The 144,179-nt window shown below is 43.3% G+C and overlaps 2 protein-coding genes and 4 non-coding genes across 7 annotated transcripts; 3 read left to right on the forward strand and 3 right to left on the reverse strand.

Moving 5' to 3' along the window:
* Positions 1–269: 269 nt before the first annotated feature.
* p4htmb (prolyl 4-hydroxylase, transmembrane b) lies at positions 270–88,947 on the reverse strand. 2 transcript variants are annotated; one of them, XM_072280280.1, is made up of 9 exons: positions 88,636–88,947; positions 78,518–78,599; positions 39,564–39,754; positions 38,598–38,694; positions 29,058–29,220; positions 22,392–22,577; positions 19,853–19,943; positions 10,573–10,696; positions 270–5,886 (listed from the first exon to the last, which is right to left on the reverse strand). In XM_072280280.1, exons 1-9 carry the CDS (start codon positions 88,894–88,896, stop codon positions 5,675–5,677), a joined length of 1,407 nt encoding a protein of 468 aa, XP_072136381.1. In that variant the 5' UTR covers positions 88,897–88,947; the 3' UTR covers positions 270–5,674. The 2 variants fall into 2 exon arrangements, with proteins under 2 accessions (XP_072136381.1, XP_072136382.1); XM_072280281.1 differs by lacking the exon at positions 270–5,886 and adding an exon at positions 9,633–10,183.
* Positions 51,287–74,260, forward strand: LOC140211289 (secreted frizzled-related protein 5). Its single transcript, XM_072281002.1, has 4 exons — positions 51,287–51,582; positions 68,008–68,177; positions 69,017–69,106; positions 73,938–74,260. Exons 1-4 carry the CDS (start codon positions 51,287–51,289, stop codon positions 74,258–74,260), a joined length of 879 nt encoding a protein of 292 aa, XP_072137103.1.
* A 23,386-nt stretch (positions 88,948–112,333) lies between the features above and the next one.
* trnan-guu (transfer RNA asparagine (anticodon GUU)) lies at positions 112,334–112,407 on the forward strand. The gene has a single exon. It is a non-coding gene; the product is annotated as a tRNA-Asn (tRNA).
* Positions 112,408–114,265: 1,858 nt separating this feature from the next.
* trnaf-gaa (transfer RNA phenylalanine (anticodon GAA)) lies at positions 114,266–114,338 on the forward strand. The gene has a single exon. It is a non-coding gene; the product is annotated as a tRNA-Phe (tRNA).
* Positions 114,339–115,596: 1,258 nt separating this feature from the next.
* trnaf-gaa (transfer RNA phenylalanine (anticodon GAA)) lies at positions 115,597–115,669 on the reverse strand. Its single transcript has one exon. It is a non-coding gene; the product is annotated as a tRNA-Phe (tRNA).
* A 535-nt stretch (positions 115,670–116,204) lies between these two features.
* Positions 116,205–116,277, reverse strand: trnaf-gaa (transfer RNA phenylalanine (anticodon GAA)). Its single transcript has one exon. It is a non-coding gene; the product is annotated as a tRNA-Phe (tRNA).
* Between the last annotated feature and the right edge of the window lie 27,902 nt (positions 116,278–144,179).

Raw genomic sequence — 144,179 nt, forward strand, 5'->3', positions numbered from 1 at the left:
GCATTGTAAATACACCTTATGCTAAACATCAATTTTCTGGAATATATTTATTTATTTATGTGTTGTGTGTGAGTTATACGTACTGTGCTGTGCACATTGTTTCATTTGGCCATTTACATGGTTGAATGACAATAAATTTGAACTTGACCTAAACAAATTGAAATCTCGGGCCGAGACACTTCATCCGTTTGTGAGGTGGTCAAGAAGTAGGAAATCTGAAAATCTGTAACTGGGAAAGATAATTGAACAGAATCCAAGCAATATCAGTTTAAAACTTTTATTTTGATTGTTGTTGGTGAGGATTCCACAGCAGTTCTCAAGTCAACACAGAGACAGGCAGACAGAATACAATACACATGCAGTACAGACAAGAAACATGTTGCTCTATTCAGAACAAGCTGACACATGTAACCTGAGTAACCCAAGAGAATCTTGGGGGAAATCGAGTGCAAGAGCTACAATTAAATAATAAAGACATTGGGAAAATTCCCAGCTACAAAATACATTCCTGAAGAAAACAAATTAAATATAAAGGATTAAAACATTATCACACTTTAATAAATAATTCAGCATCTCAAACTATGGGTGGAACTGTATAAATATTAGAACTGACTTCTTTAAACAATATTCAAAAATGATGAGATAAATATGATAAATCAATTCAAAATATAAGGTGTGACTTTCTTAAAACGTACTATATAAATATACAATCCATCACTGGGCATTAAATAAGACCGTTTTTACATTGCTTTTAAATAGAATTTAATTTAAAATAATCAAGAAAACCTTTAATTTAAACAATTTGCAAACTTTCAGATTGATGACTGGAGAGATTGTTCTCCTTACTGCAGATAATGTTAAGGGGATTTTTAAGGTGTTGAGAATTATGAGAAGTTCTGTTAATAGGGAAGAACTGTTTTAACATGTTTCCTCAAGATGGCGTCACTGAACCATAGCAACATGTTGCAGGCTGCTTACAAAACTTCTAAATATATTGTACCTCTTCTGAATTACTCTCACTGCAATCTGCAGCCTGTAATTTCCCATTAAGCCTTTGCACAATGGATGTTTGTCCGTCCTGTTGGGTACAGTCTTTCATTGATTCTATTGTGTTTCCTTGTATTTACTTTGTTTGCCCACAAGAAAATAAATCCCAGGGTTATATATGGTGACATATACGTACTTTGATAATAAATTTACTTGAACTTTGAATTTTAGATGAGCAACCAGAGGCTGCCAATGCAAAGTAATTGGCAAAAGAAACAGAACAAAGGTGGAACTTAGTAATTTTTTTTCATTTTTAATATATAGATACAGCATGGTAACAGGCCTTTCTGGACCAACAAGCCCATGCCACCCAATTACACCCATGTAACTAATTAACTTATTAACCTGTACATCTTTGGAATGTGTGAGGAAACTGAAGCATCCAGAGGAACCTTACATGATAATGGGGAGAAGCCATGAACTCCTTACAGATAGCAGAAGGAATTGAACCCTGGTCACTAGCGCTGTAAAGCAATGCACTAACCTCTATACTACAGTGCCACCCCCAGTACAAAACAGCAGTAGTTATTTTACTTACAGAGTAAACTGTAAATGCCTACAGGGGAGAAGAAACTGCCTCACAGTAAAGACAATCGGCAACCGGTCCTATGATTGACACAAGAATATTATGCCAAATAACATCCCTCATTGCTCAGTGATTCTGGGCAGAAATGAGAAATGGGATTGAAATTGCCAAGTGCTCTTTTGTTTGCATGCTAGTCACAGCAGTTGCCATAATGCACCTGTGACCAGTATGTGGGATTTCCAGCTTTGGCTCAGAACCACCATTGTGCAGTAAACCAGGTATACTAACTGTACCACTTTCCCTGTAAAATAACAGGGCTCAGTGGGTGAATTTGTGTTAGATGTTGGGAGATGCAAACACAAAGCCCATGTACTGACTCCTAGGCTGAGCAGAGTATAATCAGACTGGCAATTGATGAGTTTTAATGTCCCGGGCTTGTGTGAAGGAGTGAAGAGAAGGGGTAACATAACTTGGGATGGTTTGTGTTCATGTATTTATATAAAGCAGCAGTTCCCAACCTTATTTATGGCATGGACCCCTACCATTAACTGAGGGGTCTGTGCACCCCAGGCTGGGAACCCCTAGTATAAAGGATCAAGCTTAGCAGTGATGCCCTCCTTTGCTGAAGAGACCATAAGCTCATCTAAGAAATGACAACTTTCTTTGAAATTTTTCCTATCCCTATATACCCTGAGAATCATGGCCCTCTTTGGCTATCAGATCCATCTTATACTGTTGTAATCTCCACTTATAAGAACACATTTACAACACATGAAGAACCACAGGGAGCTGAGGATGTTGAATGAAATAGCTTCTGCTGGGAAGCTTCAGGAGAGAAAGACTAAGCAGAATGGGGTTGAGGGGGATAATAAGTCAGTCATGAAGGAATAGTGGAGCTGACTTGATGAGCTGAATGACCTGATTCTGCTCCTGTAGCCTTCAGTTACCTTGAAGGTTTAGGCCACTTACTAATGACTGAAATTGGGCTTCAAGTTCTATATACAAACTTATAAAGTTTCATTGTAGACTGTAACAGCACAATTCTGCAGCCAATAAAGCTGTGTGATTATGGTGTTCTTGAAAATTAGTCAGTAAACAACAGCTCTCTGTGGTGCTGGGTTATCATCACCTGGAATGTCCTGGCCAACCTCATCCAAGGTAGATGAACCTGTCCTAGGGGGAAGAGAGGAAAACAGAGCCCCACTTCCCACTCTTGATCATTAATCTGTCAAAAATGCATGGATCATGGCCAAGGGCCAGTGTAGGGTGCAGAAGCGTGCTCAAGCAAGGGCTGGCATCTAGTCTGGATTTCAAATAGCAAAAAAAATCATATATAAGCAAGCGGCTCAATATTTTAAAAACAGCCCCAAAAATCCTAGAATAATTATCGAAAACGGCTTTATATCACAGGAGGTGCTCTAATATCAGTAGCAGGTATAATATTTTTTCAACAGATCTTTAGGCAGGGTTAGTGTGTAAGAAGGGAAGTATCTACTTATGTTTTGAATAAGCTACAGTTTCACTACCTATAAGTGTTTCACATTTAGATGCCGTTGGTGCATTACAGTCTGTGAATTGGAGATTCTTCACATTTAGAAACTCTAACTTCCTATTATACAGTATAGAGTATATTGTGGGAGGGGAGGGATTGATTGATCAAAGTAGGTTAAAAGGTTGGCACAACATTGTAGGTTGAAAGGCCTGTGCTGTAATCATCACACTGTCAGATTAATGGATAATTTTTCAATCTGTAAGCACATGGTTGTATAGAGCTAACAGATGTCATCTAGGGCAATAACTGGAAGAACATTTGGCCTCCGTTCAAGCACACCCCCATCATTTCACCAACCAGCATCACTTTAACGTCTGTTAAAGAAATATCATACCTGCTGCTGATGTGCTTTGGTTGCTAGAATACCTGTGCAATAAAACCAGTAAGTCTTTTTATTGAATACTTACCATTTACCATTGAGGAATTCAGGACCAGTAAGTACTCTTATTGAATACTCATTGGTCTTGAAGAAGGGTTTTGGCCTGGAACATCAACTGTTTATTCACTTCCATAGATGCTGCCTGACCTGCTAAGTTCCTCCAGCATTTTGTATGTGTTGCTCTGGAATTTTTGGGATTGGTTTTGAATGGTTGTGTCTCTTCCTGCAGCATTGTTTGGGGGGCCTTTCGCAAAGTGGACATTGGCTCAAACCACAATCAGGATCCAACTCAGCTAAGGTTCACTCTGCAGTGGAACACTACTAAAAAATGAGCAATGACCACTCCGATTAGTACTGGGCCATGAAATTCCATTTGGAAACGGCAGGGGGCAGAAGGCATGAGCGAATGGCTTGGAGATCATTGAGGAAACACATTTGTAGTCAGCTTAATCCTTGAACAATGTAAGGAATGGAGGAGCTGAGTTGGGCAACAGTGCTTTGACCTTGCAAGCACACAGCAGTAATAGTAGATATATCCACCAAATCAGCATTTTTAAAACGAGGCAATGATTTCAAGCAGCTTCTATACAACAGTAGGAGCAGCCCTCTCCACACTGATTGCCCTATAGTAGATGTGAACATGTCCAATGGAGGGAAAAGGGAGATTGTATAAGTGGAAAGAATGAACTTCCTCACTGTCCGCCACCAACTAAGCATACAAAATAAGAACACTTCTGCAGAAAGTTTGCATGCTGTTCTTAAAAAGTATCTGGTACTATTAAGTTACTATGCATTTTAGACAAATATTATTTTAAGGACTCTTCATCCAAATAAGATTCACAGAAACTTTCTCCTCTCTCAAATGATGATTAACTAATGGCCCATGGTCAAACAGGCAAGGATTGAGTGGTACTGTCTTCCTCAATGCCTGGGTTGATGATTGAATACGACCGACCCAGTGTGGCATCAAACCATGAATGATTGGAAGAGTCTCATTTTTGATCACTGCTGTGTGGTTGGAACACAGACGATAGTGCACCAGCACATTCTGCCCAGTAGTGCAGAGCAGAGAAGCTAACAGAATTCCAGTCCTGTTCCTTATCCAGCGACCCTTGCTGAAGCACATGTCTGTGGATATCAGGAAGGTCCTGGTCATGTTCAGCTTGTTAATATTGGTTTAGATGGCCCACTGGACCATTAAGACAAGGCATGAACAGATGGCTAGCATATTCTAGCAAGACTATGCTATTAAACAGAAAGCACAGAGACTCCCCTCCCCAGTACTGACTGCTCCTTCCTTGAAAGCTTCCGAGTGCAGATCCACAGACTCACTTCCTTCAAGACCTCACTTAAATAGCTGTGCATTATCTGAGCAAAGGATGTGTCAGCAGGCTATTCGACGAGCAAAGGCCTCACTGCTCAATCCTTGCCTAATCTACACAAGTGTAACCCTTCTCCAAGATTTTCTCAATATGTATAGAAAACTTAACAGATTTCCGTTGTTGTAATGTGGTCATTCCAAGGCCAATTGGTAGTTACCTCATAACCACCCTAACAAGATCAGTGCATAACAACATTATACAGACTAGACATTAAAGCTGGGACCTTGCTTGTTAGAGCTCTACAATTACTTAGGTACACTACTTGGCAAAAGGAGGAAGATCATTTAAGAAGTGTTGAAAAAGACTGGAAATCTGAAATAAAAATTAAAAATTGCTTTGATACAAAGTGTGTGGAATAGAAACATATTAATATTTTGGGTGTGAGTACACATACACATGCCCGCTCATAAACACCCACTTCAGGCAAAAGAACTAGGAGCTGTCTGTCCTACCTCTTGCCCCATGACTGGGCAGGTGAGAGGTCAAAGGGAAAGCAATACTGAGGATACAAAATAAGTTGAAACTTGCCATCCCGAATCATAAGCCACTGATCCAACCTCAAAACATGCACCTTGCTCAATCAGACTCAACTGAGGTGGAACATGCTGTCAAATAGCTTGCCAGCGATTGCAGTCAAAAGCTGAAGGTAAAATGAAAGGTTGCTGAACAAAAGGAATTGACCCCAGCATTTTCTTTTCCTTTGAAACCTTGACTGAGAGTGAGGGAGTACAAATGGGGCAGTTTGTCTTTGCAAAGCATTCAACAGCATTTGTTGTTTTGCAACAGATTCACAGTTCCACGTGCAGATCCCGGAAAATGGCATCGACTGCCCATTCCGCAGGAGTTTCATTACTGGCATATCTGGAAATTGCTTGCTGGAACTGCAGTTGTCGCTGAATATCTGGGTCGATATTGATCCAGTTGTTGGCAATCCATTTGGTCCCCCGGATGACAATGCAGCCTCCATGCAGTGAGTACTCATCTTGTTCTCCTACCCAGCCTGTAGGAACCCAGAGGACACTACAGTCACAAATTTATACAGCAAGGAAACAAGACCTTTGGCCCAACACAACTATGACAATCAAGGTGCCCACCTAAGCTTGTCCAATTTCCTCACATCTGGCCCACATCTCTCTAACCTGTTCTATCCATGTACGTGTTCAACCATCTTTCAAATGTTGTTTCTGTATTTGCCTTAATCACTTCCTCTGGTAGCTCATTCCATATATGGACCGCCCTTCTGGCGGCTTGGGTCCTTTTTAAATCTTTCTCCTCTCACTTTAAACCTATGTCCTCTAGTTTTGGATTCCCTTTTCCTGGGTGAAAATGATTTTATACACCTCTAGAAAGTCACCCCTCATTCTCCTGTGTTCCAAGGAATAAATTCCTTCCACTCTCGTTGTCGCAGGAGCGACCCTGATGGAAAAAGAGAACCTGTCAAAGTTATAGAAACATAGAAAAAATAGGTGCAGGAGTAGGCCATTCGGCCCTTCGAGCCTGCACCACCATTTATTATGATCATGGCTGATCATCCAACTCAGAACCCCGCCCCAGCCTTCCCTCCATACCCCCTGATCCCCATAGCCACAAGGGCCATATCTAACTCCCTCTTAAATATAGCCAATGTACTGGCCTCAACTGCTTCCTGTGGCAGAGAATTCCACAGATTCACCACTCTCTGAGTGAAGAAGTTTTTCCTAATCTCGGTCCTAAAAGGCTTCCCCTTTATCCTCAAACTGTGACCCCTTGTTCTGGACTTCCCCAACATCGGGAACAATCTTCCTGCATCTAGCCTGTCCAATCCCTTTAGGATTTTATACGTTTCAATCAGATCCCCCCTCAATCTTCTAAATTCCAACGAGTACAAGCCCAGTTCATCCAGTCTTTCTTCATATGAAAGTCCTGCCATCCCAGGAATCAATCTGGTGAACCTTCTTTGTACTCCCTCTATGGCAAGGATGTCTTTCCTCAGATTAGGGGACCAAAACTGCACACAATACTCCAGGTGTGGTCTCACCAAGGCCTTGTACAACTGCAGTAGTACCTCCCTGCTCCTGTACTCGAATCCTCTTGCTATAAATGCCAGCATACCATTCGCCTTTTTCACCGCCTGCTGTACCTGCATGCCCACTTTCAATGACTGGTGTATAATGACACCCAGGTCTCGTTGCACCTCCCCTTTTCCTAATCAGCCACCATTCAGATAATAATCTGTTTTCCTATTTTTGCCACCAAAGTGGATAACTTCACATTTATCCACATTAAATTGCATCTGCCATGAATTTGCCCACTCACCCAACCTATCCAAGTCACTCTGCATCCTCTTAGCATCCTCCTCACAGCTAACACTGCCACCCAGCTTCGTGTCATCCGCAAACTTGGAGATGCTGCATTTAATTCCCTCATCCAAGTCATTAATATATATTGTAAACAACTGGGGTCCCAGCACAGAGCCTTGCGGTACCCCACTAGTCACCGCCTGCCATTCTGAAAAGGTCCCGTTTATTCCCACTCTTTGCTTCCTGTCTGCTAACTAATTCTCCATCCACATCAATTCCTTACCCCCAATACCATGTGCTTTAAGTTTGCACACTAATCTCCTGTGTGGGACCTTGTCAAAAGCCTTTTGAAAATCCAAATATACCACATCCACTGGTTCTTCCCTATCCACTCTACTAGTTACATCCTCAAAAAATTCTATCAGATTCGTCAGACATGATTTTCCTTTCACAAATCCATGTTGACTTTGTCCGATGATTTCACCGCTTTCCAAATGTGCTGTTATCACATCCTTGATAACTGACTCCAGCAGTTTCCCCACCACCGATGTTAGGCTAACTGGTCTATAATTCCCCGGTTTCTCTCTCCCTCCTTTTTTAAAAAGTGGGGTTACATTAGCCACCCTCCAATCCTCAGGAACTAGTCCAGAATCTAACGAGTTTTGAAAAATTATCACTAATGCATCCACTATTTCTTGGGCTACTTCCTTAAGCACTCTAGGATGCAGACCATCTGGCCCTGGGGATTTATCTGCCTTCAATCCCTTCAATTTACCTAACACCACTTCCCTACTAACAAGTATTTCGCTCAGTTCCTCCATCTCACTGGACCCTCTGTCCCCTACTATTTCTGGAAGATTATTTATGTCCTCCTTAGTGAAGACAGAACCAAAGTAATTATTCAATTGGTCTGCCATGTCCTTGCTCCCCATAATCAATTCACCTGTTTCTGTCTGTAGGGGACCTACATTTGTCTTTACCAGTCTTTTCCTTTTTACATACCTATAAAAGCTTTTACAATCAGTTTTTATGTTCCCTGCCAGTTTTCTCTCATAATCTTTTTTCCCCTTCCTAATTAAGCCCTTTGTCCTCCTCTGCTGAACTCTGAATTTCTCCCAGTCCTCAGGTGAGCCACTCTTTCTGGCTAATTTGTATGCTTCTTCTTTGGATTTGATACTATCCCTAATTTCTCTTGTCAGCCACGGGTGCACTACCTTCCTTGATTTATTCTTTTCCCAAACTGGGATGAACAATTGTTGTAGTTCATCCATGCAACCTTTAAATGCTTGCCATTGCATATCCACCGTCAATCCTTTAAGTGTCATTTGCCAGTCTATCTTAGCTAATTCACGTCTCATATCTTCAAAGTTACCCTTCTTTAAGTTCAGAACCTTTGTTTCTGAATTAACTATGTCACTCTCCATCTTAATGAAGAATTCCACCATATTATGGTCACTCTTACCCAAGGGGCCTCTCACGACAAGATTGCTAATTAACCCTTCCTCATTGCTCAAAACCCAGTCCAGAATAGCCTGCTCTCTAGTTGGTTCCTTGACATGTTGGTTCAAAAAACCATCCCGCATACATTCCAAGAAATCCTGTTCCTCAGCACCTTTACCAATTTGGTTCACCCAATCTACATGTAGATTGAAGTCACCCATTATAACTGCTGTTCCTTTATTGCACACATTTCTAATTTCCTGTTTAATACCATCTCCAACCTCACTACTACTGTTAGGTGGCCTGTACACAACTCCCACCAGCGCCTTCTGCCCCTTAGTGTTACGCAGCTCTACCCATATCGATTCCACATCTTCCCGGCTTATGTCCTTCCTTCCTATTGCGTTAATCTCTTCTTTAACCAGCAACGCCACCCCACCTCCCCTCCCTTCATGTCTTTCCCTCCTGAATATTGAATATCCCTGAACGTTGAGCTCCCATCCTTGGTCACCCTGGAGCCATGTCTCTGTGATCCCAACTATATCATAATCATTAATAACAATCTGCACTTTCAATTCATCCACCTTATTACGAATGCTCCTTGCATTGACACACAAAGCCTTCAGGCGCTCTTTTACAACTCTCTTAGCCCTTATACAATTATGTTGAAAAGTGGTCCTTTTTAATAATTGCCCTGGATTTGTCGGCCTGCCACTTTTACTCTTCTCCTTAGTACTTTTTGCTTCTACCCTCACTTTACACCCCACTGTCTCTCTGCACTGGTTCCCATCCCCCTGTTGTGAACTAACCTCCTCACGCCTAACCTCTTTAATTTGATTCCCACCCCCCAAACATTCTAGTTTAAAGTCACCTCAGTAGCCCTCGCTAACCTCCCTGCCAGGATATTGGTCCCCCTAGGATTCAAGTGTAACCCATCCTTTTTGTACAGGTCACGCCTGCGCCAAAAGAGGTCCCAATGACCCAAAAACTTGAATCCCTGCCCCCTGCTCCAATCCCTCAGCCACGCATTTATCCTCCACCTCATCGCATTCCTACTCTCACTGTCGCGTGGCACAGGCAGTAATTCCGAGATTACTACCTTTGCGGTCCTTCTTCTCAACTCCCTTCCTAGCTCCCTATATTCTCCTTTCAGGACCTCATCCCTTTTCCTACCTATATCATTGGTACCTATATGTACCACGACCTCTGGCTCCTCACCCTCCCACTTCAGGATATCTTGGACATGATCAGAAATATCCCGGACCCTGGCACCAGGGAGGCAGACTACCATCCGGGTCTCTGGACTGCGTCCACAGAATCGCCTATCTGACCCCCTTACTATCGAGTCCCCTATCACAACTGCCCTCCTCTTCCTTGCCCTACCCTTCTGAGCTACTATGGATTGTAGTTTTTGATGGACTCTGGATCAAAGTGTCTTCGGGGGGCTTTTGTTATTGCTTGCAAGGTTGCGGGGGTGGTCGATGCTTCTGCTGCGACTGATTGTGCATGGGAGGGGGGAGCTTTGGAGTTCTGATGTTTCTATCACTCATTCCTTGGGATTTCGTGTTTCGTGGATGTCTGCGAAAAGTAAGAATTTCAGGTTGTATACTGTATACATTCTCTGATATTAAATTGAACCATATGAACACAGTAGATCAGCAACATACTGAATTTAAAGTGACTCATCTTCATGGCAAGCAGAGCAATGCACATTGGGAAAGTCAGGAGAGCATCTTGAATGATGCTACTGATGAATAAACATCGGTAGTACAAATGACAGTGCTGCAGCATAAATGACAATTTTTGAATCACACAATGGAGTAGGTTTCCTCTCCCCATTATTTGGGGCAATTTTAAATGCCAAATAGAACAGGAGTCAAATTCAGTTAATGGACACTCAGGACACTTCACTTTCCTCTCCAGCAGTGCAAACCTAAAATAATGTAAATGCAGACTGGAGCAAATACCTTCGCCGTTAGAGAGGTAGTTGTACCAAAAGAGAGCAGTGCCTTGCACAGGCTTCACCAACAAGTTGGCTCTTTTGCAGTTTTGCCGTGTATCTCGTAAATCCACGTCATTCTGCATTAAGGACTGAGGAAGGAATCACAAACAAGTGCAGGGCGTAAGTCAAGACTCTCCATGTCAACTAAACATTTTTTTCTAGCCTCACAATTATTGGAATGCAACATACGTTATCTACATCAACTGTCTGAGGCTTAGCTCCTCGAACTGAAATCCAAACATAACACTGACAACATGTCAACTGTTAATCATCTGCTGGTCCAACAGCGTATTTATAGTTCACATTGTAAGATCAGTGGGCTTCCTCTCACTATCCCTGTAATTAAGAGCAATGTTTAATGTGGAAATATGGCTACATAGCTTCTAGCACTCTGCCACTTCACCCTTCTGTGGCTTTCCCACATACAGATATGTAGTGTCAACACTTTCTTCAGCGTTGGAGGAAAAGGCAAAAACACAGCTAAGCACAATCCTTTCTGCACCTAATGTCATATGGACGTCTTTCCAAAAGGTTCACTGGAGTATGATCAGAACAAGAAATACTTGGCTTGCTTTCTCCTCCTTAGCCCAAAGAGTACTGGGGACATCCTGGCCTGCATGTTCTAAATCAGACAGTATGCTTTTCCATTATCATGAAGTGATAAGGGATTCACTAAAATAACAGCCAGCTTTGGTGCCTAGCCATCACATTAATTAGCAGAACAAATACCATTTAGATACTCCTCTTCACTGATACTATAAACTGCTATCTAATGTACGGAAGAGCTATAATGAAATGAATTCAAGGGAGATTAAGGGCTAACAATCAGCACTTTGAATGCAATCTCAGCCTGGAATATTCCCTTTATTCTAAAAGCAGGAGATGGATATTGTGTAAGTAGATACCCGAAGTCATTGCGGCGCCAAGTGACATGGATAGCTGCCAGTAAAGATGCCGCCACAATGATATCACACCCTTGTGCTTAAATAGAAATCCCAAATACTCAGCTGCTTGATTTCAGCTACCATCAAGTTTGAAGATTATAAAGCCAACAGGTTAAAACACAATACACTGCAGTTTCACCAATAAATCTATAATTTTATTGGCTCTATGGGCTATTTACATTAATGCCATTCCTGGTGTTCCTCTAAACTTCCTACATTTATTTACTGTATTTGCTGTCCCACATAAACCTACAGATGCACCGTTCTATCTGGATGCATCATGACTTGGAATAGCTACTGCTCTGCCCAAGACTGCAGTAACTACAGAGAAAATGTATAAGGACATTGCCATGCCTGAAGGACCTGAGTTACAAGGAAAAATTGAATAGGTTAGGACTTGATTCCTTGGAACGTATAAGATCGAGGGGAGATTTGATAGAGGTATACAAAATTGAGGGGTACAGATAGGGTAAATGCAAGCAGGCTTTTTCCACAGAGGTTGGGTGAGACTACAACTAGAGGTCATGGGTTAAGGGTGACAGGTGAAAAGTTTAAGGGGAATATGAGGGGAAACTTCTTCATTCAGAGGGTCTTAAGAGTGTGGAACAAGTGATGCATGCGAGCTTGATTTCAACATTTAAGAGAAGTTTGGATAGGTACACGGATGGGATGGAGGGCTATGGATCCAGTGCAGGTTGTTGGGGTAGGCAGTTTTAATGGCTTGGCCCAGACTAGATGAGTCGAAGGGCCTGTTTCTGTGCTGTACTTTTATATGACTCTGTAAGTTGTGAAAATAGCTTGGCATATTAGAAAAAACAGCCTACTCTCCACAGACCTCATCTACACTTCTTGCTGTTTTGGTAAGACGGACAATAATCAAAGACATCACTCACTGTGGTTATTATCTCTTCTCCCCCTCCCATTGAGCAAGAAAATATAAAGGCCTTAAAAACACATACCACCAGGCTGAAGGACAGCTTCTATCCCACTGTTGTAAGACAATTGAATGGTCCCTAATACTGTAAGATGGACTCTTGACCTCACAATCTACTTCATCTTGGCCTTGCACCTTATTATCTGCCTATACTGCAGTTTATCCATAACTGTAGCATTTTATTGATTATAGTTTCCTCTTGGACTACCTTGATGCATTACAATACAGTCGGCCCTCCTTATCCGCGAGGGATTGGTTCCCAGACCCCTCGCGGATACCAAAAAACGCGGATGCTCAAGTCCCTTATTCAACCTGTCTCGATGTGGTGGGCATTACGACCCCGCAGCGGAGCTCTGAATCCACAGTGTTTCTGTTCACGAAAATAATCACGATCACGATTTAAAATAAAGTGGAAATAATAAAGCAATCAGAAAGAGGTGAAACGCCATCAGTCATTGGAAAAGCGTTAGGCTACAGTCGGTCAACAATCGGCACAATTTTAAAGGATAAAATGAGAAAGGCCCTGCCCGATTAAAGCTAGAATTATTACTAAGCAATGCAGTGGTTTAATTATTGGGTTTTGGGGTTTGGGGTTTTGGGTTTTTGATCCTTCACATCAACCCAGCAGGGATGGAGAGCGCGGGCTCGGGAGCGATCTGTCACTGGATCGAACTCGGGAATTTCCGTTCCCAAGCCCAGCGCTGAAACGTACATTTCTTAAGTATTTTATACGCATAGAAAGGTAAAATATATACTATATACTAAGACAAACGTTTGACTAACTGACACTAAATAATAGCGGATGTACCTGTTCCAACTTACTTAGTAAGTGAACTTCTGGTTTTTTTTCGATCCCGATCCACGATAACCTACACACATCCTCCCGTATACTTTAAATCATCTCTAGATTACTTATAATACCTAATACAATGTAAATGCCATGTAAAATATTCGTTATACTGCATTGTTTAGGGAATAATGACAAGAAAAAAAAGTATGTATGTGCTTGAACAGCAAGTGCTGGAACAGCACTTCCGGGTTTTCTCGATTCGTGGTTGGTTGAATTCGCGCATGCAGAACTCGCGGATAAGGAGGGCTGACTGTAATATATTTTCCTACCTATGACATAGGCAGGAAAAGGGAGGAGGTCCTAAAAGCAGACTACAGGGAGTTAGGAAGGAAGTTGAGAAGCAGGACCACAAAGGTAGTAATCTTGGGATTACTGCCTGTGCCACGCGACAGTAAGTATAGGAATAGAGTGAGGTGGAGGATAAATGTGTGGCTGAGGGATTGGAGCAGGGGGCAGGGATTCAGATTTCTGGATCATTGGGACCTCTTTTGGGGCAGGAGTGACCTGTACAAAAAGGACAGGTTGCACTTGAATCCCAGGGGAACCAATATCCTGGTGGGGAGGTGGGCTAAGGCTATTGGGGAGAGTTTAAACTAGGATTAGAAACATAGAAAATAGGTGCAGGAATAGGCCATTCAGCCCTTCAAGCCTGCACCGCCATTCAGTATGATCATGGCTGATCATCCAACTCAGAACCCTGTACCTGCCTTCCCTCCATACCCCCTGATCCCTTTAGCCACAAGGGCCACATCTAACTCCCTCTTAAATATAGCCAATGAACTGGCCTCAACTGTTTCCTGTGGCAGAGAATTCCACAGATTCACCACTCTCTGGGGGGTGGGAACCAAACTGAAGAGACGGAGGAAGAGACAATTGGCTCACAAATAGAGAAAGCTTGGAGACAGTCCGAAAGGGAGGATAGGCAGGTGATAGAGAAGGGACACGCTCAGACCGATGGTTTGAGATGTGTCTATTTTAATGGAAGGAATATTATGAACAAAGTGGATGAGCTTAGAGCGTGGATCAGTACTTGGAGCTATGATGTTGTGGCCACTACAGAGACTTGGATGGCTCAGGGGCAGGAATGGTTACTTCGAGTGCCAGGCTTTAGATGTTTCAGAAGGAACAGGGAGGGAGGCAAAAGAAGTGTGGGCATAGCACTGTTGATCAGAGATAGTGTCACAGCTGCAGCAAAGGAGGAAGACATGGAGGGATTGTCTCCGGAGTCTCTGTGGGTGGAAGTTAGGAACAGGAAGGGGTCAATAACTCTACTAGGTGTTTTTTATAGACCACCCAATAGCCTCTGTGGGTGGAAGTGAGGAAGAGGAAAGGGTCAATAACTACTGGGTGTTTTTTATAGACTACCCAATAATAACAGGGACATCGAGGAGCAGATAGGGAGACAGATTCTGGAAAGGTGTAATAATAACAGGGTTGTCGTGGTGGGAGATTTTAATTTCCCAAATGTTGATTGGCATGTCCCTAGAGCGAGGGGTTTAGATGGGGTGGAGTTTGTTAGGTGTATTCAAGAAGTTTCTTGACACAATATGCAGATAAGCCTACAAGAGGAGAGGCTGTACTTGATCTGGTATTGGGAAATGAATCTGGTCAGTTAGGAAAACGTTTAATTGGAGTAAGGGGAAATAGGCTATCAGGCAGGAACTTGGAAGCATAAATTGGGAACAGATGTTCTCAGGGAAATGTATGGCAGAAATGTGGCAAATGTTCAGGGGATATTTGCGTGGAGTTCTGCATAGGTACGTTCTAATGAGACAGGGAAAGGATGGTAGGGTCCAGGAACCATGATGTACAAAGGCTGTTGTAAATCTCGTCAAGAAGAAAACAAGAACTTACAAAAGGTTCAAAAAACTAGGTAATGATAGAGGTCTAGAAGATTATAAGGCTAGCAGGAAGAAGCTTAAGAAAGAAATTAGGATAACCAGAAGGGGCCATGAGAAGGTCTTGGCAGACAGGATTATGGAAAACCCCAAGGCATTCTACAAATATGTGAAGAGCAAGAGGATAAGACTAAGAGAATAGGACCAATCAAGTATGACAGTGGAAAAGCGTGTATGGAACCGGAGGAGATAGCAGAGGTACTTAATGAATACTTTGCTTCAGTATTCACTACAGAAAAGGATCTTAGCGACTGTAGGGATGACTTGTAAGCACAAAATAATCTGCAGGTGCTGGGATCAAAGCAACACTCACAACACGCTGGAGGAACTCAGCAGATCGGGCAGCATCCTTGGAAACGATGAGTCGACGTTTCGGGCCGGAACCCTTCATCAGGACTGAAGAGGGAAGGGGCAGAGGCGAAGGGTTCCGGCCCGAAACGTTGACATCGTTTCCCTGGATGCTGCCCGACCTGCTGAGTTCCTCCAGTGTGTTGTGAGTGTTGTAGGGATGACTTGTAGTGGACTGAAAAGAGGATGTGCTGGAGCTTTTGGAAAGCATCAAGTTGGATAAGTCACCGGGACTGGATGAGAGGTACCCCAGGCTACTGTGGGAGGCGAGGGAAGAGATCACTGAGCCTCTGGCGATGATCTTTGCATCATCAATGGAGACGGGCAAGTTTCTGGAAGATTGGAGGGTTGCGGATGTTGTTCCATTATTCAAGAAAGGGAGTAGAGATAGCCCAGGAAATTATAGACCAGTAAGTCTTACTTCCATGGTTGGTAAGTTGATGGAAAAGATCCTGAGAGGCAGGATTTATAAACATTTGGAGAGGCATAATATGATTAGGAATAGACAGCATGGCTTTGTCAAAGGCAGGTCGTGCCTTACGAGCCTGAATGAATTTTTTGAGGATGTGACTAAACAAACTGATGAAGGTAGAGCAGTAGATGTAGTGTATATGGATTTCAGCAAGGCATTTGACAAGTTACCCCATGCAAGGCTTATTCAGAAAGTAAGGATGCATGGAATCCAAGGGGATCTTGCTTTGTGTATCCAGAACTGGCTTGCCCACAGAAGGCAAGGAGTGATTGTAGACGGGTCATATTCTACATGGAGGTCGGTCACCAATGGTGTGCCTCAGAGATCTGTTCTGGGACCCCTGCTCTTCATGATTTTTATAAATTACCTGGATGAAGAAGTGGAGGGAGGGTTAGTAAATTTGCTGATGACACAAAGGTTGGTGGTGTTGCGGATAGTGTGGAGGGCTGTCAGAGGTGACAACAGGACATTGATAGGATGCAAGACTGAGCTGAGAAGTGGAAGATGGAGTTCAACCCAGATAAGTGTGAGGTGGTTCATTTTGGTAGGTGAAATATAATGGCAGAATATAGTATTGCACAGAGTCTTGTCATCTTCAGAAGTTTTCGGATGACTCTGCCATAGTTGGATGCATCAGCAAGGGAGATGAGGCTGAGTACAGGGCTACGGTAGGAAACTTTGTCACATGGTGTGAGCAGAATTATCTGCAGCTTAATGTGAAAAAGACTAAGGAGCTGAGGAGAGCTAAGGTACTGGTGACCCCTATTTCCATCCAGGGGGTCAGTATGGACATGGTGGAGGATTACAAATACCTGGGGATATGAATTGACAATAAACTGGACTGGTCAAAGAACACTCAGGCTGTCTACAAGAAGGGTCAGAGCCGTCTCTATTTCCTGAGGAGACTGAGGTCCTTTAACATCTGCCGGACGATGCTGAGGATGTTCTACGAGTGAGTCTGTGATGGCCAGTGCTATCATGTTTGCTGTTGTGTGCTGGGGCAGCAGGCTGAGGGTAGCAGACACCAACAGAATCAACAAACTCATTCGTAAGGCCAGTGATGTTGTGGGGATGGAACTGGACTCTCTCACGGTGGTGTCTGAAATGATGATGAGAGGCATTGATCGTGTGGATAGTCAGAGGCTTTTTCCCAGGGCTGGAATGGCTAGCACGAGAGGGCACAGTTTTAAAGTGCTTGGAAGTAGGTACAGAGGAGATGTTAGGGGTAAGTTTTTTTTTTCACACAGTGAGTGGTGAGTGCGTGGAATGGGCTGCCAGTGACAGGTGTGGAGGCAGATACGATAAGGTCCTTTAAGAGACTCCTGGACAGGTACATGGAGCTCAGAAAAATAGAGGGCTATGGGTAGCCCTAGGTAAATTTTACGGTAAGGACATGTTCAGCACAGCTTTGTGGGCTGAAGGGCCCATATTGTGCTTTAGGGTTTCTAAGTTTCTATATAATAAAATTATGTGTATGGATGACAAGCAAAATACCAAGTTTTTCATTGTACTCGGTAAATGTTGGAAATAATAAACCAACTTACCAATTTAAATTTACCTATTTTATACATCCCCCCACCAATGTATTTTATCACAATATTGGCTCTTCCATGTTAAGTATTGGCCATGGGTCAATGAATAACACCATTACTTCCAACAGGCTATAGGGATTTCTAGTGGGGGCACAGTGGTACAGCCTGAATCTTCTCGATTTGTGAATCCCCACTCAAATTATCCCATCTTTCCCCTTCTATTTTTGCCCTTAATGGTAACTCTGGGTGACGGGGTGGAAATACATCTCTACCAAAGGAGGTGTAAGGCACTCCCTTCTTCCACTAGCCTGCAAGTCACCCTTGGGCAAGGTGTAGCATCTGCCCAACCACTGGCCCCCACTCCTCAGATTAAAGTCACATGAAACCATGGGAGCCGGTCATGGATGGTTGTATAAGTAGCTGGTGCATATCGTAAGTCTTGGTTATACAACTAATGACGCTGGCTGACAATCTGAAGAGTACTGATAATGGCTGGAATCACCCAGCTTGTAAAGACATTGTTCAGAAGGAGGCAATGGCAAACCACTTGTATAGAAAAAAAATTGCGAAGGACAATCAGTCAACATGACACATAACGAACGAATGGTAACCCAAGAGCTTGGCTCTTCACCAAAAGTCAATGCTTTCATAGAAAGCTTTAATTTTAGGTCAGCAATTTCGGGGGAGACTGGAGAAAAGTGTAATTCAGACTTCTAATTGATGCAACCTTGGTATCACAATCCATAATTAATCATTCATCCATAACTTTAACACTGAGAGCCATTCAGAAAAACAAATTATTTTTGTGAATGTATTTGGATTTAAGTACATTATCATGTTTTTGAAAATATAAACAGTGAGACACAACATTGTAATACTGTCTGATACAGTACTGTGCAAAAGTCTTAGGCACATGTAAAAAAAATCTGTAAAGCAAAGATACTTCCAAAAATCATGAAATGAAGTTTCTAAATATCAAAAATGTTTCTATAAAGAGTAGTAAACAGTAAAAAAAAACTAAATCAAATCAACATTTAGTGAAAACACCCTTTGCCTTTGAATCAATTCTCTTAGGTACACTGGTGTGCAGTTTTATAAGAAAATCAGCTGGTAGGTTGTTCCAAGCATCTTGGAGAACTTGCCACAGTTTTCCTGCAGACTTTGGCTGTCTCGCTTGCTTCTGTCTCTCCAGGTAATCCCAGAGAGCCTCGATCAGGGCTCTGTGGAGGCCATACCATCTGAAAAATTGAGGGTGCCTAAGGCTTTTGCACAGTACTGTAAATGGTATGGAAAAAAAGCAGTGAGGATCTTTTATTCAATTCTGGTTGTATAGGAAAGATGTGGAGGCTTTGGAAAGGGTGCAAAAGAGGTTTACTGGGATGCTGTCTGGATTAGAGGGCAAGTGCTGTAAGGAGAGACTGGACAAAGTAGAGTCTTTTTCTCAGGAGCAATTGAGACTGAAGAAATATTTGATAAAAGTTTTTAAAATTAAGAAAGGCATTGATATCAGTCAGTATCTTTCTCCCCAGGGTCTAAATGTCTAATTCTAGAGGGCATGCATTTAAGATGAAGGGAGAATGTTTAAAGGAAGTATGAAGGGCGAGTTGGGTTCTTTAAAATACAGAGATGGGTGGGTGCTTGGAATGCTCTGCAAGGGGTGGTGGTGGAAACAGATATGATAGAGGCATTTAGAAGGTTCTTAAATAGGCACATGAATGTGCAAAGAATGGAGTGTTGCGGACCTTGCACAGGCAGAAAGGATGAGTTTAATTATGCATCATTTGCTTAATCAGTCCAGCACAACACTATAGACTGAAGGGCCCATTCCTGTATTGTACTGTTCTACTGTGTATTCCATATTCTGCCTACAAATTACCACAGAAAGTCTAGCCTTCATGCGGTCACTTCTCAGCTGAAAAAATGGCCAACTGGCTCATGCTTAACAATTCTATGTACTGTGTTTTCTAGTTCAGTAATTTAACACTATATGGTGTGTGTGTGTTTTCTAGTTCCTTGTATAAATTGGGAATAATTTACAGTATCTGTATGTTTTTCTTATGAATGCTGATTTTATGATGCTACATGCTGTAATGCTGCTGCGATATTTTCCTTTGTACCTGGGCAAACATCTTCTGATGCATGAAACAATAAACTCGACTTTGACTCTGGCATTGCAAGTCCAAAGGCCAACATGGCAGAAACACAGTTAAATGCAGAATGTTCTCATTACGAAATAGCTTATCAATAAAATGAGAGAATTTCATTACCAATTCATCATAAGTCCTGTTGTCTGCCACAGGAAATGCGGTCTCCCCTCCTTCAGAAACATTGTTCAAATAAAACAGCACTGTCACATATCTGCAGCAGGAGAGAGGTTCAAAGTAATGCAAGGGGTGAGTCAGAAATTTATTCCATATTGTAAGCGCAAGCAATAAAATGTTTGAAGAAAGCTAATTAGCTTCCTTAAACTATATAAAAATAACATGATTATGTACTGAAGAGTTCAATATTGCTTAAAGAATTAGTTTCTTTAATCTTCATCGTTAAAAAATAACAATGCTTCCAGCTTGCTGTGTAACCCTGACTCCTCTAGACATCCAATTTAAAATCTAAGGGGCCCCAACAACATTCCCAATTTTTAAAATATATAAATTGGAATTAATAATTGAGAATACGAGTTTATTCAGACTTTGATATAGTGAAGAAGCAAAAAGTCATAGTTAAGCAGAACTGAAACAGGCCCCTCTGCCCATCTTGTCTATGCCTAGCACCTGCCTCCCAGATCTAGTCCCAGCTAGTCCAGATTTCTCTAAACCAAGGGTTCCCAACCTGGTTCATTGGTTCATTTCATAAGAAGGCCAAGAACCCCTGCTCTACACCTTTTCTATCTCTGTACCTTTTTAAGTGCCCTTTAAATGTTGTAATTGTACCCACCTCTATAGTTTCCTTAGATAGCTTATTCCATATGCCCATGACACCACAAGTCACTCTTAAATCTTTCCTCTCTCACCTTAAACTCACACCCTCTAGTTTCAGACCTTCCTGCCTGGGTAAAAAGATTGTGGCTATATTGTGACCTGTGAAGCATATTTTCATGTATAAAGTCTTCAAGGCATTCTCAGTTTGGCATGGGGATGTGTGGAAGTTTAAAGTTGACAGCTTTTGGAGGCACACATATTCTTTGCACATGAAAGCTTATCCTTGACATGCTTAAAGGCAGTTTGGTAGGAGAGGTCTGTGCCCCATTTGCTCCCACTCTATATTTGAAGCTTAGCCTTATTCTGTTATTGCATTCACCTCAATGTACTTATGCTTTGAAATTATCTGTCTGGATAGTATGCAAAACAAAGTGACCATAATAAAATGATTGCTAATTAGGTTAGGGCTATCCTTTAAGAGACAAAAAGGAGGGTGAGACTCAAAGCAACACACACAAAATGCTAGACGAACTCAGCAGGCCAGGCAGCATCAATGGAAATGAATAAACTATCAATGTTTTGTGAAAGACCCTTCTTCAGGTCTGAGAAGGGGGAAGACGCCAGAATAAAAAGCTGGTGGGAGGGGAAGGAGGCTTGCTGGATGCTGACAGGTGAAGCCAGGTGGGTAGGAAAGGTCAAAGGCTGGAGAAGAAGGAATCTAATAGGAGAGAAGAGTGGACCATAGGAGAAAGTGAAGAAGGAGGGAACCCAAGAGGGTGTAATAGTCAGAAGAGGTAAAAAGGTCAGAGTAGGGAATAGGGAAGGAGGGGTGGAATTTGTTTACCAGGAGAAATCGATATTCATGCCATCAGGTTAGAGGCTACCCAGGTGGAATATAAGGTGTTGCTCCTCCACCCTGAGGGTGGCCTCATCTTGGCACAAGAGTAGTCATGGACCGATACATTGGAATAGATATGGGAATCTGTCACTTGTGGGCTTTTTGGAACTAATAATGACTTTTAAGTCTTTACCCCACAATCACATTCATACACAAATCATCAAAATTATGAGGAACTAAGAACAGTTATAAAAATATCATTGAGAATTATTGCTTGCACAGTGAGGTCAGAGGTTTATTACCACCATGTACATAAAGGTGGCGGAGTAGAGATGTGTCTCTACCAAAGGAGGTGTAAGGTGCTCCTTCCCTCCGCTAGTGTGCAGGTCACCCTTGGGCAAGGCATAGTCCCCGATCAGTCATATAAAGCCTTGGGAGTAGATGGTGGATGGTCGTATGAGCAGCTGGCGCACATCACAAGTCCTAGTTATGCCACCACTGACGCCAGGCAGACAATGGCAAACTACTTCTGTAGAAAAATTTGCCAAGGACAATCGCACAATCATAATCATAGATCATGATCGCCTATGTCATGCAACATGGCATATTACAAATGAGCAAACATAAAGTGGAATGTTGACTGACTGAATTATTCATGAGAGAAAGGAAGGAAAAAAATGTAAGGCAAAAGGAGATTAAAGCCTCCCATTTTACATTAAGGGGTTGATAGCCTCTTAAAGTACACATGAATAGGATGGGTAATACACACAAAAATGCTAGGGGTGAACAGCCAATATTTCAGGCCAAGATCCTTCATCAAGGGTCTGGCAAGACTGGTCAGTCTTGGCCCAAAACATCAACTGTTCATTCTCTTCCATAAATGCTGCCTGGCATGCTGAGTTCCTCCAGTATTTTGTGTGTATTACTTTGATTTCCGGCACCAGCAGATTTACTCTTGCTTATGAATAGAATGGGAGTAGCAGTGGAGGGAAACACAGAAAGCATTCTGGTAAAGAACAAAACATATACTTGCTAAAATTATTCACTGACCGACAGGAGGTTTCTAAGGGAGTGGATCCATTGGTTACTAGCTTTGTGTGGAAGCAGCTGGTCTCTGCGTAGATTGGTCCACTGTCGTGATGTGCATGATAGTGCCCGCCTTGATCGTACTTCACAACCTGCAGTGGCTCACTGTGCTCCACTATCTCTGGAGGTAACTGTGTCAATCTGATCACTCTAATAAAAGACAGTATTTTAAGATGGTCAGACACATCGCTTCTGGTCAGTGGTTAGACCTCCCTTCACATGCCAGTCAAGTCACTTGAGCACAAGAATCTAAGTGCACTACAGAGGGAGAGCTTTGTTGTCAAAGGTGCAAAGTTATGAACAATATCTTGGATGAATATAAATGATCCCATATTATTTTGAAGAAAAGCAAGAGTTATTCCCAACATCCTGACCAATACTCAATCAGCCAAAAAATCATCTAAACATTGTCATACTTCTCCATGTGGAGGCTTCCCATGCTCATATTGGCAGGAAAATATTTTCAGATGTTGCAATTCTCAAATCTACAGATGAAACCGAACATAATTAATATAAACACATTAGCAAATTATCTCCACCAAACCTCAGCCCCATTCATCCACAGGTTGCTTTTCTCCTGGGCTCACTGGATGCTACTCATAAATAGGAAGCCCAAGTTGACTTTATGACACGTTTGTGCAGGGATACTCAATTGCCAATTAAATGAATTCAACTGGAGCAAAAATGAAACACAGAACACACCGAAGTGCAAGCAAAACTTGACACTACACTGCGTTAAACCAGCAGGGGTAACTTCACTGGTTGTCAGTGGCCAAGCAGATTGTGACCCAGACGGATAATCAACTACCACCTCACAGCAGCATATTTTGGTCTGTGGACTATTCTCTGGTTGAACTGCAGTAAGAAAAGCACAAAGCATCAAATCTGAGTCAGGGAAAGAGAACATTTTTTAAAAATCTTAGAATATCCCACAAGTTCAACTCAGTAGGATTTAGTCCATCAGAGATGGAGATATACCTTTGCCCCACATTCAAAGGTACAGATATCTTCTCCCTGCCTGCAGGGTTTTCCAGATATAGGTATTTTAATGTGACATTCATACACAAATCATCAAAATTAGGCAAGGAATCAAGAATAGTTACAAAAGATCACAAAGTAATCATTGCTTGCACAGTGAGTTCAGAAGTTTATTAACAACATGTAATACCAATGCATTGAAAAGATTTTAGGCCAAAATATTTTTTAAAAAACATTACTGACTGGCTTCATGACAGCTCAAAACAGCCTCCATCATTTACTCCAACAAATTAATATTGTGAGTCTGTTGGAAATGGATTTGTTTCATACTTATAAGCATTAATATGTAAGCCAATGTCTTCATTATATTGCTAACACATGATGCAACAAACACATTGCACCATGGAACTGATTCCAAGTGCTCTGTTGTCCAAAACAGGAGATAACTGTCCAGAAGCATAAGAGTACAAGAAATAGTAGGAGGAAACCATTTTGTACCTCATGCTCTTCAACTTTTTGGCTCAGTTCAACTGCACTGAACTGAACCAAAATGTCAAGAAGCAATTTTTCAAGTTTTAGCTTATGTTTTATTTCTTTTCTTCATGCGCTGGACTGGAATTATTTGTGACACAGAGGTGGATCTCAATGATGATCGAAAGCCATCCTAACACCTTATTCCTGCAATGAAGGATCTGCTTTTACAGCAGCCATGGCCCTAAACTGAGCAGGTGGCCCAGGCATCTGCAACACCATCAGCGTGACAGTGAGCAGCCTGTGCACTCTGCATGTTTGGAAGGAATGTGCTGTTAAACTGAAGTGGATTCAAATATGCAGATATCTTCTGCTTACTTGCAGCATTTTCCAGAAATGGGTATTTTGTGACTTTCAGAAACATTGTGAGACATTTGGAACTGCTACAAGCCTTCAAAGAAAAGGGAACTAAAGTGCAAAAGGCAGAGGCTCTGTGCACTCTCCTAACACAAACAGGCTGACCATGACCAGATCAAATGAGGCCCTAAATGAACATTTTTCATTGGAACTATGCACAACTGAATGCTGCACCCAAGGCTGAGCATTACACTGAGACAGATCTTCTTAAGCCTGGTGCAGCCTCCATATAGAAAGGCCAGAGAATGATGTTCCTTACCTATGGAAACAGATGAGCTGGGCCCCCCTCAAATCTATCATTGATGGAATAATTGGAATGAAACATTGTCTTATAAATGCTTATTGTAAGCAAATATCTTTGAAGCTGTGAATAAAGACAATGCAAAGTCTCATATTACATACTGTACCTTTATTCTTTATGAATTGAAGAACACATTTAGAAAAAATCCTATCTCTACCATTCAATGCCAAAAGTGATATTGCTACCTCAGGACCGCTTTCCTGAACCAACCCAAAAACACTTGATTTCAATGTTTAATATTTTCAGGTGCCGATGATAGTGAGAGTTACAGATGACACTCACTGGTAAAACCTTTCTAGTTACCTAGTATACTTAAATAATTAAACACTTTCTTCAGGGGGGAAAAAATAACCTGATTCTTTTTTGTCAAAGAAATTACCTGTAATCTTATAATGAGCCACAGTACAAGCAAACAACGGATAATTACTTTGCATAACCATAGACTCACTTTAAATGCATTTCCATTTACTTAATGCTTAATTCAATGTAGTGTGACCTTTCTTTTCACACCCTATTATCAAATAGAGCTGCAGAGGTGTTTGCATTTGTTAAATTCTGTAGTACAAGCATGATATTAATCTCACCCTTGGCTTTACAGACCAATTCTAATGGAAGGGCTTCTCTACTATGTTACATTCTTCATTCATAATGAGCAAAATACAATTACGAAGAAGCACGTCAATGGCTATATTTCATTGGGCGTTTGAGATTTAGTATGTCAACCAAGGACTAGCAAATTTCTACAGATGGAATGGTAGAGACCATTCTAAATGTTTACGTCCCTGTCTGCTATGGAAGTGCCACTGGGCAGGATCAGAAAAGGCTGCAGAGGGTTGCCAGCTCCATCAAGAACATCTTCAAAAGGCAATGCCTCAAAATGGCAGCATCCATCAAAATGGCACCACCCAGGACATGCCCTCTTCTCATTGCTACCATCAGAGAGGAGGTACAGAAGTCTGAAAACACACACTTACCATTTTAGGAGCAGCTTTTTCCCATCTGCCATCAGACTTCTGAATGGAGAATGAACCCATGAACATTACCTTACTATCTTTGCTCTCTTTTTGCACTACTTATTTAGTTTAATTTTTAAATATATTTTTCTTATTTTCATTTATAGTTTGTGTATGTATTGCTCTGTACTGCTGCCACAAAACAAATTTCACAACATATGTACAATATTAAACCTGATTCTGATCTTACACAGCTTGGGAGGGCCACCTGCGTGGGTCTCACAGAGTGAGCAGTAGGGCACAGCGGAATGTGGTAGAACAAAGGGATCTAGGAATATAGGTCTATAATTCATTGAAAGTGGCATCACTGGTAGATAGGGATGTAAAGAAAGCTTTTGGCACATTGGCCTTCATATATCAAATTACTGAGTACAGGAGATGGGATGTTATGTTGAAGTTGGATAAGACATTGGTGGGGCCTTATTTGGAGTATTGTGTGCAGTTTTGGTCACCTACCTACAGGAAAGATGTAAATAAGATTGAAAGAATACAAAGAAAATTTACAAAGATGTTGCCGGGACTGGACGAACTGAGTTATACGGAAAAATTGAATAGGTTAGAAATTTATTTTCCAGAACATAGAAGATAGAGGGGAGATTTGATAGAGATATACAAAATTATGAGAGGTATAGATAGGATAAATGCAAGCAGGCATTTTTCACAGAGGTTGGGTGAATCTACAACTAGAGGTCATGAGTCAAGGGTGAAAGGTGAAATGTTTAAGGGGAACATGAGGGTCCTGACACTGTGGAACGAGCTGCCAATGCAAGTGGTGAATGTGATTTTGATTTCAATATTTAAGAGATTTGGATAGATATGTGGATGGGAGGGGAGTGGAAGCTATGGTCCAAATGGAAGTCAAAGGGACTAGGGAATTTAAATGGTTTGGCACAGACTAGATGGGCCAAGTGGCCTGTTTCTGTGCTGTGCTTTCTATGACTCTACAGAGACCAGAGATGCTGGAATATGGAGCAACAGTCTGCTGGAGAAACTCAGCAGGCTGAGAAACATGCATGGGAGGAAAGGAATTGTCAATATTTCCATTCAAAACTTGAATCTGGAGTGATAAAAAGTATTTATAGCAGCAGTGAATCCTGACTCCTGTGTGCCTCTGAGATCTGGACTACTTAAAGTAGGAACCTCAAGACATATTAAAGATACCACCAATGCCATCTCAAAAACATTCTCCAAATTAACTGAAGGGGTATACAGTATTGCCCAAGCCAAGATCCCCAGCCCTGAGTCCCTGGGTACATTCAACCAGCTCCAATGGTTGGGCCATATTGTTCACAAGCCTCACACCAAACTCCTGAGACAGGCATAATCTCTGTCAAGATTCAAAGGTGTGTTCAAACTTTAAGTATAATATAGCTCCCTCCTTTGACTCTGGTGAATCTCTAATCCAGAACCTCTCAAAGGAAACAGCAATCTTTGGAGTGGTACTAGGAATTTCATTCAAGCAATGGGAACACACAAAACAATGGAAATGCTATCCGGAAACTATCCCCACTTCTCCATCAGACCAGCTGTGGAAGAATCTGCAATTCTCTTGTTGGTCACGTCAGTCACCTCAGACTTGAGTGAAAGAAAGCAGGTCACCCTCGATCTACTCAAGAGGAGGAGCAGAAGAACCAACAGATACCTTGAAGCATAAGTTCAAGTTTGAGTGCTGGAGCTAGGACTGCTCTTCATGCAACGTGCTGTAATTATGAGAGCTGAATCCCTACCTTGCTTTATTTATGGATTTAGAATGTTGTTATTCAATCAACTATTTATAGTTTTATAATTCAGCTAATGATTTTTGCTTAAAACATAAAATGGTTGGCAGGGTAGCACACTGGCTAACATAATGCTATTATAGCGCCAGCAACCTGGGTTCGATTCCGCCACTGTACATTCTCCCTGTAACCATGTGGGTTTCTTTCAGATGCTCCAGTTTCTTCCCGCTTACGAAACCTGTACAGGTTAGGATTAATAAGTTATGGGGATGCTATGTTGGTGCTGGAAGCATGGCAACACTTGCAGGCTGCCCTCATCACATCCTCGGACTGTGTTGGTCATTGACGCAAACAACGCATTTCACTGTATGTTTCGACATACAGTACATGTGATAAATAAAGCTAATCTTTATATTAAATACAACTTTATATTAATATTATTTCTTTTAAATATGCTTTATATTAAGTGTTCTATATTTTATTGTATTAAATGTTTTAAAAAACTATATTAATGCCATTTCTTTTAATTATACTTATATTACATTAAATATGCTTTTATATTACATTGTATTAAATATGCCTTTTTAAAACACATTTTATATTAATACTATTTCTTTTCATTTTACAGTTTTAATAGTTTAATGTTACAAATATCCAAAGGCGCTGACAGCTTCTCTCTGCCCTGACTGCCAGTAGAGTTTCAGATACAGACAGGGGTTCTCCAAAACAATGCATGAGATGCTGCCACAACGCAAGGCTCATCACTATTGCATGGGGACACTCTAGGGCAGCCATATATAGGCACCATGTACCTGAGCCAAGCAAGTTCAGTGTTCATTGAGTAGTAAAGAGTAGATCCTGGATTCTTCCCGTCAAAATCTGAAAAATTAATTTCCGGTATTCATTTCTAGCCTTAGTGCTTAATCTACTATATGCTGAACTGAGGCTGAGCCTGTGGGCCTGCTCCGGGCTTCGTGTCTGAGGACTCACTTTCATTTTAAGTGCTATTTGCTTCTTCTTCTTATTATTATTATTATTATTATTGTTTGCACAATTTGCTTTTCCCCCTCTCTCTCTGCACATTGGGTGTTTGTCATTTTTAAAAAATTAGCTCTTTTAGGTTTTTTTGCTTTGTGGCTGCCTGTAAGAAGATGAATCTCAAGGTTGTATAATGCAGATTTCCTCTTGGTTATATAATGTATACGTACTTTGAAATTAAATGCACATTGAATTCTGAATTAAAAAAAAAATACATTAATCACCAATCACCTACCTTGTAAACATGGCTTGTTCTTTTGCCACTATGAGTAAAGTGCAACAGAACGTCACCTACATCAAAACCATACAAGACAGTAGAAAAGCTGAAGAGCAATACTATTCCCCATTGCTTTTAGTGGAACTCAATAACATTAACCTTAACAGCATGTGACATATGCACTTTAACATGGGTTACTTCTGTTAAAGAGACAAGCATGGCCTCACTAGTTAGACAACAGTATTTAGTATAAATGCACCATTAGTGTGGGAATAACCTGAGCCTGTTCAATTCCAAGATGAAAGTCTTAACTGTAAACTGTCAAATAACACCAAAGTTGAACAACCAGCTACTATTGATACTCTATAAATACTGTGAACTACAGTTCATTTGCTGGCTTACAAGTCACTTCAGTATGAACAGCAGTCTTACTAAATGCAAAAGAACCTACAAAGGACTTTTTAGTTTGAGCCTCACCTATGCCGAATGGTTCTCAGGATCTGGTGTGCCCCTTCACCCTGGTACAGCCACGTGTGTTTACTGTTGCGAACTAACTCGGTCTTTTGCACCCCACGCTGCCGCAAGTATGTTTGGAAAGCATTTGTATTAAGTTGCTTAAATTCCTCCAGGCTTAGCAAACCTGAAACATAAAATCATTTTTAGTCCGTTTTATCGACTTTTCCCTGTTAAAAGGCAGCAACTATGCTGAGGTATAATTCCATAGGATAGTTGGGGGCAGAAGTATGCCATTTGGCCCCATTTCAATTCTACTGTTTAATTCTACTGCACCTCAATTCAATTTGCCTCCTTTATTGCATGTCACATAATAGCCTTAGCATGCAAAAATCAGTCAATAAAATGAATGAAAGTACTCACACAGTGTTGTTAGGTTCCGGTATTTAGATCAGTGGAGGAGTAGGAAATATTTCCAAGGCAGGATGATATGCAACCTGCAAGTAGTGTGTTACCTTCTTGAAGGGGAGGTTGTAGGTTTGGGAGATGCTGTTGCAGTAGTCATGGTAAGTCATTTTGTGGATGGTGCATACTGCAGCCACAGTACATAGGTGGTTAAGGGAAAAATATTGACTGAGCTTTCAAATAGTTTCATGGAATTTTAATGGCTATCTGAGAGAGTAGACAGTACCACAGTTTCACATGTTATCTGAAAATCTCACCATCTTAAAAGACCATCAGCACGGCCCGTGCTCTCCTTCAACTCCCTTGTCTCCACACTACCCTGCCCATTCCTCTAACCCTTCATCTCCCCTTTCAACCATTTTTTCGACGGACCAGTCAGCAAGCTTTGAGAGTACAGTATGTTAAAGTGCATCAGAGTTTAACTCAATACAGTTTTTACAAATGCCTGTTCTGATAAGTAATTGCAAGTCAGGGAACTTGGATATTTTACTATTTGTATCTTAGGGTACAATGTACATTTCTGAAGCAGATTATCAAAAAATCAGGCAGCCCTCCATACTATGTCTAATGGATTGATGCCAATCATATCCTACATTTCCAAATCAAAAAAAGTGTGGAACAAAGCAATAAAAAAAAACTGGAAATTATAGTGTTAAATTGCTCATTAAAAAAAGCCCTGAAGATGTTAGGGAAAGTGGATGATACATTCAAAATTGAAAAGAATTTACAGAATCTCTCTGTCAACTGCAAAATCCCCAAAAAAGATGAGATAATCAAAAGCTAATTATCTGTAACCCAGCAGGGAAGAAGTCACAGAAGAGGATTAAGGCAGCGTGGCACTGAGATGTACGCCCTCCCTCTGTGAAAAGAAAAATGGACACTCTAAATGTCCACAATAGATGTGGCGCTCCCTGTGGCTGTACCACACCATGGGGCCTTAAAGCTTAACATACACTGCCAATACCACCTAATACCTTATTTACATTAACCTCCCTGCGTAACTATTAAATTGGGATGAGTATGATTAACACTGAGTAGGATATAGATATTCAAACTATGTTTGGTAGTGAACCTCTTGCAAATATTAGCTCTCTTGAACTACGACACTCTACCCTAACTTTCAAAAATGCCATTCAAAGAAATCAACATGGAAAATATTTTTATTACTATAATGCATTAGAAAAGTTGACTAATAAATATAGAAAAAAATATACACATCTGTTGATCTGAAGAACTAAAATCTTATCACCTCAACAACTTTCCACCACACAACAATGACTTCTTGAGGAACTCTTGTTTGGAAGCTTTCTGTTTAATTAAAATATTCCGGTTCAGTACATACTAGATAAACTCATACATAAATCAAGAACTGGAAGGCGGAAAGTAATCCTGTTGTATAATACCATGACACATAGTCTGGGGACCAGGCTAATGACCTGGTTAAAGGCGAAAGTGAAATAAACTCCCTCACTTCATCCCTACATTTTCAGTGAGGATTGTGAGAAAAGGAAATAATTGTAAAGAGATATTCAAAAGGAACATATGAAAACTCAGTTATCTCTTTTTGAAAACTATTTCCAGAAACGTTTTATTTCAATTTCCACCACATATCATGCCTTAAATGGATCACCGCTCCCTCTTGCAAATTCAATTCAATGTGCTTTTCAACCCCATCATAAAATAAAATTCTCTCTGTAAACGAAGGCTGACCATGAATCCCACTTCAAATGCTAACTTGTTTTTCTCTTTCACATCCTTCTGATGCAGAATCTTCCTGGGACACCATTCCGAACTTTCATCTTTCTCTTTGTTTCTAGCCAAGGCAGAGACCAAAGAATAGATTACATGCATAGGGCCATTATGTATAATGTGACATTTATTTACTTAGATACAGTGTGGAATAGGCCCTTCCGGACCTTCAAGCTGCATTGCCCAACAATCCACTGATTTAATCCTAGCCTAATCATGGGACAATTTACAATGACCAACCGGTATGTCTTTAGACTGTGGGAGGAAACCGGATCACCCAGAGGAAACACGTAGTCACGGGGAGAATGTACAAACTCCTTACAGGCAGCACATGGGCATATCTTTAATGGTTTACAAGATAGTAGCTCAAAAATTAAGCTGCACCAATTAATGGATGCCACATAAATATGGAATATTTAGAAAAAGAAAAAAAATATCTGAAATAAGAATTAGTAGCTGGGTTGGGCACCTGCCTCCATCATTCATGACACATCTCTAACCCTGAGCGGCATTCCTGCAATAACATCTGTGTCTCCATATTCCCAAAATATCAGAGATGAAAACAGAAAATTATATATGCGCCCATACAGGTCACTGAAAATTAGAATATACTGGAATCTGAAAACATTCATCGAAACTGCATGAAAAGATTCCATCTTAACACGAGGACCTGATTAGGAGTGCTAGCTGTTAATTTGGAGAATAAAACGATAAACTACAAAAATCTGGCAATAGCTACAATGAATACAAGGGGTATAGAGAGGACAAATACAAGCAGACTTTTCCACGGAGGTTGGGTGGGTCATGGGTTAAGGGTGAAAGGTAAGAGAACCATGAGGGAAACTTCTTTACTCAGAGGGTCGTGAAAGTGTGGAACGAACTGCCAGCATAAGTAGTGCATGTGAGCTTGATTTCAATGTTTAAGAGGAGTTTGGGTAGGTACATGGATGATAGGGGAATGGAGGGCTATGGTCCTGGTAGATCGATGGGAGTAGGCAGTTTAAATAGTTTGGCAAAGATTAGATGGGCCAAAGGGCCTGTTCCTGTGCTGTACTTTCCTATGACAAAGACTGATGTGGGGAAGGTGAGTGAGGCTGTTTTCAATGAAGAAAAGAGAATGAATGCAGCTTCCTGTGTGGCAGTTTATATCGAAACACGCATCCATCCATGTCAGGATTATTTTTTTCCACTGAATAACTGAAATAGGAAATTGGCAGTTATGTTTAGTTGACTCTCAGTAACAGCAGTACAGAAACATCAGGATCCATTGTGGATTTAAATACACCCTTTCAAAGTTCTCATCCGTAATTAGCAAGTGGAAATGGCAGAATCAATCTATTAATCTGTGTTTCTGCCGACCCAGGCTTGGTTGTAGGCAAGTCTGTAGCAATGATGCAAAATCAATTGGACTAAATATAATATAGTTAAACTGTAAAATGCCCCCTCCAATCTAAACCAAGATATTAGTGATTTCATGTCAGTCAGTTGTGTAACAAACTACAGCATGTCTTCCTGAAATGAACATCTATTTTTCAACCTACTTCTCAGTCTTCCTTGCTCATTTGCCCTCTCCCTCTCTCTCCTTCTCCTTAGGAATATGGTAATGTAATGGATTTGTCACTAGTCGGGCAAACCAGGGGTCTAACAAAACCTGAAGCTGACACCTGAGGAATTTAAATTCAGTTTTGAAATAATAATCCTCCAAGAGGACCACAACCTTGTTGTGGTTTTGAGGTTTGCATGCTTCAAAGACCCAGAGAGCTATGTTGACTGAAATCAGGGCTTCATGGTTTGGCTCTTGGTCCAGTCACCCCTGCTAAACGGGTCAAAGGGTAGAGGTATTCTAGAGGTCTTCCAAGTTTGGAGGTTCAGCTCAGGGCTAACGAGCCTGACTGGTAAAACAAAACTGTAATGGACACAGCAATGACAAATCCTTTTACATCTGAGTGTAATGGTATTCCTGGGTCTTCATCCGGAACTTGCATGATTGGCAGTAGTGAAAACTAAGAGAAAGCTACTGACACAATGAAGGAAGCCCTGAACACCACCAGAGATGGAGGGCAGAAAATGCATGCCAACAGGGCAATCTTACAATAATCATGGGGGACTTCAATATGCAGGTAGATTGGGAAAATCAGATTGGTGCTGGATTACAGGATGGAGAACTTCTAGAGTGCCTACGAGATGGCTTTTTAGAGAAACTCATGGTTGAACCCATTAGAGGATCAGCTATTCTGGATTGTGTGTTGTGCAATGAACCGGAATTGATTAGAGACCCTAAGGTTAAAAAAAAGCCTTTGGGGACATGTGATCATAATATGATCAAATCCACCATGAAATTTGAGAAGGAGAAGCTAAAGTCAGATGTATCAGTGCAGTAAAGGGAATTACAGAGGCATGAGCAAGGAGTTGGCCAGAAATGGTTGGAAAAGAACACTGGCAGGGATGATGGCAGAGCAACAATGGCTGGAATTTCTGGAAGCAATTCAGAAGGCAGAGGATATATACATTTCAAAGAGGAAGTGGTATGTTAAAGGAAAGGTAAAACAACCGTGGCAAACAAGAGAAGTCAAAGCCAACATAAAAGCCAAAAAGAGACCATATCATAAAGCAAAGATTAGTGGAAAGTTAGAGGATCGAAAAGCTTTTAAAAACTAACAGAAGGCAACTAAAAAAGTAATTAAGAAGCTAAAGATGGAATACGAAAGTAAACTAGCCAATAATATTAAAGAGGATACCAAAAGTTTCTTCAGATACATAAAGTGTAAAAGAGAGGTGAGGGTGGACATCGGATCACTGGAAAACAATACTGGAGAGGTAGTAATGGGGGATAACAAAATAACGGATGAACTGAGTCAGTCTTCACTGTGGAGGATACTAGCAGTATGGTGGAAGTTCCAGGTGTCAAGGGTCATGAAGTGTGTGAAGCTACCATAACTAGAGAGAAGGTCCTTGGGAAACTAAAAGGTCTGAAAATAGGTAAGTCACCTGGGCCAGATGGTGTATACCCCAGATTTCTGAAAGAGGTGGCGGAAGCGGCATTAGTAATGGTCTTTCAAGAATCACTAGATTCTGGAATTGTTCCAGAAGACTCAAAAATTGCAAATGTCACTCCACTCTTCAAGAAGGGAGAGAGGCAGAAGAAAGGAAACTGTAGGCCAGTTAGTCTGGCTTCAGTGTTTGGGAAGATGTTGGAATCGATCATTAAGGATGAGGTCTCAGGGTACTTGGAAACACATGATAATACAGGCCATAGTCAGCATGGTTTCCTCAAGGGAAGATCTTGCCTGACAAATCTGTTGGAATTCTTTGAAGAAGTAACAAGCAGGATAGACAAAGAAGAATTGGTTGATGTTGTGGTATTTGGGTTTTCAGAAAGCCTTTGACAAGGTGCCACACGGGGCCGCTAAACAAGCTGCAAGCACGTGGTGTTACAGGAAAGATTCTAGCATGGATAAAGCAGTGGCTGATTGTCAGGAGGCAAAGAGTGCGAATAAAGGGAGCCTTTTCTGACTGGCTGCCGGTGACTAGTGGGGTTCCATAGGGGCCTGTGTAGGGACTGATTTTTTTTATGTTATAGGTCAATGATTTGGATGATGGAATTGATGGCTTTGTTGCAAAGTTTGCAGATGATATGAAGCTAGGTGGAGGGGTAAGTAGCTTTGAGGAAGTAGAGAGGCTACAGAAGGACTTAGACATATCAGGAAAATGGGCAAAGAAATGGCAGATGGAATAGTGTCGGGAAGTGAATAGTCATGTACTTTAGTAAAAAAAAAATGAAAGGGTTGACTATTTTCAAAATGGAGAGAAAATACAAAAAACTGATATGCAAATGGACTTGGGAGTCCTTGTGCAAGATTTCCTCAAGGTTAATTTGCAAGTTGAGTCTGTGGTGAAGAAGGCAAATGCAATGTTAGCATTCATTTCAAGAGGGCTAGAATATAAAAGCAAAGATGTAACGTGGAAACTTTATAAAGCATTGGTGAGGCCTCACTTGAGTATTGTGAGCAGATTTGGGCCCCTTATCTTAGAAATGATGTGCTGATACTTGAGAGGGTTCACAGGAGGTTCACCAAAATGATTTCAGGATTAAATGGCTTGTCATATGAAGAGCATCAGATGTCTCTGGGCATGTATTCACTAGAACTGAGAAGAATGAGGGGTGACCTCATTGAAACCTATCGAATGTTGAAAGGTCTTGATAGAGTGGATATGGAGAGGATGTTTCCTATGGTGGGAGAGTCTAAGACCAGAGGATACACCTTCAGAATAGAGGAGTGTCCTTTTAGAACACACATGAGGAGTAATGTCTTCAGCTAGAGAGTGGTGAATCTGTGGAATTCTTTGCCACAGGCAGCTGTGGAGGCCAATTCCTTATGTATATTTAAGGCAGTGGTTTATAGATTCTTGATTGGTCAGGGCATGAACAGATATGCGGAGAAGGCAGATTGGGACTGAGAGGAAAATGGTTTCTGCCATGATGAAATGGCAGAGCAGACTCGATGGGTTAAGTGGCCTAATTTGCTCCTATATCTCATGGTCTTATGGACCTTACTTACTGCCCGTTACACCGCTAGCACTTAGGGCAGCAATGAAATATTGAAATAATCTGGAATTAAATATAAAGATCAGAAATAGTGACTGTGGAACCACCAGGTGAGCTTGGAAAAAACACAGCCCATTTACCAGTTCATCATCCTATCCACAATGACCTATCTGTATAAACGTACAGAAATCACACATTTATATAAACATTTATGATATGGAGGAGGCCATTTTGTTTGTGTGGCTTCAAACAGAACTACCCAAACCTTATCCCATTTTTCACTACTAGGTCCAGAACCCTTCAGTTATCATTCCTCATATCTCCAAGCACTATTTCAGTCATAAGGTAATACAGCACAGAATTTGGTGAACTTGTCCAAAAATGGCTGTCCAAGTTAGTCCGATTTGTCCGTGTTTGTGGGTTTCTGCCATGTCACTCTTTCAGACAGCGACCTCCAGACTCATACCAGTCACTGGGTGAAATATATTTTTCTCATTACTCTGTTTAATCCTTTTCTACCAATTACTTCAGATATATGCCCCATGCTTTTTGACTTCTTTTTCTAAGGGAAGTAGATCCCATATAATCACTTGTTCGGAGCTCCTCATAAATTTACTATATGTTAGTTTCACTTTTACAGGTGTTCAAAGTCTTCTTCTTTGTGTGTCCTTAGCTCCCTGTGGAACATAAGCCATTAATGACCTCCTGTCCTCATCGTCCAAAGTGGCTGGTATGGTTGGAGTTCATTAATGTTTCTGTAATCCATTGTATCCACGGTACAGGAGATTGGCCAGGTACAGCCCTACCAGAGCCTTGTTGGCCAGCCCTACCCATTTCCATCTTTCACAATGGGGGACGTAAGGTTGGACATGAAGAGGCAGGAGTTAGGAGTGAGAGCTTTTAAGAGGGAAAGTCTCATTGCTTGCTAGTTTCACTTTATAGGAGTCATAAGTCATAAACCCACATGCATGTCTAAATAATATAAATGATGAAGTGGCCTAGAAATTCACACAATTCAAAGGGCAACTGGATGTCTATAGAAACATAGAAAATAGGTGCAGGAGTAAGCCATTCGGCCCTTCGAGCCTGCACCGCCATTCAGTATGATCATGGCTGATCATCCAACTCAGAACCCTGTACCAGCCTTCCCCCCCCCCCATACCCCCTGATCCCTTTAGCCACAAGGGCCATATCTAACTCCCTCTTAAATATAGCCAATGAACTGGCCTCAACTGTTTCCTGTGGCAGAGAATTCCACAGATTCACCACTCCATGTGTGAAGAAGTTTTTCCTAATCTCGGTCCTAAAAGGCTTCCCCTTTATCCTCAAACTGTGACCCTCGTTCTGGACTTCCCCAACATCGGGAACAATCCTTCTGCATCTAGCCTGTCCAATCCCTTTAGGATTTTATATGTTTCAATAAGATCCCCCCTCAATCTTCTAAATTCCAACGAGTATATCCTCTATATCCTCTGAGAAAATAATTTTTAAAAGTTACTTAAGGTGACATGGAGAAAGTTAGCAAGTTAACTCAGAGAATGTAGTGATGTAGTGATTGCTTGCACAACTTATGGTTCTTATCACGTTTAGTGAAGATTAACCAAGAGTAGGTGGGTGTGTCAGGCTCCCTTTCTGTAAGAAGAATAGTGAGCTAGTTGAGTTGGTACACCAAGTTAACCACTGATGTGGTTGTTCAAAAAATGAATAGATTCATTGAATTTAATAATTTGCCATGGTTGAATTTAACCTAATAATTTCAAAGTGTTTGCTTAGGACTTTAATTCATGATAAAGTTACATTCCTTAATAGTTGGTCATTATTGATGTCCAAGTCTAGATGGAAAGGCCACTTAAATGCCAAGACTTCACATTCATGTTGAAGTTCCTGTTAGGATATCTTCCCTAGTTGCTTATTCCTCTCTTGAAACTCATTGGGTGAATTAAGACAAATGGAAATCAGCAGAATCCAGCTAACCAAATTAAGGATGTTTAGTCTGTGGTTTTCAGTTGCGTCCTGGCTAAGTCTGCTGAAGTGACAGAGATATCCTAGTAGATAGCATGCAAAAATTCTGTGGAACAGAGTTCCTCACAACCCAGTCTACACCATGTTAGGACCATGGGTCCTAATCCTATCTAATGAAATCACCTATTTTTAATGCACTTATAAAAATTGGAAACAACTATATTATTTCACAGAATGAGAGATGAAAATGACACAGCAAGAAAGTGCAGAGAGTTGTGGACACAGCTCAGCACATCATGGAAAGCAACCTCCCCTCCATGGACTCTATCTACACTTCTCACTACATCAGTAAAGCAGCCAACATAATCAAAGAATCCTCCCTATTCAGACATTCCCTCTTACCTCCCTGCTATCAGCAGATCATATAAAAGTCGAAAGCAAGTAGCAGCAGGTTCAAGGTCATCTCATCCCACTGTTAAGACTACAGGACAGCTCCCTAGTACAATAAGATATTTCCCTGACCTTGTCATGGCCTCGCAACTTATTGTCTGCCAGCACTGCACTTTCTTTGCGACTGTAATAATTTATTCTTCATTCTGTTATTGTTTTCCCTTGTACTATCTCAGTGATCTGATATGATGAAATGATCTACATTGATGGCATGCAAAACAGTTTTTTCACTGTACCTCAAGACATGTGATAATAATAAACCAATTATTATTAAAAATTCATCTTCCTCCAAGTAAAATCAACGTCTCCTTATGCACAATGAAAATTCCACATCATTTTCAGTAATATTAAGCCTTCTTATCCATTGTTTTGCAGGTGTAAGACATTCTCACCATTCCCATCGGGGTCAGCCTTAAGTCCTGTGTAGATCTCTCGAATATTTTCAGGAGTAATCCAGACACCATCGCCAAAACGTGTATGAGTCAAAACCTGTAAGTAAAAAAACCTTTGTTCAAAAACAAGTCTTTCATGTTATTCAATACTAAATAACAGTACTTTCTAGAAGGATAAGCAGGATGGGATTGCTGTAAACACAACAGCAACAGGCACTACAGTAGTGTGGCTGTTTGTGCAACACTATTACAGCTCAGGGTGTCAGAGTTCAAGAGTTCAATTTCACCGCCGTCTGTAACGAGTTTGTATGTTCTTCCCGTGAACATATGGGTTGTCTCCGGGTGCTCCAGTTTCCTCCCACATTTCAAAGACGTACTGATTAGCAGGTTAATGGGTCATTATAAATTGTCCTGTGATTAGACCACGGTTAAATAAGTGGCTGTAGGGAGGACCGGAAGGGCCTGTTCTATGCTGTATCTCTAAATGTAATAAAAATTAAATATTTTCTGGCTGTAATATCTGAAATTATTAGATAATATTTCCAAACAGTCAGATATCTTCTTGTCAGTAGTCAGTAAACAGCAGAATTGATTCACACAATAAAAGTGGCTAAGATTGGCTTTGTTTTCCCTTGTACTACCTCAATGCCTCGATGTGATAAAGTGATCTGTACGGACAGCATACAAAACAAAATTTTTCACTGCACCTTCGATCATGTGACAATCATAAGCCAATTTACAATCTACTTTGCCAGAGTGCTACCCAATGCTCCTCTTCCTTCACGCCTCCCTTTTGTTCTATGAGATCCTCAGCACATGAAGGATTCAGTGCACTTTCACATAGTGTAACAAATTCTATAAGGAGGTAATGAAAAAAATCAACCTGATGAATAGGAAGCGTTGCAATTCTTTCTTAACTGTAAGAACCATAATTCATAGAAAATCCTCTGATGCCAAACAAAGTACCTCTTTCATCTGCAGCTGTCCATCTTGGTTGTAATCAAGTAGGTTGAAGATTTCCTCCTTACTAATGTCCATCTCATCAATGGCTTCTTGTTGAAGGTCAGATGGCATAATCTGGCTCTCCTGGAGTCCCTTTAATTTTGCTAGGTGGATAACCAGTTTACATTCTTCCTCTGAAAGGAAATTTGCAATCTCTGAAGGATAAGAAAATAGTAATAAATACCTTCCATGATTCAATAATTCAACCTTATAATAAGCAAATAAAACAAAGCAAGCAAAACTTATGCTTGATCATACATCAAAGTCTTTAGTTCAAATCCTACTTCAGACATTTCAATCCATCATTAAGTATAATATTGAGCACACTGCAACAATGCAACTTGGCTGTGAAATACCTTGGCGATATCCAAGATTATGAAAAGTGATATATTAAAAGGCAAATTCTTTGCTTTCTATTGTCCTTTTATAAAACCCCAATTTCCTCACATGTTTACAGTATTTACTAGCACTCACATTCTTAGGGAACAGTGTAATAGCTAAATTGGTAGCTCTCTCATCAGTCACTCCAGAGGCACAGAAATCTGGGACAACACTATAGTGAAGGTCCAAGGAAAAGCTGGACAGAAGGAGGCTCTGTTTTGTGAATCACACCTCATATCAATCCCCCCATCCAACTTCTCAAACACATAAAAGTTTTTATGACACGATTTTCAAGAAGAACTGTCAAATTATTCCTTGTCCTGAACAATATTTATCCTTAATTATCCTTTTCAATACTTATCCTTTTTTTTCATCTACATGGTTCTACTGCTATAATTAAAGTCACCAAAATGAATTAAATAACTTTTAATTGGTTCATTTATACAGGTTGACCTTCACTAATCTGGCACCATTGAGACCTGAAGAGTGCCGGATTAGTGAAAATGCCGAATTACAGAAGGATCACATTAAGCATAATCAATGCCGGATTATCGAAGGAACTGGATGACAGGTAGTCGGATTAGTGAAGGTTGACTGTATTGAGATACGACACTAAATAAGCCTTTCTGACCCATCAAGCCAGGCCGCCCAGCAATCTCCTGATTTAATCCTAGTTTACAGAACAATTTACAATAACCAATTAACCTATCAACAGGTACATCTTTGGACTGTGGGAGGAAACTGGAGCACCCAGAGGAACCCATGCGGTCATGGGGAGAAGGTACAAACTCCTTATGGACAGCGACAAGATTATTGCTGCTTATGGGAGTCTGTCTTGCATAAATTGACCATTTAATTTCCTACATTACAACAGAAACTGTATTTCAAAGAGACTTCACTACAAATAGTGCTTTGGGGATGACCTTAGAAATGTATTAAATAAAAGCCTTTTTTTGCATTAGAATTCACATGGTCTGTATTTTGCCCACTCTTTCCAGTTCTTCCTATTATGCATATTGTGTCTGTGATTCCTGCTCCCTCTTTGAAATCTAACATCGAGAGAGAGAGAGAGAGAGAGAGAGAGAGAGAGAGAGAGAGAGAGAGAGAGAGAGAGAGAGAGAGAGAGAGAGAGAGAGAGAGAGAGAGAGAGAGAGAGAGAGAGAGAGAGAGAGAGATAGATAGATAGATAGATAGATAGATAGATAGATAGATAGAATATATATATATATATATATAGCTAGATATATAGCTAAGGTACCTAAGACTTTTGCGTAGTACTGTGGTAATTTTATGTATTGCACTGCACTGCTGCTGTTGCAAAAAAAACAAATTTCATGACATATGTGAGCAATGATAAACCTGATTCTGATATGGGTCTCTATTGTGGACTGAAAGTCCAAAGGGGGCAGGAAGAGGGAAATCATGTTTGGAAAAAGGGGGACAGAGAGGAGAGGGAGCGGGGAGCATCAGAGAGACATTCTGTAATGAACAATACATTATTAGAATCAAATAACCTTCCCTGGTGTCTCAGGGCTAGGTGTGTCTGAACCCACCCCCACTATCCCTGGTACTCCTTCCCTGCCACCTATCCCACATCCCTCCCATGGTGCTCCAATCTCACCATTCCCAACATCCTTTGCTCCTATCAGATCTACAAACTCGCTCTCTTCTCCACGTTGACAAATACAGTACTGTGCAAAAATTTTAGGCACCATAGCTGGATATATACGTGGCTATGACTTTTGCAGTGATCTATAACTTCATATTTATTGCCATTGAAAAGGATACCACACCTGTTTGTCATTTCTGTTAACATGTGGTGATCTTAACAAAGCCTTTTACCATCCCTATCAACGTTTACCTATCCTGCTATTTATGATGTCTGCAAATTTTATAAACATCTCTCCTGTACTCAAATTATAATCACCTACACATAAAATAAAATTAAGCCACACCATTAATCCACAGGGTGCATCACTTAAAAGCCCTAATAAGCTTGTAGAAGGATCAATTTTTAAATTGATGGCAACTGAAGAACCCACAGAGTTGTGGACATAGCTCAATTCATCACGGGAAACAAATCTTCCTTCTATGGGCTCTGTCTACACTTCTCACTGCCTCAGTAGAACAGCCTGTATTATCAAAGATCACAGCCGCCTCAGACATTCTCTCTTCTCCCCTCTCCCATCAGTCAGAAGGTTCAAAAGCCTGAAAGCCTGTACCCACCAGGCTCAAGGATCCCGCTGTTACCAGGTTCTTGAACGGACTTTGGTACAATAAGATGGACTCTCGGCCTCACAATCTACCTTGTTATGATCTTACACTTTATCATTTACCTGCACTGCACCTTTTTTTTTGTAGATTTTACACTTTATTCTGCATTGTTATTGTTTCACCATATTCTAGCTCAAAGCATCGTGTAATGATTTGATCTGTATGAATAGTATGCAAGACAAAGTTTTCACTGTATCTTGGTGCATGTGACAATAATAAACCAATACCAAATACCAATCAATCCCACTGCTCATTTCCTATTTGTTCACTGATTTCATATATTTATCATTATATTCTCTCCTGTACCACATTCAGAAGCAGCAACTTTCCCTCAACCATTAGATTCTTGAATGGACCTATGCAATCCTAATCCTATCTCAGCAATGGAACACAGTGAACCACCTCCTACACTACCTCCTGGACTTGTTCCTGATTAATTTAAGTTCATCGTCATCATTATGTGCCATGTTGTATGATGCAGGTGATTATAGAAACATAGAGAACCTACAGCACAATACAGGTCCTTCGGCCCACAAAGCTGTGACGGACATGTCCTTACCTTAGAAATTACCTAGAGTTACCCATAACCCTCTATTTTTCTGAGCTCCATGTACCTATCCAGGAGTCTCTTAAAAGACCCTATCGTATCAGCCTCCACCACTCTCTGCGTAAAAAACTTACCCCTGACTTCTCCCCTGTACCTTCTTCCAAGCATCTTAAAACTGTGCCCTCTCATGCTAGCCATTTCAGCCCTGGGAAAAAACCTCTGACTATCCACACGATCAATGCCTCTCATCAGCTTAAACACCTCTATCAAGTCACCTCTTACCCTCCATCGCTCCAGGGAAAAAAGGCCAAGTTCACTCAATCTATTCTCATAAGGCATGCTCCCCAATCCAGGCAACATCCTTGTAAATCTCCTCTGCACCCTTTCTATGGTTTCCACATCCTTCCTGTAGTGAGGCGACCAGAACTGAGCATAGTACTCCAAGTAGGTCTGTCCGGGGTCCTATATAGCTACAACATTACCTCTCGGCACCTTTTCTTGACCAGGATTGTTCTTGCAAAATGTTTCTAAAGAAGTGGTTTCCCACTGCCTTCTTCTGGGCAGTGTCTTTACAAGATGGGTAACATAGAACATAGAATAGTACAGCACAGTACAGGCCCTTCGGCCCACAATGTTGTGCCGACCCTCAAACCCTGCCTCCCATATAAGCCCCCACCTTAGATTCCTCCATATACCTGTCTAGTAGTCTCTTAAACTTCACTAGTGTATCTGTCTCCACCACTGACTCAGGTAGTGCATTCCACACACCAACCACTGTCTGAGTAAAAAACCTTCCTCTAATATCCCCCTTGAACTTCCCACCCCTTACCTTAAAGCCATGTCCTCTTGTATTGAGCAGTGGTGTCCTGGGGAAGAGGCGCTGGCTATCCATTCTATCTATTCCTCTTTTTATTTTGTACACCTCTATCATGTCTCCCCTCATCCTCCTTCTCTCCAAAGAGTAAAGCCCTAGCTCCCTTAATCTCTGATCATAATGCATACTTTCTAAACCCGGCAGCATTCTGGTAAATCTCCTCTGTACCCGTTCCAATGCTTCCACATCCTTCCTATAGTGGGGTGACCAGAACTGGACACAATACTCCAAGTGTGGCCTAAGCAGAGTTTTATAGAGCTGCATCATTACATCACGACTCTTAAACTCTATCCCTCGACTTATGAAAGCTAACACCCCATAAGCTTTCTTAACTACCCTATCCACCTGTGAGGCAACTTTCGGGGATCTGTAGACATGTACCTCGAGATCCCTCTGCTCCTCCACACTATCAAGTATCCTGCCATTTACTTTGTACTCTGCCTTGGAGTTTGTCCTTCCAAAGTGTACCACCTCACACTTCTCCGGGTTGAACTCCATCTGCCACTTCTCAGCCCACTTCTGCATCCTATCAATGTCTCTCTGCAATCTTTGACAATCCTCTACACTATCTACAACACCACCAACCTTTATGTCGTCTGCAAACTTGCCAACCCACGCTTCTACCCCCTCATCCAGGTCATTAATAAAAATCACGAAAAGTAGAGGCCCCAGAACAGATCCTTGTGGGACACCACTAGTCACAATCCTCCAATCTGAATGTACTCCCTCCACCCACCACCCTCTGCCTTCTGCAGGCAAGCCAATTCTGAATCCACCTGGCCAAACTTCCCTGGATCCCATGCCTTCTAACTTTCTGAATAAGCCTACCGTGTGGACCCTTGTCAAATGCCTTACTAAAATCCATATAGATCACATCCACTGCACTACCCTCATCTATATGCCTGGTCACCTCCTCAAAGAACTCTATCAGGCTTGTTAGACACGATCTGCCCTTCACAAAGCCATGCTGACTGTCCCTGATCAGACCATGATTCTCTAAATGCCTATAGATCCTATCTCTAAGAATCTTTTCCATCAGCTTTCCCACCACAGACGTAAGGCTCACTGGTCTATAATTACCCAGACTATCCCTACTACCTTTTTTGAACAAGGGAACAACATTCGCCTCCCTCCAATCCTCCGGTACCATTCCCATGGACAACGAGGACATAAAGATCCTAGCCAGAGGCTCAGCAATCTCTTCTCTCGCCTCGTGGAGCAGCCGGGGAGATATTCTGTCAGGCCCCGGGGACTTATCCGTCCTAATGTATTTTAACAACTCCAACACCTCCTCTCCCTTAATATCAGCATGCTCCAGAACATCAACCTCACTCATATTGTCCTCACCATCGTCAAGTTCCCTCTCATTGGTGAATACCGAAGAGAAGTATTCATTGAGGACCTCGCTCACTTCCACAGCCTCCAGGCACATCTTTCCCACCTTTATCTCTAATCGGTCCTACCTCCACTCCTGTTATCCTTTTTTTCTTCACATAATTGAAGAATGCCTTGGGGTTTTCCTTTACCCTACTCGCCAAGGCCTTCTCATGCCCCCTTCTTGCTCTTCTCAGCCCCTTCTTAAGCTCCTTTCTTGCTTCCCTATATTCCTCAATAGACCCATCTGATCCTTGCTTCCTAAACCTCATGTATGCTGCCTTCTTCCTCCTGACTAGATTTTCCACCTCACTTGTCACCCATGGTTCCTTCACCCTGCCATTCTTTATCTTCCTCACCGGGACAAACTTATCCCTTACATCCCGCAAGAGATCTCTAAACATCAACCACATGTCCATAGTACATTTCCCTGCAAAAACATCATCCCAATTCACACCCGCAAGTTCTAGCCTTATAGCCTCATAATTTGCCTTTCCCCAATTAAAAATTTTCCTGTCCCCTTTGATTCTATCCTTTTCCATGATAATTATAAAGGCCAGGGAGCGGTGGTCACTGTCCCCCAGATACTCACCCACTGACATCTGTGACCTGACCCGGTTCATTACCTAGTACTAGATCTAGTATGGCATTCCCCCTCGTCGGCCTGTCCACATACTGTGACAGGAATCCATCCTGGACACACTTAACAAATTCTGCCCCATCTAAACCCTTGGAACTAATCAGGTGCCAATCAATATTAGGGAAGTTAGTCACCCATGATAACAACCCTGTTATTTTTGCACCTTTCCAAAATCTGCCTCCCAATCTGCTCCTCTGTATCTCTGCTGCTACCAGGGGTCCTATAGAATACCCCCAGTAGAGTAACTGCTCCCTTCCTGTTCCTGACTTCCACCCATATTGACTCAAAAGAGGATCCTGCTACATTACCCACCCTTTCTGTAGCTGTAATAGTATCCCTGACCAGTAATGCCACCCCTCCTCCCCTTTTTCCTCCCTCTCTATCCCTTTTAAAGCACTGAAATCCAGGAATATTAAGAATCCATTCTTGCCCTGGTGCCAGCCAAGTCTCTGTACTGGCCACTACATCATAATTCCATGTATGTATCCAAGCTCTCAGTTCATCACTTTTGTTCCTGATGCTTCTTGCATTGAGGTACACACATGTCAGCCCTTCTACCTTACTGTCTTTACACTGTTTATTCTGCTTCTCTTTCCTCAAAGCCTCTCTGTATGTTAGATCTGGCTTTACTCCATGCACTTCTTTCACTGCTCTATCGCTCTGGGTCCCATCCCGCTCGCAAATTAGTTTAAACCCTCCCGAACCATGCTAGCAAACCTACCTGCAAGGATATTGCTCCCTCTCAAGTTCAGGTGCAACCCATCCAATCTGTACAGGTCCCAGCTTCCCCAGAAGAGATCCCAATGATCTAAAAATCTAAAACCCTGCTCCCTGCACCAACTCCTCAGTCACGCATTCAACTGCCATCTCCTCCAATTCTCCAATAACCCCAGCCATCATCAATGCTCTTCAGAAATTGTGTCTGGTGTCAGTGGTCGCGTAACCAGGACTTGTGATATGCACCAGCTGCTCATACCACCATCCACCACCTGTTCCCACAGTTTCACGTGACCCTGATCTGGGAAGTAGGGGTGGCGGGGGCTAAGTAAGTACCATTGGTTCATTGCATAATAAAGCACAAAAACAGGCTCTTCGGCCCAACTCATCCATGCTAACCAAGGTGCCCAGCTGCCCACATTTGGCCAATATCCCTCTAAACCTTCCTTATCCAAGTATTTATCCAAGTGTCCATCTTGGACATTGTCTCTTCTCTCCCCTCCTTTGGGCAGAAGATACAAAAGTTGAAAGAATGTACCCAGGCTCAGGGACAGCTTGGACCTTAAGACACAGGAGCAGAATCAGGCAATTCAGCCTACCAAACAGCATCATGTACCCTGCTTTTATAAGACTATTGAATGGTTCCCTAGTATGATGAAATGGACTCTTGTTCTCAAAATATACAGTAATAAAGTCTTAGACACATAGACATAGCTAGGATAACAAAAACTTTTGCACAGTACTGTAGTAATTTTATATATTGCACTGTACTGCTGCGTTAAAAAAAAACAAATTTCATGACTTGTGAGTGATGATAAACCTGATTCTGAAAGGTGCTGCACTTTGCCCAAGTGATCGCTTTGGTAGGACCCCCTTTGGTAGAGACGTATCACCAACCTGCCACCCATAGATTTACATTAAATGGGTTTATTATTGTCAAATATATCAAGGTACAGTGAAAAATGTTTTGCATGTCATCAATACAATTATTTTATCACATCAGTGCATTGAGACAGTCAAGGGAAATCAATAACAAATGCCAAATAAAGTGAAAGGGAGTGCAGAGAAAGTACAGGGAAAGTGCATTGCAGGCAGACAATAAGGTGCAAGACCATAATGTGGTAGATTGTGAGGTCGTGTCCATCTTATAGTTTTAGGGGTCTAGGGGATGGTTCGATAGCCTTAAGAGGTAGAAGGTGTCCTTGAGCCCAGCGGTACATCCTTTCAGGCTTTTGTATCTTCTTCCCCATGGGAGAGGGTCCAGGGTGGGGAGGGGTCTTTGATTATGTTAGCTGCTTTACCAATCAACCAGAAGTATAGACATTGCTTTGTACAGTCGTGTACAATTTATGCACTGTGTGTTGTCTATATTTACCTGCCTATGATGCTGCAGGAAGTCATTTTCCCACTGTACCTCTACCTGATGGTATCTGTGCACATGAGTATACTCCATTTGATACCTGACAATGCTGCAGAAACCGGTATGGAGCTTGATGGAGAGTCAGTGAAGAAAGCAGATGAGAGTGGTGACAGTGCGGAGCCAACAAAACCACCCTCCCCCTCAGGAGGGACCAGAAGTGGAAAGAGCAAGCAATTTCAAGTTCCTGGATGTCAATATCTCTGATGATCTGTCCTGGGCCCAATATACCAATGCAGCTACCAAGAAGGCACAACAGCAGCTATGTTTCATTGGGAGTTTGAGCAGATTTGGTATGTCACCAAAGACCCTGGCAAGTTTCTACAGATGTGCCACGGTCGGAATTTTAACAGGCTGAATCACCATCTGGTATGGGGGAGGGAGAGGGGGCTAGGGCTACTGCACAGGATCAAAATAAGCTGCAGAGATATAAACTTAGCTCCATCATGGGCACTGGCCTCCGTAGTATCCAAGACATCAAGAAGTGATCCCAATCACCAAGGTCATGCCCTGTTCTCATTGCTACCATCAGGTAGGAGGTACAGAAGCCTTAAGGCACACACTCAGTGATTCAGGAACAGCTTCTTCCCCTCTGCCATCTGATTTCTGAATGGATGTTGAACCCATGAACACTACCTCAATACTTGTTTTATTTATATTTTCCTCTACTTATTTAGTATATGGTGCCTGTGTAATTTACGGTTTTTATATTATAATATATTGCATTTCGCTGCTGCCGTAAGAACAACGAATTTCACGACATATGCTGGTGATACTACACCCGATTCAGATTCATTCTATACTTTTTAAAAAAATTGGCAGAATTACTTTTTCAAGCACTAATTTTCAAAATTCTTTTCGGAATTTTCAGGGAGCTGCTCGTTTGTTCGACAGTCGAACAGCGGAGAAGAGTTGTACAATTACCGTCGAAATAGCACGACCACAGACAGCTTCTCCCAAATGCCAACACCGTTTTTATTATCTTGGCACAGTTCGCTCGGTTAGAAACACAAGATATGCTGGAATTCCAGTGTAACGCACACAAAATACTGGGGGAACTCAGGCAGTATCTGGGGTCCACGGTTAATGGTAGGGGGTCCATGGCATTTAAGAAGGTTGGGAATCTGTAATCTATGGAAAGGAATAACAGTGGACATTTCAGGCGGAAACCCTGATGATGAGATGGCTTTCCTAAGGTCGTATCTCGACCTCATGTATTTTACCCGATCGCCAGACCTGAGCCTAGAGCCTAAAAACGGATCTCCTGGTTCATCTAGGTCGTCGAGTTGATAGCAACCAGAAGCCCCAGGATGAACAAATAAAGCCCAATGATAACAATTAAACCTTCATTACAGAAAGCGGATTGTACGCAACCAAGCATAGCTCAATTTAAGCTTGCCCGCAATATTAGATGTATTCGTCCCTCTCAGTGCAGTATTTCACCACAAACAGCGGCATGCCTTTTTTTTTGTTAAGAGTAGGGGTATTTGTTTTGTTTTTTCGTTTTGAACTTGTTTCCCTGACTTTAAATTTACCCTCCATCAAGACGATGAAATTCAAAATAATGTTAAATTCTCGGGGATTGAGTTCGTTTTGAGGAAAGCACTGTCAAAGCACATTCAATAGTACATTTTCAGTAAAGGCAAAACGTTCAACACGAAGTATTAAACGAAATACTCCCGGGTACACGCATCCACGAAAGAATTAGTACACTATTCAAATACCACGGGTCTGCAATGGGAATGCACAAATACTCTTCATAAGCTTTTAATTAGCTTTAGTTGGCTTTCCCTTAACTGTCTCTAATAGTTGGGGGGGGGAACAACTTACAAAATCCACATTATCTGCAGGAAGTTAAGCATATGCTTTCGAATATCTTGAAACCAAATTTATGATCATCAAAGGTCACAATAACTACTAGAGTCTCATTCGCCTTGAGACAGTACAAACAAGTTTCAAATTCTGCAAGGCAAGTTATTTTAGCTGGGCGTTACGTTGATATTATTTACCAATACAAAATGTTTCTTTTAACTGCAAAATTGATCTTTAACTGAATTGCACCGAACGTCAGTAAGACCAAAGAGCTGATCGTGGACTTCAAAAAAGGTAAACTGAGGGAACACACACCAATCCTCACAGAGGGATCAGAAGTGGAAAGAGTTCCTGGGTGTCAACGTTTCTGAGGATCTATCCTGCTACAACGAAAGCATGTCAGCGGCTATATTTTATTAGGAGCTTAAGCAGATTTGGTACGTCACCAAAAACACCTGAAAACTTATACTGATGTACTGTGGAAAGCATTCTAACTGGCTGCATCACTGCCTGGTATTGGGGGGGGGGGGGTGGCTACTGCACAGGATCGAAGTAGTTCTAAACTTAGTTCCATCATGGGCTCTAGCCTTCGCAGTATCCAGGACTTCTTCAAGGAGCGATGCCTCAAGAAGGCGGCATCCATCATTAAGGACCCCCATCACCCAGGACATGCCCTCCCTCTTCTCATTGCTGCCATCAGGAAGGAGGTACAGGAGCCTAAAGGCACACCCACAATGATTCAGGAATAGTTTCTTCCCCTCTGTCATCCGATATCTGAATGGACATTGAGCTCATGAATGCTACCTCACTACTTTTGTTTTAATTTCAATTTTACACTACTTATTTAATTTAACTATTATATATTTACTGTGATTTACAATGTTTTTCTCTATTACTATGTACAGTATTGCATTGTACCGCTTCCGCAAAGTTAACACATTTCACGACACATGCTGGTGATATTAAACCTTATTCTGAATTTCTCCAGAAAAATATGAATGTATGGTCGCATTGAAACATTTCATAATTTGCAATTTGTTTATATTTTATTAGGAGTATAGTGCGTTTAATTTTCTGCGGTCTCCGAACAGTTCCCGAATAAATCCAAATACAACCTGCATCACTAAGCGTCCTCCTTTCAAAATTCTCAAGTGACCACTGTTGTCAAAAATAACACCTGCACCTGCTTGAAAGAGCCCCGAGCTGAAAATATGATGTGGGTTTACACAGAAAATCTGCAACAGTGTAACTATGATCAGATTCGAACGTGTTACAAAATAAGCAAGTACTCCCAACACAGTTGTAACATTTCCCGCTCATATAATTATCGGGAAGTGTGTGGAGGCAGAACAGTATGCGCCGATTGCCCCTACACGATGAATAAAAACCGAGTTAATAATTGGAAACCTAGTACAATGGTAGCCCCCACCTGCTTATATTAAGGTTACCTGCTGCTCCCAGCTTGTCTCCGCCACTGTAAACAGCAAACAATTGGTAAATAAAACTATAGCATTGTGTTTGTTCGGCCTAATGAGCAGGGATTAGGCAGAGAACCTTTCCTATAAATGGCCCGAACGCTTAGCCAGAATACCCAGATCTCTCCAGCTGTTGTTTCGACCCGAGACTCAGAGAGAGCCAAGGGAACTTCGCCATGAGTGGCAAATTGCCGAGTTTGTCGTTGGTCGTGACCTCTCTACTGGTCGTGATTCCTCACGGGTCGTTTGTAAGCCTGGGCACCTCCACCCGATGCGTGCCTATTCCCAAGGCGATGGCCCTCTGCCACGACATTGGCTACTCGGAGATGAGGATCCCCAACATCCTGGAGCATTTAACGGTGGCCGAGGTGATCCAGCAGTCATCCAGCTGGTTACCCTTACTGGCCAGAGAATGTCACCCAGATGCCAGGATCTTCGTTTGTTCTCTGATAGCGCCCGTGTGCCTGGACAGGTAGGGAGCGGCTGAAGCGACTGGCTTTGGGGGAGGAACAGAGCTGATTCTTCCGAGGGCTACAAGACACTAAAAACTAAAACAAAGCGAAAAAAGAACTTTAGATACTAGGCATCTGAAATGCTGGAAATACCCAGCAGGTCTGACAGCTTCTGTCAAATCTTGATTGGTATGTGTGTGTGTGTGGGGTGGGGTGGGGTGGGGGGGGAGGTGGTTTAAGTATTACAGGGTTAAAGTAGGAGAACGAGGTTGAGAAAAACAGCCATGATTGAATAGCAGAACAGACTCAACGGGCCAATTGGCCCAATTCTTCTCCTAAATCTTATTGTCCTAAGATAGCCTTGTGCAAGTGCCTGGTAAAAGTCAGAACACACTGAAATCAAATGATAGATGGGAACAGGCAGGTGAAAGTTATCTTGAGAAATTTTTGAGTTCTGTCCAGTCTTAAAATTCCACAGTGAACAATGTTACTACAGGGTAAGCGTGAATATTTAAAATTATGGCTGATGCAAACTTCCATGGGTCTGGATTCAAAATGAGAAGCAGTTAAGATTAACACAAAAAATGCTGGAGGAATTAGTTCTACATGTTTCTTTTAAGTTCACAGAATATTTTCTGAATGTCTGCTTTACAAATTTTGAGGAAATGGGTAAGTGCATGGCAGCTGCAGTCTAATGTGGATAAATGTGATATTATTCACCTTTGGTCACAAGGTCAGGAAGGTAGATTACAACCAAATGGCCATAGATTGGGAAAGGGAGTCAGTGAAAAGTGTTGTGCAATAGTTGCAGGTGGGATGGGTGGGTAGAAAGCAAATAGAACAGTACCTTACAGAAGTATTAGGCACATATAGCCAGGGTGCCCAAGACTTTTGCACAATACTGTATTTGTCAACGTGGAGCACAGAGTGACTTTCTAATTTAGTGGGAGCAAAGGATGTTAAGAATGGTAGGATGGAGCGCCGTGGGAAGAGTGTGGGACAGGTGGCAGTAAAGGAGTGCTGGGGCAGAGGGGAGGGATAGTGCAGGCGTAGAAGCACCCAGCCCTGAGACACCATGCCAGGTAAGCAATTGGTTTATTGATCATTACTGAATGAGTCTGGTGCTTCCTGCTCCCTCCCCTTTCCCTTCCCCTTTTCCCAACCATGATTCTCCTCTTCCTGCTCCCTTCTGACTCAGTCCACAATAAGTACCAACATCAGAATCAGCTTTATCATCACTCACATAGATCATGAATTTTTTTGCTGCAGTACAGTGCAATACATAAAAATTATTACAATATTGTGCAAAAGTCTTAGGCACCCTAGCTATACATGTGCCTAGGACTGCTACACAATACTGTCTATCTTTGGAATGTTCTGCAGATTTGAGCAGAGGAGCTGAGGGATAGCTTGCTGAACAAACATAGAAACATAGATTATACAAGGCCTTGGTGAGACCACGTTGATGTCTGAGTGTAGTTTTCAGAATCAAAATCAGGTTTATTATCATGTATGTCGTGAAATTTGTGAACTTTGCAGCACAGTATAATGCGATACATGATAATAGCACGTAAAAAGAAAACTAAAGTATATATAGTTAAATTAAATAAGTAGTGCGAACAATAGAAAATAAAGAGTCGTGAGGTAGTGTTCATGGGTTCAATGCCCATTCAGAAATTGGATGGCAGAGGGGAAGAAGCTGTTCCTGAATTATAGAGTGTGTGCCTTCAGGATCCTGTACCTCCTTCCTGATGGTAACTATGAGAAGAGGGCATCTCCTGGGTGTTTAGGTTCTTTAATGATGGACGCCGCCTTTCTGAGGCACTGCTCCTTGAAGATAACCTGGATACTACGGAGGCTAGTGCCTATGATGGAGCTGACTAATTTTACAACTCTCTGCAACTTACATCGATCCTGTGCAATAACAACCCTCCCAACCCACTCCATACCAGTCAGGGGCCATTCATGGACCATTCAGAAATCTGTTCTTAGAACTTTGATACCCTTATCAAAAAAAGATGTATTCCATAAAAACATAAGAATAAGAACATTTCCTACGGAGGGAGTACAAGGAAAGGTCACAAGACAGATTTCTGGAATGGTAGGATGGACGTACGAAGAGACATTGGATCAATTAGGCTTACATTCATTAGCATTTAAAATACTGAGAGCTACATCATAGAATCTATGAGATTCAAACAGGACTGGAGTGATTAAATGCAGGCTCCTGGTGGAAGAGTTTCAGTTTGAGAGGTAAGCAACATAGGGCAGATGAGCAAAAGTTTATTCAGCCGGTGGGTGGTGAACCCGGTGGGATAAAAATCATTAAATATATTTTATGAGTTGGGTATTATTCATCAGGCAAATACAGTAGTATCAAAAGAGAGATGAGGAGAAAGCAAGAACAGGGTAGGGAATTTGCATCATCAGCTGTGATCATATTGAATGGTAGGGCAGATTCAAACAACCAAATGGCTGACTACTACTCCTAGCTTCAATGTCTCCATTGAATAATCACATTTTGTATTATGTTTTCTGTTACTGGATCAGAGAGAGATACAACATGGAAACAGCCCCTTCACCTCACTGAGTGCATGCTGACCACCAATCAGACATTAATCCCATCGCTCCCTACATCCTATCCGCTACCCCACCCACCCCCTGATTCTACCGTTCACCTACCTACACACTAGGCTGACCAATTAACCAACCAACCTACATGCCTTTGGGATGTGGGAGGAAGCAACAGCCACCAGAGAAAATGCACACAGTCATAGGACATGCAAACTCCACAGAGATAGCATCTAACATGAGGATTGGACCCAAGTCCCTGGTGCTGAGAGGCACCTGCTTTTAATTTTAATAATTGCGCCACTGTTCCGCCCAGTTAGGCAAATGACTATTTCCGGCTGATTTTTAAGCATTCACCAAATAGGTTTATTTAGAATACTTTATACTTATTTTGCCCATCCTCAACATCCTTATTCCAATCACTTAAAGTCATAGAACACTACAGCACAAAAACAGGCCCTTTGGCCCATCTAATCTGTGAACTATTAATCTGCCTAGTCCCATCAACTTGCACCCTGACCACAGCCCTCCATACTCCTCCCATCCATGTACCTATCCAAATTTCTCTAAAATGGTGAAATCAAACCCACATCCACCACGTCTGCTGGCAGCTCATTCCACACTTCCACCATCCTCTGAGTGAAGAAGTTCCCCCTCATGGTCCCCTTAGACTTTTCACCTTTCACCCTTAACCCATGACCTCTAGTTCTCATCTCACTTGTGGTAATGTGGTAACTCATCTATGGTACTATCTCCTCACACATCTACCAGTAACCCAAGCTAGCTTAGTACCAACTCACCAGGGACTCGTTGATTTCTATAAATGTATTTTAGTGTCTACAATACACTTACTCTCATTGATTCCTGTAACATGAGTTGCATTTACAGTTTGTTCAATGGTTAGCTGGTTTATACGCATTCAGATGCATCAGCTGCATTACCCTGAATATCTGACCTAATTCTCTGTTTTGATTAATCATTGATTTGTTCTGCTAAGTCAATATGACCATGGCCATTCGATCTAAGCACTTGCCTGGCATAAATACTTGGCATGAAGCTCTGGGTCAAAACAATTTCCCTTACAAGGTTCAATATCAAATTTCATTGATTGGCTGCTGAGTTTGGGACAGGTTACAGAAATTATTGCTGCAGAAATGGAAATCTCTTTTAGAAAGCTAAACCTACTCCTCTTGGGTTTACAGTATGCTTCACTGGCATTAAGTTGAGTTTCACAAATCACTCCCAGTTTTCATTCAGGCTGAATGGAACATAATTTTTTTAGTATCATGTTAAAACTGTCCATCACATTGCATACCCAGCCCAGCACAATAACAATGTTCACTTGCATCTTCTCACTAAAAACCTAACCCTTTCCCATAATTTCTTTGCTTGGACTCTCTCCTCCACTCTTCCAAGAAAAATGCTTATTTACCTAGAGGGTGGTGAACAAATCTGCAAAGTATACCTACTTGATCAATGATCTTGCACACCCCCTACCAGCACCTTTCATCTTAGTCTCTATGAAGTTCCCACTTTCCACCTGCATCAAAGACCAAACTTTCAGCCACTCCACCCTGTTTTTGAAACACTCTTCCTAGATCACAATGCTTCATCATCACGCTTCTTCAAGCCACATTGATGATAAGAAATTTGCCAGTAATACCCACTGGGTACCCACTAAGTGAAATACCTTGGTTTACCATACTTGTTAAGAATTATACTTGAAATGGGATTAGTAAGAAATCCAGTATGGTCAAGCATGATACCGTTTTGTACCCCTTCCCCTTCCGCTATCTTCTTATTCTGGCTCTGCTCCCTTCTAGTCCTGATGAAAGGTCTCAGCCCAAAATATGAAGTGTTTATTCCATTGCACTGATGCTGTCTGACTTACTGAGAAATTTCCAGGCGATTAAGTCTCAACTCATAGGCTGACCCCCTCATCCCTGAATCAACCTGGTAAACCTCCTCTGCACCACCCCCATAGCTAGTATATCTTTTCTCAAGTAAGGAGACCAGGACTGCATGCATTACTTCAGGTGCAGCACAACCTCCCTGCACTTAAATTCATCCTTTCTAGCAATGAAGGCTAACATTACATTTGCCTTCTTGATAACCTATTGCAGCTACAAACCAACCTTTTGCTATTCATGTACCAATACTCCCAAGTCCCTTTGTGTACAGCTTGCTGCAATCTTTCACCATTTAAATAGTCTGATCTTCTATTTTTCCTTCCAAAGTGGATGACCTTGCATTTACCAATTTGTACTCGCCATCTGTCATACCCTTGCCCATTCACTTAATCTATCTATATCTCTCTTCAGACTCCACACATAGCCTACATGCAACACACACAAAAAATGCTGGTGAACACAGCAGGCCAGGCAGCATCTATAGGAAGAGGTACAGTCAATGTTTCGGGCTGAGACCCTTTGTCAGGACTAACTGTAGGAAGAGATTTGAAAGTGGGAGGGGGAGATCCAAAATGGAGAAGACAGGAGGGGGAGGGATGGAGCTAAGAGCCGGAAAGTTGATTGGCAAAAGAGATACGAGGCTGGAGAAGGGAGAGGATCATGGGATGGGAGGCCTAGGGAGAAAGAAAGGGGGAGGGGAGCCCAGAGGATGGGCAAGGAGTATAGTGAGAGGGACAGAGGGAGAAAAAAGAGAGAGAATGAATGAATGAATAAATAAATAAATAAGGGATGGGGTACAAAGGGGAGGTGGGGCATTAACGCAAGTTAGAGAAGTCAATGTTCATGCTATCAGGTTGGAGGCTACCCAGACGGAATATAAAGTGTTGTTCCTCCAACCTGAGTGTGGCTTCACCTTGACAGTAAAGGAGGCTGTGGATAGACATATTAGATATATCAGTCTACGTAATCTGTTTTCGTATTCACTTCAGTATCATCAGCAAACTTAGATCTGCTACACTTGGTCCCCTCTATCAAATTGTTAATGTCTTTTGTGTAGTTGCAGGCCCAGCACCGATCCCTGCAGCACTACACTCATCACTGACTGCCACCCAGAGAAACACCCAGTTATCCCAACTCTCTTCTTTTTATTCTAATACATTACCCTTAACTGCATGCATCCTTATCACATGGATAAGTCTTGTATGTGGCACCTTATCAAACGTCTTCTGGAAACCCAAGTATACACTATCTACCTGTTCCTCTCTATCCACTGTGCTCTTTATATCCTCAAAGATCTCCTGTAAGTTTGTGAAACAGGACCTGCCCTTCATGATTCCATGTTACACCTGCCTGATGGAACCACTTTTATCCAGAAGTTTCACTTCTTCCTTAATGATAGTTTCAAGCATTTCCCTGACTACAGACATTTAACTGGCCTATCATTATCTGCCTTTTGCCTACATTCTTTTTTAAAACAGTGGAGAAACAGTCACCGTCTTCCAATTAGCCAGGACCTGCCCAGAGTCCAGAGAATTTTAGTAAATTTCTATCAGTACCTTGGTATGTATCCCACCGTGACCAGGGGACTTGTCTATCTTTAGGCCCACATGTTTGCTCATCACTACCTGTTTAGTAATGATTGTATTGAGGTCCTCACCTTCCATCACATCCCTCTCTGGCATGCTAGAGATGTCTTCTACCCTGAAGGTTGACACAAAATATTCACTCAAGGCCTTGGCCATTTTCACATTACCCTTGAGGGGCCTGCATCATTTTCATCACTCTTTTTCTGTTTTATACAGTTGTAAAAGCTTTTATTATCTGTTCTTATATTTTGTGTGAACTTACTTTCATAATCTAGCTTCCCTTTCATTATTACTTGTTCAGTGGTTCTTTGTTTCTTTTTAAAGTTTTCTCAATCTTCCAGTTTCCCACTACTCTTAGCAACTTTGTATATAAGCTTTGAGTATGATGCTTTCTTTTATTTTCTCAGTTATCCAAAGCTGGCTCTCCTCACCCTTGTTATGCTTGTTTATAATGTGAACATGTATTTGTTCAGCACTGCAAAAAATCTCTTTGAAAGACTTCCTCAACAGTCCCACCATAATGTCTGTGTTCCCAGTATATGCTAGCCAGCTCCTCCCTCATTCCATTGTAGACTCTTTTGTTTAGGCATAACACAGTGGTTTTAGATTCAACTACTGCACTCTCCATTTGTATTATAATAATAATAAAGCCACAATAGTAAACACCACTAGAACAGTTTGAAAGTTCCCAGCAATTGAGAAATTAGTGCACTTGGCTGTGCCTTTACTTCATGTTTTACCAGCTTGAGCTGAGAAAAAATACATAATAATTTTGTTCTGTAATTGTGCACCTCACATATGAATTATTTTTCTGATACAAAGAATTCCTTCAGCAGTAATTATCATTTATCAAACCACTAAAATGTTGTTTACAACTGAATAATTGCTCAAGCCTTAACTGGTATTGTACAAATCTAGTAGATAAACATCCAATTCATTTGACTGCTGAGTGTATTGTGAGAAAAACAGCAGCATATTTGGCAAAGGAGCAGGTATTTCTAATGAAAGAACACATGGAATTCTATGTTTATCTGTGCATGTATGGATGCCAGAACTTACTGTTCTCTTTAATTTGCAATAATGGCAAGTGCTTATAGTCTTATCATTATTACTTTGCAAAATCCAGGTCAATAAGCCAAGCCTCTAGCAGGTGGCTCAATATTCTATATAATCACTGGAAAACTAACCTGTTTTACAAATTACAGACAAGTTAACATTTTGAAAAGTTTACTTTCGAGGAAGTCTTCCATCACATTCCAGCAACCCACATTATGAGATTCATACACATTTAATTTCAGATCCCTAAAAAATGGAGGTTCCTAATTAATTAAACATGGAGAATCTGCAATTAAGATGAATATAACATTCAATATTAACATTATAACATTGGGTGGCAGGTTGGAGATACATCTCTACCAAAAAAGGCGCTTCTTCCCTCTGCTAGTCTGCAGGTGTAGCACCTGATAGCCGATCAGGGTCACGTGAAGCCGTGGGAGCAGGTGGTAGATAATCATATGAGCAACTGGTGCATACCACAAGTCCTGGATATGCAACCACTGACGCCAGATAATCGCTGAAGAGGGGTCACCTGTCCTGTAAAGGCACTGCTCAGAAGGCAATGGCAAACCACTTCTGGGAGAAAGATTTGCCAAGAACAATCACGGTCAAGAGACCATGATCATCTACATCATACCACACCACATAATAATGATGATGACATTAAAAAGGAAAAAAAAGCAGTTAGTAAATAATATGATGCAGCTGCTAAAGAAACTTCTATATTGACAAATTATTTCAAGCAAAAGATTACAACGTAGTGCTCCCTAAGGCCACGACCGCATTGACATGAGTTTTATTGATTGCAGCATAATGATAGCAAGAGCAGTGAAACATTATCCAAGCTTGGTTAGAGCAATTCCGGGAAAAATATTCCTCTGTGAAAATGAATTAATAACCTGTTAACAAACAGCTTTTACACATCCTAAGAATGAGAGTTAATAGAAGGTCAGTAATATTGAAAAAGAAAAATTATTCACTCATGTTATAAAGAAACTTTTGCTTCACGTTTAATTCACAGAGGATGAAATGTGATTTTCCCCCATGTTAAATGCAAGATAAATGACCCAGAAATTGTGACTAGGTACAGTTTACTCAGTGCCAGATCACACAATATTGCATTCCAGTTAAATTGCACAGCACCTACATGAAACAACACAAGGTTTCTTACTAATATTACAAATACTTATTTTTATTTATATTACTTTCATGTTTGTAGCACTTTGAACTGCATTGTTAATGGAACACTTTTCCTACAGGTAAAGTTATAGAACATAGAATAGTACAGCACAGTACAGGCCCTTCAGCCCACAATGTTGTGCCAACTCTCAAACCCTGCCTCCCATATAAGCCCCCACCTTAAATTCCTCCATATACCTGCCTAGTAGCCTCTTAAACTTCACTAGTGTATCTGCCTCCACCACTGACTCAGGCAGTGCATTCCACGCACCAACCACTCTCCGAGTAAAAAACCTCCCTCTAATATCCCCCTTGAACTTCCCACCCCTTACCTTAAAGCCATGTCCTCTTGTATTGAGCAGTGGTGCCCTGGGGAAGAGGCGCTGGCTATCCACTCTATCTATTCCTCTTATTATTTTGTACACCTCTATCATGTCTCCTCTCATCCTCCTCCTCTCCAGAGAGTAAAGCCCTAGCTCCCTTAATCTCTGATCATAATGCATACTTTCTAAACCAGGCAGCATCCTGGTAAATCTCCTCTGTACCCTTTCCAATGCTTCCACATCCTTCCTATGGTGAGGTGACCAGAACTGGACACAGTACTCCAAGTGTGGCCTAACCAGAGTTTTTTCGAGCTGCATCATTACATCGCGACTCTTAAACTCTATCCCTCGACTTATGAAAGCTAACACCCCGTAAGCTTTCTTAACTACCCTATCCACCTGTGAGGCAACTTTCAGGGATCTGTGGACATGTACCCCAAGATCCCTCTGCTCCTCCACACTACTAAGTATCCTGCCATTTATTTTGTACTCTGCCTTGGAGTTTGTCCTTCCAAAGTGTACCACCTCACACTTCTCCAGGTTGAACTCCATCTGACACTTCTCAGCCCACTCCTGTATCCTATCAATGTCTCTCTGCAATCTTTGACAATCCTCTACACTATCCACAACACCACCAACCTTTGTGTCATCTGCAAACTTGCCAACCCACCCTTCTACCCCCACATCCAGGTCGTTAATAAAAATCATGAAAAGTAGAGGTCCCAGAACAGATCCTTGTGGGACACCACTAGTCACAATCCTCCAATCTGAATGTACTCCCTCCAACACCACCCTCTGCCTTCTGCAGGCAAGCCAATTCTGAATCCACCTGGCCAAACTTCCTGCGATCCCATGCCTTCTAACTTTCTGAATAAGCCTACCATGTGGAACCTTGTCAAATGCCTTCCTAAAATCCATATAGATCACATCCACTGCACTACCGTCATCTATATGCCTGGTCACCTTCTCAAAGAACTCTATCAGGCTTGTTAGACACAATCTGCCCTTCACAAAGCTATGCTGACTGTCCCTGATCAGACCATGATTCTCTAAATGCCTATAGATCCTATCTCTAAGAATCTTTTCCAACAGCTTTCCCACCACAGATGTAAGGCTCACTGGTCTATAATTACCCAGACTATCCCTACTACCTTTTTTGAACAAGGGAACAACATTCACCTCCCTCCAATCCTCCGGTACCGTTCCCGTGGACAACTAGGACACAAAGATCCTAGCCAGGGGCTCAGCAATCTCTTCTCTCCCCTCGTGGAGCAGACTGGGGAATATTCCGTCAGGCCCCGGGGACTTATCTGTCCTAATGTATTTTAACAACTCCAACACCTCCTCTCCCTTAATATCAACATGCTCCAGAACATCAACCTCACTCATTTTGTCCTCACCATCATCAAGTTCCCTCTCATTGGTGAATACCGAAGAGAAGTATTCATTGAGGACCTCGCTCACTTCCACAGCCTCCAGGCACATTCATCCCATGGTATTGGGGGTAAGGTATTGATGTGGATAGAGAATTGGTTGGCAGACAGGAAGCAAAGAGTGGGAATAAACGGGACCTTTTCAGAATGGCAGGCAGTGACTGGTGGGGTACCGCAAGGCTCAGTGCTAGGACCCCAGTTGTTTACAATATATATTAATGACTTGGATGAGGGAATTAAATGCAGCATTTCCAAGTTTGCGGATGACATGAAGCTGGGCGGCAGTGTTAGCTGTGAGGAGGATGCTAAGAGGATGCAGGGTGACTTGGATAGGTTAGGTGAGTGGGCAAATTCATGGCAGATGCAATTTAATGTGGATAAATGTGAAGTTATCCACTTTGGTGGCAAAAACAGGAAAACAGATTATTATCTGAATGGTGGCCGATTAGGAAAAGGGGAGGTGCAACGAGACCTAGGTGTCATTATACACCAGTCATTGAAAGTGGGCATGCAGGTACAGCAGGCAGTGAAAAAGGCGAATGGTATGCTGGCATTTATAGCAAGAGGATTCATGTACAGGAGCAGGGAGGTACTACTGCAGTTGTACAAGGCCTTGGTGAGACCACACCTGGAGTATTGTGTGCAGTTTTGGTCCCCTAATCTGAGGAAAGACATCCTTGCCATAGAGGGAGTACAAAGAAGGTTCACCAGATTGATTCCTGGGATGACAGGACTTTCATATGATGAAAGACTGGATGAACTAGGCTTATACTCGTTGGAATTTAGAAGATTGAGGGGGGATCTGATTGAAATGTATAAAATCCTAAAGGGATTGGACAGGCTCGATGCAGGAAGATTGTTCCCGATGTTGGGGAAGTCCAGAACGAGGGGTCACAGTTTGAGGATAAAGGGGAAACCTTTTAGGACCGAGATTAGGAAAAACTTCTTCACACAGAGAGTGGTGAATCTGTGAAATTCTCTGCCACAGGAAACAGTTGAGGCCAGTTCATTGGCTATATTTAAGAGGGAGTTAGATATGGACCTTGTGGCTAAAGGGATCAGGGGGTATGGAGGGAAGGCTGGTGCAGGGTTCTGAGTTGGATGATCAGCCATGATCATACTGAATGGCGGTGCAGGCTCGAAGGGCCGAATGGCCTACTCCTGCACCTATTTTCTATGTTTCTATCTCTAATCGGTCCTACGTTCACTCCTGTCATTCTTTTTTTCTTCACATGATTGAAGAATGCCTTGGGGTTTTCCTTTACCCTACTCGCCAAGGCCTTCTCATGCCCCCTTCTTGCTCTTCTCAGCCCCTTCTTAAGCCCCTTGCTTCCCTATATTCCTCAATAGACCCATCTGATCCTTGTTTCCTAAACCTCACGTATACTGCCTTCTTCCACCTGACTAGATTTTCCACCTCACTTGTCACCCATGGTTCCTTCACCCTGCCATTCTTTATCTTCCTCACCGGGACAAATTTATCCCTAACATCCCGCAAGATATCTCTAAACATCGACCACATGTCCATAGTACATTTCCCTGCAAGAACATCATCCCAATTCACACCCGCAAGTTCTAGCCTTATAGCCTCATAATTTGCCTTTCCCCAATTAAAAATGCTCCTGTCCTCTCTGATTCTATCCTTTTCCATGATAATGCTAAAGGCCAGGGAGCGATGGTCACTGTACCCCAGATGCTCACCCACTGAGAGATCTGTGACCTGACCCGGTTCATTACCTAGTACTAGATCTAGTATGGCATTCCCCCTGGTCGGCCTGTCCACATACTGAGACAGGAATCCATCCTGGACACACTTAACAAACCCTGCCCCATCTAAACCCTTGGAACTAATCAGGTGCCAATCAATATTAGGGAAGTTAAAGTCACCCATGATAACAACCCTGTTATTTTTGCACCTTTCCAAAATCTGCCTCCCAATCTGCTCCTCTGTATCTCTGCTGCTACCAGGGGGCCTATAGAATACCCCCAATAGAGTAACTGCTCCCTTCCTGTTCCTGACTTCCACCCATATTGACTCAAAAGAGAATCCTGCTACATTACCCATGCTTTCTGTAGCTGTAATAGTATCCCTGACCAGTAATGCCACCCCTCCTCCCCTTTTTCCTCCCTCTCTATCCCGTTTAAAGCACTGAAATCCAGGAATATTGAGAATCCATTCCTGCCCTGGTGCCAGCCAAGTCTCTGTAATGGCCACTACATCATAATTCCATGTATGTATCCAAGCTCTCAGTTCATTACCTTTGTTCCTGATGCTTCTTGCATTGAGGTACACACATTTCAGCCCTTCTACCTTACTGTCTTTACACTGTTTATTCTGCTTCTCTTTCCTCAAAGCCTCTCCGTATGTTAGATCTGGCTTTACTCCATGCACTTCTTTCACTGCTCTATCACTCTGGGTCCCATCCCCCTCGCAAATTAGTTTAAACTATTGAATACTATTTATTATTAATAGTAGGTAGGCTACATCCTTACAATTCCATCAATCCAAGATCAATCCTGACCACGGTGCTGTTGATGTTGAGGCTGTATGTCCTTTCTGTCATCCTCCGGATTTGCTTTGGCTCCTTCTAGTTTTCATTCACATCCAAAGAGATACTGGTTAAATGCCTACAAAAAATTGTCCCCAGTGAAAGTGGGTTGCAGGAACTGATTGGCATGCAAGAGAGATAAGGTAACAGGGAAAAGTGGGGTAATTGTATTGCTGTAGGCTGGCATAGATGATAGGCTGAATGATTTCCTATGTTGTAAGCAAATGCAAAGTATGAAATATTATTTCAGATTTTCTTTAGACCATAAGATATGGGAGCAGAATTAGGACATTCAGCCCATCAAACTGCTCCAATATCATGGCTGATCCATTTTTCCCTCTCAGCCCTCATAGAACATAGAAAACATACCGCACAATACAGGCCCTTCGGCCCACAAAGCTGTGCCAAACATGTCCCTACCTTAGAACTACCTAGGCTTTACCCATTGCTCTCTATTTTTCTAAACTCCATGTAGCCATCTAGTAGTCTCTTAAAAGACCCTATCATTTCCGTCTCCACCACCGCCGCCGGCAGCCCATTCCACGCACTCACCACTCTCTGTGTAAAAAACTTACCCCCGACATCTCCTCTGTACCTGCTTCCAAGCACCTTAAAAATATGTCCTCTTGTGCTAGCCATTTCAGCCCTGGGAAAAAGCCTCTGACTATCCACACAATCAATGCCTCTCATTATCTTGTACACTTCTATCAGGTCACCTCTCATCCTCCGTCGCTCCAAGGAGAAAAGACCGAGTTTACTCAACCTATCCTCTTAAGGCATGCTCCCCAATCCAGGCAACATCGTTGTAAATCTCCTCTGCACCCTTTCTATGGTTTCCACATCCTTGCTGTAGTGAGGCGACCAGAACTGAGCACAGTACTCTAAGTGGGGTCTGACCAGGGTCCTATATAGCTGCAACATTACCTCTCGGCTCCTAAACTCAATTCCATGGTTGATGAAGGCCAATACACCGTATGCCTTCTTAACCACAGAGTCAACCTGCGTAGCAGCTTTGAGTGTCCTATGGATTCAGACCCCAAGATCCCTCTGATCCTCCACACTGCCTAGAGTCTTACCATTAATGCTATATTCTGTCATCATATTTGACCTACCAAAATGAACCACCTCACACTTATCTGGGTTGAACTCCATCTGCCACTTCTTAGCCCAGTTTTGCATCCTATCAATGTCCTGTTGTAACCTCTGACAGCCCTCCATACTATCTGCAACACCACCAACCTTTGTGTCATCAGCAAATTTACTAACCCATTCCTCCACTTCCTCATCCAGGTCATTTATAAAAATCTCAAAGAGTAGGGGTCCCAGAAGAGATCCCTGAGGCACACCACTGGTCACCGGCTTTCATGCAGAATATGACCTGTCTAAAACTACTCTTTGCCTTCTGTGGGCAAGCCAGTTCTGGATCTACAAAGCAATGTCTATGTTCTATTTTCTATGTTTCTATGTCCCCTTGGATCCCCTGCCTCCTTACTTCTCAATAAGTCTTGCATGGGATACCTTATCAAATGCCTTGCTAAAATCCATGTACACTACATCTACAACTCTACCTTCATCAATGTGTTTAGTGACATCCTCAAAAAATTCAATCAGGCTTGTAAGGTATGACCTGCCTTTGACAAAGCTACGCTGACTATTCCTAATTATATTATGCCTCTCCAAATGTTCATAAATCCTGCCTCTCAGGATCTTCTCCATCAACTTACCAACCACTTAAGTAAGACTCACTGGCCTATAATTTCCTGGGCTATCCCTACTCCTGTTCTTGACTAAGAGAGCAACATCTGCAAACCTCCAATCCTCTGGAACCTCTCCCATCCTCATTGATGATGCAAAGATCATTGCCAGAGGCTCAGCAATCTCCTCCTTTGCTTCCCACAGTAGCCTGGGGTACATCCCGTCTATTTCCATTGGCTTATCCAACTTGATGCTTTCTAAAAGCTCCAGCACATCCTCTTCCTTAATATCTACATCCTCAAGCTTTTCAGTCCACTTCAAGTCATCCCTACAACCGCCAAGATCCTTTTCTGTAGTGAATACTGAAGCAAAGTATTCATTAAGTACCTCCGCTATTTCCTCCGGTTCCATACACACTTTTCCACTATCACACTTGATTGGTCCAATTCTCTCACGTCTTATCCTCTTGCTGTTCACATACTTGTAGAATGCCTTGGAGTTTTCCTAATCCTATCTGCCAAGGCCTTCTCATGGCCCTTTCTGGCTCTCCTAATGTCATTCTTAAGCTCCTTCCTGCCAGCCTTATAATCTTCTGGATTCCTATCATTACCTAGTTTTTTTGAACCTTTCATAAGCTCTTCTTTACTTCTTGACTAGATCTACAACAGCCTTTGTACACCACGGATCTTGTACCCTACCATCCTTTCCATGTCTCATTGGAACGTACCTAATCAGAACCCCACGCAAATATCCCTTGAACATTCGCCACATTTCTTCCGTACGTTTCCCTGAGAACATCTGTTTCCAATTTATGCTTCCAAGTTCCTGCCTGATAGCCTCATATTTCCCCTTATTCCAATTAAACATTTCCCCAACTTGTCTGTTCCTATCCCTCTCCAATGCTATGGTAAAGGAGATAAAATTGTGATCACTATCTCCAAAATGCTCTCACACTGACAGACCTGACACCTGACCAGGTTAATTTCCCAATATCAGATCAAGTACAGCCTCTCCTCTTGTAGGCTTATCTACATATTGTGTCAAGAAACCTTCCTGAACACACCTAACAAACTCCACCACATCTATACCTCTTACTCCAGGGGGATGCCAATAAATATTTGGGAAATTAAAATCTCCCACCACAACAACCCTGCTATTATTACTCCTTTCCAGAATTTGTCTCCCTATCTGTTCCTCGATGTCCCTGTTACTATTGGGTGGTCTATAAAAAACACCCAGTGGTGTTATTGACCCCTTTCTATTCCTAACTTCCACCCACAGAGACTCCGTAGACAACCCCTCCATGACTTCCACCTTTTCTGCAGCCATGACACTATCTCTGATCAACAGTGCCATGCCCCCACCTCTTTTGCCTCCATCCTTATCCTTTCTGAAACATCCAAAGCCTGACACTTTGAGTCGCCATTCCTGCCCCTGCAGCATCCAAGTCTCTGTAATGGCCACAACATCATAGCTCCAAGTGCTGATCCACGTTCTAAGCTCATCCGCTTTATTCATGATACTCCTCACATTAAAATAAACACATCTCAAACCATCGGACTGAGCGCATCCCTTCTCTATCAGCTGCCTATCCTCCCTTTCACACTGCCTCCAAGCTTTCTCTATTTGTGAGCCAACCTCCCTTTCTTCCATCACTTCAGTTCATCTCCTGCCTTTTCTCCGCATAGTCCTTCATGCCCTGACTAATCAAGAATCTATCAACTTCTGCCTTAAATAGGCCCAATGACTTGGCCTTCCCAGCTGTCTGTGGCAATGACTTCCACAGATTCACCACTCTCTGGCTAAAGAATTTCTTCCTTTCTCCGTTCTAAAAGGACGTCCCTCTATTCGGAGGCTGTGCTCGCTGGTCTTGAGACTTCCACGCTATAGGAAACATCCTCTCTACATTCGAGGCCTTTCAACATTTGATAGGTTTCAATGAGTTCACCCCTCATTCTTCTGAGTCCCAGTGAATACAGAATATGAAATACTATATTATTTGTGTGTATTATGCAATGTAACGTCAGGAAAGAAGTAATTGTATATTCTTAACTGCCACGGCATTGAAGGAAGAGAACTGATGTTAAGAAGTAATGCAGCAAATAATTCATCTTCATCTTTCTTTCCTTTTGCCCTGGCTAAGGTTTATATACCCTTGCTACAGCCTCTGTGCAGCGGTGAGGAACAGCTGTGCCCCCATTATGGCTTGTTATGGCTACCCATGGCCAGAAATTTTGAACTGTGATAAGTTCCCTGTTGACGATGGCATGTGTATATCCTCAATCAGCAACAGGACAGCATCTCACAGAAGAAGTAAGTAATCTTACTGAAGAATGGTTTTCAATTAATAGTGTAATGCAGAGTAAATCACACGCACACACCAGATTCAAATCAGGCTTCGCTGCTTTTACAGTGATAGATCAAGTCAGTGTCAAGAAATTTGTTATAGTTAAGGACAGTGTGGTGGGGTGGAGATGCATCTCTACCAAAGGAGGTGCAAGGCACTTCATCCTTCTGTTAGCCTCCAGGAGACCATTGGGTAAGGTGTAGCATCTGCTTAGCCCCCAGCCCCAACAACCCCCCCAGATGAGAATCACATGAAGCCATGGAAACAGGTGGTGGATGGTCATATGAGCAGCTGGTGTACATCATAATAAGTCCTGGTTGCATGACCACTGACACCAGACAATCTCTGAAGAGTATTGTTAATGACTGGGGTCACCCATCCTATAAAGACACTGCCCAGAGGAAGCCAATGGCAAACCACTTCTGTAGAAAAATTTGCCAAGGACAATCAAGGTCATGGAAAAGACTATGACTGCCCATGTCATATGACACAGCATATAATGAACAAACAAAGATAAAGGTATTTAAGGTGTTATAAGAATTGTGATCATCTGGAAGGACTGGATAACATTGTAATCACGTATTCATCCTGTTTGCCAGCTTGGTGACTGCAACAGTCAAAAGGAAAACAAGCCTTGTCTTACTCTCAACACAAAGATATAATGGCAAAATCAACAAAGATCTTAAGCCAAAAAGCAAAAATAACTTCTGAAAAGCTAGATAGGGGATGATCTAATTCTTTGCAGAATTTGGTATCTGTGCTGCTTGAATCTGATTATAAATCTATATTTCTACCCACTATAAAGCAATGCCACAAGCCAGCTGTCGAGATTGTGAATTGGAAGAAACTACTTCATTCAAAGAAATACTCAATACGTTTTGTTCACATGATTTTGGTAAGTACAGTGCACGGAAATAATGAAAATTGCTTCTTATACTAAAATATTTTATTAGAAATATTTTTGCACCGATAAAAGCCAAGAATGCTGTTTGGAGAATTTAAGGACATAAAAAAACGGGAGCAGGAGCAACTAAATGGATGGCGTGGTAGCCTAGTGGTTAGCACAACACTTCACAGTACAGGCGACCAGGGTTCAGATCCGGCTACTGCCTGTAAGGATTTGTACGTACTCCCAGTGACCACGTGGGTTTCCTCACACAGTCCCAAGTCATACCAGTTCGTAAGTTAGTCGGTCATTGTAAATTGTCATGTGTTTAGACTAGAATTAAATAGAGGGATTGCTGGGCGGCAGGGCTTGAAGGGCCGGAAGGTCCTGTTCTGTGCTGTAGCTCATAAATAAATTAGAATTAAACCAGATGAAGCAAGTGAAACTAGAACTAGAGGTCATAAATTAAGGGTGAAAGGTGAAATATTTAAAGAGTACTTCTTCACTTAAGAGGGTGGTGTGCATGGAACGAGCTACCAGAGGAAGTGGTGGATGTGGGTTAAATTTCACCACTTAAGAGAAATTTGGATAAGTACAGTATATGGATGGGATGGGTTTGAATGAAGGGCTATTGTCCAGATGCCGGTCAATGGGACTAGGCAGAAAAACAGTTCAGCACGGACTAGATGCGCCGAAGGCCCATTCCTGTGTTGTAGTGCTCTATGAATATGAGTACGCCATATGACTAGTCCAACAGACCCACCTTTCAATAAGATGAAGTCTGATCTTAAACTTATCTACCTGGCTTACTTGTTCCGTATAACCCGTGGCTCTCCGACAGTACAAATTCTGTCTCTCCCAGCCATGACTCAGCCTCCTTAGCCCTCTGAGTTAGAGGATTGCAAAGATCAACAACCATCTGAGCAGAAATCCTTTTAATCTCTATATTGAACGGACAGTCCCTGATTTTGAACCTTCTATTTCTGGATTCCTCAAAAAGGGGAAATGTCATCTCAGCATCTGCCATAGAAATAGAAACCATAGAAATTACAGCACAGAAACAGGCCTTTTGGCCCTTCTTGGCTGTGCTGAACCATTTTCTGCCTAGTCCCACTGACCTGCACACGGACTATATCCCTCCATACACCTCCCGTCCATGTATCTGTCCAATTTATTCTTAAATGTTAAAAAAGAACCCACATTTACCACCTCGTCTGGCAGCTCATTCCATACTCCCACCACTCTCTGTATGAAGAAGCCCCCCCTAATGTTCCCTTTAAACTTTTCCCCCCTCACCCTTAACCCATGTCCTCTGGTTTTTTTCTCCCCTTGCCTCAGTGGAAAAAGCCTGCTTGCATTCACTCTATCTATACCCATCATAATTTTATATACCTCTATCAAATCTGCCCCCATTCTTCTACGCTCCAGGGAATAAAGTCCTAACCTATTCAACCTTTCTCTGTAACTGAGTTTCTCAAGTCCCGGCAACATCCTTGTAAGCCTTCTCTGCACTCTTTCAACCTTATTTATATCCTTCCTGTAATTTGGTGACCAAAACTGAACACAATACTACAGATTCGGCCTCACCAATGCCTTATACAACCTCATCATAACATTCCAGCTCTTATACTCAGTACTTTGATTAATAAAGGCCAATGTACCAAAAGCTCTCTTTACGACCCTATCTACCTGTGACGCCACTTTTAGGGAATTTTGTATCTGTATTCCCAGATCCCTCCGTTCCACTGCACTCCTCAGTGCCTTACCATTAACCCTGTATGTTCTACCTTGGTTTGTCCTTCCAACGTGCAATACCTCACACTTGTCTGTATTAAACTCCATCTGCCATTTTTCAGCCCATTTTTCCAGCTGGTCCAAGTCCCTCTGCAGGCTCTGAAAACCTTCCTCACTGTTTACTACACCTCCAATCTTTGTATCATCAGCAAATTTGCTGATCCAATTTACCACTTTATCATCCAGATCATTGATATAGATGACAAATAACAATGGACCCAGCACTGATCCCTGTGGCACAGGCCTCCACTCGGAGAAGCAATTCTCTACTACCACTCTTTGGCTTCTTCCATTGAGCCAATGTCTAATCCAATTTACCACCTCTCCATGTATACCTAGCGACTGAATTTTCCTAACTAACCTCCCATGCAGGACCTTGTCAAAGGCCTTACTGAAGTCCATGTAGACAATATCCACCGCCTTCCCTTCATCCACTTTCCTGGTAACCTCCTCGAAAAACTCCAATAGATTGGTCAAACATGACCAACCACGCACAAAGCCATGTTGACTCTCCCTAATAAGTCCCTGTCTATCCAAATGCTTGTAGATTCTGTCTCTTAGTACTCCTTCCAATAACTTACCTACTACTGACATTAAACTTACTGGCCTATAATTTCCCGGATTACTTTTCGATCCTTTTTTAAACAACGGAACAACATGAGCCACTCTCCAATCCTCCGGCACCTCACCTGTAGACAGCAACATTTTAAATATTTCTGCCAGGGCCCCCGCAATTTCAACACTAGTCTCCTTCAAGGTCCGAGGGAACACCCTGTCAGGTCCCGGGGATTTATCCACTTTAATTTTCCTCAAGACAGCAAGGACCTCCTCCTTTTCGATCTGTACAGTTTCCATGATCTCACTACTTGTTTCCCTTAATTCCATAGACTTCATGCCAGTTTCCTTAGTAAATACAGACGCAAATAACCTATTTAAGATCTCCCCCATTTTCTTTGGTTCCGCACATAGCCGACCACTCTGATCTTCAAGAGGACCAATTTTATTCCTTACAATCCTTTTGCTCTTAATATACCTGTTGAGTCCTTTCTGAATCTCCCATGTTTCAATAAGTTCATCACTATTCTTCAACACTGAGTCCAGGTTTTGACTGAAGCGGCTAAACCAGCAATGAAATTAAGGCAATATAGATGGAAAAGCAGAAAGAATATCTTGATACTGAGAGTTTTCAGCAGGCTACCAAGATTTTCAGTAGAGGAAACTGTGTTTCCAGAGCATATTTATTTTATTTTGAGATACAATGTGAAATAGGTGCAAGAGTTAATGACAATAAATAAATATGCCATCAGTTGTTCAAAAAGAGAAAGTTACTCAATTGATTTGCCTAGATATTTCTTGAACATTTAGTGTGGTCAGAATGTATCTATCTGTTTCCCAGGGTTGGAGTGTCTAATACCAGATGACATGTGCTGAAAGTGAGAGGGGGCAAGTTCAGAGGGGGTATCAAGGGCAAGTTTTTTTTTAAACTCAGAGTTCTGGATGCCTGGAATGCACTACTTGGAGTGGTGGTAGAGGCAGACACATTATAGGCTTTTAAGAGACATCTGGATAGGGACACGGATGTAAAAAAAGACCGAGTGACATGCACATTGTGTAGTTAGGAGGGATTAGTGTTTAGGTGTTTTTGATTTGCTTTTTAGCTGGTCCGGCACAACATTATGGGCTGGATCACCTGTTCTTGTATTGTACTATGTTCTATTTAACGCACAGGGGAGCATCTGGATTATAGTATTGCAGCAGTTCAAATTAAACTCCTTACTCATTCATAGAACTTTCCCTGATTTCAAATATTAAGGAAAGTAATCACTGCTGCCATTATTATCCCTCACAAGACATTCCACATTCCATAGGAGAGAAGTTTGCCCTTGGTCACTAGTAGTATGCAAGGATATCAGCCACTCGCTGTACCAACTTTCTTACGTCCACTTCCACTAAAATCAAAGCTAAATGCTGCAATGCTCTCACACTCATACTTAGTGTTAGTAACCACTGATTAATTTCTCTGCTGAATCAGAATCTTCCTGCTTCTTCTCGCAGTATCCTGGCCAATGTTTATCCACCAACAACAAAGGGATTTTGATCTGTCTCAAATTACTGTTTCCATGCCTAAAATGGATAGAAGTGATCACACTTCTTTGTCTGTGAAATGTGGAATGAAAAGGAATCCTTTCTTGTTATATCTGAACAATAATTGAAAGGGATAGGATCCAAGTTTTGTGCTTTGTTAATTGTAAATTCACTGCAAACCCCTTTTATCATCATTAGTTACACATTATATAGCCATTGTGACCACTAAGTACCTCCTGTACCTAACAAAGTGGTCATTGAGTACACGTTCATGGTCTTCTGCTGCTGTAGCCCATCCACATCAAGGTTCGACATGTTGTGAATTCAGAGGTGCTCTCCTGCCACCACTGTTGTAATGGGTGGTTGTTTGAGTCATTGTTGCCTTCTAGTCAGCTTGAACCAGTCAGGCCGTTCTCCTCTGAACACCCTCATTAAGGAAGTGTTTTTGCCCTCAGAACTGCCGCTCACAGGATTTTTTTTGTTTTGTTTTTTGCACCATTCTCTGTAAACTCAGACTGTTGTGCCTAAAAATACCAGGAAATCAGTAGTTTCTGAGATACTCAAACCATCCCATCTGGCACCAACAACCATTCCACTGTCAAAGTCACTCAGATCACATTTCTTCCCCAATATGATGTTTGGTCTGAACAACAAATGAACCTCTTGACCATGTCCGTATACTTTTATACATTGAGTTGTTTTTATGATTGGCTGATTAGATATTCGCATTAGCGAGCAAGTGTACCTATATTTATGCTCTATTCTTTGTTGGTGCAGCTGTAACGAAACCCAATTTCCCTCGGGATCAATAAAGTATATCTATCTATCTAAATAGCCACTGAGTATACAGTACATTACACAGCAATGCTCTCTATATTGTAGAAGCTTTTTAACTTGGGGTTGGATTTTGTTTGTGACTGATCACACAGAAAAGTTATTCAAAGTATTTTTCCCCCCACAGCTGTGAAAATCAGAATCTCAAACAGAAACACAAGTTTCGCCCGGATCTCAAATTTTGAGCTGGACAGCAGATTTGAGGTTCTCAAGCATGGGCCCCTCCTCAAGACAGAGATTCACCCCAAGATTCAGCACTGGCTTGACTTGGATGCCACTTGTGTCCAGAACATGACACAAGGCAGACATGCAGGGACCTTTATGATTGTGGGCAGGATCCAGAACGGAAAAATTGTAGTGAACAAAGTTTACTTATGGCAAAAGCGTGACAGAAGTCTCATGCTTGCTGTCAGAAAGTGGAAGCATTACAGATGCCGTTCACAATATTAAAGTTGAGTTATATATTTGTAAATATTTTTATTTTTAGATGAATGTAAAGATCTTATAAAATAAAATACTTTATCTTTTTTTTAGTGCCAATGTCTACTCTTTATAGAGAACTCAAATCAGGAGTCAGATATTAGTAAGTGAATCAAACTTTGATCCCCATGAACAATGGCAAAATTTTTTACACAGGTGTCACGAAGTCAACCCAAATATACTACTTCCTCTACTATACAATCCCTATTGAAAACTTGCATTTTTGCAGTAATGAGATTAAGGAAACCATAGGTCAAAAAGAGATAAGCTAAGAAAATATTTTACTGAATTATTTATGTTAAATTAGTTATAATTTTGTCTTAATAAATATTATGCAAATACATTGATGCTATTCAAATAATCCTACAGTTTATTATGTTATTGTAATGTCTTTCAATGCACAGTTGTCTGAACCGCTTTTTTCCCCTGGAATGCCCAATTCTAATACAGAACTTCCACACCTCATACAGATTCCCCAATTACTTTCATAAGGCTATAAGCGAAGGAGCACAATTAGGCCATTTGGCCCATCGAGTCTGCTCTGCCATTGCATCATGACTGATATATTATCCCTCTCAACCTCATTCTCCTATCAACTTCCGTTTTAAATATACTCAATGACGTGGCCTCTACAACTGTCTGTGGCAATGAATTCCACAGATTCACCATCCTCTGGCTCAAGAAATTTCTCCTCATTTCTGTTCTAAATGCATATTCCTCTATTCTGAGGCTGTGCCCTCTGGTTCTAGACTCCTCCACTACAGAAAACATCCTTTTCCCATTCGCGCTATCTAAGCCTTTCAATATTCAATAGATTTCAGTGAAATCCCTCATTCTTCTAAACTAGTGAGTACAAGACTAGAGCCATCAAATGATCCTCATATGTTAATTCTTTCATTCTTGGGATCATTCTCGCGAACCTCCTCTGGACCCTCTCCAATGACAGCCCACCTTTTGTTCTTTAACTGCTTCTTTAAACCTCTGAAAAACTTTCTTCTGACATTTTCATAGAACCATAGAAAACCTTACCTGAGAAATTACCTAGGGTTACCCATAGCCCTCTACTTTTCTGAACTCCATATACCTGTCCAGGAGTCTCTTAAAAGACTCTATTGTATCCACTTCCACCACCATCACTGGCAGCCCATTCCACACACTTCACCACTCTCTGTGTAAAAAACTTACCCCTGACACCTCCTCTGTACCTGCTTCCAAGCACCTTAAAACTGTGCCCTCTAATATTTCAAACCATCCTCTATAACCCTAAGCCCTGATTAAAAGAAAAAAAGATTAGTTTTCTTTGTTACGTGCACTTGAAAACATACAGTGAAATGCATTGTTTTGTTTCAACAGTACTGGGGGCGGGATTGTGCTGGGGGGCAGCCTATAAATGTCGTCGTGCTTCCAGTACCAACATAGCATGCCCACACCTCACTAACCTTAACCCATAGGTCTTCGTAATGTGGAAGGAACTGGAGACCCAGAGAAAACCTATATAGAATGTACAACACCTTACTGACAATGGCGGGAACCAAATCCTGATTGGTGATTGTTGGCTCTGTAAAGCACTACACCAAATGCAAGGCAAGTCAGCACAACATGGAGAGCAAGCTGGTGCCATGCAGCAGGCTCCTACTCTCCACGCAGCTGATGAATCCAGAGGAATGGCAGAGACCAGTACACCAGAGGCATCCAGTGACAATTGCCAGTCAGCATGGAACTCAACATAGGACTGCCTTAGGGATCTCCAGATTTTCCCCATGAGTGGGTATAGCCACAAGACAGTGGAGATTTGATATCAGAGTTGCCAACCACAGCTGATGAAGCCCATCTGATTTTAAAGCATCAGTAACCCCCCCGCCTCTTTGCCCCTTCTCCTGTCAGTAGAAATAGTAGTAGCTAAGCCACATGTGAAGGCCAGGAGCTGGACTTGGTTGTCAGAGGCTATTTGAAATGCATGCCATCAGAAGTATTTATAGGTAGCGGGAGCTTGTCCCCATTACCACACATGGTTACACTAACCACTTTGTTAACACGCCAGCCTACTTTTTTTACTCTACAGCAGGGAGTCCCAACCTTCGTGTCATGGATCAATACCGTTAAGCAAAGGGTCCATGCTCTAGACCCCTATTCTAAAGAATCTACACTCTACCCTTACCTTGGCGCCACCAGCAAGACGGTCAAAACTGGCAAATACGGTTGAGCTTCCTGGTATTAGTACAGACTACATCATGTTCTCACTATTGCAGCAACTTCAGGAAGAGGTTTGCAAAAGAAATTTGATTATTCCACAACAAACTTAGTGCTTGTGATAAAAGAAATAAAATATACTACATAGAAACAGCTGTGTTTCCTTCTGACAGGACTGGATATTGGATTAAAAAGTACAATTGCACTGACAGTAATACTATTTTCATGTTTGATACATACATACAGTACTGTGCAAAAGTCTTAGGCATATCTAAATAGCTAGGGCATCTAAGACTTTTGCACAGTACTGTAAATGGGTTAATTTCTGGATTATGCTGACTCTTGGAAATTTAGTACCTCTTTTGGTTTTTACCACAGGAGAGAAAGTGAAGTAAGATCTAAAAGTAAAAGCACAGTGCAATAAAATCATAGAAAAGTACAGCACAGAAACAGGCCCTTTGGTCCATCTAGTCAGTGCCAAACCATTTAAACTGCCTACTCCCATTGCCCTGCACTGGTACCATAACCCTTCAAACCCCTACCATCCATTATACTTTATACCTTATACTTTATTGTCACCAAACAATTGGTACTAGAACATACAATCATCACAGCGATATTTGATTCTGCGCTTCACACCCCCTGGATTACAAATATTAAATATTAAACATATTAAGAACAGTTTAAATTAGTAAATATTAAAAATTTAAATACATCATAAATAGAAAATAGAAAAATGGGAAGTAAGGTAGTGCAAAAAAACCGAGAGGCAGGTCCGGATATTTGGAGGGTACGGCCCAGATCCGGGTCAGGATCCGTTCAGCAGTCTTATCACAGTTGGAAAGAAGCTGTTCCCAAAATCTGGCCATACGAGTCTTCACGCTCCTGAACCTTCTCCCGGAGGGAAGAGGGACGAAAAGTCTGTTGGCTGGATGGGTCGTTATCTATCAAAACTTCTCCTAAATGTTGAAATCAAGCTTGCAAGCTCCACTTGTGCTAGCAGCTCATCCCACACTCTCATGACCATTTGACTGAAGAAGTTTTCCCTCAAGTACCTTTTCACCTTTCACCCTTAATCCATGACCTTTAGTTACAGTCTCACCCAACCTCACTGGAAAAAGCCTGTTTGCATTTACCCTATCTATACTCCTCACAATTTTGTGGAGGTTGGCATCCATCTGTTTCAAAGGACAATGGGTGATGATCATCATCACAAGCCTGGGTGAAAGGTATGGAGATCCTAAGATGCCCAGTCATCAAGATCCCCCTCTCAGTCTCACCAGTGTAGACCAAAGGAAAGCTTATGAAGCAATATGTTTGGCACCAGCTTGGCTGCAGGAGCTGCCGGAAGGATGGTCAGTGAAATCCAGCCACCTTGGGAACTCCACTCCAGATTTGCTGTCTAAATTTACTCCTGTAACCTTCGCCTCTCTCGAGGCTGCCCACAAGGCAGTGGGGCTATATATCCGTAGCTGGGAAAATTATGAGATAACGTGACAAAAATATGGAAATTTAGGAGGGGACATACAGTTGCTGAATCAAACTTTGTATACCTCTATCAAATCTCCTCTCAATTTTCTATGTTCCAAGGAATAAAGTCCTAACCTATTCAATCTTTCCTTATAACACAGGTCCTCCAGACCCAGCAACATCCTTTTTAATTTTCTTTGTAAAATATCTACATTTGTTAGTGATAACTGCTTTAACTTTCAGCTTTTTAAAGTCAATATATATTTCCCGACTTCCCGAGTCATTGCACTGCATATCTGTTTCCCCCATATTTAACTTATAAGCTAAAACCAATACAAGGGCAGAGAATATGTACTAGAACATAGAAAAGGCACTTGTTGGTGATATCAGGACTTTACTACTTTTGAGTCTGCACAAGTGGACATTGAAATGCTGGGTTTGAGGCACTACTCTACATTAGCCCTGTGCTAAAATTCTTGACACTTCTTTGAAGATTTAGAATGCGAGGCAATGAGGATTCAAATTCGAATTATCTGAAATAAATGAGAGCATTCTGCAAATCCTTACCAAACAGAAGTGGCTTTAAGCTCAGCGTTTTCAAGTAGTGTACTTTGTTAGGAACAAGATCCACTTTTTGCATATGCCCAACCTGAAAGAACAAAAAACAAAGGAAATAATGAGACAACACGACAAAAATATGTAAATTTAGGAGCGGACATACAGTTGCTGAATTGAATAAAGGAGAAAATAGTAACATCTGTAGTATGAACAGATGCATAAGAAGCTTTTGGTTTTTGTTGTAATACCATGAATATTTAAATTTAAACATTAGCTAACGAATATACAAATTTGAAGCAGTAATAGGACACGCAGCTTCTACTTACCCCCAGTAATCTTTCATTCCCTCACTTATCAAGAAACAACTTGACTGCCTTAAAAATATTAAAGAACTTTTTTTCCCACTGTTCTTTGAAGGGTGGTCTCTTTTTTTCAAAAAAAACTAGGTTATCCCACAGAAAAAACATCTCTAAAAGTCCTCTATGTGTCAAGTCAAATTGCCACTCTTGTTTAAACTCCAGTGGATACAAGCATAGCCTGTCCAACTCATCCTTATAATTCATCCTGCATATTCCATGCATGAATCAAGCAAATCTTCTCTGAACTCTTCCATTCAAATAATGTTGTTTCTTTAATACGGAGAGCAATACTTGTAGATTACTGTAGATTTATACCATATATAGCAAAATTGACGCACTTTTACATTCAATTCCCATTGCAACAAATTATAACATTCTGTTAGTGTTCCTAATTAACAGTTTTACCTGTACACTAACCCGTGGTGAATTATGAACACAAATCCTTTTGCAGTCTCACAGCATTTAACCTTCGCTCATTTCAAATTTTTCATTGTAAATTTTTTGGGTCTACATAATCACACAATTAATCACTCTTCTGCACCTCCAACTCATCCTCCTCAGATTGTGGTCCGATCTTTGAAATGTCTCAAATATGGACCATCTCAGTCTTTCTTTCCTCTTGATGTGGTGGCCAGTGCTATCATGTTTGCTGTCGTGTGCTGGGGCAGCAGGCTGAGGATAGCAGACACCAACAGAATCAACAAACTCATTCGGAAGGCCAGTGATGTTGTGGGGATGGAACTGGACTCTCTCACGGTGGTGTCTGTAAAGAGGATGCTGTCTAAGTTGCATGCCATCTTGGTCAATGTCTCCCATCCACTACATAATGTACTGGTTGGGCACAGGAGTACATTCAGCCAGAGACTCATTCCATCGAGATGCAACACAGAGCATCATAGGAAGTCATTCCTGCCTGTGGCCATCAAACTTTACAACTCCTCCCTTGGAGGGTCAGACACCCTGAGCCAATAGGCTGGTCCTGGACTTATTTCATAATTTACACATTACTATTTAACTATAATAAAAGTTGCTGGTGAACACAGCAGGCCAGGCAGCATCTCTAGGAAGAGGTGCAGTCGACGTTTCAGGCCGAGACCCTTCGTCAGGATTAACTGAAGGAAGAGTGAGTAAGGGATTTGAAAGTTGGAGGGGGAGGGGGAGATCCAAAATGATAGGAGAAGACAGGAGGGGGAGGGATGGAGCCAAGAGCTGGACAGGTGATAGGCAAAAGGGATACGAGAGGATCATTGGGACAGAAGGTCCGGGAAGAAAGACAAGGAGGTGGGGGGGGGACCCAGAGGATGGGCAAGGGGTATATTCAGAGGGACAGAGGGAGAAAAAGGAGAGTGAGAGAAAGAACGTGTGTATAAAAATAAGTAACAGATGGGGTACAAGGGGGAGGTGGGGCCTTAGCGGAAGTTAGAGAAGTCGATGTTCATGCCATCAGGTTGGAGGCTACCCAGACGGAATATAAGGTGTTGTTCCTCCAACCTGAGTGTGGCTTCATCTTTACAGTAGAGGAGGCCGTGGATAGACATGTCAGAATGGGAATGGGATGTGGAATTAAAATGTGTGGCCACTGGGAGATCCTGCTTTCTCTGGCGGACAGAGCGTAGATGTTCAGCAAAGCGGTCTCCCAGTCTGCGTCGGGTCTCGCCAATATATAAAAGGCCACATCGGGAGCACCGGACGCAGCATATCACCCCAGCCGACTCACAGGTGAAGTGTTGCCTCACCTGGAAGGACTGTTTGGGGCCCTGAATGGTGGTAAGGGAGGAAGTGTAAGGGCATGTGTAGCACTTGTTCCACTTACACGGATAAGTGCCAGGAGGGAGATCAGTGGGGAGGGATGGGGGGGATGAATGGACAAGGGAGTTGCGTAGGGAGCAATCCCTGCGGAATGCAGAGAGAGGTGGGGGGAGGGAAAGATGTGCTTAGTGGTGGGATCCCGTTGGAGGTGGTGGAAGTTACGGAGAATAATATGTTGGACCCGGAGGCTGGTGGGGTGGTAGGTGAGGACCAGGGGAACCCTATTCCTAGTGGGGTGGCGGGAGGATGGAGTGAGAGCAGATGTACGTGAAATGGGGGAGATGCGTTTAAGAGCAGAGCTGATAGTGGAGGAAGGGAAGCCCCTTTCTTTAAAAAAGGAAGACATCTCCCTCGTCCTAGAATGAAAGGCCTCATCCTGAGAGCAGATGCGGCGGAGACGGAGGAATTGCGAGAAGGGGATGGCGTTTTTGCAAGAGACAGGGTGAGAAGAGGAATAGTCCAGATAGCTGTGAGAGACAGTAGGCTTATAGTAGACATCAGTGGATAAGCTGTCTCCAGAGACAGAGACAGAAAGATCTAGAAAGGGGAGGGAGGTGTCGGAAATGGACCAGGTAAACTTGAGGGCAGGGTGAAAGTTGGAGGCAAAGTTAATAAAGTCAACGAGCTCTGCATGCGTGCAGGAAGCAGCGCCAACGGGATCCCACCACTATGTACATCTTTCCCTCCCCCCCCCCCCGCATTCCGCAGGGATCGCTCCCTACGCAACTCCCTTGTCCATTCGTCCCCCCCATCCCTCCCCACTGATCTCCCTCCTGGCACTTATCCGTGTAAGCGGAACAAGTGCTACATATGCCCTTACACTTCCTCCCTTACCACCATTCAGGGCCCCAAACAGTCCTTCCAGGTGAGGCAACACTTCACCTGTGAGTCGGCTGGGGTGATACACTGCGTCCGGTGCTCCCGATGTGGCCTTTTATATATTGGCGAGATCCGACGCAGACTGGGAGACCGCTTTGCTGAACATCTACGCTCTGTCCGCCAGAGAAAGCAGGATCTCCCAGTGCCCACACATTTTAATTCCATATCCCATTCCCATTCTGACATGTCTATCCACGGCCTCCTCCACTGTAAAGATGAAGCCACACTCAGGTTGGAGGAACAACACCTTATATTCCGTCTGGGTAGCCTCCAACCTGATGGCATGAACATCGACTTCTCTAACTTCCGCTAAGGCCCCACCTCCCCCCGTACCCCATCTGTTACTTATTTTTATACACATATTCTTTCTCTAACTCTCCCTTTTCTCCCTCTGTCCCTCTGAATATACCCCTTGCCCATCCTCTGAGCCCCCCCCCCCACCTCCTTGTCCCTTTTGCCTATCACCTGTCCAGCTCTTGGCTCCATCCCTCCCCCTTCTGTCTTCTCCTATCATTTTGGATCTCCCCCTCTCCCTCCAACTTTCAAATCCCTTACTCACTCTTCCTTCAGTTAGTCCTGACGAAGGGTCTCGGCCTGAAACGTCGACTGCACCTCTTCCTAGAGATGCTGCCTGGCCTGCTGCGTTAGCCAGCAACTTTTATGTGTGTTGCTTGAATTTCCAGCATCTGCACAATTCCTGTTGTTTACTATTTAACTATTTATGGTTCTATTACTATTTATTATTGATGGTGCAACTGTAACGAAAACCAATTTCCCCCAGGATCAATAAAGTATGACTACGACTATGACAAGCTTATCATCATTATATGTTGTGTCTTGTGATGTAGGCAAACATGATCTATGACCATCTCTTGGCAATTTTCAAATATGTTATTTATGTTTTACAGAAGTGGTTTGCCGTTGCCTTCTTCTCGGCAGTGAAGCATTAACAATACTTTTCAGAGATTGTCTGCCTGGCATCACTAGCCACATAACCAGAACTTGCGATATGTACCAGATGCTCATATGACAATCCACCACCTGCTCTCATGGCTTCACGTGATCCCGATCAGGGAGCTAAGCAGGTGCTACATCTTGCCCAAGGGTGACCTGCATGTTTGCAGACAGAAGGAGTGCCTTACACCTCCATTGGTAGAGATGCATCTCCACCCCTCCCCCCCACCCAAGCTTCAAGACTTTTTAAACCCTCTTACAAGCCACAAGATTTTAAATCCAAATTTAAGATTACCATCACAGTTCATTTTAGCTCTTCGCATTTCCTAAACTTTGCACTTTCAGTCTTCTCCTGAATCCAAGATCCATCTCCTAGGTCTTCTGTCTGTTGGATTATCTGGAAAGAATGTGCAGCCTGCACCCAAGAACAGGATGGAACCCAGGTCCCAAGAGCTGTAACCCAGCAACACTAACTGCTGCAAAGCTTTCACGAAATTTATACAATGCAGATTGCCTCACAAGTAAGCAAGCCATCATTAATCTTTTGGTTCCATAGTTTATCATTGAATCAAATAGCCTAGGAGGTCATTCTGCCAGTCATATCCAATTCGAATCTTTGAAAGAACTCTCTAATTAATGCTACCCTCCATCTTTCCTCAGAGCCATGCACTATTTCCCTCTCGATTTACCACTGACTTATCCTTCATCAATCTTTTAGACAATGCTTTCAGAGCACAACTGTTAAAAAAATTGCTGCATAAAGTTCTTCTTCTAAGATTATTTGTTCTCAGAGCAGTGTCTTCACTGTGATTTAAAACATAGAGAAAAGGGCGCTTTAGGCTATTATGTTGTGCCGAAGTCATTGAACTCTTAACTAAACTAATCCCTTCTGCTTACATAGTGTCTGGCATGGTAGCGTAACAGTTAGTGTAAAACTTTACAATGCCGGCTGTAGGGTTCAATTCCCGCCTCTGCCTGTAAGGAGTTCGCATGTTCTCCCCATGTGGGTTTCCTCCCAACGCCCCTGTTTCCTCCCACATTCCAAAGGCATACAGTTAGCGTTAGTAAGTTGTGGACATGCTGTGTTGGCACTGGAAGCGTGGCGACAATTGCAGGGAGCCCCCCCCCCCCGCACATCCCCGACGCAAGCAACACATTTCACTCAATGTCACATGTTTCAATATACATGGAAAAAGCAAATCAAATCCCTCCTGAACTTCCCCCACATTCTTAACTGGCCAGAACTGAGGAGACAGTTGCAATCAAGTGTCTGAAAAAAACACACAAGACGTTGGAAATCCAAATAAAAATAAAAATGAAGGTACAATAGAAGCAGGTATAGTTGCAGTTCAAAGACCCTTCAAAACCAAATACAAGATTGGAAACTTTGGAGAGAAGACCTCTTGAGGAAACTCTAAGACTACCACTTTCACATTCTCCAGTTTTTTTTTATTTTACAAACTGGAATTCCCCCAGTCAGTAATAAAGCTTTCCTAAGCAACACACTTAAAATACTGGAGGAATTCAGCAAGTCAAGCAAGCATCTATGGAAATGAATAAACAATCGACATTTTGGGCCAAGACTCTTCTTCAGGATTTCCAACATCTGCAGACATTCTCATGTTTAAAATCTCTCCTAACCATTGTTTATAATTTACAAGTGCTTAGTTACTTGAAACTCCTGCTTGCTGTTCTTTCTTGATGGCTTTGATTGTCCAACAAATTTGATTAATCTTTTTGAGGAGACGAACAAGAGGACTGATGAGAGTAGGGTGGTGGATGTTGCAAACATGGACTTTATCAAGACTTTCGTCATGGTAGGCTGATCCAAAAAGTTAGAATACACAGGATCAAGTGTCTCTAGTAAACTGGCTAGATAATCAGAGGCAGAGGGTTCTAGTGACGACTTAATTTGGAAGGGAAATGTAGGTGTCATAATTCATAAGTCTGCAGATGACACCAAAGATAGTGATATAGTAGACAGTGAAGAAGGTTGTCTAAGGACCTTGGTCAACTGGGAAAGTAGACAAGTGAATAGCTGCTGGACATTAACTTGAATATGCCCAAAGTGCTGCATTTTGGGAAATTAAAACATGTTGGGGGCATATGCAGTGAATGGCAAGGCCCTAGGGAGTGTTAGTAAACAGCAAGACCTTGGGATACACGAACTTCTCTGAAAATGGCAACACAGGTAGACAGCATGGTGAGGCACACCTGCCTTCATTAGTAAGAACAACTAGCACAAGAATTGGGACATCATGTTACACACGTATATATCACTGATGAAACTACACTTGGGGCTACTGTGTGCAATTCTAGTTGCTTAGCTAAAGGACATCATTAAGGTGGAAAAGGTACAGAAATAAATACCATAAGGATGCTATAACGACTGGAGAGGTCACGTTATAAGGAGAGCTGAATAAGCTGGGATAATTTTCTCTGGGGAATACAGGAGGCAGAGGGATAACCTTACAGAGGTTTATAAAATACAAGGGGCATAGAAAACATATACAGTCACACTGTTTTTCCTAGGCTAGAGGAGTTTAAAATGAGAGGACATAGATTTAAGGTGAGGGGGAAAGATTTAAATTCTGAGGGGCCAACATTTCCACACAGAAGGTATTCTCTATATGGAATGATCTACCAGAGGAAGTGGTAGAGATGGATACAGATACAGTGTTTAAAAGACATAGTTCCCTGAAAGTGGGATAGTGAAGCACACTTGCCTTCTGAGATACATGGGTAGGAAGCTTTTACAGGCATTCCAAACCTGAGGTCCACAGACCCCTCGATTGATTGTAGGGATCCATGGCATACAAAAAGGTTGGGAACCCCAGCTTTACAGGAATATAGAGGGCAAATACAAGCAAATAGGACTAGGTCAGGTAAGTAACTTGGTGGGCAAGAACAAATTGGACCAAAGGACCTGTTTTCATGCTGTATAATTCAGTGACCCCTGAAAGCAGAAACACAAGTGGAGAGAATGGTGAAGAAACAAGAGAAAATCTGCAGATGCTGGAAATCCGAGCAACACACACAAAATACTGGAGGAACTCAGCAGGCCAGGCAGCATCTAGGAAAAGAGTACAGTTGACATTTCAGGCAAAGACCCTTCGACAGGACTGGAGAAATAAAGCCGAGGAGTAGATTTAAAAGGTGGGGAGAGGAGAGAGAGAAACACAGGTGATGGGTGAAACCTGGAGGGGGAGGGATGAAGTAAAGAGTTGAAAAGTTGATCGGTGAAATAGATACAGAGGCCATGGAAGAAATAAAAGGAAGGAAGAGCACCAGAGGGATGCAATGGGCAGGCAAGGAGATGACGTGAGAGACAGAAAAGGGGATGGGAAATGGTGAAGGGGGAGGGGGCATTACCGGAAGTTTGAGAAATTGATGTTCATGCCATCACGTTGGAGGCTACCCAAACAGAATATAAAGTGGTGTTCCTCCAACCTCAGTTTGGCCTCATCACGACAATGGAGGAGGCCATGGATGGACATATCGGAATGGGAATGGGAAGTGGAAGTTTTCCTGAGCACCTATGCTCGGTCCGCCAGAAAAAGCAGGATCTCCCAGTGGCCATCCATTTTAATTCCACTTCCCATTCCAATATGTCCATCTGTGGCCTCCTCCACTGTCATGATGAGGCCTCACTTAGGTTGGATGAACAACACCTTGTATTCCATTTGGGTAGCCTCTAACCTGATGGCATGCACATCAATTTCTCAAACTTCTGGTATTTCCCCCACACCCGCCCCCTCCATTCACCATTTCCTTCCCCTTTTCCCTTTCACACCTCACCTCCTTGCCCACCCATCGCCTCCCTCTGGTGCTCTTCCTCCCTTTTCTTTCTTCCATGGCCCTCTGCCTCTTTCACCAATCAATTTCCCAGCTCTTTACTTCATCCTTCCCCCTCGAGGTTTCACCCATCACCTGGTGTTTCTCTCTCCCCTCCCTCATTTTAAATCGACTGCTCAGCTTTTTTCTCCAATCCTGCAGAAGGGTTTCAGTCCCAAAAATCGACTGTACTCTTTTACTAGCCTGGCCTGCTGAGTTCCTCCAGCATTTAGAATGGTGAAGAAGGTATATACCTTGTTGATCTTTATTGTTTGGGGTATCATGTTACAATTGATTACACTCCCCTCTCACCAGTCTGTCTCACAGACCTCAGTACACAGAATAGTACAGCACAGTACAGGGCCTTCGGCCCACAATGTTGTGCCGACCCTCAAACCCTGCCTCCCATATAAGCCCCCACTTTAAATTCCTCCACAGACCTGTCTAGTAGTCTCTTAAATTTCACTAGTGTATCTGCCTCCACCACTGACTCAGGCAGTGCATTCCACGCACCAACCACTCTCTGAGTAAAAAACCTTCCTCTAATATTCCCCTTGAACTTCCCACCCCTTACCTTAAAGCCATGTCCTCTTATTTTGAGCAGTGGTGCCCTGAGGAAGAGGCGCTGGCTGTCCACTCTATCTATTCTCCTTAATATCCTGCATACCTCTATCATGTCTCCTCTCATCTTCTCTCCAAAGAGTAAAGCCCTAACTCCTTTAATCTCTGATCATAATGCATACTCTCTAAACAAGGCAGCATTCTGGTAAATCTCCTCTGTACCTTTTCCAATGCTTCCACATCCTTCCTATAGTGAGGCGACCAGAAAAGGACACAGTACTCCAAGTGTGGCCTAACCAGAGTTTTATAGAGCTGCATCATTACCTCACGACTCTTAAACTCGATCCCTCGACTTATGAAAGCTAACACCCCATAAGCTTTCTTAACTACTCTATCTACCTGTGAGGCAACTTTCAGGGATCTGTGGACATGTACCCCCAGATCCCTCTGCTCCTCTACACTACCAAGTATTCTGCCATTTACAAACATACCTTGTACTCTGCCTTGGAGTTTTCCCTTCCAAAGTGTACCACCTCACACTTCTCCGGGTTGAACTTCATCTACCACTTCTCAGCCCACTTCTGCATCCTATCAATGTCTCTCTGCAATCTTTGACAATCCCCTACACTATCTACAACGCCACCAACCTTTGTGTCATCTGCAAACTTGCCCACCCACCCTTCTACCCCCACATCTAGGTTGTTAATAAAAATCACGAAAAGTAGAGGTCCCAGAACGGATCCTTGTGGGACACCACTAGTCACAACCCTCCAATCCAAATGTACTCGCTCCACCACAACCTTTCTGCAGGCAAGCCAATTCTGAATCCACCTGGCCAAACTTCCCTGGATCCCATGCCTTCTGACTTTCTGAATAAGCCTACTGTGTGGAACCTTGTCAAATGCCTTATTAAAATCCATGTAGATCACATCCACTGTACTATCCTCATCTATATGCCTGGTCACCTCCTCAAAAAATTTTATCAGGCTTGTTAGACATGATCTGCCCTTCACAAAGCCATGATGGCTGTCCCTAACCACACAATGATTCTCTAAATGCCCAGAGATCCTATCTCTAAGAATCGTTTCCAGCAGCTTTCCCACCACAGACGTACGGCTCACTGGTCTATAATTACCCAGACTATCCCTACTACCTTTTTTTGAACAAGGGGACAACATTCACCTTCCTCCAATCCTCCAGTACCATTCCCGTGGACAACGAGGACACAAAGATCCTAGCCAGAGGCTCAGCAATCTCTTCCCTCGCCTCGTGAAGCTGCCTGGGGTATATTCTGTCAGGCCCCAGGCTGATGGAATATTCTAGTACTTTTCTCTCTCACATTTCATTGATATCCCCAGCCCAATCTTCATCCCTCAATAATCCACCCAGGCTAATTATCCCATTTTGACACAGAGCTTGTCCCATCCACATAGAATACTACAGAGGCACAACCCCACACAGAGCTAACCCAAGACTTCCATCAATACACTAATATATTTCCCCACCCCATCAACCTCTGAGCCTCCCATTGGTTATGATACCTCCCAGTTTAAATCACTGCCTTGGCCCCGCCCCCAAAAGGAGGCCGCGCCCACTTATTGTAGCTCCTCCCCTGGAGTCCGTCACTACATTGGGCCCACCCACCTCCCCTCTGGCGCCCCGCTCTTCTAACTCCGCCCACTGATCTAGGCCCCGCCCCTTGCTCGCGGTTGCCCAGGTCCCGCCCCTCACCTTGATGCCTTCCAAGCGGTGCAGGCGACCGAACCCCGCGTCCTGCTGCAGGTTGGACGCGCGCTCCGGTTGCGACAGCTCCTGCCGCGGGCTCACGTCCTGCCCGGGCGTCGTGGACGCGCCGCTGTCCGGCGAGTGCGCGTTCTCACTGGTGTAGTACACGTACAGCAGCAAGGCCAATACATTGAGGATATAAACGTGCACAAATACCATGACAACCACGAAGTACGAACGCGAGCACACGCTGTCCTTCTGAGACATGGCGCCGTCGCAGTATTTAAATAGCCCCGCCTTCACCCGGCAACCGTCCGCTCCGCCCCTCCCCCTCCGACCAGCCGCCCGCCCGGTCCTTATTTTCAAAACCGGCTCGCGACGGTCAGGGAGCGCGTCCTGACGTCATCGCGCCCGCCTGCACACGTGCTGCTAGAGCCGTCAATCATGGGACAGCTAAGGGGCGGGACCTCAATGAAAAAGGCGGGGCTAGCGAATGAGTGGGGGGGCTTATGGGTTGGGCCTCTTGCCATAGCAACATAATCAGCTGGAGTCTCTGGGCTTGAGAGGCTGCAGATACTGCAATCTGGAGAAAAATACACAAATGCCTGGAGGAACTCAAGCAGGTCAGGCAGCAACTGTGAAGGAGAATGGACAGTCTCTGAGGTTTTGGATCAAGACCTTTCACTATCCAAACTCAAGACAATATGGAGGGACAGCAACATCACCATGAAGTACAAGATCAGACTCCTGCGTGCATTGGTATTCTCCATCTTCCTGTACGCATGTGAGACATGGACCCTCACAGCAGAGCTACAGAGGAAGATACATGAGATGCTATCGCAACATCTTGGGCATCTCATACTTGGACCACATCACAAACGAGCAGGTCCGCAAGACCATCCTGCACCACATTGGCCCCCATGAAGACCTTCTCACAACGGTGAAAAAAAGAAAGCTGAGATGGTACGGCCACGTAACAAGATCCAGTGGCCTTGCAAAGACCGTTCTACAAGGAACTGTGGAGGGCAAGAGAAGAACAGGTAGACAGAGGAAAAGATGGACGGACAACATTAAAGAATGGACACATTTGTGGTGACCCAGGCTCTGGCACACAACCACGACAGATGGAACAGACTGGTGCAAAGCTTGTCATGACGGAGCCCCGATGACTCCACCAGGAGTTAAGGGCACAAGGCAAGGCTTTCACTTGAACTCACTGATGAAGGGTCTGGACCCTGCCTAAACTGTCCATTACCCCTCATAGATGCTGCCTGACCTGCTGAGTTCTATGAACACTAAATGGTTCAGGAATCCTTGAACTAACTGATTATTTATTTTGCTTTTGCTCTTTTTGTTGACTTTGCACTGTACGAATATTGTATAACAACAACTAAGAGGCAAAATATCCTTCGATTTTAAATAACTCTTAATTCTGGCTCCAAAGGAGAAATAATTCCATTCTCCCTTTGGGCAGAAGATACAAAAGCCTGAAAGCACATACCACCAGGCACAAGGATAGCTCCTATCCCAATGTTAATAAGACTCTTGAACAGACCACGTGTATAATAATAGAGACTCTTGACCTCACAGTCTACCTGTTATGATATTTCATGGTAGGTCAAATATGATGACAGAATATAGCATTAATGGTAAGACTCTTGGCAGTGTGGAGGATCAGAGGGATCTTGGGGTGCGAGACCATAGGACACTCAAAGCTGCTACGCAGGTTGACTGTGTGGTTAAGAAGGTATACAGTGCATTGGCCTTCATCAATCGTAGGATTGAGTTCAAGAGCCGAGAGGTAATGTTGCAGCTTTATAGACCCTGCTCAGACCCCACTTGGAGTACTGTGCTCAATTCTGGTCGCCTCGCTACAGGAAGGATGTGGAAACCATAGAAAGGGTGCAGAGGAGATTTACAAGGATGTTGCCTGGATTGGGGAGCATGCCTTATGAGAATAGGTTGAGTGAACTCTGCCTTTTCTCCTAGAGCGACGGAGGATGAAAGATAACCTGATAGAGGTGCACAAGATAATGAGAGGCATTGATCATGTGGATAGTCAGAGGCTTTTCCCCAGGGCTGAAATGGCTAGCATGAGAGGACGTAGTTTTAAGGTGCTGGGAAGTGGGTACAGAGGAGATGTCAGGGGTAAGTTTTTTTCCGCAGAGAGTGGTGAGTGCGTGGAATGGGCTGCCGGCGGTAGTGGTGGAGGCGGAAACAATAGGGTCTTTTAAGAGACTCCTGGATGGCTACATGGAACAGAAAAATAGAGGGCTATGGGTAAAGCCTAGGTAGTTCTAAGGAAGGGACATGTTCAGCACAGCTTTGTGGGCCGAAGGGCCTGTATTGCGCTGTATGTTTTCTATGTTTCTATTTACCCACACCGTATTTTTTCAGTACCTTTTACACTTTATTCTGCAATTTATTTTTGCTTTACCGCATTCTACCTCAATGCGCTGTTAATATTTAATCTGTATGAACAGTATGCAAGATAAGCTTTTCACTGAATGTGTGACTATAGTAAACTAATTTCAGTTCTTCTTCATATTAATGGCAAATTCCTATTCTGAAAGTAAGGCCCCAATTTCTAGACACCTCCACCACCAGAAACGTCCCCTCAGAATATTCGCAGGCCATCTCTTGTTCTTCTAAACTGATTAAAAGTTCACCCTGCTCAAATTCGATTTATTCTTCAACCCGGTTTGTTCCATAGATCATTTCTGCACTGCTTCCGGTTCCAGCATATCAAAGTCAAAATCAAATCAAGTTTAATGTCATATTCATCAAGTGCAAAAAAAAACTTAACTTGCAGCAGCATCACGGTTGCATAAAATCACATAAGCAGCATTCACAAGGAAAACATAAATTATTCATAAGTTATGCAAAAATTATGTAAAAAATACCCGTTCTAACTGAACACTGACATTTTGTATTTCATGAACTGTGATCCCCAGATTCTTTTTCCACAACATGTTATACAATTATTCAGTATATTTTGTATAATTATTCACTCTTTGAATAATTATTTTTCAGTCTTCCTTATAAAATATATAACTTCACATTATACACAAAATACTCTGCAGATGCTGGGGTCAAAGCAACACTCACAACACGCCGGAGGAACTCAGCAGGTCGGGCAGCATCCGTGGAAACGATCAGTCAACGTTACGGGCCGGAACCCCTTCTGTTCTGATGAAGTGTTCCGGCCCATAGCATTGACTGATCTTTCCCACGGATGCTGCCTGACCTGCTGAGTTCCTCCAGCGTGTTGTGAGTGTTCCTACATTATACTCTATCTGTCAATTTAATCTACACTCACGGTCTCTTTATTAGGTACCTCCAGTGCATAATAAAGTGGTCACTGGGTGTATGTCCGTGGTGTTATGTTGCTGAAGCCCGTCCACATCAAGGTTTAACGTGTTGTGCATTCAGAGATGCTCTTCTGCACACCACTGTTGTAACGGGTGGTTATTTGAGTTACTGTTGCCTTCCTGTCAGCTTGAACTAGTCTGGTCATTCTCCCCTGACCTCTCTCACAAGGACTTTGCACCCACAATGCTGCCGCTCACTGGATTTTGTTTATCGCTCCATTCTCTGCAAACACGAAAGATTGTTGTGTGAGAAAATGCAAGATTATCAGATTCCGAGATACTCACACACCACCCTGTCTGGCACCAACAAAGTCTGTCAAAGTCATTTAGATCATATATCTTCCCATTCTTATGTTTGGTCAGAACAAGACTAAACCTCTTCTTCTTCTTCTTTTATTTCCGGCTGTTTAGACGCATCTAGGCGTATTACAGCCCTTCGCAGGATGTATAATTAATTATAGACCTTCAAGGAACTCAAATTACAACCTAGTCTCACGTATAAACTGAATAACAGACTCTTCAATCAGATGTTGATTCTCTTGATGGCCGAACAAAGATTGAATAGAAAACCAAAATAAATTTAAGCCAGATCGCCTCTTGAACAACACGCTTCTTTCAATTTTGTATCGATTAGAGCTCAGCAAAACATGCTGGACTGTCTCTGGACTACCACAGTCACATAATCCAGTAGGATGTTTTCCTATTATCTTTAAATAATAGTTTAGCCCACAATGCCCCAACCTAAGTCTTGTAAATTTCACCATATCTCTATGACTTAAAAGGTAACAGTCTGAGACCTTTGACTAAACCTCTTGACCATGTCTTCACACTTTAATACATTGAGTTTCTGCCACACAATTGGCTGATTAGATACTGTATTTGCACTAATCAGCAGGTGTACAGGTGTATCTAATAACAGTAGCCACTGGGTGTAGATCCCTTTGCATGTTCTAAGCTTTCTCTCACAAGTTGCTCGCCCACCTAACTTTGTCAGTACACTTAGTCCCTTCATTCAAGTTATTAAGATACTTTATAAAGAGTTGCGGTCCCAGCACGAATTGCTCTTGCACCGCACCCTGAGGCGTAAGAGAACAAGGGGAGATTTGACATTTATCGAAGTTGTATAAGATGTCGATGAGCATAATTTGGAGAATTATAGTGCACATGGTTTCATTGTCCAGTCAGAAATCTGATGATGGTGGGAAGAAGCTGTTCCTAAAACATTGAGTGTCTGTCTTTAGGCTTTTGCACCTCCTCCTTGAGGGTAGCAGTGAGAAGAGGGCAAAGCCTGGCTGGTGAGGTCATTAATAATGGACGCTGCTCTTTGAGGCATCACCTTTTGAAGATGTTCTTGTTGCTGGGGGGGGGGGGTTGCACAGGACTAATGCCCATGGTGGAGCTGGCTGAGTTTGCAACTTCCGCTGAACACCTACGTTCTGTCTCCCAGAGAAAGCAGGATCTCCCAGTTGTCACACATTTTAGTTCCACGTCCCATTCCCATTCTGATATGTCTATCCATGGCCTCCTCTACTGTCAAGATGAAGCCACAATCAGGCTGGATGAACAACACCTTATATTCCGTCTGGGTAGCCTCCAATCTGATGGCATGAACATTGACTTCTCTGACTTCTGTTAATGCCCCTCCTCCCCCTCGTACCCCATCCCTTATTTATTTATTTATTTATTTAGGTTGTTTTTTTTTCCTCTCTCTCTCTCTGTCCCTCTCACAATTACTCCTTGCCTGCTCTCCATCTTCCTCTGGCACTCCCCTCCCCCTTTCTTTCTCCCTAGGCCTCCCGTCCTATCATCCTCTCCCTCCTCCAGCCTTGTATCCCTTTTGCCAATCAACTTTCCAGTTCTTAGCTCTATCCCTCCCCCTCCTGTCTTCTCCTATCATTTCGGATCTCCCCCTCCCCCTCCCACTTTCAAATCTCTTACTATCTCTTCTTTCAGTTAGTCCTGACGAAGGGTCTCAGCCCGAAACGTCGACTGTGCTTCTTCCTATAGATGCTGCCTGGCCTGCTGTGTTCCACCAGCATTTTGTGTGTGTTGCTTGCAACTTTCTGTAGCTTTTTTCCAATCCTGTGGCAGTGGACCCTCCAAACCAGATGGTTTGTAACTAGTTAGAATGCCCTCCATGGTACATCTGTAGAAATTTGCGAGAGTATCTGGTGACATACCAAGTCTTCTCAAACTTCTAATGAAATATCACCGGTGTCGTGCCTTCTTTGTAATTGCATCAATATGTTGGGCCCAGGATACATCCTCAGAGATGTTGACACCGAGGAATTTGAAACTGCTCACCCTTTCCTCGATGAGGACTGGAGTGTGTTCCCTCGACTTCCCTCCTGAAGCCCACAATCAATTTCTTGGTCTTACTGACGTTGAGAGCAAGGTTGTTGTTGCGGCACCACTCGGTTGGTCCATCTCCGTCCCGTACACCCCCTCATCACCAGCTGTAATTCTGTCAACAATAGTAGCATCATCAGCAAATTTATAGGTGGCATTTGAACTGTACCTAGCCCCACAGTCGTGGGTGTAGAGAGAGTAGAGCAGTTTGAGGTGTGCCAGTGTTAATTGTCAACGAGGAGGAGAAATTTGCTGGAGTCTTTTAGAGACATTTGTAACGTTGGTTCACATCATCCCGGGCCTTACCCATGGACCTTGTCAAAAGCCGGCTCACTTCAAACTCAAAGTCAAATTTATTATCCAAGTACATATATGTTAGCATACATGGTGGATTCCAGTTCATTGGGGCACATCAGGAACAGCACATTTTGGCCCAATTAAGCAGATGCCCCAATTAGCCAAAGTTTCATGGAAATTGTTAAAAAGGACAATCTGAGTAACAAATTATATATTTAAGTGAAATACAGAACAAATTAGAACACTAATAATTGTACTACAGTGCTATAAAGCTGTGTATTTGAGAAAATTATCCTGCGTATGCAATGAACAGAATCAGCACAGACACCTGGTGCAGGTAATGGATTGCCTTCATTCAATGCTATTGATGACTGCATCCTGCACAGTCTTCATAAGAACATAAGAAATAGGAGCAGGAGTAGGCCATCCCGGCCACCGAGCCTGCCCCGCCATTCAATAAGATAATGGTTGATCTGTCCTAAACTCAGCTCCATCTACCTGCCTTTTCTCCATAACCCTTAATTCCCTTACTATGTAAAAACCTATCTAACTGTTTCTTAAATATATTTAGTGAAGAAGCCTCAACTGCTTCCCTGGACAGAGAATTCCACAGAAGTTTTCATCTCATTATATAATATTCAGGGTGAATGCCGATACTTTCAAATCCTTTGTAGTTTCTAACTTGTTGCAGTAGTGAAATTGTTTCATTTTCACTCCCAGCTTGGCATCTCCATACTGAAAGTTTGAAACCGCAGTGAGCAAAACAGTTCTGAATTGTGTGGCTGCTTATTTCTCACCAACTATCAGTGACAAAAATCTAAAACACGAGGAATTCTGCAGATGCTGGAAATTCAAGCAACACACATCAAGGTTGCTGGTGAACGCAGCAGGCCAGGCAGCATCTCTAGTAAAAAAAATCATTGCTTTTTGAACACAAACACATGCAACTGACGCTATTTAAAAACTAATCGCTGTAAGCACTGTGTAGCATCTTACGGCCATACAAGTGTGTGTGATTGACGCAAGTTAGAACCTGCTCAGCAACAGCCTCCTGCCCCAATTTAGCAGCATAATGTCCCCAATAAACAAAGGGAATCCCAGTCATCTTCTCAATTAGTTTTCATTCTTTAAGTTGTTCCAAATAAGCACCTGCCCTGGTTAACCGATGGCCCAATTAACTAAAACCCACTGCACTACCTTGAGATTCATTTTCTTGCAGGCATTTACAGGAAAATAAAGAAATACAATAGAACTTATGAAAAACGATACATAAGCAAAGACTGACAAACACTCAATGGGCAAAAAAAGACAAATTGTGCAAATAAAAAGGTAACAATACTGAAAGCATGAGTTTCTAGTGTCCTTGAAAATGAGTCTTTAGGTTGTGGAATTAGTTCAGAGTTCTGATGAGTGAAGTTTTCCATGCAAGTTCACGACCCTAATGGGTGTGGGATAATAACTGTTCCTGAACCTGATGGTGTGGGACCTAAGGCTCTTGTACCTCCTGCCAGATGGTAGTAGTGAGAAGACACCATGACCTGGATGGTGGGGGTCCTTGATGATGGATGCTGCTTTCTTGTAACAGCGCTCCATGTAAATATGCTCAGAGGTGGGAAGGGCTTTGCCTGTGATGGACTTGTCTGTGTCCACCTTTTTCTCTGTTTTTTTTCCCTATTTCTGGGCATTGGTGTTTCCGTCTGAGGCCATGATGCAACGAGTTAGGGTACTGACTTACGGTAGCTTTGTGACTGGTTATCAAATCTATCCATCCTTTGGCCTAACAGTCACATACTTACCAATACTGATTGTAACATTTCGACAGTAAACCCCAACTTGTGCCCGAGGAAGATGGTCGGATTTACCACTGAAACGTTGCAATCGGTATCTGCAAGTATGTGACTGTTAAGGCCAAAGGTTAGTATGGATAGAGTTAGGACACTCTCTACTGTGTACCTATGGAAGTTTGTCAAAGTTTTTGGTGACATACCAAATCTATGCAAACTTCTAAGAAAGTAGAGATGCTGCTGTGCCTTCTTTGTAATGGTATTTACGTGCTTCTCCCTGGACAGATCCATTGATACGATAACACCAAGGAATTTAAGGTTATTGACCCCCTTCATCCCAGATTCCCTAATGATGACTGGCTCGTGGACCTCTGGCTTCATGGACCTGTTTGGTGGACGTTGAGTCTAACATGATCCTTCTTCAGCAAACAAGTTGATGATGACTTGGAATTCTACCTCCAAGCATGGGCATACCCCAAAATTATCAGTATATCAAGGTTCTGGAATGGGAGCAACATAGAGAGATGGCCAAACATTTTAATTCCAATTCACATTCCTGTTCCAACATGTTGTTCCACCTTCAGGACGGACAAGCAACACCTTATATTCTGTCTGGGTAGCCTCCAACCCTTAACTATTGATTTCTCCTTCCAGTAAAAAACTTTCCCCTCCCCCTCCCCACTTCTTCTGTTCCCCACTCTGACCTCTCACCTCTCACCTCCCTATCACCTCCCCCTATGTCCCCTCCTCCTTTTCTTTCTCTTATGGTCCACCCTCCTCTCCTATCAGATTCCTTCCTCTCCAGCTCTTTACCTTTCCTAACCACCTGGCTTCACCTGTCACCTTCTAGCTAGCCTCCTCCCTCCCACCACCCTTTTTATTTTGGGATCTTCCTTTTCAGTCCTGAAGAAGCGTCTCGACCCAAAACATTGGCTGTTTATTCACTGCCATAGATGCTGCCTGACCTGCTGAGCTCCTCCAGCATTTTGTGTGTGTTGCTTTAGATGACGTATAAACTGCAATCCTGCAACAGGACACCAGGGAGCGCTAGAGGTGCTTCAAAGTGACACGGTGCCCTGGAGGATGAGCATTTTCGTTTTTAGGGTCTTGGATCACAGAGTCATAGTTATACAGCACGGAAAAAAAGGCCCTTGGACCCGACTCATCCCTGCTGACCAAGAGCTAATCCCATTTCCTGGCGTTTGGCTTATATCCCTCACAACTTTTCCGAACTGCGTACCTGTCATTTCAACAATTCCTCAGTTCCTGATGAAGGGTTTTGACCTGAAATGTTGTCTGTTCATTTCCCTCCACAGTTGCTGCCTGACCCATTGAATTCCTCCAGATGTCCAGCATCTGCAATCTATCTTGTGTCTCCATATATCTGTCTAAAAGTCTCATTAGCATTGTAACTATACCCACCTCTTCCACTTCCTCTAGCACAGTAGTTCCCAACCTTTTTTATATCATGGACCAATACCAAAAAGCAAGGGGTCCATGGACCCCTGGTTGGGAAGACCAATTCTAGCACCTCATTCCATATGCCCACCACATTCCGTGTGAAAAAGTCACCCCTCAGGCCCCCTTTGACCCTTCCCCTCTCACCGAAACCTGTACCACCTTAGTTTTAGACTTCCTTACCCTAAGATAATGGTGCCTACTCACCTTATCTGCGGCCCTCGAGATCCTACAAAGGTCGCCCCTCAGCCTCCTACACTCCGGGGAAAACAGTCCCAGCCTATCCAGTCTCTCCTTACACGTCAAATCGTCCAATATCAGCGACATCCTTGTGAGTAAACAGGCTCAATGGGCCAAATGGCCTAATTCTGCTCTTACGTCTTATGGTCTCTTCTCCCCTGCACCCTTAGTTTACAGAATGGAAATAATTCTGCAGCTTAAAATAAGGAATGATCCAGAAAAAGTCAAAGTTAGGAAAAGGGAATAGATGAAGCAATTGTTGGCGCCGGAATGAGTGGCGACGTTCCTGAGCTGCCGCAATACGTCCTTGGTTGTTAACAGAAATGATACATTGCACTGTGTGTTTTGATGTACATGTGATAAATAAATGAATCTGGAACTGATAGAGAGTATGAGAATCTGTAGCAGACGTGCACAGGTTTTCTGTAATGCAATACAGCGTCTTATTTTTTGAAAAGACATTTGCGTCTTTTTTTTCCACGTACTGCTTATCTCGTGGTAGATTTGCAGCATTTCACTGGAATCAGTGGCTGCCTTTTGGTTTTGGAGAGTTGCCCAGGCAGCATTGAAAAGTACCAGCCTTTCGACACTCCCATTAGTACATCCACAAAAGTACACATCAGGATTAACCACATGGGAGTTAGTGAGTGGAGCTGGTTCTCAGATTCCATGTTGTTATTTATAATGTTGTTTCCAGGGATGAGGGAATCCCTGGAAAGGTCACCATGTAATATCCACCTCTCAATTGCCTGCTACAATTACTTGATTTGCAATGTTACTGAGAGCTCAGTTAAAGCCCATGCCATCGTTATGGTGTTGAGGCAAGACTTCAAGTCAAAATCAAGTGATCTGATAACGCCAAGGAATTTAAAGTTACTGACCTTCTCCACCTCTGTTCCCCTTTATGAGGACTGGCTCATGGACCTCTGACTTCTTCCCCCTGTGGTCAATAATCAGCTCTTTGGTTTTGCTGATAAAAAAACAATCACTCCAGTCAAATATAAACCTGACGAAGGGTCTCGGCCCGAAACGTCGACTGTACCTCTTCCTAGAGATGCTGCTTGGCCTGCTGTGTTCACCAGCAACTTTGATGTGTGTTGTTAGTCAAATATAATTTCAGAATCAGAATCAGGTTTGCTGTTATGTGGCAGCAGTACATTGCAATAATAGTAACAAAATCTGTGAATTACAGTAAAAAAAATATATATCAAGTCAAGTCAAGTTTATTGTCATTTAACTATATTAGATTATGAGAACACTCAGTCCTCTTTTATTGTCATTTAGAAATGCATACATGTATTAAGAAATGATACAGTGTTTCTCCGGAGTGATATCACAGAAAACAGGACAGACCAAAGACTAACACTGACAGAACCACATAATTATAACATATAGTTACAGCAGTGCAAAGTAATACCATAATTTGAAGAAGAACTAACCATGGGCACTGTAAAAAAATAGTCTCAAAGTCCCCGTGTCGATCGACTCCCGAGTCCCCGATAGCAGGCGGCAAAAGGGAGAAACTCCCTGCCATAAACCTCCAGGCACCGACAACTTGCCGATGCCTTGGAAGCAGCCGACCACAGCTGACGCTGAGTCCATCCGCCCAAAAAACCTTGAGCTTCCGACCAGCCCCTCCGATACAGCCTCCCGAGCGCCAACTTCTGCCGAGCGCCTTCGACCTCTCCCCGGCCGCTGAAACACGCAAAGCTGAGGATTTCGGGACCTTCTGCTCCGGAGATTCCGGTTACCACACAGTAGCAGCGGCAGCGAAGTGGGCATTTCAGAAGTTTCTCCAGATGTTCCTCCGTACTCTCACGTCCGTCTCCATCAAATCAGGATTGTGCACGGTTCCCTACTTGACAGATCACAGATATTCATCACCGAAGTGGCCGCGCACGCTGCCGTCGCGCCACCATCTTCTTCCCCCCCCCTCCTGGGAGGATATACTTGTATACCGCCAAACAAGACAACATTTCTCCAGACCAGGGTATAAAGCACAGTAGTACACATAACACACAATAACTTGGGAAAGTAAGAATTAAGTTGACAAATAAATTATGCATAAATAAACAAAATAAAGTGCATAAATTAAATATTGTAGGGTACAGTACAAATTATCTGGTGACACTTCGAATGTGATGCAGCAAGGAGTTCAGAAGCCTGATGGCCTGAGAGAAAAAACTGTTTCCCATCCTGACCATTCTTGCCTTTATGCATCGGAGTTTCCTTCCTGATGGTAGAACGTCAAAGAGGGTGCTGGATGGATGGGTGGGATCCTAAACAAAACTAAGTACCTGTGTATGCAGCACTCCCGATAAATGTCCTCAGTGAATGGTAGGGAGACCCCTATGATCCTTCGGCTGTTCTCACAGTCCTTTGTGTGTGTATATTTTATTAAATAAGCGGTGGAAAAAAGTAGTGAGTGAGTTTTCATCGGTTCAATATGCATTCAGAAGGAGCTGTTCCTGAGTCATTGAGTGTGCGTCTTCAGGCTCCTGTACTTCCTCCTTGATAGTAGCAATGAGAAATGGGCATGACCTGGGTAGTGGGAGACCTTAATGATGGATGCCCCCTTTTCGAGGCATCGCCTTTTGAAGGTGTCGTCAATGCTGAGGATCGCTGCTTGAAGATGTCCTGGATTCTGGGGAGGTAAGTGGCCGTGATGGAGCAGACTGAGTTGACAGCTTCTCCTAAGGGGTTGTCTATTGGTCGGTCCTCTGGCGCCTGTAGAGGCCGATCTGGAATCCACATATCCTAGTTCAGTGTGTGCATGACTGAGTGGTGGCTGTGGTTAGTGACTGAGTCCTCTGGTTTTTCAGACTCTCCTTCCGAAGCTGCCGTTTGTTCCCTGTGTCGATCTCATGTAACGCAGCTCCATCTTGAACAGATTTCCTCCAGGTGTGTCTACTGAGTGCAACGCCTCCCCAGTTTTTAGACGTAATGTTGAATTTCTTCAGGCTGATTTTGATGTTGTCTTTGAAACATTTCCTTTGCTCACTGACCTCCCTTTATTGGGATCTGTTTGAGGAGACGTGAGTTAGACCACTGGATGACCTTACCTATCCATCGGAGTTGGTGTTGCTTTATCGTGGTGGAGATGATGTTCATGTTGGCTTCTGATGTTAGTGTGTCTGTCCTTCCAGCTGATCCTCAAAATCTTTTGCATTTTTTGCTGATAATTTGATTGTATGACAGGTTTTCTTCCTGAAAGAAAGTACAATTCAGATACAGAAATAAACCCTTTGTCCTTTGACCCTATACTGTTATTCAATAAAAACAGAATTGATCTTTGACCCATCCCCCAATTGTACATATCTATCAATTTGCACTGTATCTAATAACCTATAGACTTTCACTTCTACTGTTTCTAACTATTGAACTCTGCCCTCTCAAATGCTGCAGAAGATCCACTATTTTGTAGAAGACTGCAGGTTTCTTAATGTACGAAGCAGTGGATACAACCCAGTCCATTACAGGTGAAACCCTCCACTAAACCCTCCCTTCCATTGAACGCATCTACAAGGAACGCTGGCACAAGAAAGCAGCATCCATTATCAAGGACCCCCGCCATCCAGGCTATGCATTCTTCTCACTGCTGCATTGGGAAGGAGGTACAGCAGCCTTAAGTCCCACACCACCAGATGCAAGAACAGTTATTACCCCTCAACCATCAGGCTCCTGAACCAGAGGGGACAACTTCACTCATTCCAAACCTGAACTGATTCCACAAGCTATGGACTCACATTCAAGGACTCTACAACTTGTGTTCTCAATATTATTTAAAGTGGAGAAAGGTAAATATTTGTAAGTTCGAGGAATTGAGAGTTAGGAAACACAAGACGAGCGGAGGCCATCCCAGGTCAGCCATGATCTCAGGAATGAAAGGGTTAATGTGAGAGGAGCATTTGATGATCACCGGAGTTCAGAAGAATGCTGGGGGAGGGGGGAAGACCTATGAGATGCATCTTGTGATTGAGCCCACTAGGGAATCAGCTATTCTGCATTGGGTGCAGTGTATTGAATTAGATTTGATTAGTCATAGTCATAGTCATACTTTATTGATCCCTGGGGAAATTGGTTTTCATTACAATTGCACCATAAGTAATTAAGTAGTAATAAAACCATAAATAGTTAAATAGTAATATGTAAATTATGCCAGGAAATAAGTCCAGGACCAGCCTATTGGCTCATTGGCTATTAGGGAGCTTAAGATAAAGGAGCCCTTGGGAGACAGTAATCATAATATGATAGAATTCACCCTGCGATTTGAGAGGGAGAAGCTAAAGTCAAGTGTATCAGTATTACCACAGAGTAAAGGGAATTACAGAGGCATGAGAGAGGAGTTGGCCAAAATTGATTGGAAGGAATCACTAGCAAGGATGATGGCACAGCAGCAATGGCTGGAGATTTCTGGGAGCAATTCAGAAGGCACAGGATAGATACATCCCAAAGAAGAAGTATCTAAAGACAGGATGATACAACCGTGGCTGACAAGGGAGGTCAAAGCCAACATAAAAGCCAAAGCATATGATTGAGAAAAAGTTAGTGAGAAGTTAGAGGATTAGGAAGCTTTTAAAAACCAACAGAAGGCAGCTAAAAATAGCCACACTCACAACACGCAGGAGGAACTCAGCAGGTCGGGTAGCATCCATGGAAATGATCAGTCAGGACGAAGGAACGAAGGGTTCCAGCCCGAGATGTTGACTGATCATTTCGACGGATGCTGCCCGACCTGCTGAGTTCCTCCAGCATGTTGTGAGTATTGCTTTGACCCCAGCATCTGCAGAGTATTTTGGGTTAACTAAAAATAGCCATGACATTGAATGAGAGGTTGTTGTGGCATCACTCAGCCAGATTTTCAATCTCCATCTTATATGCTGATTCACCACCATTTTTGGTTCAAAAGATCCAAAGGCAGTTGCGCTGTCAACAAGGGATAAAAAAAATCAGCCATGCAGTAAGGCATTCAATAAGGTTCCCCACGTAAGGCTCATTCAGAAAGTAAGGAGGCATGGGATCCAAGGTGACCTTGCTTTCTGGATCCAGAATTAGCTTGCCCACAGAAGGCAAAGGGTGGTTGTAGATGGTTTATATTCTGCAATGAGGTCAGTGACCTGTGGTGTTCCGCAGGGATCTGTTCTGTGACCCCTCCCCTTTGTGATTTTTATAAATGACCCGAATGAAGAAGTGGAAGGGTGGTTTTGTAAGTTTGCTGATGACACAAAAGTTGAGGGTGTTGTGGGTAGTCTAGAGGGTTGTCAGAGGCAACAGCAGGACATTGATAGGATGCAGAACTGGTCTGAGAAGTGGCAGATGGGGGTCAACTCAGATAAATGTGAAGTGGTTCATTTTGGAGGTCAAATTTGAAGACAGAATATAGTATTAATGGTAAAACTCTTGGCAGTGTGAACTTGGCCTTTTATTCTTGGAATGACGGAGGATGAGAGGTGACCTGATATAGGTGTATAAGGTGATGAGGAGCATTGATCGTGTGGATAGTCAGAGGCTTTTTCCCAGGGCTGAAATGGCTAGCATGAGGGGGCATAGTTTTAAGGTGCTTGGAAGAAGGTACAGAGGGGATATCAGAGGTAACCTTTTCACACAGAGAGTGGTGAGTGTCTGGAATGCCCTGCCAGCAACAGTGGTGGAGGCAGATACAATAGGGTCTTTTATGAGCCTCTTAGATAGATACATGGAACTTAAATAGAGGGCTATGCAGTAGGGTAATTCTAAGCAGTTTCTATAGTAGGTTACATGGTTGGCACAACATTGTGGGCCGAAGGGCCTGTAATGTGCTGTAGATTTCTATGTTCTATGTTCTATGATGCAATGGCAGAGCAAGCTCAGTGGCCAGAACTGCCGAACTGCAGAATCTGCTCCTGTATCTTATTGAATAGTAGGGCTGGTTTGATGGGCTGAGTGGCCTACTCCTGCTCCTACTTTCTTTTATTATCTTGTTACGACCACATTTCTGTCAGGAGAAGTTTGCTGTGCATAAATGAATGGTAAGTAGGGAGTTCAACCTTATGGGAACATGGATCAGATTTAATAGAGAAACCGCTTACCAGTAGAGAGAATGGAAAAGACTCCAAAGTATGTCTTGAGATCAGTGGGAAAAGTGTGGGCAATTAACTGGTTAAGTTTAGCACTGATAATGTACAGCAGAATCTTTCATCTCCTTTCCAATGCTATTTGCAGTAATAGAAAAAGCATTAAGTTGCCAACTGTAGTATCTGCGACAGATCAGAAATCTGGATTTGTCCAAATACACTTTTAAGTTATAAAGACTGGATTCAAAATTAAATTTCAACCCTTTTAAAAGAGCGAATGTTGATGTTTCTCATAAGCTTCAAGGCAAAGCGCCATCTGAGCAGTCACTTAACATAATTCTGAATTGTGTTCTGGGTTGAGGTAACTCAATTGATAGAGAAAAGGGAAACTGTCAGATGAACTGTGGGCAGGCATGGAAGGAAAAGGGGAAAGGACCAGGAGATATGTACAGAATGGAGAACATAGTCATCAATAGGAAAAAAGCTCTAGCCCCTACCCCCTTCTCTCGTCTTCCATTCCACATTCCGGCTCCTTTCTTATTCTTTATCTTCTCCTCGCCTACCCGCAACTTCCCACTGGTTTCCCTCCTCCTTCTCCTTCTCCCATGATCCACTCCCCTCTCCGATCAGATTCCTTCTTCAGTCCTTTACATCTTGCACCTATCGCCTCCCAGCTTCTTAATTCATCAGCCCACCCCCATCACTTAGTTTCACCTATCACCTTAAAATCCGGCTCCCCCGATGAAGGGTCGCGGCTCGGAACGTCGATTGTTTATTCCCCTCCATACATGCTGCCTGACCTGCTGAGTTCCTTCAGCGTTTTGTGTGCGACTCTGGATTAACAGCATCTGCAGAATTTCCTGTGTTTAAGAAAAGTATTGGTAACCAGAATGGTTACCGGAATCTCCAGAGCTGAAGGCCCCGAAATCCTCGGCTTTGCGTGTTTCAGCGGCCGGGGAGAGGTCGAAGGCGCTCGGCAGAGGATGGTGCTCGGGAGGCTGTATCGGAGGGACTGCTCGGAAGCTCGGAGTTTTCTGACGGATGGACTCAGGGTCGGCTGTGGTCGGCTGCTTCCAAGGTATCGGCAAGTTGACGGTGCCTGGAGGTTTATGGCATGGAGTTTCTCCCTTTTGCCGCCTGCTATCGGGGACTCGGGACTTTGAGACTTTTTTTTTTACTGTGCCTGTGGTCTGTTCTTTATCAAATTATGGTATTGCTTTGCACTGCTGTAACTATATGTTATAATTATGTGGTTCTGTCAGTGTCAGTCTTTGGTCTGTCTTGTTTTCTGTGATATCACTCCGGAGAAACACTGTATCATTTCTTAATGCATGTATGTGTTTCTAAATGACAATAAAAGAGGACTGAGTGTTCTCATAATCTAATCTAATGGTTTATTCTTGTCACATGTGCTAAGATACAGTGAAAAGCTTGTTTTGCATATTGTTCATACAGATCAAATCATTACACAGTGCATTACATTCGCACAAGGTAAAACTATAACAATGCCGATTGTGAGAAGTGGTGGCGTACACATTCCTTTCCGTTCACAACGTGTGTAGAATGTGCCCTGAGCACTGTGGGCATGCTATATTGGTGCGGGGACGCGTGGTGGCACCTGCAGGGTGCCCCCAGCACATCCTTGGGTATGTTGGTCGTCAACACAGATTATGCATCTCTGTGCATGTTTTGATGTACACGTGATAAATAAAGCTTAATCTTGAATCTTGTTAAGCTCATCAGGAAGGAATATGATGTTGTCAGCGATGCTGCTTCAGCTTGTAATCCATTATGGAATGTAAGCCCTGCCTCAACTGATGGCTGGACTGAGACTCGACTTTGGACTGGGGCTGTCCCTCTGTAGCATCTCTGATAACCTTATAGAATAGGGAAGAACCAGAGAGAGTCAGTAAAAACTATGGGAAGGGAACACACAGAAAAACTGAAGGATTAGTAAGATACCATCCTGAATAAATTCATCTAAACCACATCCACCAACCTATGGTTACACTCTCTTCACCATAGTTGCTGTACAAAAAGATCACATGCCCAGCCTATTGGGATAACACATCCCAGATCCACACAAAAGAACAAACTGCCAGAGGAACTCAATGGGTCGGGCAGCACCTGTGGAGGGAGAGGAGCTGTTGACGCTTCTGGTGGAAACCTGCATCAGGACTGCCAGATCCATAATCTCTACCCAGAAGGATCCCCAAGAGGAACACAACCTTGTCGCAGATTGCGTGCCTCAATTACTCAGAGAGCTTCGTTGGCTGGAGTCAGGGCTTTATGCTTTGGCTCTTGGTAGGGTCACCTTTGCCTAACAGGTCAAAGGGTAGGGTAAAAGTGGTCCACCACTCCTCCAGGGTCGGGGGGTTCAGCTCAGGGCTAGCAACCCTGACCGGTAAAACAAAATTGTTACAGAAACAGCAATGAACAATCCTTCTACATCTGAGTGCAAAGGTATTCCTGACTCTCCACTTGGAGCTTGCATGACTGCCTGCTTTGGAAACAGATAGGAAGTTACTGACATGACGAAGGAAGCTCTGAGCACCACCAGAGATGGAGGACCTTCACTGCATGTGAACTGCCTACGGCACAACAGTAGTAAGTACCCAGAAGGACAAGTACAACAGGCGCATTGAAACATCGTTACCTACAATTCCCCATTCCATGGCTTGGAAGTATACAGCACTTCCATTTATTCAACTGCAGCAGGGTGTAAATCCTGTACAAGAGCATTGTGGGAATACCTTCGCCACGTCGACCGGAGTGGTGAAAGATAGCTCCTTCGCTGCCATCTTCTCATGGGAATTAGGGATAGATATTAAGTGCTTGCCAACGTAATTACTTATCCATTAAAATGCCTTAATGTCAACTACATTAGTAACTAATATCGTGTAGCGATGGGGAAAGACAGAGGGAGAAATTAAGAGCTGGACTGAAGGGAGACAGAGTAGTGAAAGAGAAACTATGTAAGAATATAGTTCCAATGTCTTCACTTAAGAAATAAGGCTTTTGACCTTTTTGTTTGCTAAAAAAGTCAAATAAAGTTACATTCACTTTACTTATGCATCATATTTATTTATTATCACTGGAATTTAGAAGAATGGGGAGGGAGGTATTCTCATTGAAACCCAACGACTGTTGAAAGGCCTAGATAGAGTGTGTGTGGAGAGGATGTTTTCTATAGTATGGGAGTCTAGGACTAGAGGGCTAGATAGAGTGGGTGTGGAGAGGATGTCTTCTGTAGCATGGGAGTCTAGGACTAGAGGACTAGATAGATTGCATGTGAAGAAGATGTTTTCTCTAGCATGGGAGTCTAGGACTAGAGGGCTAGATAAAGTGCGTGTGGAGAGGATGTTTTCTGTAGTATGGGAGTCTAGGACTAGAGAGTTCAGCCTCAGAATGAAGGGTACCCATTTAGAATGGAGATGAAGAGGAATTTCTTTAGCCCGAGGGTGGTGAATCTTTGGAATTCCTTGCCACAGACGGCTGTAGAGGCCAAGTCATTCAGTGTATTTAAAGCGGAGGTTGGTAGTTTCTTGATAAGTCAGGGTGTGAATGGTTAAGGGGAGAAAGCATAAGAATAGGGTTGAGAGGGAAAATGGTTCAGCCAAGATCAAATGCCAGACAAGCTCGATGGGCCAAATGGCCTAATTATGCTCCAATATGTACATCAAGACATACAACGGAATGTGTCATTTGTGTTAACAACCAACACAAGCTAAGAACGTGCTGGGGAATGTGCCACACCAACTTTTTAATCAATATGTCTGCTGCCCTACGTGGGACAATAGAACACTGGACTTTCTGTATGTGAATGTAAAGAACACATACAGTGCCTGTGGCCTTACCCCACAAGCCAGGTCTGATCACAACCTGGTCCTGCCAACAAGGACAAGGATTGTAAAGAGGTGGACTCAGGCACTGCAGGAATGCTTTGAGAAGACAGATTGGGATGTGTTATGTGAGCCACACAGGGAGGACATTAACAAAATGACTGATTGTATCACAGACTATATCAAACTCTGTGAGACACCATCATGCCAACCAGGACACTACACTGCTTCACCAACAACAAGCCCTGGATCACCAATGACCTGAAAGGACTTTTAAATACGAGGAAGAAAGCCTTCAGGTCTGGAGATGGACAAGTACTGGGGCGGTTACAGAATGAACTGAGGGTAAGCTGAGAGAGTGCAAAGAATCCTACAAGGGGAAGCTGGAGTACAAGCTCCAGCAGGATAGCATAAGGGGCGTGTGGTCGGGCATGAAGCAGATCACTGGCTTCAAGGTTAGGGGTAGGAAGATCGAGAGCTGCCTGGATAGGGCCAATGAATTGAACTTGTTTTTCAACAGGTTCAGCATGGGACCTCCTGCTGTCCCCTCCCGCACTTGCCCAAATAACACACACCCTCACTGCCTCCAAAGCCTTCTCCCTCCCCTCTTGTGAGGTCTTCATAGTCATAGCCATAGTCATACTTTATTGATCCCGGGGGAAATTGGTTTTCGTTACAGTTGCACCATAAATAATTAAATAGTAATAAAACCATAAATGGTTAAATAGTAATATGTAAATTATGCCAGGAAGTAAGTCCAGGACCAGTCTATTGGCTCAGGGTGTCTGACCCTCCAAGGGAGGAGTTGTAAAGTTTGATGGCCACAGGCAGGAATGACTTCCTATGACGCTCTGTGTTGCATCTCGGTGGAATGAGTCTCTGGCTGAATGTACTCCTGTGCCCAACCAGTACATTATGTAGTGGATGGGAGACATTGTCCAAGATGGCATGCAACTTGGACAGCATCCTCTTTTCAGACACCACCGTCAGAGAGTCCAGTTCCATCCCCACAACATCACTGGCCTTACGAATGAGTTTGTTGATTCTGTTGGTGTCTGCTACCCTCAACCTGCTGCCCCAGCACACAACAGCAAACATGATCGCACTGGCCACCACAGACTCGTAGAACATCCTCAGCATCATCCGGCAGATGTTAAAGGACCTCAGTCTCCTCAGGAAATAGAGACGGCTCTGACCCTTCTTGTAGACAGCCTCAGTGTTCTTTGACCAGTCCAGTTTATTGTCAATTCGTATCCTCAGGTATTTGTAATCCTCCACCATGTCCACACTGACCCCCTGGATGGAAACAGGGGTCACCGGTACCTTAGTTCTCCTCAAGTCTACCACCAGCTCCTTAGCCTTTTTCACATTAAGCTGCAGATAATTCTGCTCACACCATGTGACAAAGTTTCCTATCGTAGCCCTGTACTCAGCCTCATCTCCCTTGCTGATGCATCCAACTATGGCAGAGTCATCAGAAAACTTCTGAAGATGGCAAGACTCTGTGCAGTAGTTGAAGTCCGAGGTGTAAATGTTGAAGAGAAAGGGAGACAAGACAGTCCCCTGTGGAGCCCCAGTGCTGCTGATCACTTTGTCGGACACACAGTGTTGCAAGCACATGTACTGTGGTCTGCCTTGTGTTCCAAACCACCCAACTTTGGAGTGTCCTGCCTCCAAGGGGATGACCGCCCTCCCCTGCCTGACTGTGACTGCAGGTCAGGTTCAGAGACAGCTAGAGAGACCACATCATGGCAAGGCTGCTGGACTGGATGGTATCAGCCCCAGGGTGCTGAAGGCCTGTGTAAGTCAGCTCTCTGGTGTTTTGCAGCACCTTTACAATCTGAGTCTGAGTCAGGAAAGGATACCGGTGCTCTGGAAGACTTCCTTCTTGGTTCCTGTACCCAAGAAGGTGACTCCATCTAAATTTAATGACTACAGACCAATTGCCCTCACATCTCATGTGATGAACGTGCTGGAGAGGCTGGTCCTGACTTACCTTGGACCACAGGTGGAATCTTCATTGGACCCTCTACAGTTTGCCTACCAACCTCATGTGGGAGTGGATGATGCCATCATCTACGTATTGCAGAGAGCTCACTCACACCGGGATGATATGAGTGGTGTTGTGAGCATCATAATTTTTTTTTCTCTAGTGCATTCAATACAATCCAGCCTCTTCTTCTGAGCACAAAGCTGCAAACAATGGGCGTAGACAAATCCACTATCTCCTGGATTACTGACTACCTGACAGATAGACCCCAGTTTGTACAGCTGGGTAGTTCTCTGTCTGAGATGGTGGTGAGTGTTACTGGAGCCTCACAAGGGACTGTCCTGTCTCTGTTTCTGTTCACACTGTACACCCCAGACTTTCAGTACAACTCTGTGTCTCATCACCTGCAGACATCTCTGATGACTCTGCGGAGGTTGGGTGTATCAGAGATGGGCAGGAGTCCGAGTACAAAGGACTGGCGGACAAGTTTGTGGAGTAGTGTGGGAGAAATCATCTGCTCCAGGTCAGGCAGCATCTACGGAAATGAATAAACAGTCGACGTTTCGGGCCGAGACCCTTCATCAGGACTGGAAAGGAAGGGGAAAGACGCCAGAATAGGGAGAGTGGAAATAGGATGGCTAAGGTGATAGGTGAAACCTGGTGGGTGGGAAAGGTAAAGCGCTGCAGAGGCAGGAATTGCGCAATTTATTCTCAGAATCAGAATCAGGTTTAATATAACCCGCATATATCGTGAAACAAACAAGGGAAAATCAACAGATGCTGTAAATCCGAGCAACACACACAAAAATGCTGGAGAAACCCTCCAGCCAGGTCCTGCGGAAGGGTTTCAGCCCAAAACGTCGACTGTACTCTCTTCTATAAACGCTGCCTGGCTTGCTGAGTTCCTCCAGCACTTTGTGTGTGCCATGAAATTTGTCTTTATGGCAGCAATACAATGCAATGCATAACAACACAGAAAAAACCCTCTAATTACAGCAAGTAAAATAGTTAAATTAAATAAGTAGTGCAAAAATAGAAATAAAAAAAAATAGGTAGCGTTCATGGCTTCAATGTCCATTCGGAAATCGGGCGATAGAAGCGAAGAAGTTGTTCCTGAATCATTTGATGTGTGCCTTCCCTGATGGTAACAAGGAGAAGAGGGCATGTCCTAGGTAGGTGGGGATCCTTAGCGATGGATGGCACCTTTTGGGGGCATCAGTCCTAGATGCAGGTTAATTCTGTGGAATTCACCCCTCCTGACTCCAGGCGTCTCTTTTCTAAGTTTGTACATTTGTTTGATAATTGCACTGTAGCATCTACTGTGAAGATTGGAGTCGCCTGGAGAGAGGAGTTGGGCATTGAATTATCTGAAGCTGCCTGGGATAAGTGTTTGTCTATGATACAGGCTTGCTCTGTTAACCGCAGGCACCAACTGATCCAGTTTAAAGTTGTCCACCGTCTCCATTACTCTAAACTTAGATTGCACGGGATTTACCCTTCTGTCTCGCCAAGGGACGGAAGCCATGTTGTCACACACCTTTTGGTTTTGCCCATTACTGACTGGATTTTGGTCCAAAATATTCGACTGGTACTCAAAGGCCTATAAAAGATCCTTCCCCTTGGAAGCTGGTCTCGCTATATTTTGCTGCTCGCAATCTACTATTTGTTTCCCTGCAGCCATACAACAGTCTCTGATGCTGGGGATGATTGTTGCCAAAAGACTTATCTTGAGGGAATAGAAATCACCTTCTCCCCCTTCCTTTCGGAGATGGATGGCTGATATGATCTCAGTCACACAGATGGAGAAACTTAGGTTCTTGAGAACCAATACAATTAAAACATTTTTGGCTATCTGGGATCCATTTCTTGCCTACTTGGACGAGGCCGGGGGCAGATGAGCAATTTCCCCCCAGCTGATTTCTCAGGGCCCTCATTTGAGATTTAATGTTTAGTATTTTTGAGCACTTTGTACAATAGGCATCCCTCTAATGTTATGTCTTTTTTTTTTGCTTATTTCTTTTTTATACGTGTTGGTATGTTTTTGTGGATTTCATTGTTTTTTTGAAAATTTTGAAAATAAAGTATTTTTTTAAAAATTCAGTGGAATTCACTTTATAATATAAATTGCGTTTGGTATTACTGAGTTTCCTACATTTATCATCTAAAGAGATGGATGTATTTCCAGCCAGAAAAAAAAAGTTTTAAAAAACAGGTGCTTAGTAGTGGGTTGCCCAGTTAAAAAATATATACTGTATTTAACTGGTACATTGTGCTTGGCACCGTCTGCAACAAATAGATAGGCGGAAGAATTAGTTTACAGGTCTCTGTGGCGCAATCGGTTAGCGCGTTCGGCTGTTAACCGAAAGGTTGGTGGTTCGAGCCCACCCAGGGACGCAAATTTAATTTTACGCAGCCCTGTATTTGGAGTTATTTAGTAGATTAATTGTGCCTGTTCGTTTGTTTTGCTTAAAACTTGCGCCATATACTTGACTTTAGTTTTAAGCATTTTGCTGTAGTCAAAGTAAAATAGGAAGCCCTGCTTTCGCTTCCCCAGGATCATTCAAAACCAAAATGCACATATGTGTATTTTAAAAATATATACATATGCAACTTCTTTCACTTTTATGTCATAAATGCAAGAGGCTGTTTATTCCTCTCCATAGATGCTGATTGACCTGCTGAATCGCTCCAGCATATTGTGTGTTCTTATTTATCTTCATGCTTTTTTTTCCAAATCCAAAATATGTAAATATATTCCTTTGAAATATAATCATTTTCATCCTGGTCTTTACGATTGACAATATATGTATTACATTAATATGTTTTGCAAATTAATAGTAAAACTATTTGTTTGAAATCGGGGTCCAGGAACAGGCCGTTCGGCCCACAATGTTGTGCTAAACCACGCCGAGACCCTTCATGCATCTTCTAGTTGTGAATTCGCTGTATCAAAACTCTGTTGTTTCCTCTCTGCGTTGCTTCTTGCCCCGTGAGGTGACTTTATTTCTCAGTACTTTGTCATGTCCTACACAGGAAAGATCTCGTTAAACTAGGAGCCCCACTTTATATTAATAGAAAATGTATCTTTTTTCCCCAACTAATCTTTGCATTTCATGTGTTTCACTGCCTGACTTCCTTACGCTCACTTATGTATTCAGAGTTATACATACTGCATCGCAAAACTGACAAGGCTGTGCGGTTACGGCCCAGTGCGAGAGAGTGACACTGAAGCGCATCAACAGTCCACTGATTTTCAATTAGAACTATGCCGAAATAAAGAAAAAATAATAAACGCTAGGCCAACAGGATTGTTAACTAGAATTTACAAACTAAAGCTAATGCCGATTCGGAAGTAGTAGCTTAATATCAAACAAAAACCGCCTCTTAACAATGCCGGTCTCTAAATGGTAGTCTTCTTTCCCGGAACCAGAACAACGACCAGAACATAGAACAGTACAGCACAGTCCATTCGGCCCATTATGTTGTGCCGACCCGCTAAGAAGTAAATTTTCAAAACCCATACTACACAAAGTCCATATCGCTCCATCTTCCCCATATTCTGTTCATGTGCCTATCCAAACGTCTTTTAAAAGCTTCTAATGTATTTGCGTCTACCACTATACCAGGCAGCGCATTCCAGGCATCAATGACTCTTATCCCTCACATCCCCTTTGAACCTACCCCCTCTCACCTTCAATGCATGCCCTCTGGTATTCCGACATTTCAACCCTGGGGAACAGATACTCCCTGTCTACAATATCCCTGTCTCTCATAATCTTATAAACCTCTATCAGATCTCCCCTCAGCCTCCGCTGCTCCGGAGAAAACAACCCAAATTTACCCAGCCTCTCATGATAACAAATGCCCTCTAAACCAGTCAGTATCCTGGTAAAGCCACACCCCTAGATATTGGATTATTGGATAAATGCTTTAGATTTTTGAGCAAAGAATGGTTTTGAAATGAATATTTTAAAAATATTTTGGAGACTTAAAAAAAATCCCCAGGTACATTTTAAAATAGGATTTAGTATCGTTGTTTGTCACTGGAATGACAACGATACGTATCGCCCAAAGGCGTGGGAGAGGTCAATGTATATTTTTGATTTACTGGTTTCTAAGCTAGGAGCTAGGTTTGTCACCGAACATGTTGAAACTACTTCGAAGAAATATATTTCCATATAAAATAATTAAATTAACACAATGTTGACTCAGAAGTTTGTTCCACAAACCGAAAGAACGCTCCTTGTGGGGTGCCGAAATAGCTCAGTTGGGAGAGCGTTAGACTGAAGATCTAAAGGTCCCTGGTTCAATCCCGGGTTTCGGCAGATATTTTGTTGCTGTTCATTACATTCGCTAATAAATCATGTGCAGCAGAATCCGCTTTATTATCACTGGCTTGTGTCGTGAAATTTGTTAAATTAGCATCAGCAGTTCAATGCAATACATAACACAGGAAGAAAAAAATAAAAAAAAGAAAATCAATTACAGTAAGTATATCTATGTTGAATAGATTAAAATAGTGCAAAAACAGAAATAATATACTTTTTACAAAGTGTTCACGGATTCAAAGTGTCCATTTAGGAATCTTATGGCAGAGGGGAAGAATCGCTGAGTGTGTGCCTTCAGGCTTCTGTACCTCCTCCCTGATGAGAAGACATAGTCATTGTCATACTTTATTGATCCCGGAGGAAATTGGTTTTCGTTACAGTTGCACCATAAATAATAAATAGTAATAAACCATAAATAGTTAAATAGTAAAAAGTAAATTATGCCAGGAAATAAGTCCAGGACCAGCCTATTAGCTCAGGGTGTCTGACCCTCCAAGGGAAGTTTAATGGCCACAGGCAGGAATGACTTCCTATGACGCTCAGTGTTGCATCTCGGTGGAATGAGTCTCTGGCTGAATGTACTCCTGTGCCCACCCAGTACATTATGTAGTGGATGGGAGACATTGACCAAGATGGCATGTAACTTGGACAGCATCCAAGAGGGCATGTCCTGGGTGATGAGGGTCATGAATGTCGCCTTTCTAAGGCACGCTCCTTGAAGATGTTTTAGGTACTCCGGAGGCTAGTACCCAAGAAAGGAGCTGACTAATTTTGCAATTTTCTGTACCTTCTTTCGGTCCTGTGCTGTCGCACCCACCCCCCATACCGGACAGTGATGCAGTCTCCAAGGTACATCTATAGAAGTTTCCGAGTGTTTTAGTTGACAGAGATTGTCTGCCTGGCATCAGTGTTCTCATGACCAGGGCTTGTGATATGCACCGGCTGCTCGTATGACCATCCCCCGCCTGATCCCACGGCTTCACGTGGCCCTGATCAAGAGGGGTGAGGGGGGCTAGGCAGGTGCTACACCTTGCCCAAGGGTGACCTGCAGACAATCGGAGGGAAGAGCACGTTCCACCTCATTTGGTGGAAACGTATCGCCCTCCCACCCACCACCTGTTTTAACCCATCAATGTTATTATCTGAAATTTAAATCGGAACAGGAAACAGATGGAAAATGTAACTGGAACAGAAGTATGAATTGTTCCCACCAAAAAAAATAACGTAGTGAAATAAAAGGAGAATCCACCGATAGTGCCGAAACCCGGGATTGAACCAGGGACCTTTAGATCTTCAGTCTAACGCTCTCCCAACTGAGCTATTTCGGCTGATGACAAATACGTATTTGAAATTTGTGGTAGAGTATCTAGACTGTTCGACTGTGTTGGCAATCTTAGTTTTTTTTCGGTTTTTCCTCATGTAATTGCCTATCCTGATAAAATGCCACCTGTCCTGCAACACAGCCTCAAACTACAGGTAGAGGCCATTTTATCCACGTTGCCCCTGCTACTCCTTGAAGATAATCGTCCCGCTTTCCTCTCCTTTCCCAATCGAAATATCTCAAGTGCAGAATATTTTATTGAGTTCATAAACCGGACGCAAATAAACATAAAATGTAAAGGAGAAGGCAACACATTATACAGGAGAGGCTGGAGTACGTGGAGAGAAAATGAACTGGTAGCGGGTCGGGCAGTTTCAGTGGAGGGAAATGGTCAGCTGGCGATCAATCTAGAGTCGTATACTGCATACATACTTTGATAATAAATGTAGTTTGGAGGAGTCGTCGAGAGTAGGCGAAACAAGCTATTTGAGAGGGCAAGAAAGGATTAATAATGTGCCCTCCAACAAAATGCACACCCGCGCTGCCGAAACCCGGGATTGAACCAGGGACCTTTAGATCTTCAGTCTAACGCTCTCCCAACTGAGCTATTTCGGCCGGTGAAAGGGAACGATGCAGCCCCTCCGGACTATACTAGCTCCTCTGGAGTGAATTCCCAACTTCATCGTACTCTAGGATTCTTTTTATTCCTTTTCTTCTCAGACAATGATACAATTTATCTCTGGATGTGTGCGCAGCCATCATTACGACAGAGAAAGTACTCCGGAAGCTGAATAGTCTAAAGGTCGATAAATCTCCCAGACCAGATGGAATGCACCGGCGTGTTCTGAAGGAAGTAGCTGTGGAGGTTGCGGAGGCATTAGCAATGATCTTTCGAAAGTCAATAGATTCTGGCGTGGTTCCGGAGGAGTGGAAGATTGCAAATGTCACTCCGCTATTTAAGAAGGGGGCAAGGAAGCAAAAGGAAATTATAGACCTGTTAGCTTGACATCGGTGGTTGGGAAGTTGTTGGAGTCGATTGTCAAGGATCAGGTTACAGAGTACCTGGAGGCATATGACAAGATAGGCAGAACTCAGCATGGATTCCTTAAAGGAAAATCCTGCCTGACAAACCTATTACAATTTTTTGAGGAAATTACCAGTAGGCTAGACAAGGGAGATGCAGTGGATGTTGTATATTTGGATTTTCAGAAGGCCTTTGACAAGGTGCCACACATGAGGCTACTTAACAAGATAAGAGCCCATGGAATTACGGGAAAGTTACATACGTGGATAGAGCATTGGCTGATTGGCAGGAAACAGAGAGTGGGAATAAAGGGATCCTATTCTGGTTGGCTGCCGGTTACCAGTGGTGTTCCACAGGGGTCAGTGTTGGGGCTACTTCTTTTTACATTGTACATGAACGATTTGGATTATGGAATAGATGGCTTTGTGGCTAAGTTTGCTGACGACACGAAGATAGGTGGAGGGGCCGGTAGTGCTGAGGAAACGGAGAGTCTGCAGAGAGACTTGGATAGATTGGAAGAATGGGCAAAGAAGTGGCAAATGAAGTATAATGTTGGAAAGTGTATGGTTATGCACTTTGGCAGGTAATAAACGGGCAGACTATTATTTAAATGGGGAAAGAATTCTAAGTTCTGAGATGCAACGGGACTTGGGAGTCCTCGTACAGGATTCCCTTAAGGTTAACCTCCAGGTTGAGTCGGTAGTGAAGAAGGTGAATGCAATGTTGGCATTCATTTCTAGAGGAATAGAGTATAGGAGCAGGGATGTGATGTTGAGGCTCTATAAGGCGCTGGTGAGACCTCACTTGGAGTACTGTGGGCACTCTTGGTCTTATTTAAGAAAGGATGTGCTGACGTTGGAGAGGGTACAGAGAAGATTCACTAGAATGATTCCGGGAATGAGAGGGTTAACATATGAGGAACATTTGTCCGCTCTTGGACTGTATTCCTTGGAGTTTAGAAGAATGAGGGGAGACCTCATAGAAACATTTCGAATGTTGAAAGGCATGGACAGAGTGGATGTGGCAAAGTTGTTTCCCACGATGGGGGAGTCTAGTACAAGAGGGCATGATTTAAGGATTGAAGGGCACCCATTCAGAACAGAAATGTGAAGAAATTTTTTTAGCCGGAGGGTGGTGAATCTATGGAATCTGTTGCCACGGGCAGTAGTGGAGGCCAAGTCATTGGGTGTATTTAAGGCAGAGATTGATAGGTATCTGAGTAGCCAGGGCATCAAAGGTTATGGTGAAAAGGCGGGGGAGTGGGGCTAAATGGGAGAATGGATCAGCTCATGATAAAATGGTGGAGCAGACTCGATGGGCCGAATGGCCGACTTCTGCTCCTTCGTCTTATGGTCTATGGTCTTATGGATGCAATAAACGAACCTGCCTCCACTAATATCCCTTAATTTGCATTCCAGACACTAAGCACTCGTTGTCACATTTGGATCTATTGACAGCACAAGAGGTTCTGCAGATGCTACAAATCGAGAGCTACACACACAAAATGCTGGAGGAACCCAGCAGGTCAGGCAGCATATATAGAAATGAATAAACAGTCGATGTTTCAGGCCAAGGCAATTACCGTAATTTCTATGTAGACACGAAAGTGTCTGCAGATGCCGGAAAACTGCTGGAAGAAGTCAGTGCAGAATTTGCAGATGCAAAGGGATGGTTGGCGTTTCAGATCAAGATCCTACATCAGTACTGAGAATGGAGAGGGGAGATAGCCAGCATAAAGAGCTTTATGAGAAAGTCATGGTGAAGGGATAAGGGAAACAAAGATGTTTGATGTTTTGGAGAACATTCAAATTACCTAGGAAGAGATCTTCTCATCCTTACAACACAAAAAGGCAGAGAAATCCTCATGGAAGGAAGGCTAGAGGTGAACTGTAGAGGTCCTTATGGAGATACTTTTTTCATGGTTAGCCACTGGTGGTGTTCCTGAGGATTGGAAGGTGGCTAAAGTTATTCTGTTTTTTAAAAAGGATAGATAGGACAAACCAGGGAACTATAGGCCAGTCAGCCTAACATCAGAAGCAGGGAATTCTTCCATCAGAATTCTGGTGGGAATTCTGAAGGACAGGATCTACCACCAGTTGGATAGACAGAGTCCGATCAGGATGAGACAGCATGGCTCTGTGTGTGAAAGGGCATTCTGGACAAACTTTTTGTAGTTTTTTAAAGAGGTATCAAAAAAAAAGTAGGTGAGGGCAAGGGCAACAAATGTTGTCTATCTGGATTTTAGTGAGAACTCCAATAAGGTCCCATATGGTTGTTTGATCTGAACGGTTAGGTCCCATGGAATTCAGAGCTAATTAGGTGAATTCAAAATTGACTTGGAGGGTGATGGTTAAAGGCTTTTTCTCTGAATGGAGACTAGTAGTCAATGTTGGGGACCCTTGTTATTCACAATTTATTTAAATGTTTTGAATGTGAGTTCACAAAACTCAATCAGTAAACTTTCAGATGACACAAAATTGGGAGGTGCTGTTGATAGTAAAGAGGGTAGGGAGACCATTTTGTTGAAGTGGAAGGATACGCTGGCTCCCACTTTGTCACAATGGTTCTCTCAAGTGATGCTATGTCTTAGTTTGGAGAAAATTAGAAGTCGAACCTTTGAACCTATGTTTGATTTTGAGAAAAGATGGGGTTCATTTGCTCGTTATTATCATTTGAGTTAATTGATAGATTTCCTCCACGATCTAATTGTAAATTTTTGGTACTTTTTTTTCTTGCTTGCGGTTTGATGTTTATCTTTAGAAGCTTTTTTTTATGACGCATGGCTCCGGGGTTGAACACCTAATGGGGTTTCTTTTTTCCCCCCACTTTTTCTTGCTTAGTAGGGGTTTTTTTAATCACCAAAATTTTTCAATCTTTAAAATAATGTTTTTTTTTCTTGAGACGTTGCTTACTTCGATGTAGTGTTAATTTTGGAAATAATAATAAAAACGATTTGAAAAGAAAAGGAAGATAGTAAAGAAGGCTAGAATAGATAAGGATATCTTGATCAGTTAAGGGAGTGAGCCAAGGAGTGGCAAATGGGTTTCAATCCAGAAAAGTATGAGGTGATGATGCATTTTGGAAAGTCAAACCAACGAGGGACTTATAGTACAAATAGTAAGGCATCAGAGAATGTAATGGAACGAGCAGTGGAAGTGCATAGTTTGTTGAAACAACATCACAAGTAGACTGGGTGGTGAGAAAGGCATTTAGCACACAGGCTTTCATCAGTCAGGGCATTGAGTATAGGAATGGGCATATTATGTTGCATTGTGTACGTCACTGGTGAGACTACCTTTGGACTCATCAGTATGAGATGTAGCCCACCGTTTGTGGGGTCGATGTGCCTGTTCCGTTTTGTTTGTTTCTTTTGTGCTGGAGGAGAGATTTGGGGGTTGATGATCACGCTGCCTAACTTTTCTTTCTTGGTTTTTATGGCTACCAGGAAGAGAAGAAGAATTTCAGTCGTATACTTCGATAATAAATGAACCTTTGAAAATCTTTTGCGTTTACAGAGACAGTGCAGTGTAGATAGACAAATAAAGTGCAAGAGTTTGTTATACTCCTAAAGGAGTTCTCCTTTCTCCACAAATACTGTGGGTTTTCACAAATAGAAGCAGCAGAGGCGTTTTACATTTAAGAAAACTGTAATAACTCATTTATTGTACTCCCAGCACTGAACACAAAGCACGGTAAAAGTACTTTACATTACTATATCGTTATGTCAGACCAGCCTCTTAAAGCGAACCCCATCTCAATGTCAGTGGTTGTGAATTATGTACACTTCCACCAATTATGTTACCCTACAGAAGCCCCCGCAGAATTTAGTAAAGCCAGCATTGTGAGCCTGTCCAAAGCTCAGACGGGCCACCCAGCTCAGGTTCTATGTTCCATTGGTAGAGGAGAAGCAGGTGCCTCTAGCTCGTCCACAGGTGTGTTGACACACTCATGGTCATGTCATGATAGCAGGGGCATGGTAGCGGGATCCTCCAAATTTTGGTGGGCTGGTTTTAAGGCGATCTACTGCAGTACATTTAGGTTTACCCCTCTTATCTATGATAAAAGAGTGCTGTACGTCATGATGAGGTAGGAATAGGTTGCAAAGGAATTGAATTTACTGAGGAAGGTGGAACACTGCTGAGATCCCAACCAGTTGGTCTTGGCATCAGGAATAAAATCACCTAGCACTCATAATGACTGCCCGTACACCAATTCAGCTGAGGATGACTGCAGGTTCTCCTTTGGAGCTATTCTGAGCTCCAACAGGACCCACAGGAGATGATCATGCCAACACTCATCAGTCAGACAAACCCTCAGAGTAGTCTTTAAGGTACGGTGAAACCATTCGCATAGACCGTTGGACTGTGGGTGATACGCTGTGGTGTGGTGCAGCCTAAAGCCAAAGCTCTGGGCCCTCGCAGCCCAGAGGTATGATACAAAATGGAGACCATGGTCAGAGGAAATATCAGATGGGGCGCCAAAATGGGGAAACCCAGGCGCTGATGAATGCCCGAGCTGTGTCTGCAGCCATCGTCGATGCTAGAGGGACGACCTCTGGCCACCTGATGGTACGGTCTACCATGAGGAGGTGTGTGAAACCGCGGGAGGGGGGAAGGGGACCAACAAGGTCCACATTGATGTGGTCAGACTATCACTCAGGGACCTCATAAGAAGCCAATGGCGCCTGAGCATGATGGTTAATTTCTGCCTGCTGGCACTCCCACACAGGCTGCACTCCAATCACGCACGTCCTTTCTAACGCCCTGCCACACAAACCTTAGTGCAACGGCTTTCTGTGTGCCAGGGTGCCAGAGGCCATGTACGTAATCAAAAACAATCCACCTCCAGCTTGCGGGCACTGTGGGGTGTGGCTGACCGGGACATCGCACAGGAGAGAAACCCCAGCTTCCCCTGACTTAATGTCAACCAACCGTAGGCCCGTATCTGCTGTTCGTTAAGCCTGAACTACTGGATCAGTAGCTTGGTTGTCTACCCTATGTGTATGATCTCCACGTCTGGCCGTAAGAGGCAATCAGCCACGTGATTATTTTTCCCTGCTGGTCTGATATTTTGGCCATCACATGCATGAGTGGTTTGTGGTCAACGAACGTCGTGAAATGGCGACCCTCTAGAAGAAAACAAAAATGGTGGACAGCCAGATATCGATTGAGGAGCTCATGGTCAAACGTGCTATATTTCCTTTCGGGGAGACAAATCTGCCAGCTGAAGAAGTCGAGCGGCTGCCATACGTCTCCGACCAATGGTTCGTGCACAGCACCCAGAGCGTAGTCTGAAGCGTCTGTAGTAATGGCTACGGGTGCGTTGGGGAGCGGATGCGCCCGTAGGGTTGTGTTGGAAAGAGCTTATTTGGTATCATCAAATGCCTTGGTTGTATCTGCTAGTTATCAAGCATGTGATTAGGGGTATTGCCTTTAAGTGCCCTATACAAGGGAAGCAGCTCATGAAATGAAGCTGAGATAGAAATTCAACATACCTAAAAACTCCAGTGAGCTTTTTAGTAGAGCAGAATGGTGGGAAATCCATAATAGCAGCTACTTTTGATGGGAGGGGTTTCGCACCTCCTGCAGAGATGCAATGGCTGAGAAAATCAACTCAAATTGGCATTTAGCAGGGTTGATAATCAACCCGTGTTGGCTTAAGGGCTCGAAAAGTGTGCAGAGATGGGATACGTGTTCAGATTTGGACGCACTAGCAACAAGTATGCCATCCAGGGAAACAAAACGAAATTCTAAGTCTTTTAATTCAGAGTCCATCAGCTGCTGGAAAGTCTGTGCTGCATTTTTCAGCCCAAATGGCATGCGCAGAAAATCAAAAAGGCCAAACAGGGCTATCTATCGCAGTCGTTTTGGGAATGTCCCCTGAGCAGACAGGCACCTAACTAGATCTTTGGAAATAATTAACTTTCCAGCTAAACGTGCCAAGGATGGATGTGTGGGACTGGGTAACGATCAAAGGTGGTGGCCTCATTAAGGCATCGGTAATCACCACATTGGCAGCGACCACCTTCAGACTTAGGGACCATATGGAGGGGCAAAGCCCAGGGGCTTTTTGAACAGCGGACAATGCCAAGACTTCCCATGTTGGCACACTCAGCCCTCGCGGTTGCCATCTTTTCTGGGTCCAGTCTATGTGCTCGGGCATGGACTGGCGGGCCAGTTGTAGAAATGTGCTGCTCGACCCCAGGTTTTGTGACTGTGGTGGAGAATGTGGGCTTGGTGAGGTTTGGGAATTCGCCCAGCAGACGAGTAAACTCACATGTGATGGTGCATGCACTTGATAGAGTCGCTGTGGGGAACCTACTGCAGGAGCAGGGTAATGACCCAAAGTCCTTGGCATCCACAAGCCGGTAGTCCTTGGGCACACAAAAAAAAATGCACTGAGCAGCGGTCTAGCCACATTAGCCAGGACAAAGTCCCATGTGCAACGTTGCCCACTGAAACAGAGGGTCGCCCATCGTGTCCCGTAAGTGTGGATCCTGCTGCTGTTGGCAGCCTCCAGCAAGGGTTCGTTGCTCTTTGCCTTCTCGTCAATTGGCGATGCTGGCAGCACGCTCATTTGAGCACCTGTGTCACACGGGATGCGTTGCCCTGGCAGCTGAAACCCACAGCGTTCACCGACCTCTGACGTGCTGGCACTCTCGAAACTGCAAGGCAGTCGGCACTTCCCAATGTTCGTACCAAAGCAAGTGTGGTAAAAACAGGCCCAGCATCCGTCTGTTTCATAGCCGCAGGCATCCTCATGTTGGGGGCCTTGCTGACTGGGCTTATTGAGGGAGAGAAAAGATGAGGAATGATTCATCGCTGCCTGGCTGAGTGTAGACTATCAGCCATCTTAGCAAGCTCCCTGTAGTCTTTCACGGGTGCACTAGCGAGGGCTATGCGACTTGATCAGACATTTGCTGCGTGAAGAGTTCTTCAAAAATAAAACAATAAAGGTGATTTCCCAGGAGAGACATCATGTAGCCCATGAGCTCTGAAGACTTCGCATCGTTGGAACCGGGCAAGGAGAGCGACCGCTTGGCGCATTCAGACTCCGATAGTCCAGAAGTCCAAAAGGTGAGTTTTCAACAATTGGTATTTATTGTGTTCAGGTGGGTGTCCTGGTAGACTTACCACTCTCACAGCCGTGGAGTTTCCGAGTGACGCTACAACATAGAAGTATTTGATGTTGTCGGCAGTGATTTTGCACGGCACAAATTGTGCCTCGGTCTGTAGGAACCAAGCAGTGGTATTTTGCTCCCAAAACTCCAGCAATTTCAAAGCGACTGCAATGGTCACATTGGCCTAGAGCAGGGGTAGGCATCCTTAAGCACAAATGATTTTCTAGCATGCGTTATTCATTAATTTGAGGCAAAACATAACTAGATTTATTTAAATGGATATTTCAAGTTTTTTATGGCATTTATCTGGCCCACCGTCCGCTCATTAAAACGCCATCTGGCCCACGCAGGCAAAAAGGTTGCCGACCCCTGGCCTAGAACATCGATAGGTTTTCACAAATAAAAACAGGGGAGGCATTTTATGTTTAAGAAAAACTGTAACAACTCATTTATTGTACTCCCAACACTGAACACAAAGCATGGTAAAAGTATTTTACATAATTACATCATCACGTCAGACCAGCCTCTTAAAGTGAACCCCAACTCTATGTCGTGTGAATTGTGCACGTTTCCCCTACAATACTACCTGACATTGCGACAGGAGGCCATGGAGCCCAAGCTTTTGGGTATATTTCAAAGTTTAAAGTGAATTCATTATCAAAGTACACGTATATCACCATATACAACCCTGAGATTCATTTTCTTTATTTCATCTTTAAGGTGGAGACGGATAGCTTCTTGATTGGTAAGGAGGTTAAGGATTACAGGGCGAAGGCAAAAGAACGGTATTGAGAAAATCAGCCATGTTTGAATGGTAGAACTCACTCGATGGGCCAAATGCCCTAATTCTGCTCCTATATCCTACAGCTTTATTATCTGACCGCGGCTTCTGTACGGTACTCTTACTTACGGCCTGGCATTTAGGGCAGCAGTGAATGTCCCCCATCTCTGTCGGTGTTCAGGGATTCCTTCATGTCAGTAGCTCGGTTTTCACTGCTGTCGGTCATGTAAATCCCAGGCGGAAACTGAGCCATACTGCCACACTCAGGTGTAGAAGGGTTCTTCATTGCTCTTCCCATAATAATTGTTGTTTAAACCAGTCAGGGCTGTTAGCCTTGAGCTGAACCCCCGAACCTGGAGGACCGGTGGACCACTCTTGGTCTGGCCTCCACCCTTCGACCTGTTTGGCATGGGTGACCCTACCAAGAGCCAAAGCATAAAGCCCTGACTCCAGCCAACTTTGCTCTCTGGGTCATGAGGCACACAAGCCTCCAAAACCTACGACAAGGTTGTGGTTCTCTTGGAGGACTGTACTCTTGGGATTGGTATAATACAAACACTACAAATTTACATCATTCATAATACTAAACATTATAGTGATCTTTATTAATTTGAATGTTCAAGACATGCATTTATTGATGCGGTTAACAATTTAGCCACAGTATACTATTAAAAGCTTTAAAATATTACCTGTCAAAATCTATAAAGTCAGTTTAAAAGAAGTTCTATCTGTATTAATTCAACATGCGCATTTGGCAGCAATGTTCCGTTCATGAGAAAAAATGAGTGAAAAACACATAACTATTCATTGCTAGTTACTGGAGAGCATCATAAACACCGGTGCACCTCAGCGACGGATGTGTCCTTAGCCCATCTCTCCCTGCTCTACTCTCTTTACACCTATAACTGTGTGGCTGGGCACAGCTCAAATGCCATCTGTGTTTGCTGATGCCACAACTATTGTTGGCAGAGTTTCAGATGGTGATGAGGGGGCGTACAGTAGCGAGATAGATCAGCTGGTTCAGTGGTGCTGCAGCAACAACCTTCCACTCAGCATCAGTGAGACCAAAGAACTGAAAGTGGACTTCAAAAAGGGTTTTTTAAATTTATATTTTATAACCATATAACCATATAACAATTACAGCATGGAAACAGGCCATCTCGGCCCTTCTAGTCCATGCCAAACTCTTACTTTCACCTAGTCTCACTGACCTGCACTCAGACCATAACCCTCCATTCCTTTCCTGTCCATATATCTATCCAATTTAACTTTAAACAACAACATCGAACCTGCCTCAACAACTTCTGCTGGAAGCTCGTTCAACACAGCCACCACTCTCTGAGTAAAGAAGTCCTCCCTCATGTTACCCCTAAACTTTTGCCCTTTAACTCTCAACTCTCATTTTTAGCACTACTTATTTAATTTAACTACTTAATACATATATATACTTACTGTAATTCATGCAACACACGCAGAATCACAGAATGCTGAAGGAACTCAGCAGGCCAGGCAGCTTCTATGGAAAGAGTACAGCCAAAACCCTTTGTCAGGACTGATGACTGAGACCTGCCTCAGTCCTGATAAGGGTCTCGGCCCGAAACATCAACTCTACTCTTTTCGATAGACGCTGCCTGGTCTGTTGAGTTCCTCCAGCATTCTGTGTGTTGCTTGGATTTCCAGCATTTGCAGATTTTCTCTTGACTGTAATTCACATTTTTTTCCTCTGTTATTATGTATTACATTGTACTGCTGTCGCAAAGCTAACACATTTCACAACATACGCTGGTGATATTAAACCTGCCCCCTTAGTTACATCCACGTGACTGACCCGCACATCTTTACCATGTGGGAGGAAACCAGGGCACCTGGAGGAAACCCATGTGCTCACATGGGTAATGTACAAATTTCTTACATACAGCAGCAAAATCGAACCTGGGTCGCTAATGCTGTAATATCATTACGTTAGCTGCTAATCTACCATGCCAGCCAAATAATCTATGAAAATCTACCTCCTGGCTCACTTAACTCGCCTACATGCCCTTGCAGGCTCTTCACGCCTTCCTCACAACTTAACCTCAGTCTCTTTTTCTCGCAGAGCCCGGAGTTGGAGGATTGTGTTGAGTTCTGGTCACCTCATTATAGGAAGGATGTGGAAGCTTTCGAGAGGGTGCAGAGGAGATTTTACCAGGATGCTGCCTGGACGAGAGATGATGTCTTATGAGAAGAGGTTGAACGAGCTAGGGCTTTTCTCTTTGGAGCGAAGGAGGATGAGAGGGTGACTCGACAGGGGTGTACAAGAAGTATAAATCGAGTGGATATAATTTTAAGGTGATTGGAGGGAAGTATTGGGGAGGGAGGAATAGCAGAGATGTTTTTTTACACAGGGGTGTATGGAATGCCCTGCTACGGATGGTGGGAGAGGCAGATACAGTATATGCAACCTATATGTATATAGCTAGCGTGCCTAAGACTTTTGCACAGTACAGTAGTAATTTTATGTATTGCAATGCACTACTGCCACAAAAGAAACCCAAATGTCATGGCATACGTGAGTGATGGTGAACCTAATTCTGATATGGGTCTCTACTGTGGACTGAGAGTGGGAAAGGGACAGGGAGAGGGGAATCATGGTTGGGAAAAGGGGAGGAGAGAGGAGAAGGGAGCAAGAAGCACCAGAGAGACAATCTCTAATGATCGATAAACCAATTGTTTGGAATCAAATGACCTTGCCTAGTGGGCTATGTAGAAGGGAAGTGTTGGATTGATCTTAGAGTTGGTTAAGAGGTTAGTGCACCTCATGAGCCACAGGGCTTGTCCTGTGCTCTAATGTTCTACACTCTGAGGAGGTCATGTAATCCAAACCAGCACTTAGACCATCCCATCAATCTCATTTCCATCCAATCCATTCTTGCTCACTTGCTCTTCACGCGCGACCCGACTCCCTTGCCACCTACCTTTCTCAGGGGTCATTTACAGTAGCCAGTCAGCATCTGTTTGTGATATTTGCCTTAGTTCATTATTGTCATGTGAACCAACATAGTGTAAAACCCACTGCTTGTGAGACATCCATCCAGATTATACCATGCAGAAGTACATCAATACAGCAAATGAGGAACTAAATGCCCTGTACGGTGGAGTGCTACAGAGAACGTGCAATGCTGGTCAATAAATGAAGAGAGCATTGGACACAATGAGGTAGACTGGGAGATCACCCTGAGTATACGAGAGGACTATTCGAGTCTGACAACAGTTGCCCTTGAAGCTAGTGGTATGTGCTTTCAAGCTTCACTAATTTATTTGTTTATTTGTTTGTTTATTGATTGAGATACAGCAGGGAATAGGCCCTTCTGGCCCTTCAAGCCATGACAACCAGCAAGCCCCAGTTTAACCCTAGCCTACTCACGGGACAATTTACAATGACCAATTAACCTACCATTCCGTCCATGTTTAGACTGTGGGAGGAAACCAGAGCACCCGGAGGAACCCATGCGGTCACAGGGAGTGGTGGGAATTGTACCTGGGTCACACACGCTGTAGAGTGTTGTGCTGACCACTATGCTCCCATGTCGGCTCTGCCCCAGTGGGGTGGGGGTGGGGGGAGAGGAGAGAGTGAGGAGACCAGAGCACCCAAGGAAAATCCATGCAGTGAATGTGCTGAGGTCAAGATCAAACCTGGCTGCAGTTCTAACCACCACACCATTCTACCACACTAATTGCCTTTTTACCTTCCAACCTATCTCTGAATGAGTAGCAAACTTGCATAGATCCATTTAAAATTTGCAAACTGGTTTATTACCCATGACACCCATACAGGTCATTTCACCGCATCGGTGCACTGAGGTCGTGCCAGATTAACCCAGAAGCCCAGGAATAAAAGGGTTAACGTAAGAGGAGCATTTGATGGCTCTGGGCCTGTAGTCAGTGCCACTTGGAGGAACGCGCAGGCAGAATCTCATTGAAACCTACCGAATATTGAAAGGCCTAGACAGAGTGGATTTGGAGAGGATGTTTCCTATAGTAGGGGAGTCTAGGACCCAACAGCACAGCCTCAAAATAGAGGGAGATCCTTTCAGAGCCGAGTTGAGGAGGAATTTCTTTAGCCAGAGGGTGGTGAATCTGTGGAATTCATTGCCACAGATGGCTGTGGAGGCCAAGTCATTGGGTGTATTTGAGGCAGAGGCTGATAGGTTCTTTATTAGTAAGGGTATCAAAGGTTATGGGGAGAAGTCAGGAGAATGGCATTGAGAGGGAAATTAAATTAGCGATGATGGAATGGCGGAGCAGACTCGATGGGCCGAATGGCCTAATTCTGCTCCTATGTCTTTATGGTCTAGAAACAGGCCCTTTGGCCCAACTGTCCATGCCAGCAAAGATTCCCATCAAGCTGATTGCACTTGCCTGTGTTTGGTCCATGTCAGTACGTGGTAGATCAGGAGGTCACAATTCTGTCTTATCCTACTGGGGATATTATAACCGTGGGACGGAAATTGTCCTCGAGACTAGTGGTATCTACTGTCAGGCTGTTGTGTCTTCTGCCAGAGGCGAGGGGGAAGGAAAGAGAATGTCTGCGGTGGGTGGAGACTTTGATTATTTATTTATTGAGATACCTTTCCAGTCTTTTAAGCTGTGCTGCATTACGCCCCACTGATTTAACCCTAGCCTAATCACAGGACAGTTTACATTGACCAATTAACCTACCAACTGGTACGTCCTGGGACTGTGGGAGGAAACCGGAGCACCCGGAGGAAACCCATGCAGTCACGGGGAGAACATACAAACTCCTTACAGGCAGCGACGGGAATTGAACCGGTCACTTATAGTGTAAAGCGATGTGTTAACCACTATGCTACCATGCCTCCCCTGACTGCTTTGCCAAGGCCGTGAGAGGTGTAGACAGAGTCCATGGAGAGGAGGCTAGTTTCTATCATGTGCTGAGCTGTATTAACAACTCTGCAGTTTCTTGCAGTCACGTGCAGAGCACTTGCCATACCTTACCAGATAGGATGGGTTCTATATCACATTGATAAAAATGAGCGCGGGTCAAAGGGAACAATCTGAATCAAATGTAGTTTATAACCAGCAGTGGATCATCAGCAATTCCCTGAGGTTAACAACAATTTGCCAACCTGGAAACAACCCTATCCACTATTATATTTACTGCCCATTACACCATTGGCGGTTAGGGCAACAATGAACGTCCTCCATCTCTGTCTGTATTCTTCATTGCTGTTTCCGCAACAGCTTTGTTTGACGAGTCAGGGCTGTTAGCCCTGAGCTGAATCCCCAAACCTGGTAGACTGATGGACCACTCTTATTCTAGCCTCTACCCTTTGACCTGTTTGGCATGGGTGACCCTACCAAGGGCCAAAGCACAGGGCCCTGACTCCTGCCGACAAAGCCCTCTGGGTCATTGAGGCAAGCAAGCCTTAAAACCCCATGACAAGATGGTGGTCCATTTGGAGGAATGGACTATCTATACTCATTTATTTCCCTCAGCCCTGTGATATCTCATCACATATAAATGTACTAATACGCTGAATTCAAATACCTTACAGATTCCATTTCACAACTGTTTGGATTTTACACATGCTTACAAATGGTTGGCTTATGTTTTTAGGTCAAGTGGATTATATTACTAAATTTAACTTAGTCCCTTGTGTATATACTGTGAGGGATTAACAGCTGGTATTTTCTGACTTGTTTACAATCCTTCTTTTGTAATGAGGATTTGATGAGTTCTGGAAAATCCCTTGAAACTGCCGTTAAAATGCACTACACCTGCCCTACACCTCCTCCCGCACCACCATTTCAGACCCCAAACAGTCCTTCCAGATGAGGTGACACTTCACTGCAAGCCCGTCACAGGTTGTCTACTGTATCTCCCATGGCGGCCTCCTCTACACCGGTGAGACTCGATGTAGAATGGGGGACCACTTTGTCAAGCACCTTCACTCTGCTCACCCGCCAACCTTAACCTTTTCAATCACCCCGATATGTTCTAGGCCCTGGACCTCGCCACCTTGATTCAGCCTCGACCCGACCTTTCCCATTTGGCACGGTGCTTAAACATCCGTTCAAACACTGAGTTCAGTCAAATTGGTACGCTCTGGTGCTCGAATCTCTCTGCCTCGATTTGACCTTCGTCTCAGCGCTTAAATTGATCGAACCTCGGGTCTTCTTCGCTCTCGGTGATGGGCCCACTGCCTGGCCTGGCCTCAGTTCAAGTCTAAAGGTAAGTTACAGACTGTAACTTGCAATGATCGTTTGCCGTGAAAAGAGTGATTAACAAAATATTTAGTTGTTTCGTTAGCCACCAGCCGGAAGTCACTGAAGCCAGCACCATCTTAAAACAATTCCTCCAACTTTGGGTAATTTCTGCCCCGCCCCTCTTTTTCCATTCCCCTTTCTGGCTGTTCTCTTACCTCTTCTCTATTCATCACCTCCCTCTGGTGACCCTCCTCCTTCACTTTCTCCCATGGTCCACTCTCCTCTCCTATCAAATTCCTTCTTCTTCAGCCCTTTACCTCTTCCACCTATCACCTCCCAGCTTCTCACTTCGTTCCCCCTCCCTCACCAACCCACCTTCCCCCTCGCAGCACCTCACCTACTACCTGCCGGTTCGCACTCGTTCCTTTCTCCCCACCTTCTTAATCTGGTTTCTGCCCCATTCCTTTCCAGTCCTGATGAAGGGTCTCAATCTGAAACATTGTCTATTAATTCCACTCTAGATGCTGCCTGACCTGCTCCAGCATTTTGTGTATTTGTTGAGACCTTGTGCATTGTTGAGATGGGTCTGCTGGGATGGGCCCTGAGAGGACATCTCGAAGTCCCTGGCACAATCCTACATTTTGGAAGAAGCATCCATTTTCTAGTATAACACACACAAAACGCTGGAGGAGCTCAGCAGCTCAGGCAGCATCTACAGAGAGGAATGAACTATCGACATTTGAGCCGAGACCCTTCATCCATTGTCTAGCTGTATGTTTGCTCTTTCCTTTTGTATCAAAATTCTTTGTTATTTCTTCTCTCCATTGCTTCTTCCCCTGCGAGGTGACTTTATCATCGCCTATGCAGTGAAGATCAGTGTGATTGGGGGGAAGTTAGGATGTTTCGATTAAGCAAACTGATTGTAGCAAATGCTGTGTAAATACTGCCCATACACAATTATCGGTCACCAGGAAATGACAGATAATACACCAGCATAAAACTATAAGAGAATATATTTACCAATTTTCAACTTTATCAAACAGTTAACAGGAAAAGAAAAGAAAGATAAAAGGGCCCATTACAGTTAAACCAGTCCAATGTGCAGATAAACGTTGGAGCTCGTTTCTGAAGTAGTTGAGTGTATCACTTTACTGATGCGCTGAACCCACATTCTGTATGAAGGACACTAGTCACAGATTGAACTTCCCTCGAAGACCATCTCGAACGAACTGGCTCTCTCAGGAGTATTGGCCCTTCCTCCTTGGAACCATTCACCTGCACAAAGCACTTCTTACAACGGGGGCTCTCCTTCGAACGGCATTCTGCAGCATCTTCCCTTGTGCCTTGCTCTGCACCTCCCACCGAAACACCCCAAACCAGACTACTGCCCTTCAGAAATCTCATCCCGCCCAGCTGTCGAGAATTTTCTCTTGCAACCCACCGGGCAGAAAGTTACAACAGGTACCCAGACTGGCTGACACAACAGTCCTAAATTGGACAACATGGCTCCTTATCTTCAGCTGGAGTCAAAACACTCTTACTAGTAGGACACACTGCTTTTAAAAATAAAATACCTCATAGCATATCAGTATAACTCTTAACCAGGGCATTACAAATGTCTTTAGCTTTATTGTTTTGGCACAACATTGTGGGCCGACGGGACTGTTCCCGTATTGTATTGTACAATGTTCCATGTGCTAAGCTCTGCATTCATTAGTAATGACACTACACCATAGGTCATAAACAACTACCCTTCCACATGTTCTGTACTCTCTAGGGGTGCTTCCAAACTTCTGAAAGGTCATCTCTAATTTTTTAAAAATCAAAATTCTGTACTAACCAAGCAATGGAAATAATTTCCCATTATTTACCACAATCCCTGCTGATACCTTCAACATTCAAATCAAATCACCACATAATCTTCTATAGTCCTGATAATGTGAGTTTAATTGGTGTAATCTCTCCTTGGTGTTTAACCCTCGGAATGTAAGCATTGTTTTGTAAATCTGCACTGATCTTCTCCTGAGGACACTATATCCTCTCTGAACGCAGTTAAGTTGCAGGTGTCTGGCTTGGGAAATAATTGGCGACTTGGGAAATGCAAGAAACTCCAACCAGCCTCTTGCAGACTGCAGAGAAAGTGTACACAACATGGGTTTACGGGAACAGGGTTGCAACTACAAACCTGTGATAAGAACAGTGTGTTTTACAGCCTGGCAGTGTTGCAATAAAGATTAATTGAAGTCCCAGGTCAAGGGTTGACTTCCTTACATGGGACAGTCAGTGAATCAGCTCACGTCAGCCTGAAGGCATTTTCCACCAAGTTGGTATTTAGACCATATTTACTGCTTTCATTCCACACGGCGTGAAGAGACGGCTGGTTACATCTCTGCAATACTTGTAACTAATTATAGCACCACAAACCCTACACATAACCTGCTGCTCTTGAATCAAATCCACCATCGCTGGTGGCTCTGAGAAGTGCCCAACTGGGTTAGAACATGCACTCAGTGGCCGCCTTATTAGGTACACCCGTATACCTGCTCATTAATGCAAACATCTAATAAGCCAAACATGTGGCAGCAATTCCACATATAAAACATGCAGGCATGGTCAAGAGGTTCAGTTGTTGTTCAGACCAAACGTCAAAATGGGAAAAGAAATGTGACCTAAGTGACTTTGACCATGGAATGATTGTTGGTGCCAGATGGGGTGGTTTGAGTATCTCAGAAACTGCTGATCTCCTGGGATTTTCACACACAACAGTCTCTAGAGTTTACAGGGAGTGGTGCAAAAAACAAAAGAAACATCCAGTGAGCAGTGGTTCTGTGGGTTAAAAAAATCCTTGTTAATGAGAGAGGTCAAAGGAGACTATCCAGATTGATTCAAACTGACAGTAACTCAAATAAGTGCACATCACAATAGCGGTGTGCAGAAGAACACACAACACATTGAACCTTGAAGTGGAAAGGACTACAGCAGCAGAAGACCACAAACATACTAAAACAGAATTGAGGGCTTTGTGACCTAGACAGCAGATGATACAAAGATGGGTGAAGGGGCTGGTAATGTTGAGGAAGCAGAAAGACCTAGACAGGTTAGGAGAATGGACCAAGAAGTGGCAGATGGAATACAGTGTAGGGATGTGTATGGTCGAGCATTTTGGTAGAAGGAATAAAGGCGTAGACTATTTTCTAAATGGGGAGCAAATTCAGAAATCAGAGGTGCAAAAAGTCTTTGTGCAGGGTTCCCTAAAGGTTAACATGCAAGTTTAGCTGGTGTAAGGAAGGAAAATTCAAGTTCATTTTGAGAGGGCTAGACTATAAAGCAAGGATGTAATGCTGAAACTTTATAAGGCATTGGTCAGATCGCACTTGTAGTATTCTGGGCAGTTTTCGGCCCCATACCTAAGAGTATCAAAGATTACGGGGAGAGGGCAGGAGGATGGGATTGAGAGGATTAATCACTCACTCACCCATGGAGTAAAGGAGTCGAATGGCCTGACCCTGCTCCTATGCATTGAGTTTTTATAGAATGGTACAGCACAGTACACAACCTTAACTGACAACCCTTTTAAATGACCCCCAAGGCTAACCTAACGCTTCCTTCTCACACAGCCTTCCATTTTTCTATCATCCACGAGCCTATCTAAGGGTTTCTTAAATCCCCTAACGGACCTGCCTTTCCCACCCTCCCGGGCAGCATGTTTCATGCACCCAGCATTTTGTGTAAAAAACTTACCTCTGACATCCCCCCCCCCAGTACTTTCCCCCCAGTCACTTTAAAATTGTGCCCCCTCGTATTAAACAGGCACAGGCTGTCCACTCTTTCAGGGCCTCTCCCCGTATTTACTGACATCGTACAGGTGCAGTACTTTTCTATGCACTCTGCTCAGCTAAAAGTGAGGTCCTTCCTGGTCTTCGATGTGAAACTTTAACCCAGCTTCTCCTCCCGCAGCCACTGTCTGTCTTGCTCAGTGTTCTCATCGCCTTCTGTTTTTATTTATCCAGTATTATTTGGCCTTTGCCCAAAACTGTGGCTGAGCTAAATAAAGAAACAAGGGAGCGGATGGGGTAGGAGCGTGAGGGGGGAGGGGAAGAGGTAGTCGGGGGGGGGCAGATAGAGAGAGCCCCCCCCCCCCGTATTCCTTTAAAAAGTTAAGGACATTTTGTGCGCATTCCTGTGTACAAGTGTGTGTTTGTTTAAGTTCCTCTTCGTGGCCTTTTGTTCTTGTCCAGCCTAAGTGGCAGGAGAGGGCAGGATCCACGCCAGACTGGCACTCTCCCAACTATCCCAAGCACAAGTTCCGCCAGAGTCCACGGAAATCATACCAAGGTGTAGAAACGATGTCGGACCCTGGCTCCCCGGCTTCGGGTTAGAACTGAAGAAGAAGTTTACCAAACCTTTCCACCATGGGGATCAGAGCCTAGAGTCTGCTTTACAGAAGTGTCAGCCTACACAGCTTCTGCTACTGACAGAATGTATTCGGTCATGAGTCAGGACTCCAAGCACCAGTCCCTGGTGACCATGTTTAGTCAGAGAACACACTAAGATTTCAGCTTTCCCTGCATCCCCCCCCCCCACCCCCACCATACTGCCTGTCCGCAGTTTCTCCATGTTAGGCCAGTTTCCTAATTCAGTCACAGATATGGTAATGGTGAAACTGCTTCAGCCAGGGTGACTAATTTTAATAGAAAACATTGTACTTACCCTCGCAGGACACGAGAAATGTACAAATGCTTACTTTCAATAACCGACTGCCAGGCGCCGATGACCAAGAGTTGCACTTCTGTTGCCTCGCTCTCATCTCTTTCAACACGCCGCGGTAGTGTGGCGCTGTTACAGCTCGGGCCTTTCCTGGAATCGGAGGTCAACTCTGGCGCTGCCAGTGAGGAGCTTGTACGTCCTCCCCACGAAGTGCGTGGGTCTCCTCCGGATGCTCCGGTTTCCTCCCACACTCCAAAGACGTAACAGTTGGTAGGTTAACTGATCATTGTAAATCGTCCTGTGATTGGTCCGGGCTGCTGGGCGGTGTGGCTTGTTAGGTCGGAAGGGCCGGACCTGTTCTGCGCTGCGTCTCGAAGTAAATAAGATATCACAAAGCAGGCGGGAACGATCCTCTGAAGAGCAATGGCTGCCAGGTGGCAGTCAAACTGGGCACAGCATGATCCCATAAATACAGGAACACATTAAAATAGGAGCAGAAATGGAGGTGGTAGAGAGTTAACCAGCAAGTGTGTGAAGTGAGTTACCTTCAGCGGTTGAACTTGAAGGTAGACTACAGGGTTCATGGCAGGAGCTATAGCAGAGTGGAGGAACACAGGGACCTTGGGGTCCACGTCCATAAATCCCTCAAAGCTGCCGCACTGGTTGGTAGGGTTATTAAGAAGACATATGGTGCGTTGGCCTTCATTAGTCAGGGGATTGAATTCAAGAGCCACAAAGTAATGTTACAGGTCTACAAAATGCAAACACGAGGAAATCTGCAGATGCTGGAAATTCAGGCAACACACATAAAAAAATGCTGGTGAACACAGCAGGCCAGGCAGCATCCATAGGAAGCGGTTACAGTCGACGTTTCGGGCCGAGCCCCTCCGTCAGGACTAACTGAAAGAAGAGCTAGTAAGAGATTTGAAAGTGGGAGGGGGAGGGGGAGATCTGAAATGATAGGAGAAGACAGGAGGGGGAGGGATGGAGCCAAGAGCTGGACAGGTGATTGGCAAAAGGAATACAAGGCTGGAGAAGGTAGAGGACACTTTCAAATCTCTTACTACCTAAACCAGGTGAGGGTAGCTGGTGGGCCTCATATCCTGGTGAGACAGGAACGTGCCTGTCCCGGCATGCGAAACCAGCTCTGGTGGTCTGGGGAGGATGAGGTCTACAGTGAGATCCAATGGCCAGGAAGGAGGTATGTACTGCAACGCTCCATGGAGAGTGAAGGGCATGATAAAGCACAGATGTTACAGTCATCCACTGTAGCCAAGGAAAACCCCAGTTTGTGATTCTTGTTCGCACCACTGGACCTGGACTTCTGAGGTTGAGAGAGTGGAACTTCCCCAGTGCAACGGCTTTGCCACTTTAAGAACTCTCCTGCACAGGTTGTGTCATCGTTGGACAAAATAGACAATCGTCACTGGAAACCATGACCTCATACCCCATCCCCACGCTAAACTCCACTTGCCAGTTTTTAGACCGCTGCATCAGCCCATTGCAGAATCACATGAGTCCTCATCACAACATGACCCTCAACCTATTTTTGTTTCATCAGCAAACCTGGAAACGTTACACACTGTTCCTTCCCCCACATCATTAATGTCAACAGAGAACAGGTCAACAACTATCCCACTAGTTACTTCTTTCCAAGGACCCATTTATTCCACCTCTCTGTTTTCTATGAGACTGTTGGACTTCAGACCGTTCTAACCCGACATAATTCGGCCAAGAATTGGCAAATGGCTTTCAATTAGGATAAAAGCATTGTTGTGCTTTGGGAAGTCAGACCAGGGTAGGACTTATATAGTCAGAGGTCGTGCCCAGGGGAGTGTTGTGAAACAGACAGACATATAGAGGACGGCTAAGTAATCCACTGAATGTAGTGAGGAAGGCATTTGGCACAATGGCAGGGTTTGAGGGTCGGCACAACATTGTGGGCCGAAGGGTCTATACTGTGCTGTACTATTCTATGTTCTATGACCATCATCAGTCAGGCCAATGAGTATAGAACATAGAACAGAACTTCACATTACAGGCCCTTCGGTCCATGATATCATGTTGACCCTTTAACCTATTCCAAGGTCAATCTAACCCTTCCCACGTCGCCCTCCAATTCTCTATCATCCACGTGCCGTTCTAAGAGTTTCTTAAAACCCATAATGTATCTGCCTCTACCAACACCCCTGGCAGGGTGTTCCACGCACCCAGCATTATCCGTGTAAAAAACATCCCCCCTATATTTCCTCCAATCACCTTAAAATTATGCCCCTTAAATTAGCCATTAAAAGGGAAGATTGAATAGTTTAGGACTTTATTCCTTGGAAGGTGGAAGACTGAGGGGAGATTTGATAGAGGTATACAAAATTATGCGGGGTATAGATAGGGTAAATGCAAGCAGGTCTTTTTCATTGAAGTTGAGTGGGACTACAGCTAGAGGGTTAAGGGTGAAAAGTGAAAAGTTAAAGGGAACATGAGCGGAAATTTCTTCACTCAAAGGGTCGTAAGAGTGTGGAATGAGCTGCCAGCGCAAGTGGTGCAAGCAAGTTTGATTTCAAAGTTTAGGAGAAATTTGCTTAGGTGTATGGATGGTAGGGGCATGGAGGGCTAAGGTTAAGGTGCAGGTCGATGGCAGTAGGCTGTTTAAATAGTTTCAGCATGGACTAGATGGGCCAAAGGGCCTGTTTCTGTGCTGTACTTTTCTATGACTTTATGAGTCTTTTTCCATGTAGGAGTTAGAACATTGTGTTGCAGCTGTACAACGCGTTGGTGAGACAGTACTTGGAGTAGTGCGAAAGATTTGGTTATCTTGTTACTTGAAGGATGTGGTTAAACTGAAAAGAGTGCAGGGAAGATTTACAATGATGCTGACAGGTCTGGAGGGCCTGGGTTATCGGGAGAAGTTGGGCAGGCAAAGACTTTATTCCTTGGAATGACATAATGGAGATGAAGAAAATCATGAGGGGTACAGAGAGAGTGAGAGCACATTGCCCTTTTCTTGGGGAACTGAAAACTAGAGGGCATGGTTTCAAGAGGAGAGAGGGGAAAATTTGAAAAGGATCTGAGGAACAACATCTTCAGGCAGAGGGTGGTGAGTGTATGAAATGAGTGGCCAGAGGAAGCAGCTGACACAGACTCAGACTCATTGTTACTTATCATGTGTTCATCAAAACAGATACAGAACCATGTCATTTGCATTAACAATCAACACAACTAGGGTTGCCAACTGTCCCATATTAGCCCGGACATCCCGTATATTTGGCTAAATTGGTTTGTCCCATACGGGACCGCCCTTGTCCCGTATTTCCCCCACTAAGGTAGAGCGTTCCTATGAAACAGTTCGTAAGCCAAAATGGCGTAAAGCGCAGAAGCAATTACCATTAACTTATATGGGAAAAATTTTTGAGCGTTCCCAGACCCAAAAAAACCTACCAGATCATACCAATAACACATAAAACCTAAAATAACACTAACATACAGTAAAAGCAGGAATGATATGATAAATACACAGCCTGTATAAAGTAGAAATAATGTATGTTCCAGTGTATCAGAATCGGGAAGATTAAGCCAAAACCGATTTGTAGAAAATAATTGGCACGTACACGCATGCGCACGTCACACATGCGCACGTCACGTATGCGCACGTTCAAAACTGGAACAATGGAAGCCGCCCACCTTGAAAACTGGATGAGCTCAATAATGCCCAGCCTCTGCAAACTTTCCAGCTCCTCCTCGACTTTGCCTTTCATGGGCTTAAGACAACGTGGTGTAGCCTCAGGGTCGACATGGAGTTTCACTATCATGCCCTGCAGTGTTCCTAGCTCGTCCCTGAAAACATCACTGTACTGCTGCAGAATGTCCTCCGTCATGTGTGCATACTTAATTTCATGCCAGCTTAGCTGGATTTTGCAAAGCCAATCGCGACCCAAAAGACTGGGCCCCCTGCCCTTAGCTATCACTAGCCTGGCTTCAGCCTTCTGACCTCCGGCTGAAATGTCCACATATAACACCCCTAAATGAGGTATGGGCTGCCCCGTATAGGTCCTAAGTTTGAGTTTTGACGGTCTAATGGGAGGCAGGTTGGACCCCCTTGTCCTCCTGTAGGTCTCCTCACTAATGACCAATGCAGTAACCCCTGAATCAATCTCAAACTTAATGTCCTTTCCCCTGACAGTGACTGTGGCATAATATGGTTCAGGTGGTTCCTCATCTGTTTCCACTGCAAACATGTTGTAGGCACACGCTGCCTCTTCATCTGCTTCTTCTAGATGGTGTGTGGCTGCCTGAGGCTGTTGAGCTTTCCCCTGCTCAGGTTTAATCTTACCCCTTGAACTTCTGCACTTTTTAGCTAAATGTCCCTTTTTGCTACAAGCATAGCAGACAGTGTCTTTGAATTTGCAATCACTTGCATAGTGCGTCCCTCCACACCGGAAACATTCCACCCGCTTTGCCTGTTTACCAGTCTCCCTCCTGACTTGGTGCACTGACGCTGACTGTGACCCCCCCATGTCCTTTCTGGATATCCTTGACATTATCAGCAGCCATCTCCATGCCCTAGGCAATCTCTAAGCCTTTCTTGAAAGTCAACGGTGAGGTTTCCCCTAACAGACGGCGTTGTATGTCGTCATTATTAATGCCGCATACTAATCTATCACGGAGCATGTCTTCCAACACCGCTCCGAAATCACAATGCTCCGACAGCTGCCGAAGTTCGGCCACAAAATTGGCCACAGACTGACTTGGCTTCCTGAAACGGCTGTGAAACTTACACTATTGGACCATCACAGAAGGTTTCGGATTGTAGTGGTTCCCCGTGAGCTTGACCAGTTCGTCATATGGAATATCGCCCCGGTTTCCGTGGTGCGGCTATATTCCTTATTTGCTTGTAAGTCTTCACCCCACACACACTCAGGAGAATAGAGCGCTTCTTAGCCTCCTCAGTAATTCCATTAGCACAGAAAAAGTGTCCCAGCCTTTCCTCATTCTCCGGCCAGTCCTCGCTTCCTTCCAGAACTTCACCGATAGTTCCAAATGTAGCCACCTGAAACGCGAAGCTCCCGTTCAAAAAATGGGCCGATACGTTCACAAAACCAGTTCACCTCATCGTCAAAAATATGTGGTAACTTCTACTTTGAAAAAGGCACACCTGACAACTTCATGCCCAAGAAACAACTTTATCTCGAACTTCAAAACCGTTATGTATATACAGAGGCTTTTCACAACCTGTACGGCATGGCAGGCACTCTATATACAAAAGCCCACCGGAAGTAAAAAGAATGGAAATAAACCCCCCATTATCCTAATTAGTATTAACTTAGTAATAATGCTCATGTTACAACATGTGTCCTGTATTTGACTGCTACTTTTGTCCCTTATTTGGGAGTGAGAAAGTTGGCAACCCTAAACACAACCTAACAGCCTGCACATTCCTGCATCAACAAAGCATGCCCACAATGCTTGGCAAAACAACAGAGAAGACAACACAACAGAGCAACAACAAAAAAAAATTGTCCATCCCTCCCACCCACGCATGTGAAAATACTAGGACAGGCTACCTCCAGGCTCCAGAGGACTCACAGATTCACATACACTGGGCTTCGAACTCTCAGTGGACTCACAGTAGACCTAGAACTCCAGTCTTTGGCCATGACTTCCAGAATTATGGTTGGCCTTCGTGCTTCAATCTTCAGTGTCGATCCCAGGCTTCATCGACAACAACAATTGGACAAATGAAGACTACAACACTAGGCCTTGAACACCGGACTCTCTGATGACCAAACCCTGAACACTAGGCCTCAAATACCGGACCCTTTGACAGACATCCCACCCTGAAAAAACTCATTTCAGGGAGGTAGCATCATCAATTTGCGGGAGACTCCCGGAACTTCCGGGAGAGGTGGGATGTTTGCAATAGAGTAGCTCCTTAGCAGCTAGCCAGCTAGTTTAAATAACGTTGGCTATGCTAATGAACGAATGACACCTGTTAAACTCACCTCAACATGTCTCTTACAGTCTTAACCCACCACGGGCAATAGAAAAGTCACTGTTGCAAACAGTGCAGCGAGCAACACTGTCATTATTTTTGACCCCTATTAGGCAGGGGTATATTTTAGTGTAGTCTGGGGTGACGTACGTTTTATATTTTCTTTTTTTGGAACAGTCTTCTATGGCGCACTCCCGCTCGCGCGCTCTTGCTTGCTCTCTCTCTCTCTCTCGTGGTCACTCTCGCACTCGCTCTTGCTTTCACTCGCTCGCTCGCTCTCAAAAAAATTGATTTCCGTGATATTGTATATAATTTGCGGGCATCAGGGAGCCGCTATTAATATGCGGGAGACTCCTGGAACTTTTGGGAGAGGTGGGATATCTGCTTTGATGACCGGGAACCTTAGCACAAGGCCTCAAACACCGGACTCTCTGATGACTTGGAACCTGCACACTAGGCCTCTAATACCGGACTCACTAATGATAAGGAACCCTGAACACTGGGCCTCAAATTCCAGATGCAGGTCCAATAACAGCATTTAAAAGACATTTGGATAAGGACGTGAATAGGAAGACTTCAGAGGGATCTGGGACAAATATGGGCAAAAGGTTCTAGCTATGCTAGCACCATTGTCAGCATGGATGAGTTGGTCTTAAGACCATAAGGCATAGGAGCGGAATGAGGCCATTCATTCCATCAAGTCTGCTGCATCATTCCATCATGGCTGAATTATTATGCCTCTCAACCCCGTTCTCCTGCCTTTCCTCTATAACCTTCGACACCCTTATAAATCAAGAGCCTATCAATCTCTGTTTTAAATATACTTAATGACTTGGCCTCCAAGGTCAACTGTGACAATGAACTGTGCAGATTCACCACCCTCTGAATAGAGAAACTCCTCCTAATCTCTGTTCTAAATGGACGTCCTTGTATTCTGAGGTTGTGCCGTCTGATCCTAAACTCCCCCACTGTAGGAAACATCCTCTCTCTATCCACTCTATCTAGCCCTTTCAATTTCAACACGTTTCAATGAACTCCCCCTTACCCTCATTCTTGTAAACTCCAGCGAGTACAGGCCCAGAGCATCAAATGCTCCTGACATGATAACCCTTTCATTCCCCAGAATAATTCTCGTGAACCTCCTCTGGACTCTCTCCAATGCCAGCACATCCTTTCTTAGATAGGGGCAAAAAACTGCTCACAATACGCCAAGTGTGGTCTGAACAATGCCTTGTAAACAGCTGAAGTAGTCTATGACTCTATAATATTCTTCCTCTGGCTTTTGATTGAGCTTTTAATAACACAATGATAGTAACCACGTGGTCTGCTTTGGTGAGGCTGGTCAAAGGATAGAGAAGGATTGTCTAAGTGAGTGTCCCTGTTCTGTTTACACCACAGGACACAAGATTATTAAGGGATTGGACACGCTGGAGGCAGGAAGCATGTTCCCGCTGATGGGTGAGTCCAGAACCAGAGGCCACAGTTTAAGAATTAGGGGTAGGCCATTTAGAACGGAGTTGAGGAAAAACTTTTTCACCCAGAGAGTGGTGGGTATGTGGAATGCTCTGCCCCAGAAGGCTGTGGAGGCCACGTCTCTGGATGCTTTCAAGAAAGAGATGGACAGAGCTCTTAAAGATAGCAGAATCAAAGGTTATGGGGATAAGGCAGGAACTGGATACTGATTGTGGACAATCAGCCACGACCACAGTGAATGGCGGTGCTGACTCGAAGGGCCGAATGACCTACTCCTGCACCTACTGTCTATTGTCTATTGACATTTCACACCCATCTGAGAGACCAGGCATTGGCTTAACATCTATACAACTGCACCTCTCCAACAACGCAGCACTCCCACAATATTTCACTTGGATCGACTGGCTTGATACTCGTGCTTAGTCTTTAGGGTTGGGTTAGAAGCCACAGCCTTTTTACACAAGGCAGTAGTTTTTACAACAAAGAACACTGCATGCCTTCAGAATCAGAAACAGGTTTATGATCACTGACATACGTCGTGAAATTTATTGCTTTGCGGCAGCAGTATCGAGCAATACATAAAATATCTTATAAATTAAAATAAGAAAAATAAGTAGATAAATAGTGCAAAATGAGACCAAAATAGTGAGGTTCTGCTCTGGGTCAGTGGACTGGACGATTCTCAGGAATTCACATTTGAATCTGAATGAGTACGCCACAGTTGTCTCCGACCTCATAAAGACGTGCGGATGAGTGTGTGGACGAGAATATACTGGACGTACCCAAACCAAAAGCCATTAATGAACCAAGAAATTCATAGTCTACTGAGGGCTATATCTGTGGAATTCAGTTCCGATGATCCAGAACTATATAAGAGGACCAGGTCGGACCTAAGGAAGGCTATGTTAAGAGCGAGAAAACAACTCTGATTGAGCTTAGAGATGGGACCAGATGTACACCAGACCTGGCAGGGTCTACAGGCCATTACTTCTTACATCATGATGCTTCACCCCCCAGATGGGCTCAATGCCTTTTATGCATGCTTGGAGAAGAGAACTACCACCTGTGTAAATCTCTGCGGCACCTACTGACTCTGTGATCTCCGTCTCGGACGCTGACGCTAGTGCATCTTTCAAGATGGTGGACCCCTGCAAGGTGTCAGGCCCTGATGGTGCAGCTGGTAGCTCCAAGCAACTGGCTGGAGTTTTCAAGGACATGG

Source organism: Mobula birostris, chromosome 16, assembly GCF_030028105.1.
Source record: "Mobula birostris isolate sMobBir1 chromosome 16, sMobBir1.hap1, whole genome shotgun sequence".
In the NCBI taxonomy this organism is placed as follows: domain Eukaryota; kingdom Metazoa; phylum Chordata; class Chondrichthyes; order Myliobatiformes; family Myliobatidae; genus Mobula; species Mobula birostris.

Excerpts from the sequence above, each read along its gene's own strand:
- LOC140211289 (XM_072281002.1), top strand. The coding sequence starts at position 51,287 with ATGAGTGGCAAATTGCCGAGTTTGTCGTTGGTCGTGACCTCTCTACTG. Across the intron at positions 51,583-68,007 it reads GCGCCCGTGTGCCTGGACAG|GTTTATATACCCTTGCTACA; the intron begins GTAGGGAGCGGC and ends GCCCTGGCTAAG. Across the intron at positions 69,107-73,937 it reads GTTTTGTTCACATGATTTTG|CTGTGAAAATCAGAATCTCA; the intron begins GTAAGTACAGTG and ends TTCCCCCCACAG.
- p4htmb (XM_072280280.1), bottom strand. The coding sequence starts at position 88,896 with ATGTCTCAGAAGGACAGCGTGTGCTCGCGTTCGTACTTCGTGGTTGTC. Across the intron at positions 39,755-78,517 it reads CTTAAAGCCACTTCTGTTTG|AGATTGCAAATTTCCTTTCA; the intron begins GTAAGGATTTGC and ends CTTATCCTTCAG. Across the intron at positions 10,697-19,852 it reads ACAGGACTTATGATGAATTG|TCCTTAATGCAGAATGACGT; the intron begins GTAATGAAATTC and ends TTCCTTCCTCAG.